The 144179-nt window shown below is 38.2% G+C and overlaps 1 protein-coding gene across 5 annotated transcripts; it reads right to left on the bottom strand.

The window, feature by feature from the left end:
- Positions 1–49349: 49349 nt before the first annotated feature.
- Positions 49350–107910, bottom strand: RBM46 (RNA binding motif protein 46). 5 transcript variants are annotated; one of them, XM_061383906.1, is made up of 6 exons: positions 107822–107910; positions 94098–94259; positions 92746–93213; positions 91473–92255; positions 62978–63037; positions 50279–50364 (listed from the first exon to the last, which is right to left on the bottom strand). In XM_061383906.1, the coding sequence occupies exons 2-5, from the start codon at positions 94246–94248 to the stop codon at positions 62982–62984; spliced, it is 1458 nt and encodes a 485-aa protein (XP_061239890.1). In that variant the 5' UTR covers positions 94249–94259; positions 107822–107910; the 3' UTR covers positions 50279–50364; positions 62978–62981. The 5 variants fall into 5 exon arrangements, with proteins under 5 accessions (XP_061239888.1, XP_061239889.1, XP_061239890.1 ...); XM_061383907.1 differs by lacking the exon at positions 50279–50364 and adding an exon at positions 50371–51412; XM_061383908.1 differs by lacking the exon at positions 50279–50364 and adding an exon at positions 58805–59022.
- Between the last annotated feature and the right edge of the window lie 36269 nt (positions 107911–144179).

Consider the following 144179-nt stretch of genomic DNA (forward strand, 5'->3'; position numbering starts at 1 on the left):
ATCTTGTTCCTTCATTCTTCCTCTGCCTCTTCATTTTGGTTAACTTTCTAATTGTGGTTTTCATTCTAGAGGCTGTGGGATTGTAGTGCTTCTTACTTCTTCTGTATGCCCTCCAAAGGATGAGGCTAAGAGGAGAGACTTGTGAAAGCATCCTGATGGGAGGGACTGGTGGTGGGGAAACTTGGGTTTGCTCTGTTGGGCAGGTATGTGCTCAGTAAAACTTTAATCTGGTTGTCTATTGATGGGTGGGCCTGTACTCCCTCCCTGAGAGTCGTTTAGCTTCAGGTGACAAGCCTTGAAGTCTACAGGCTCCATGATAGGGCTAATGGTGACCTCCAAGAAGGCTTGCACCAAGAGGCACCTCCCAGGACTGCTGCTGTCAGTGCCTCTCTCCCTGTTGTGAGCTGCTGCCAACCCACACCTCCACAGAAGACCCTTCAACACTGGCAAGTAGATCTGGTTCAGTCTCCTGTGGGGTCACTGCTCCTCTCCCCTTGGTCCTACTGCATGCAGTGTTTTGTTTGTGCCCTCCAAGAGTAGAGTTTCTGTGTCCCGCACTCCTGTGGAAGTCTTGCGATCAAATCCAGCTGGCCTTCAAAGTCAGATTACCTTGGTATTTCTAGTCTCTTTGCCAGATCTCCAATCTGGGGAGCTTGACATGGAGCTCAGAACCTCCACAATAGTGAGAGAACTTCTTTGTATTATTGTTCTCCAGTTTGTGGGTCACTCATCCTTCAGGTATGGGATTTGATTTTATCATGATTGCATCTCTCCTACCTTCTTATTGAAGTTTCTCCTTTGTCTTTGGATATGGGCTATCTTTTTTCATGTGTTCCAGTATCCTCCTGTGAATGGTTGTTCAACAGTTAGTTGTGATTTGGGGCCTCTTGCAGAAGATGATTTCATATCCTTCTACTCTGCAATCTTGAACCAATCTGCACTCAGTCACTTTTAAAAAATATATTTTTATGCATTCCTCTCCTTTCCTTTTGTGACTTCAGCTGCATATATGATAGACCAATAGAATTTTCCAGCATCTCATTTATGCTTGTTTTTCTTTTTCAATTTTTTTTTCCTCTGAGTGTCTCCTTTTGAATAGTTACTATTGCAGTGTCTTCATATTGGCTAATTTTCTCATGCCCCCAAACACCAGAGCATATTAAAATTGAGGAGCATCTAGAGCACCAGTTTATGGGCTCTTCAGAGGTCTACTTTAATGACCATGCTTCCAAGAAGCTGGTAAGATAGAATATCTATCAGCAGCATCTAAGAGCAGGCTCATATAATGTATGCTTTGTAACACTAGCAATGTTAGAAAAATATCCGTTTTTGTACATTATAAAGAATCCTGTATGGAAGAGGATAACCTATTGGACACTAGCTGCAAACTGGACACAAGCCAATCATAGGACTACACATATGAGTGGGAAAGCCTTCTCACTGCCCTTCCTCATTAAAGATGATGAACTTTTCCAGGAGGATCAGATGGACAGGGTAGTGTTGCTACTATTGATGACAGAATTATGATGGAAGATAGAGGCTGTGAGATCTCCAACTCCTGGCCAAAGCAGTAACAAGAGGCAGAATGTTGACAAGTTTGTCCAAAGGTGAATGAGAGGATGATCTCATGTGTAACTAGTCTACTGACAGATTTGGTTCACTCAAGAGCTGGGCCCACTGAAATATGATTTGGTGTATAATGGACCCAAAGTCTGAATTTCCAGGGGGAATTCTTAGAGAGGTTTAGAGAATATAATATAAAATTACAACATGGAGGGATTAAAAAAAACAACAACAACGTTTTTTGTACCTTTTGAATTGTCCAGAGTTTACAGACAAAATTATGTAGAAGTCACCTAGCACTCTGCACAACTGATGAGAGTGATTATGGAATCAAGGTCCTCAAATTGCAGTGCTCCTGTGATCACCAATGCCACTATCTATATTTTTTTACCAGCAATGCCTTCAAGCTTCTATTCTTCCATTTACAGAATTATCTGTATATCACAGTTCAGTTTCAGATTACTGGAAGAAAGTACAATTATTTTATTCAGTGACAAATAGATTCAAGGGATTAGATCTGATAGACAGAGTGCCTGAGGAACTATGGATGGCAGCTCATGACATTGTACAGGAGGCGGAGACATTCAGAAAACTAAGATCATAGCATCCGGTCCCATTACTTCATGGGAAATAGATGGGGAAACAGTGGAAATAGTGGCTGACTTTATTTTTCGGGACTCCAAAATCACTGCAAATGGTGATTGCAGCCATGAAATTAAAAGACGCTTACTCCTTGGAAGGAAAGTTATGACCAACCTAGATAGCATATTCAAAAGCAGAGACATTACTTGGCCAACAAAGGTTCATCTAGTCAAGGCTATGGTTTTTCCAGTAGTCATGTATGGATGTGAGAGTTGGACTGTGAAGAAGGCTGAGCCCCGAAGAATTGATGCTTTTGAACTATGGTGTTGGAGAAGACTCCTGAGAGTCCCTTGGAGTGCAAGGAGATCCAACCAGTCAATCCTAAAGGATATCAGTCCTGTGTGTTCATTGGAAGGACTGATGTTGAAGCTGAAACTCCAATACTTTGGCCACCTCATGCGAAGAGCTGACTCATTTGAAAAGACCCTGATGCTGGGAAAGATTGAGGGCAGGAGGAGAAGGGGATGACAGAGGGTGAGATGGTTGAATAGCATCACCAACTCAATGGATATGGGTTTGGGTGGACTCCAGGAGTTGCTGATGGACAGGGAGACCTGGTGTGCTGCGGGGTCATGGGGTTGCAGAGTTGGACATGACTGAGCGACTGAAATGAACTGAAGGAAAAGAAATGCAAAGGCAAAATGGTTGTCTAATGAGGCCTTACAAATAGGTGAGAAAAGAAGAGAAGCTAAAGGCAAAGGAGAAAAGGAAAGATATACACATCTGAATGCAGAGTTCCAAAGAATAGCAAGGAGAGAGAAGAAAGCCTTCCTCAGTGATCAATGCAAAGAAATAGAAGAAAACAATAGAATGGGAAAGTCTAGAGATCTCTTCAAGAAAATTACAGATACCAAGGGAACACTTCATGCAAAGATGGCACAATAAATGACAGAAATGGTATGGACCTGACAGAAACAGAAGATATTTAGAAGAGGTGGCAAAAATACACAGAACTATACAAAAAAGATCTTGATGACTGAGATAACCATGATGGTGTGATTACTCACCTAGAGTCAGGCATCCTGGAGTCCAAAGTCAAGTGAAGATTAGGAAGCATCACTACGAACAAAGTTAGTGATGTGATGGAATTCTAGCTGAGCTATTTCCAGTCCTAAAAGATGATGCTGTGAAAGTGCTGCACTCAATATGCTAGCAAATTTGGAAAACTCAGCAATGGCCACAGGATTGGAAAAGATCAGTTTTCATTCCAATCTCAAAGAAAGGCAATGCCAAAGAATGTTCAAACTATTGCAAAATTGCACTCATCTCACACTAGCAAAGTACTGCTCAAAATTCTTCAAGTGAGGCTTCAACAGTATGTGAACTCGAATTTCCAGATGTTCAAGCTGGATTTAGAAAAGGCAGAGGAACCAGAAATCAAATTGCCAACATCCGTTGAATCACAGAAAAAGCAAGAGAGTTCCAGAAAAGCATCTACTTCTGCTTTATTCACCATTCCAAAGCCTTTGACTGTGTGGATAACAACAAAGTGTGTAAAATTTTTAAAAAGATCGAAATACCAAATCACCTCCTGAGAAACCTGTATGCAGGTCAAGAAGCAACAGTTAGAACCAGACATGGAACAATGGACTGGTTCCAAATTGGTAAAGGAGTACGTCAAGGCTGTATATTGTCACCCTGCTTATTTAACTTATATGGAGAGTACATCATGAGAAATACTGGGCTGGAAGAAGCACAAGCTGGAATCAAGATTGCCAGGAGAAATATCAATAACCTCAGATATGCAGATGACACCACCATTATGGCAGAAAACAAAGAGGAACTAAAGAGCCTTTTGATGAAAGTGAAACAGGAGAGTGAAAAAGCTGGCTTGAAACTCAATATTCTAAAAACTAAGATCATGGCATCCAGTCCAATAATTTCATGGCAAATAGTTGGGAAAACAATGGAAACAATGTCTGAGAGACTTTATTTCCTTGATCTCCAAAATCACTGCAGATGGTGACTGCAGACATAAAATTAAAAGATTCTTGCTCCTTGGAAGAAAAGCTATGACAAATCCAGAAAGCTTATTAAAAAGCAGAGACATTATTCTTTACTGACAAAGGTCTGTCTAGTCAAAGCTAATGTTTTTCCAGTAGTCATGTATGGATATGAGAGTTGGACTATAAAGAAAGCTGAGTATCGAATAATTGATGCTCTTGAACTGTGATATTGGAGAAGACTATTGAGAGTCTCTTGGATTGCAAGGAGATCAAACCAGTCAACCCTAAAGGAAATCATACCTGAATATTCATTGGAAGAACTGATGCTAAAGTTGAAGCTCCAATACTTTGGCCACCTGATGCAAAGAACTGACTCATTGGAAAAGACCATGATGCTGGGGAAGATTGAAGGCAGAAGGAGAAGGGGATACAGAGGTTAGGTGGTTGAATGGCATCACCTTCTCGATGGACATGAGTTTGAGCAAGCTCCCAAGTGACAGACAGGGAAGCCTGGTGTGCTACAGTCCATTGGGTGGCAAAGAGTTGGGCATGGGTGAGCAACTGAACTGAACTGAACAATTATTTTATATTCTAGTTTAGTTGGTGAACAAATTGTGTTCCCATTGCCCTAAATTCTACTTGTCCATCCAAAAGAGGAATAGAATGAGCTCACCAGTATGTACCTTGTTTTATTAAGTCTTCAGGGTTACTCTATTTGATTAGGCTCCCATTTGCCTTCTTTTCCCACTTCTTGCAAAATACGTTTTGTTGTTCTCTGATGACTTGTTTTTAAGTTTTCATAAATGAGGTGAAATACACTTTACATAATGATTCTTGCATAATTTTTATAGTTCATATTCCTTATAATATCTAGCTTCAAACTGCTACATAGTAGTTCTGAAAGGGTACCCCCACTGTTTTAATTACCCATCTACTTTTTCTCCTGGTAGCTACTGGATTGCCTCAAGCTCTCTGCCTTCATAAAAGCTGCTATGTTTACATGTTCTTTTATGGACTTTTTGTGAGAATCTCTCTTTTGGGGCTCACCTTCTGTTAATTTCATATTAATAGTCTTCTGTTCTCTTGTTCTCAATGATTTGAAGAAGTTTCTTATTTATTCTAAATATTATTTCATCATTGGTTTTAGATTTTGCAAATAACTTCACCCAATTTGTCCTTTCTCTGTTGCTCTGTCTGCAGTGTAAGGATTCAGAACCAAATGCAGAGGAACATTGAATAGTTCTCAACTACAGGACTCAAAAGGATTTGTTAGCATCTGTCTTAAACTGCTGGAGAAGGCAATGGCACCCCACTCCAGTACTCTTGCCTGGAAAATCCCATGGACGGCGGAGCCTGGTAGGCTGCAGTCCATGGGGTCGCTGAGAGTCCTACACGACTGAGCGACTTCACTTTCACTTTTCACTTTCATGCATAGGATAAGGAAATGGCAACCCACTCCAGTGTCCTTGCCTGGAGAATCCCAGGGACATGGAGTCTGATGGGCTGCCATCTATGGGGTCACACAGAGTCAGACACGACTGAAGCGACTTAGCAGCAGCAGCAGCAGCACCAGCAGTCTTAAACTGCTCCCCAGGAAGGCTAGTTCTATTAAGACACTGGGTTGACTGATTTTCCATAAACCTACAACTACAACCTGAGATGGAAATGGGGGGCTTAAAATGTTCACAGAGACAAAAACATGCAGTGTTTCCAGAGGTGCCTTTATTGTAAATGCTTGATTTCATGGCCCTTTAAAAGCCAGTCAATTATCACCCCCTGATACTAGGAACTGTTTGGGCATATAATCAAGCCGTGTGTTATATCATTAACCATCAGAATGAAATCAAAATAAAGAAACAAGAATGCTCGAGAGACTTCGTACATTCATTAGGGTGGGTGTCTAGAGAGTCATTAAGGTAAGTATTCAGGGGAAAAGCACATAGCTATTGTTTTCAAGACTGAAGTAGAAATGCTGAAAGATATTAAGAAAATATTTTCAGTGAATTTCCGAATGCTAAACAAATCCTAATTCTTTCGAATACTGATTAGAATACAACTTAATGGAATAATTTTACATGAAAATGTCAGAACATAGATGTGGTGCCATGTATTTCTTTCAGATTAAACTAACGCAGTCCATTTAAACTTTGTTCAAGTGAACATATTCTAATGGAAAAGAACCATTAAATTGACTATGACCTTAGTTTTTTCCCATATGTTTTTTTTATTAAATTAAATTTTAGTAATGTGGTCATTTTTTTCATTTTTCACCAAAGAAGTACATATCATTCTGAAAAGGTTAATGTTAGCTCAGACTGGTTCTTAATATAATTACCTGCTAACATTTCCATTTACTGAAATGTACTGTGTCATATTTTTTTGTATTACATGGCAGTATATTATTAATGACACATATATATGAGAGAGGGCTTCCCATATGGTGCTAGTTGTCAAGAACCCACCTGCCAATGCAGGAGACATAAGAGACATAAATTCCATTTCTGGGTCAGGAAGATCCCTTGGAGGAGGGCATGGAACCCACTCTAGTATCCTTGTCTGGAGAATCCCCAAGGACAGAAGAACCTGGTGAGCTATAGTCTGTGGGATAACAAGGAGTTGGACATGATTGAAGCAACTTAGCATGCATGCATACATATATAAGAGATGTACATAATAGGAAAATCTAGACATAGAGACAGTCAAGGAGGTAAAGTGGAGCTAGAGAGAAAGATATACATGAAGATGGAGTTAGATATATTTTTAACTGCAAAGATCTAAAACTATTTTGAATGGCTGTATCTAATTCTTCATGTATGAAGAATCAAACCATCAAAAAAAAAAAAAAACCTTTTCTTCCTGAAAAGCAGATAGTCTATGATCTGTGGGACTTAATTTTACCACTCTGAGACTAAATCTGTTGAATTTGATTACCATAATATATTGCTATAAGAGTTAAGCTATTTCAGTTAAAAAAAATAATAATCCTTTTACCCCTACCATAAACCCTGAAGTTGCTGATTCAGTGATTTATTAGGACTCTTCTTACAATGAAGTTAATTTTAAGTCTATCTTTAGAAGTCAGAGCAATTAGCATATATATTTAAATAATAATAATTTTTCATTTGATATTATTAATTAACAGCAATAGTTAACTTGGGTCTCCTGTATTGCAGGCAAGTTCTTTACCATGTGAGCTATCAGGGAAACCCAGTAACCTGCAGAACACTGGAACATATTTTTTAAAGTAATGAACTGTGAAAAAAAAACAATGATTATAAAATAAATGGAAGAGAAATTAAGGTCTACTACTCCCCTTCATCTGTCACTCTCTGTATTAAGACGTTTCATGTATGATATTATGTTTTTCTTATATAATCTTCATACTGAATACTCACAAAGACCATCTCATTTTCACCCCTTTTTTCAAGACATAAAAATTAATGTAGGTATGCAAAGCCACCTAAAAAATATGAAAATCAACATTCTAGGAATCAGTGAACTAAAATGGACTGGAATGGATGAATTTAACTCAGATGATCATTATATCAACTACTGTGGGCAGGAATCCCTTAAAAGAAATGGAGTAGCCATCATAGTCAAAAAAAGAGTCCTAAATGCAGTACTTGGATGCAAGCTCAAAAACGACAGAATAATTTGTTTGTTTCCAAAGCAAACCATTCAATATCATGGTAATCCAAGTCTATGCCCCTACTAGTAATGCTGAAGAAGCTGAAGTTGAATGGTTCTATGAAGACCTACAAGACCTTTTAGAACTAATACCCCAAAACTATGTCCTTTTCATTATAGGGGACAGGAATTCAAAAGTAGGAAGTCAAGAACACCTAGAGTAAGGGGCAAATTTGGCCTCAGAGTATAGAATGCAGCATGGCAAAGGCTAATAGAGTCTCGCCAAGAGAACACACTGGTCATAGCAAACACCCTCTTCCAACAACACAAGACATTGGACTCTACACATGGACACTGCCAGATGGCCAACGCCAAAATAAGATTGATTATATTCTTTGCAGCCAAAGATGGAGAAGTTCTATACAGTCAGCAAAAACAAGACCAGGAGCTGACTGTGGCTCAGATCATGAACTCCTTATTGCCAAATTCAGACTAAAATTGAAGAGAGTAGGGAAAACCACTAGACCATTCAGGTATGACCTATATCAAATCCCTTATGATTATACAGTGGATGTGAGAAATAGATTTAAGGGACTAGATTTGATAGAGTGACTGATGAACTATGGATGGAGGTTTGTGACATTGTACAGGAGACAGGGATCAAGACCATCTCCAAGAAAAAGAAATGGAAAAAGGCAAAATGGCTGTCTGAGGAGACCTTACAAATAGCTGAGAAAAGAAGAGAAGCAAAGAGCAAAGGAGAAAAGGAAAGATATACCCATTTGAATGCAGAGTTCCAAAGAATAGCAAGGAGAGATAAGAAAGCCTTCCTCAGTGATCAGTGCAAAGAAATAGAGGAAAACAATAGAATGGGAAAGAAAAGACATCTCTTCAAGAAAATTAGAGATACCAAGGGAACATTTCATGCAAAGATGGGCTCAATAAAGGACAGAAATGGTAGGGATTTCTAGTGGAGGTGATGGAATTCCAGTTAAGCTATTTCAAATCCTAAAATGATTTCTATGATGCTGTGAAAGTGCTGCACTCAATATGTTAGCAAATTTGGTAAACTCAGCAGTGGCCACAGGACTGGAAAAGGTCAGTTTTCATTTCATTCCAATCCCAAAGAAAGGCAATGTCAAAAAATGCTGAAACTACTGCACAATAACACTCATCTCACACACTAGTAAAGTAATGCTTAAAAGTCTCCAACCCAGGCTTCAGCAATATGTGAACCATGAACTTACAGATGTTCAAGCTGGTTTTAGAAAAGGCAGAGGAACCAGATTTCAGATTGCCAACATCTGCTGGATCATCGATAAAACAAGAGAGTTCCAGATAAACATCTATCTGCTTTACTGACTATGCTCAAGACTTTGACTGTGTGGATCACAAAAACGTTGGAAAATTCTTCAAGAGATGGGAATACCAGACCACCTGACCTGCCTCTTGAAAAACATGTATGCAGGTCAGGAAGCAACAATTTGAACTGGACATGGAACAACAGACTGGTTCCAAATAGGAAAAGGAGTACATCAAGGCTGTATATTGTCACCCTGCTTATTTAACTTATATGCAGAGTACATCATGAGAAACGCTGGACTGAAAGACACACAAGCTGGAATCAAGATTGCCAGGAAAAATGATTTATCAGTAAGCTCAGATATGCAGATGACACCACCTTTATGGCAGTAAGTGAAGAAGAACTAAAGAGCCTTTTGATGAAAGTGAAAGAGGAGAGTGAACAAGTTGGCTTAAAGCTCAACATTCAGAAAACTAAGATCATGGCATTCAGTCCCATCACTTCATGGCAGATATATGGAGAAACAGTGCAAACAGTGGCAGACTTTATTTTTTTGGTCTCCAAAATCAGTGCAGGTGGTGATTGCAGCCATGAAATTAAAAGACGCTTACTCCTTGGAAGGAAAGTTATGACCAACCTAGACAGCACATCTGGAAGTTCACCATTCACGTATTGTTGAAGCCTGGCTTGGAGAGTTTTGAGAATTATTTTACTAGCATGTGAGATGAGTGAAATTGTGTGGTAGTTTGAGCATTCTTTGGCATTGCCTTTCTTTGGGATTGGAATGGAAACTGATCTTTTCCAGTCCTGTGGCCACTGCTGAGTTTTCCAAATTTGCTGGCATATTGAGTGCAGCACTTTCACAGCATCATCTTCCAGGATTTGAAATAGCTCAACTGGAATTCCATCACCTCCAATAGCTTTGTTCGTAGCGATGCTTTCTAAGGCCCACTTGTCTTCACATTCCAGGATGTCTGGCCTCAGCAACAGGTGAACCATGAAATTCCAGATGTTCAAGCTGGTTTTAGAAAAGGCAGAGGAACCAGAGATCAAATTGCCAACACCTGCTGGATCATGGAAAAAGCAAGACAGTTCCAGAAAAACATCTATTTCTGCTTTATTGACTATGCCAAAGCCTTTGATTTTGTGGGTCACAATAAACTGTGGGAAATTCTGAAAGAGATGGGAATACCAGACCACCTGACCTGCCTCTTGAGAAACCTATATGCAGGTCAGGAAGCAATAGTTAGAACTGGACAGGGAACAACAGACTGGTTCCAAATAGGAAAAGGAGTACGTCAAGGCTGTATATTATCATCCTGCTTATTTAACTTATATGCAGAGTACATCATGAGAAATGCTGGGCTGGGAGAGGCACAAGCTGGAATCAAGATTGCCGGGAAAAATATCAATAACCTCAGATATGCAGATGACACCACCCTTATGGCAGAAAGTAAAGAGGAACTAAAAAGCCTCTTGATGAAAGTGAAAGTGGAGAGTGAAAAAGTTGGCTTAAAGCTCAACATTCAGAAAATGAAGATCATGGCATCTGGTCTCATCACTTCATGGGAACTAGATGGGGAAACAGTGTCAGACTTTATTTCTGGGGGGTCCAAAATCACTGCAGATGGTGACTGCAGCCATGAAATTAAAAGACGCTTACTCCTTGGAAGGAAAGTTATGACCAACATAGATAGCATATTGAAAAGCAGAGACATTACTTTGCCAACAAAGGTCCATCTAGTCAAAGCTATGGTTTTTCCAGTGGTCATGTATGGATGTGAGAGTTGGACTGTGAAGAAAGCTGAGTGCTGAAGAATTGATGCCTTTGAAGTGTGGTGTTGGAGAAGACTCTTGAGAGTCCCTTGGAGTGCAAGGAAATCCAACCAGTCCATTCTGAAGGAGATCAGCCCTGGGATTTCTTTGGAAGGAATGATGCTAAAGCTGAAACTCCAGTACTTTGGCCACCTCATGCGAAGAGTTGACTCATTGGAAAAGACTCTGATGTTGGGAGGGATTGGGGGCAGGAGGAGAAGGGGACGACAGAGGATGAGATGGCTGGATGGCATCACTGACTCGATGGACGTGAGTCTGAGTGAACTCCACGAGTTGGTGATAGACAGGGAGGCCTAGCGTGCTGCGATTCATGGGGTCGCAAAGAGTTGGACATGACTGAGCGACTGAACTGAACTGAACTGAACACACAGTTTCATACCAAACTGTCTCTGATGAGGGATTTAAAGAGCAAATTACCACTGAACTAGCAAATGGAAACAGCAATAAGTTCTTCAGTGAAAGAAGCAATTTGCAGTTAGCAATAGTCTGTCCCTCTGTCCACCCAAGTAACCTTCACACCATTCTCCTTGAACATTCAACACCCTTCTTCCAAGGAAAAATATTCAAAGTTCCATCCAGTTACTGAAGCCAGCTCAAAATTCTGGAACCCTGAGTGATGATGAGCAGCTTCTCCATCTAGTCCAGAGTGATTCCTCAAGCCCAGAAAATGTATAATCTAGAAAGAAGTTAGATATGTATCTACATCATTCTCAGGGGACATACAATACACAATGAGGACCAAATTCTGGCCTGAGCACATCACTTCCTTATAACACTATGCAAACAGGTGGAGACAAAACATGGTCCACTGGAGAAGGGAATGGCAAACCACTTCAGTATTCTTGCCTTGAGAAACCCATGAACAGTATGAAAAGGCAAAAATATAGGACACTGAAAGATGAACTCCCCAAGTCAGTAGGTGCCCAATATGCTACTAGAGATCAGTGGAGAAATAACTCCAGAAAGAATGAAGAGATGGATCCAAGGCAAAAACAACAACCAGTTGTGCATGTGATTGGTGATGGAAGGGAAGTCCAATGCTGTAAAGAGCAATATTGCATAGAAACCTGGAATGTCAGGTCCATGAATCAAGGCAAATTGGAAGTGGTCAAACTGCAGATGGCAAGAGTGAACATCTACATTTTAGGAATCAGCTAACTAAAATGGACTGGAAAGGGTGAATTTAACTCAGATGACCATTATACCTACTACTGTGGGCAAACATCCCTTAGAAGAAATGGAGTAGCCATCATAGTCAACAAGAGAGTCCGAAATGCAGTACTTGGATTCAATCTCAAAAACGACAGACTGTTCATTTCCAAGGCAAACCATTCAACATCACGGTAACCCAAGTCTATGCCCCAACCAGTAATGCTGAAGAAACTGAACTTGAATCGTTCTTTGAAGATCTACAAGACCTTCTAGAACTAAAACCTGAAAAAGATGTCATTTTCATTATAGGAGACTGGAATGGAAAAGTAGGAAGTCAATAAACACCTGGAGTAACAGGCAAATTTGGCCTTGGAGTACAGAATGAAGCAGGGCAAAGGCTAATAGAGTTTTGCCAAGAGAACGCACTGGTCATAGCAAACAACCTCTTCCAACAACACAAGAGAAGAATCTACACATGGACATAACCAGATGGTCAATACCAAAATCAGACTGATTATATTCTCTGCAGTCAAAGATGGACAAATTCTATACAGTCCACAAAAACAAGACTGGGACCTGACTATAGCACAGACCATGAACTCCTTATTGCCAAATTCAGACTTAAATTGAAGAAAGTGGGGAAAACCATTAGGCCATTCAGGTACGACATAAATCAAATCCCTTATGACTATACAGTGGAAGTGACAAGAAGACTCAAGGGATTAGATATGATAGACAGAGTTCCTGAAAAACTATTGATGGAGGTTTGTGACACTGTATAGGAGGCAGGGATCAAGAACATCCCCAAGGAAAAGGAAAGCAAAAGGGAAAAATGGTTGTCTGAGGAGGCCTTACAAATAGCTGCAAATAGAAGAGAAGTGAAAGGCAAGGGAGAAAGAAAAGAAATACCCATTTGAATGCAGAATTCCAGTGAATAGCAAGGAGAGATAAGAAAGCCTTCCTCGGCAATCAATACAAAGAAATAGAGGAAAACAATATATAAATAAGGCTGTTCATTTAATTTTTACGCAGAATACATCATGAGAAATGCTGGGCTGGATGAAGCACAAGCTGGAATCAAAATTGCCAGGAGAAATATCAATAACCTCAGATATGAAGATGACACCAGCCTTATGGCCGAAAATGAAGAACTAAAGAGCCTCTTGATGAAAGTGAAAGAGGAGAGTGAAAAAGTTGGCCTGAAACTCAACATTCAGAAAACTAAGATCATGGCATCTGGTCTCATCACTTCATGGTAAATAGATGGGGAAACAGTGGAAACAGTGGCTGACTTTATTTTTGGGGGCTCCAAAATCACTGCAGATGGTGATTGCAGCCATGAAATTAAAAGACACTTGTTCCTTGGAAGAAAAGCTATGACCAATCTAGACAGTATATTAAAAGGCAGAGACATTACTTTGCCAACAAAGGTCCACCTAGTCAAAGCTATTGTTTTTCCAGTAGTGAAGTATGGATGTAAGAGTTGGACTATAAAGAAAGCTGAGCCCTGAAGAATTGATGCTTTTGAACTGTGGTGTTGGAGAAGACTCTTGAGAGTCCCTTGGACTGCAGTAAGATCAAACCAGTCCATCCTGGAAGGAAAGCAATCCTGAATATTCATTGGAAAGACTGATGCTGTAGCTGAAACTCCAATACTTTGGCCACCTGATGTGAAGAACTGACTCATTTGTAAAGACCCTGATTCTGGAAAAGATTGAAGGCGGGAGAAGAAGGGGACGACAGAGGACGAGATGGTTGGATGGCATCAACGATTCGATGGACATGAGTTTGGGTGAACTCCGGGAGTTGGTGATGGACAGGGGGCCTGGGATGCTGCATTTCTGTGGGGTCACAAAGAGTCGGACACGACTGAGCAACTGAACTGAACTGAACTGAACAGTGTCAGAAGCTCATAGGAAAGCATATCTTCAAATTAAGAAGTTGGGGTGCTCTAGGTCTCTGAGATCACTACAAGTGGCTTCCTGAGCTGAGGGAGTGGTCAGTAGCTTCTTGGAGGTCCTGAGATTTACAGCTGCCTACATGTGAACTCTCAAGCATTGATTGGTAAGATCAGGAATGGCACCTTCTTGTCTCTTCACTCCCTTAGTCATTCTGTTAGTTGTGGAAACTTCTAATTGCCTGCATTAAAATGTTTTATTCTTGGAAGTTTGAGTTTTATTTTACTAATCAAACCCAAAGTGTTCCACCATATTTCATCAAACCTAAGTCGTCATCATTGAGTTAGACAAGGCTGTGGTCCTAGTGTGATTAGATTGACTAGTTTTCTGTGAGTATGGTTTCAGTGTGTTTGCCCTTAGTATGATCTAATTGTTTCCAACACAGAGGAGACTTTAAACGTAAATTACCATAGCCTGGTGTTACCTATATAAATCCATCCCATAATTGTGGGAGATTTTTTTCCTCCTTTGCTGAAACTTTTCTTGTTGCTATGATTGAGCTTGAGTAATAGAAAAAAGCTCAAATTTATGGCCAGAGTCAGAGCAGGCATAATTAATTGGCCCAGTGAGAGGATCCCATCAAGTAATATCACAATAACCTGAACATGACTATAATTTTTTTTAAGTAAATTTTCTCAGGGCCAACCAGTTAGAGTCTTGTAGTAGAGAAATTTAACAAGGTAACCCAGAACTAGACACAGATAATTGGCCACAAACCCAACAATTGAATTGATTTCTAAAACTAGCATAGAGTCAGGCCTATGATAGAAAAGCATTTGATTTATATGCAGAGATCTAAGAAGTCAGGAAAACATAAATGATCATACAAATCAGGTCCAGCATCTTGGGCAAGCTGGATCATGGAAAAAGCAAGAGAGTTCCAGAAATATCTATTTCTGCATTACTGACTATGCCAAAGCCTTTGACTGTGTGGATCACAATAAACTGTGGGAAATTCTGAAAGAGATGGGAATACCAGACCACCTGACCTGCCTCTTGAGAAATTTGTATGCAGGAAGCAACAGTTAGAACTGGACATAGAACAACAGACTGATTCCAAATAGGAAAAGGAGTATATCAAGGCTGTATATTGTCACCCTGCTTATTTAACTCATATGCAGAGTACATCATGAGAAACGCTGGGCTGGAAGAAGCACAAGCTGGAATAAAGATTGCCGGGAAAAATATCAATAACCTCAGATATGCAGATGACACCATCCTAATGGCAGAAAGTGAAGAGGAACTCAAAAGCCTCTTGATGAAAGTGAAAGAGGAGAGTGAAAAAGTTGGCTTAAAGCTCAACATTCAGAAAACGAAGATCATGGCATTTGGTCTCATCACTTCATGGGAAATAGATGGAGAAACAGTGGAAACAGTGTCAGAATTTATTTTTGGGGGGTCCAAAATCACTGCAGATGGTGACTGCAGCCATGAAGTTAAAAGACGCTTACTCCTTGGAAGGAAAGTTATGCCCAAAATAGATAGCATATTGAAAAGCAGAGACATTACTTTGCCAACAAAGGTCCATCTAGTCAAGGCTATCGTTTGTCCTGTGGTCATGTATGGATGTGAGAGTTGGACTGTGAAGAAGCCTGAACGCCGAAGAATTGATGCTTTTGAACTGTAGTGTTGGAGAAGACTCTTGAGAGTCCCCTGGACTGCAAGGAGATCCAACCAGTCCATTCTGAAGGAGATCAGCCCTGGGATTTCTTTGGAAGGAATGATGCTAAAGCTGAAACTCCAGTACTTGGCCACCTCATGCGAAGAGTTGACTCATTGGAAAAGACTCTGATGCTGGAAGGGATTGGGGGCAAGAGGAGAAGGGGACGACAGAGGATGAGATGGCTGGATGGCATCACTGACTCGATGGACGTGAGTCTGAGTGAACTCCGGGAGTTGGTGATGGACAGGGAGGCCTGGAGTGCTGCGATTCATGGGGTCGCAAATAGTCAGACGTGACTGAGCGACTGAACTGAACTAAACTGAAGTCATCATCAAATATAAGACCCACCATCAATTTTTTCAACACAGAAAATAAAGACTACATTTCAACACACACAAAAAAGATAAACTATGATATGTCATTATCAAGACATTCTGATTTCAGAGATATTTGAATGTTAAAATGTGCCTGTTAGAATCATATGGAAAGAGTTAATTCGTTTGAAATTGTTCTTTGTGCATGAGGTGAAGTAGGATCAAGTTTCATATTTTTCCACATGAATACAACTGCAGGCTTCCCTGGTGGCTCAGCTGGTAAAGAATCTACCTACAATGTGGGAGAGCTGGGTTCGATCCCTGGGTTGGGAAGATCCCTTGGAGAAAGGACCAGCTACCCACTCCAGTATTCTGGCCTGGAGAATTCCATGGACTGTATAATCCATGGGATCACAAAGAGTCACACACAACCAAGCGACACTCACTTTCATTTATTTTCAGTTATAAACAGGAATAAATTTCATCTCCCCTGACCAGTAGTACTGCCTCTTTCAAATATCAAGTACTTGTATGTTGTGGATATGATTCTGGGCTCTCTAGTCTGTTCCACTGGCTTGTCTCTTCCCACCAACATTGAGCTGCCTTAGTTACTATATTACAAAAAAAAAGTTTGATATCTAGTAAGCAAATCTTCCCAATTTGCTCCTTCTCAGGGTGAGCTTTGCCTATTGTAGGCTGTATACATTATAGACTCAGCTTGCCAAGTAACATGCAAAGCATTAAGGGGATCTTGATTTCAATGGCATTGACTCTCTAAATGAATTGGCCTGGATGTTGTTTAGTCTTCCAATTTGTGAATATTGTGCATATCTATCCATTGTTATAGTATCTTTTCAATAAAAATATTTTACAATTATTTAAATAATCTTAGAAGCCTGCTATATATTTTGTTAAATTTATTTCAAAGTGCTTTATATTTTTGACAGTTTGCGAATGATATCTGTACAATTCAATTTATGTATATTGTATTTGCAAACCGTTTTAAAACTTTCTGTGAATAGTGCCAGCTGTGTTTCTTCCTTTTAATAATTATACTTTTTATTTATTTTTCTCATATTATTGAACTCACTGGAATGTTGAGTTTAGTAAATTCTTTCCTTAACTAAAACCAGCTTTATAATAAATGGTAAAGGCACTTATTTGACTCTTTGCGACGCCATGAATTGCAGCACGCCAGGCCTCCCTGTCCATCAACAACTCCCAGAATTCACTCAAACTCATGTCCATCGAGTTGGTGATGCCATCCAGCCATCTCATCCTCTGTCATCCCCTTCTCCTCCTGCCCCCAACCCCTCCCAGCATCACAGTCTTTTCCAATGAGTCAACTCTTCGCATGAGGTGGCCAAAGTATTAGAATTTCAGCTTTAACATCAGTCCTTCCAAAGAACACCCAGGACTGATCTCCTTTAGAATGGACTGGTTGGTTCTCCTTGCAGTCCAAGGGACTCTCAAGAGTCTTCCCCAACACCACACTTTATAAGCAGTATTTGGATGCAATCTCAAAAACGACAGAATGATCTCTGTTCATTTCCAAGGCAAACCATTCAATATCACAGTAATCCAAGTCTATGCCCCAACCAGTAACGCTGAAGAAGCTGAAGTTGAATGGTTCTATGAAGACCGACAAGACCTTTTAGAACTAACACCCAATAAAGATGTCCTTTTCATTATAGGGGACTGGACTGCAAAAGTAGACAGTCAAGAAACACCTGGAGTAACAGGCAAATTTGGCCTTGGAATACGGAATGAAGCAGGGCAAAAACTAATAGAGTTTTGCCAAGAGAACGCACTGGTCATAACAAACACCCTCTTCCAACAACACAAGAGAAGACTCTACACTTGGACATCACCAGATGGTCAACACCGAAATCAGATTGATTATATTCTTTGCAGCCAAAGATGGAGAAGCTCTATACAATCAACAAAAACAAGACCAGGAGCTGACTGTGGCTCAGATCATGAACTCCTTATTGCTAAATTCAGACCTAAATTGAAGAAAGTAGGGAAAACCACTAGACCATTCAGGTATGACCTATATCAAATCCCTTATGATTATACAGTGGAAGTGAGAAACAGATTTAAAGGACTATATCTGATAGATAGAGTGCCTGATGAACTATGGATGGAGGTTCGTACATTGTACAGGAGACAGGGATCAAGACCATCCCCATGGAAAAGAAATGCAAAAAAGCAAAATGGCTGTCTGGGGAGGTCTTACAAATAGCTGTGAAAAAAAGAGAAGCGAAAAGCAAAGGAGAAAAGCAAAGATATAATCATGTGAATGCAGAGTTCCAAAGAATAGCAAGAAGAGATAAGAAAGCCTTACTCAGCAATCAGTGCAAAAAAATAGAGGAAAACAACAGAATGGGAAAGACTAGAGATCTCTTCAAGAAAATTAGAGATACCAACGGAACATTTCATGCAAAGATGGGCTCGATAAAGGACAGAAATGGTATGGACCTAACAGAAGCAGAAGATATTAAGAAGAGGTGGCAAGAATACACAGAAGAACTGTACAAAAAAGATCTTCATGACCCAGATAATCACGATGGTGTGATCACTGACCTAGAGCCAGACATCCTGGAATGTGAAGTCAAGTGGGCCTTAGAAAGCATCACTATGAACAAAGCTAATGGAGGTGATGGAATTCTAGTTGAGCTATTCCAAATCCTGAAAGATGATGCTGTGAAAATGCTGCACTCAATTTGCCAGCAAATTTAGAAAACTCAGCAGTAGCCACAGGACTGGAAAAGGTCAGTTTTCATTCCAATCCCAAAGAAAGGCAATGCCAAAGAATGCTCAAACTACCATACAATTGCACTCATCTCACACGCTAGTAAAGTAATGCTAAAAATTCTCCAAGCCAGGCTTCAGCAATACGTGAACCGTGAACTTCCAATTGTTCAAGCTGGCTTTAGAAAAGGCAGAGGAACCAGAGACCAAATTGCCAACATCTACTGGATCGTGGAAAAAGCAAGAGAGTTCCAGAAAAACATCTATTTCTGCTTTATTGACTATGCCAAAGCCTTTGACTATGTGGATCACAATAAACTGTGGAAAATTCTTCAAAAGATGGAAATACCAGACCACCTGACCTGCCTCTTGAGAAATTTGTATGCAGGTCAGGAAGCAACAGTTAGAATTGGATATGGAACAACAGCTGGTTCCAAATAGGAAAAGGAGTACGTCAAGGCTGTATATTGTCACCCTGCTTATTTAACTCATATGCAGAATACATCATGAGAAATGCTGGGCTGGAGGAAGCACAAGCTGGAATCAAGATTGCTGGAATTAATATCAATAACCTCAGATATGCAAATGACACCACCCTTATGGCAGAAAGTGAAGAACTAAAGAGCCTCTTGATGAAGGTGAAAGAGGAGAGTGAAAAAGTTGGCTTAAAACTCAACATTCAGAAAACGAAGATCATGGCATCTGGTCCCATCACTTCATGGGAAATAGATGGGGAAACAGTGGAGACAGTGTCAGACTTTATTTTTGGGGGCTCCAAAATCACTGCAGATAGTGACTGCAGCCATGAAATTAAAAGACGCTTACTCCTTGGAAGAAAAGTTATAACCAACCTAGATAGCATATTGAAAAGTAGAGACATTACTTTGCCAATAAAGGTCTGTCTAGTCAAGGCTATCGTTTTTCCAGTGGTCATGTATGGATGTGAGAGTTGGACTGTGAAGAAGGCTGAGCGCTGAAGAATTGATGCTTTTGAAGTGTGGTGTTGGAGAAGACTCTAGAGAGTCCCTTGGACTGCAAGGAGATCCAACCAGTCCATTCTGAAGGAGATCAGCCCTGGGATTTCTTTGGGAGGAATGATGCTAAAGCTGAAACTCCAGTACTTTGGCCACCTCATGCGAAGAGTTGACTCACTGGAATAGACTCTGATGCTGGGAGGGACTGGGGGCAGGAGGAGAAGGGGATGACAGAGGATGAGATGGCTAGATGGCATCACTGACTCGATGGACGTGAGTCTGGGTGAACTCCGGGAGTTGGTGATGGACAGGTAGGCCTGGCGTGCTGCGATTCCTGGGGTCGCAAATAGTCAGACATGACTGAGCGACTGAGCTGAACTGAACTAAGTAGACTTTGGACCATTAAGCTGGGCAAAGGACATGACAAGGGGTCAGGGTCTGTGAGATTGAATTCAGGGGGAAGATACAAGATTGATTTGTAAAAGCTTTGAAATGTAGATTTCTTGTAGATGTATTCTTCACATTGTAAATATGTTTTGTAGGATGATGCCATGGGAAGCTATGTGTAACAGAGCTTAGCCTTCCAAAACTAATCAATGCTGAGGTGGCTAAATACTTGGCCTTTTACATGTAAACCTGTCTGCAAAATTAGCATTTTTTAAAAAAAATTGGGGGGGGGGGTTAATTTATCACTCAGAATTTTTGCATTTTCAAAAATTCAGTGCAAGTGCCTGGTGATCTATCTCTAAGGATGTGATTTTGAACCATATGGGCAGTATACAAAATATCATGAAACAATTGTTTCCACACTTGCACCTGATCAAGAGCAGTGTTTCTCCATTTGTTTTGCAGAGAAATGTTTTTCATTTTCCGTGTGTTCCATTCCCCTCTGAAATCCATGATCTGATGTTATCCATTTTTTAAGGCTCCCCTTTTCCTCCTTTGTTAAGGTACTGTTGCTATGGCACTTTTCTATAATCTTTTCATTCCTGTATACAGTAGCTTAAAATTGCAGTAATTGAGTAAAACCCACTTGTTTGTATAAATTATTGAAATCCATTTGGACCCTGTAAAACGGACTTAAAGTACTGCTGGGCATGTGTGCTGAAAGTACATTGATCTCTCAAATACGAGGAAATTGCCCAATAAGCATGGCTGTGGGAGGGAACAGAAAACAAAACTAGTCAGATGTGAACTGTATCTATTGTAATAAACATTTTTTTAAAAAAAAAAGAAGTGAAAAAGGAGAGGTTGCAACAGATAATGCAGAAATAAAAAGGGTTATGAGACTATTATGAACAGCTGTATGGCAATAAAATGGATAACCTGGAAGAAATAGATTGATTCCTAGAAAAGTTCAATCTTCCAAGACTGAACCAGGAATAAATAGAAATTATGAACAACCCAGTTACAAGCACTGAAATCGAAACTGTGATCAAAAACCTCCCAAAAAACAAAAGTCCAGTACCAGATGGCTTCACAGGTGAATTCTATCAAACACCTAGAGATGAGCTAATGCCTATCCTTCTAAAACTATTTCAAAAAATTGCATAGGAAAGAATATTTCCAAACTCATTCCATGAGGCCACCATCACCCTGATACCAAAACCAGACAAACAACACAAAAAAAGAAAACTACAGGCCAGTATCACTGATGAACATAGATGAAAAAATCCTCAACAAAATTCTAGCAAACAGAATTCAACAACACATTAAAAAGCTCATACACCATGATCAAGTTGGGTTTATTCCAGGGATGCAAGGATTCTTCAATATATGCAAATTAATCAATGTGATACACCATATTGACAAATTGAAAGATAAAAACCATATAATCATCTCAATAGATGCAGAAAATCCTTTGACAAAATTTAGCGTCAATTTATGATTAAAACTCTTCAAAAAATGGGCATAGAAGGATCCTACCTCAACATAATAAAGGCCGTATATGATAAGCCCACAGCAAACATTATTCTCAATGGTGAAAAACTGCAAGCATTTCCTCTAAGAACAGGAACATGACAAGGATGTCCACTCTCACCTCTATTATTCAAGATAGTTTTGAAAATCCTAGCTACAGGAATAAGAGAGAAAAAGAAATAAAAGGAATCCAGATTAGAAAAGAAGAAGCAAAGCTCTCACTGTTTGCAGATGACATGATACTGTACAAAGAAGACCCTAAAGATAGTATCAGAAAATTATGAGAGCTAATCAGTGCATTTAGCAAGGTTGCAGGATACAAAATCAATACACAGAAATCACTTGCATTTCTATATACTAACAATGAAAAATCAGAAAGAGAAATTAAGGAATCAATCCCATTCACCATTGCAACAAAAAGAATTAAATATCCAGGAAGCAAAAACTTACCTAAGGAGACAAAGGAACTATACATCGAAAATTATAAGGCACTAATGAAAGAAATCAAAGATGACATAAACAGATGGAGAGATATTCCATGTTCCTGGGTTCAGTTCAGTTCAGTCGCTCAGTCATGTCGACTCTTTGCAACCCCATGAATTGCAGCACGCCAGGCCTCCCTGTCCATCACCAACTCCCAGAATTCACCCAAACTCATGTCCATCGAGTTGGTGATGCCATCCAGCCATCTCATCCTCTGTAGTTCCCTTCTCCTCCTGCCCCCAATCCCTCCCAGCATCAGGGTCTTTTACAATGAGTCAACACTTCACATGAGGTGGCCAAAGTACTGGAGTTTCAGCTTTAGCACCAGTCCTTCCAAAGAACACCCAGAACTCATCTCCTTTAGAATGGACTGTTTGGATCTCCTTGCAGTCCAAGGGACTCTCGAGAGTCTTCTCCAACACCACACTTCAAAAGCATCAATTCTTCAGCACTCAGCCTTCTTCACAGTCCAACTCTCACATCCATATATGACTACTGGAAAAACCATAGCCTTGACTAGACGAACCTTTGTTGGCAAAGTAATGTCTCTGCTTTTGAATATGCTATCTAGGTTGGTCATAACTTTCCTTCCAAGGAGTAAGCGTCTTTTAATTTCATGGCTGCAGTCACCATCTGCAGTGATTCTGGAGCCCAAAAACATAAAGTATGACACTGTTTCCCTATCTATTTCCCATGAAGTGATGGGATCAGATGCCATGATCTTAGTTTTCTGAATGTTGAGCTTTAAGCCAACTTTTTCACTCTCCTCTTTCACCAAGAGACTTTTTAGTTCCTCTTCACTTTCTGCCATAAGGGTGGTGTCATTTTCATATTTGATATTTGATATTTCTCCCAGCAATCTTGATTTCAGCTTGTGCTTCTTCCAGCCCAGCGTTTCTCATGATGTACTCTGCATAGAAGTTAAATAAGCAGGGTGACAATATACAGCCTTGACGTACTCCTTTTCCTATTTGGAACCAGTCTGTCCTTCCATGTCCAGTTCTAACTGTTGCTTCCTGACCTGTGTAGGAACAACCAATCTTTTGAAAATGACTATACTATCAAATGCAATCTACAGATTCAATGCAATCCCTATCAAATTACCAATGGCGTTTTTCACACAACTATAACAAAAAGTTTCACAATTCATATGGAAACACAAAAGACCCTGAATAGCCAAAGCTTTCTTGAGAAAGAAGAATGGAGCTGGAGGAATCAACCTTCCTGACTTCAGATTATACTACACAACTACAGTTATCAAGCCAGTATGGTACTGGCACAAAATCAGAAATACACACCAATGGAACAAGATATAAAGCCCAGAAATAAACCCATGGACCTATTAGTACCTTATTTTTGACAAAGGAGACAAGAATACACAATAGGGCAAAGACTCTTCAATGAATAGTGCTGGGAAAACTGGACAGCTACATATAAAAAATGAAATTAGAACACTTCCTAACACCATACACAAAGATAAACTCAAAATGGTTTAAAGACCTAAATGTAAGACCAGAAAATATAAAACTCTTAGAGGAAAACATAGGCAGAACACTTGATGACATAAATCAAAGCAACATCCTCTATGACCCTCCTCCTAGATTAATGGAAATATAAACAAGAGTAAACAAGTGGGACTTGATCAAACTTAAAAACTTGGCAAAGAAAACTATAAGCAAGGTGAAAAGACAACCCTCAGAATGGGAGAAAATAATAGCAATGGAAACAACTGACAAAGGATTAATTTCCAAAATATACAAGCAGTTCACACAACTCAATACCGGGGCGGGGGGGGCGGGGGGGCTGGGGAAACAACAACAACCCAATCAAAAAGTGGGAAAAAGACCTAAACAGACCTTTATCCAAAGAAGACATACAGATAGCTAATAAACACATGAAAAGATGCTCAACACTCATTATAAGAGAATTGGAAATCAAAACTACAATGAGATAATCACTTTACACTGGTCAGAATGGCCATCATCAAAAGTCTACAAACAATAAATGCTGGAAAGGGTGTGGAGAAGAGGAAACCCTCTTGCACTGTTGATGGGAATGTAAGTTGATACAGCCACTATGGAAGACGGTACGAAGATTCCTTAAAAAACTAGGAATAAAATCACCATATGACCCAGCAGTCCCACTCCTAGGCATGTACTCTGGGGAAACCAAAATTTAAAAAGACACATGTACCTCAGTGTTCATTGCAGCACTATATACAATAGCTAGAACATGGAAGCAACCTAGATGTCCATAGACGGATGGATAAAGAAGTTGTGGTACATATACACAAGGGAATATTACTCAGCCATGAAAAGGAACACCTTTGAGTCAGTTCTAATGATGTGGATGAACCTAGAACCTATTATACAGAGTGAAATAATTTAGAAAGAGAAAGATAAATATTATACTTTTACACACATATACAAAATCTAGAAAAATAGTACTGAAGAATTTATTCACAGGGCAGCAATGGAGAAACAGACATAGAGAATAAACTTATGGACACGGGGAGAGGGGAGGAGAGGGTGAGATGTAAGGAAAGAGTAACATGGAAACTTACATTGCCATATGTAAAATAGCCAAAGGAAATTTGCTGTATGGCACAGGAAACTCAAATAGGGGCTCTGTATCAACCTAGAGGGGTGGGATGGGGAGGGAGATGGGGGGAGGTTCAAAAGGGAGGGGATATATGTATTCCTATGGCTGATTCATGTTGAGGTTTGACAGAAAACAACAAAATTCTATAAAGTAATTATCCTTCAATTAAAATATAAGTAAAATTTTTAAAATTAAAAAAAAAATTATAAACCAAAATGATGATAGGCATGGTGACCCAGAGTTTGCACAGACCAAAAGAAAAACTGGAAGAGTGGAGGGATTCCTGGTAAGGTACAAGCGGCAGAACTTAGAACTTGGAGCCTGGGGCCGAGCATGGGGAGCAGAGGGGCAAGGCAGGGTAGCCCGGGCCCACAGTGTCCACTGTCTTATCAAACGTCACTCGCTTCCCACATAAAAAGGCCCATCTGGGGAACTCCTTAGTGGTCCAGTGGTTGAGACTCTGTCCTTTAACTGCCCAGGGCCCAGTGGGGGACCTAAGATCCCAAGCCTCTTGGCAAAAACAAAAGCCCATCAGTCACTTTCTCTTATCTTTTTTTCCTTTATAGCACTTAAGAGACTGCATTAAGAGACTGGAGATGATTGCCTCTCAAGTGGCGTTTGTCTGAATTTCTTTCTTTTATTCAGTCCCACAGAGCACTGTGTATAGATATATGGGTGTTATGTAAGATGGAATAAGGAAACAATGAAGCTTCTATTCCCTGTGAAAGAGACCTATTAGTCTAGGTCCTAGCCGAGTGGCACCTCTACCCCCTTCATCCAATGTCCCTTCACTCAGTCTCTGAGCCCCCTGATGGCTAAGTACTCTATGCTCACTTGTCGTTTGCCTTGCCCAGCCTGTGCCAAATAAGCTCCACAGAAGCTGATGTGGACATGTTAGACATATGCCTTGCCTTTGTCTCTGTTAAAGGCTCTAGGGAAACAGGTACACATTGGAGACTGTGGCACAGCAGTATGAGACGCATATGATGAAATGCTAAAATCAGTGACCCCGACTGTGAGGAGTCACGGCAGAGTGATCGCAGTAGCTCCATCTTTTAGACTTAACTACAGGCTCACAGGGCACTGTTCAGAGCACCTCACACACCTTAGTTCATTTAAGCCTTCTGGCTCCCCCAACCTGGTGCTTGTCATCCTCATAGTTGAGAGACCAACCTTTAGGGAAGTAACTTATACAAGGAAGTTGTTACCAGAGAGTCAGGCTCAAGCTTCTATTAAATCACTGAGAGATGCAACTTATCTGAGGCTTGAGGACTTCAGGAAGAGCTTCCTATGAGACACAGATCTTGAACTGAATGAACGATTCTGAATACTATAGCCAGTGTTGCTTCAGATACGGGCTGACCTCCAAGCTACTGGCCTATTCCTCCCCTCACCCCCAGTTTCCCCTGCCCTTTAGCCAGGACCAGAAACTACTGTTTTTGTAGTCAGGAGTCCTGAAGTAGGCCACCCCAACTCTGTTAATGTTATAAAGAGTTCACTTCAATGACTTTACATTGTGGTAGCCTATACTGAGTACTGTCAGGGCTCCAGGAAACTGGAGGAACAAAAGATTTTTCTGCACCCTTGTTTCTAGACGTTACTCTTGAGGGCAGAACCTAGATTAACTGAGAGACTTTGATGCTTTCAAAATAAATTTAATGATAATGTCAAGGAAAAAAAAAAAAAAGAATACTGGAGTGGGTTGCCATTTCCTTCTCTAGGGGATCTTCCTGACCCAGGGATAGAACCGGAGTCTCCTATGTCTCCTGTATTGCCAGCAGATTCTTTACCTGCTGAGCCATCAGGGAAGCATTAGATGGTTGAGGACAAGGTTAAAAACCGGAGTAAGTAAAAGTAACTTCTCTGTAGGCCAAAAGATAAAGCAAGATGACAACAACATGTCTCAGTTCATCTCCCTGAAAAACAAACATCTTCAAAATCAGACTGAAAAAAGTCTTCAAATACTTTATTTCCAAAGTTATGTCTTTTTTCTTTGAACTCAAACTCAGAAACATAAATGTTTTCACTTTTGTATCCCTAGCACATAGCACAGTGTCTCACTCATGAGAGGCATTCAGTAAATTGAGGGAATGGCAGTCCCCATTTTATTCATTCCTGACTATCTCTCTTGTTCCTTTAGCTTTCACCTGTGACCTAGTAGCCTTTTATAGCTTTGCAGATAAACTAAATAGAATAGGTAACCAGGTACATTTTTAGATTATGTGGATATCCAAGAATTGTATATGCAATAAATACTATAAAATGGTTAGCTAATATTTATTTAAGATAGCACACATTCCTTCACCCAGGGAAAATAGAACAGGAATCAAGAAAACATATTTGCAACTTTTATTTTAAAAAAGCACTTATAATCTTTGCTAAAGCCAGTTTGCTGTTGTTACAGGTTTTAATTTTTTTTTTTTTTTCCTTATAAACTGGTGGATGTTTCCCCCTGCAGGAAAACTCAGGTAAGTTCACAAACTGTTACAGGAGGGAGATACATCTGGAATAGTCACTCTTCGGATTGGGGAGAAAACACAAAGAGCTTCTGAGAAAAGGCAGTTTGGAGGAAACAGCCATTGAAGCACATTCTTCTGCATACATTTTGACAAACTAGGGAGAAGAGGACATGCTCATTCGTTTTCTCCTTCCCATACACCTCAAACAACACAGAATATAGCATCCCCTTCCCGTGTGCCCTTAGAATAGCCGTGGATTCTCTGTCACAGAGCAGGGCTATCTAAGGTGATGGCGGAAAATGTGAGGTAGCTTATGACTGATTCATATGATGCCATGATGATCTGAGGTACATTTTATGCCTGAGGTTATTCTCCCTTATCAGGGTGCACCTATCTGTGTATTAAACTTTTAACATTTTATTTGTTCATCCACTGAGTTTTTCATTTTAACGGATCATGTGAGGTAAGAATCTAATGACAATTATTTTCCAAAAGTTTAAGCATTTTTCCTAAATATATTTGACATTCCATTTACAAAAACCTATGCAAGTTTCAATCTTACAGTTTACTTCTCTACAAAAGTTAAAATTTCAGATACTAAGTGATTAAGGTAGCCAGCAACTTAGTAAAGATGGGCACTCCATACCAGAGTCAGCAAGGGATATACTTCCCATCCTGCCAGTGCAGGACACAGAAACCATTCTAGATATTTCAAGTAAAAAGTAATTTAACACAGGAAATTCTCAACTCACGTAAAGCTGTCTCACAATGCATCTTTGCATATACTATTTTTCACTCTGTAAAACTGTGCCCTCTTGTCTGCTTAGAGAACAGTTTTCCCTAGTTCACACAGCATATTATCCAGAATTACTTGTGTGGCACCCAAGGTCATTAATCATTAGGTACTATTTCAGTGACTGGGGAATTTAAAAGGTCAGAGAGCAGCAACTGAAGTGGTGTTGGGCAACTCAAGACAGTTCAAAATTCAAAGAGCTGTCAGTGGATGATAATTTGGTTTGTGTTCTTCTCTCCAAAGTTCTCTGAATGTTGTCTTTTTCTTTAAAGAAATGAAATATTTACTTTACTACTTTATTAGTAATAACAAATGACTTGCATCAGTTTATAGATTTTTTTCTGTACAGTTTCATAGTACTCCATGGTGTGGAAGTGCCAATGTATCCAACCAAGTTCTCATTATGAATATTTAAGTTGTTTGCCACATTTTGCACAAATTGTGTTGCAATGAATAGAAATGTTCATATGTACTTTTATTTCCATTTGCCTGGTATACATTTGTCATCCCTTGCATTTTGCATTCATAATTTGCTTTGTTTTACCTCTGTCTCATATACATCACAGAGTTGAAAACTGCTTTGTGATCCAACTGGGCTTCCCTGGTGGCTCAGCAGTAAAGCATCTGCCTGCAATGCAGGAGATGCAGGTTCAATCCCTGAGTCAGGAAGATCCCCTGGATGAGGGCAAAGCCACCCTCACCAGTAGAGAAGAATCCCATGGACAGAGGAGACTGATGGGCTACAGTTCATAGGGTTGCAAAAAGTCAAACACAATGGAAGTGACATAGCACACACACGTGCACACACAATTCACAACTACTTTATTATTTTAGGGCATAATTACTATGTGTATTACATTATATTTGTTTTTTCTCTACAAACTGACTTTCCTTCTTTTTCTACCCTTTTAATATTTTAGAAGGCTTGCATTTGTGCTCTGACAGTTACATTTTTTATTGATGTGTAGTTGATGTACAATATTATATAAGTTAGAGGTGTGTAATATAGTGATTCACAATTTTTAAAGTTTATATTCCATTTATAGATATTAGAAAATACTGGCTATATTCCCTGTGTTGTACATATATCCTTGTAATTTACTTTATACATACTAGTTTGTACCTCTTAATCTCCTCCCTCTGTTTGGCCACTCCCCTTTTCCTTCTCATCCCTGGTACCCTTTCATTTGATCTCTGTATCTGTGAATCTGCTGGATTTTTGTTATATTCACTAGTTTGTTGTATCTTTTAAGTTCCACATGATAGCATACAGTATTAGTCTTTCTATCTGACTTATTTCACTTCGCATAATATCCTCCAATTCTATCCATGTTGCTGCAAATGGCAAAATTTCATATTTTATGGCTAAGTAATATTCCATTGGGTATATATGTACCACATCTTTTTATCCATTCATCTATATGCTACTATATTTTGGCAATTGTAAATAATATTGCTATGAACATTTGAGTGCATAAATATCTTTTCTAACTAGTGGAGATTTTTGGATATATATATACCCAGGAGTGAAATTGCTAGGTTAAATTGCAGTTCTATTTTAGTTTTTTGAGAAAACTGCATATTGTTTTCAACAATGGTAAACTGGTGGCACCAATTTTCATTCAACCAACAGTATTGAAGTGTTCCCTTTTCACCACATTATTGCTGACATTTGTTATGTTCTTTTTGATGATAGTCATTCTGACAGACGTGAGATGATATCTCATTGTGGTTCTATTTTTGTTACCCTAATGATTACCAATGTTGAGCATCTTTTCATGTGCCTGTGTGTCAACTGCATATCCTCTTTGGAAAAACCTCTATTCAAATCTTTTTTCTTTTTTAATTGGTTTATTTGATGTTGAGTTGTACAAGCTATTTCTATATGTTGGATATTAACCCCTTATCAGTTATATCATTTGCAAATATTTTCTGCATTCAGTAGGTTGTCTTTTTGATTTGTTGATGGTTTCCTTTGCTGTGCAAAAGCTTTTAAGTTTAGCTAGGTTCCATTTGTTTATTTTTATTTCCTTTGCTCTAGGGGATAGGTCAAAAAATATTGCTATGATTTATGTCAAAAAGTGTTTTGCTTGTAGTTTCTTCTAAGAGTTTTATAAAATCCTGTATCATACATTGGTCTTGAATGCATTCTTTATTTTTGTATATGATGTTACAGAATATTCTAACTGCATTTTTGACACATAGTTGTACAATTTTTAAAGCACCACTTACTGAAAAGACTGTCTTTTCTCAATTGTATATTCTCCCCTCTTTTTTGTCATAGTTGACCATTTATTTTTGGCCTTTTTCATTCCATTAAGGTAGGTGTCTGCTTTTGTGCAGTACCATACTGCTGTGATTACTGGAGCTTAGTAACATAGTCTGAAATCAGGGAGTGTGATTTCTCCAGCTCTGTTCTTCTTTCTCAAGATTATTTGACTATTCAGTCCTTTATGTTTATGTATGTGAGTTAGCTGCTTAGTCATTTCCAACTCTTTGCAACCCCATGGACTATAGCCTGACAGGCTCCTCCATCCATGGAATTTTCCAGGCAAAAACACTGGAGTTGATTGCCATTTCCTTCCCCAGGGGATCTTCCTGACACAGGGATTGAATCTGGGTCTTCTGCATTGCACACAGACTCTTTACAGTCTAAGCCATCAAGGAAGCACTAAAATTAAATATATATATATATATATATATATATATATATATATAGTATATATTTATATTAAAAAATTTAAAATTAATGGTTCTAGTTCTATGAAAAATGACATTGGTATTTTGACTCATAAAGATTGCACTGAATCTGTAGATTGCCTTGGGTTATATGATCATTTTAACATTATTAATTCTTCCAGTCCAAGAATATGATATATTTTTCCATGTTTGCATATTCTTCAGTTACCTTTACCAGTGTCTCATATTTTTCTGAGTCCAGATCTTTTACCTCCTTAGGTAGGTTTATTTCTAGGTATTGTATTCTCTATTTCTGAAAATTTGTTGTTGGTATATAAAAATGCAAATGATTTCTACATATTAGTTTTGCATCCTACTACTTTACTAAATTGATTGAAAAGTTCTAGTAGTTTTCTGGTAGTGTCTTTAGGATTCTCTGTATATAGTATCATATCACCCCAAAAGAGTGACAGTTTTACTTCTTCCTTCCCAATTTGGATTCTTTTTCTTTCATTCCTTCTTCTATCTTCCTTTCTTCTTTCTTCTTTTGTCTGACTGTTATCACTAGGACTACAAATACTTTGTTGAATAAAAGTAGAAAGACTGGGCATTCTTTGCTTGCTCCTTATCTTAGAGAAAAACCTTTCAGCTTTATGCCAATGAGTGTGATGTTAGCTGTGGGTTTCTAATATATTGGCCTTTATTATGCGGAGGCATGTTTCCTCTATGCCCTTTTTCTGGGGAATATTTTTTAAAATCATAAATAGATGTTGAATTTTATCAAAAGATTTTTCAGCATCTATTGAGATGATCATATATTTCTCAATTTTTGTTTTTGATTTGTTACTGTAGCATATCACATTTATTTTCAGATATTGGAAAATGCTTGCATCCCTGAGATAAATCCTACTTGATCATGGTATATGATGATTTTAATGTGTTGTTGGATTCAGATTTCTGGAATTTTGTTGAGGATTTTTGCACCTATGTTCATCAAATCCTCAACAAAATACTAGCAAATAGAATCTAACAACATAATAAAAAGATCATACATTGTGATCAAGTAGGCTTTATTCCAGGGATGCTGGGATCCTTCAATATTCACAGATACATCAATGTGATATATCATATTAACAAATGGAAAGATAAAAGCCATATAATTATTTCAATAGATGCAGAGAAAGCCTTTGACAAAATCCAACACCCATTAAGATAAAAAGTCTCCAGAAAATAGGCATACATTTTGTATGCCACATTATGTCAAACATAATTCAACATATTAAAAGCCATATATGACAAACCCACAGCAAACATCATCCTCACTGGTAAAAAAAAAAAATTGAAAGTATTTACCCTAAAATCAGGAACAAGACTAGAGTGCCCATTCCCACCAATACTACTCAACATAGTTTTGGAAGTCCTAGCAACAGCAATCAGAGAAGAAAAAGAAATAAAAGCAAGCAATCCAGACTGGAAAAGAAGAATAAAACTCTCACTGCTTGAAGATGACATGATCTCCTACATAGAAAACCCTAAAGATGCCACCAGAAAATTACTAGAGCTAATCAATGAATACAGTAAAGTTGCAGGATACAAACTTAATACACAGAAATTCCTTGCATTCCTATATGCTAACAGTGAAAGATCAAAAAGAGAAATTAAGGAAACAATTGCATTCACCATTGCAACTAAAAATATGAAATACATAGGAATAAATTCATCTAAAGAAACAAAAGACCTGTATACAGAAAACCATAAAACACTGATGAAAGACATCAAAGATGACACAAATAGATGGAGAAATATACCATTCTTGGGTTAGAAGAATCAATATAGTGAAAATGAGTATACTACCTAAAACAATCTAGATAGTCAACTACCAATGGTATTTTTCACAAAATTAGAACAAATAATTTCACAATTTGTATGGAAATACAAAATACCCTAAATAGCCAAAGCGATCTTGAGAAAGAAGAATGGAACTGGAGGAATCAACCTTCATGACTTCAGACTATACTACAAAGCTACAGTCATCAAGACCATATAGCACTTGCACAAAGACAGACATATAGATTAATGAAGCAAAGTAGAAAGTCCAGAGATAAATCCATGCACCTATGGACAGCTTATGTTTAACAAAGGAGGCAAAAAAATATACAATGGGAAAAGACAGTCTCTTCAACAATTGGTTCTGGGAAAACTGGTCAGCTTCACAAAAAATAATGAAACTAGAACACTTTCTAACACCATACACAAAAATAAACTCAAAATGGATTAAAAACCTAAATATAAGACCAGAAAATATAAAACTCCTAGAAGAAAAGATAGAACACTATCCAAAATAAATCACAGCAAGATCCTCTATGACTCACCTCCCAGTGTAATGGGAGGTAAAAATAAACAAATGGGATCTAATTAAACTTACAAGCTTTTGCACAATGAAGAAAACTATAAGCAAAGTGAAAAGATGTAATGGAAGAAAATAATAGAAAATGAAAAAACTGACAAAGAATTAATCTCCAAAATATACAAACAGCTCATGCAGCTCAATACCAGAAAAAAATGAACAACACAATCAAAAAGTGGGCAAAAGACCTAAACAGACATTTCTCCAAAGAAGACACACCGACAGCTAGTAAACACATGAAAAGATGCTCAGCATCACTCATTATTAGAGAAATGTAAATCCAAACCACAATCAGGTATCTTCTCATGCTGGTTAGAATGGCCGTCATCAAAAAGTCTAAAAACAATAAATGCTGGAGCGGGCATGGAGAAAAGGGAATTCTCTTACACTGTTGGTGGGAATGCAAACTGATACAGGCACTATGGAGAACAGGGTGGAGATTCCTTTAAAAAGTGGGCATAGAACTACCATATGGCCCAGCAATCCCATTGCTGGCCATATACCCAGAGGAAACCAGAATTGAAAGACACATGTACCCTAATGTTCATTGCAGCACTATTTACAACAGCTACGACATGGAAGCAACCTAGATGTCCATCAACAGATGAATGAGTAAGGAAGTTGTGGTACATATACAGAGTGGAATACTATTCAGCTATGAAAAGGAGTGCATTTGATTCAGTTCTAATGAGATGGATGAACCTGGAACCTATTATACAGAGTGAAGTAAGAAAGAAAGAGAAAGATAAATACTGTATATTAACACATATATATGGAATTTATAAAAACAATACTGAAAACCCAACATTCTAGGCAGCAAAGGAGACACAGGCATAAAGAACAGAATTTTGGACTCAGTGGGAGAAGGTAAGGGATGATTTAAGAGAATAGCATTGAAACATTTACATTACCATATTTAAAAGAGATGACCAGAGCAGGTTTGATGCATGAAGCAGGTCACCCAAAGCCAGTGCTCTGGGACAACCCGGAGGGATAGGGTGGGAGGGGGGTTCAAGAAGAGGCAGAACATGTATACCTGTAGTCGATTCATGTTGATGTATGGGGGGAAAAAAATCACAATATTGTAAAGCAATTATCTTCCAGTTAAATAATTTTTAAAAAAAGAGAGAGAAACTAAAGAAACAATTCCATTCACCATTGCAAAAGAATAAAAAAATACTTAGGAATGAATCCAACTAAAGAAACAAAAGACCTATATACAGAAAACTATAAGACACTGATGAAAGACATCAAAGATGACACAACTAGATGGAGAAACATACATGTTCTAGGATTCAAAGAATCACTATCATGAAAATGAGTATCCTACCCAAAGTAATCTATAGTTCAATGCAATCCCTATCAAACTACCAACTGTATTTTTCACAGAAGTAGAACAAATAATTTAACAATTTGTATGTAATTTTCTTTTTTGTGATATCTTTGCTGGTTTTGATAGCACAGTGACGGTGGCTTCACAGAATGGGTTTGGAAGGATTCCTTTACCTGCACTTTCTTCAGAATAGTTTCAGAAGTATATGTGTTAATTCTTCTATAAGTATTTGAGGGATTTCATCTGTGAAGATATCAAGCCCTGAACTTTGTTTTTTTGGAGGTTTTTCAGTCAGTTCAGTCACTCAGTCATGTCCGACTCTTTGCAACTCCATGAATCACAGCACGCTAGGCCTCCCTGTCCATCACCAACTCCTGGAGTTCACCCAGACTCATGTCCATTGAGTCGGTGATGACATCCAACCATCTCAACCTCTGGCATCCCCTTTTCCTCCAGCCTTCAATCTTTCCCAGCATCAGTGTCTTTTCAAATGAGTCAGCTCTTTACATCAGGTGGCCAAAGTATTGGAGTTTCAGCTTCAACATCAGTCCTTCCAATGAACACCCAGGACTGATCTCCTTTAGGATGGACTGTTTGGATCTCCTTGCAGTCCACGGGACTCTCAAGAGTCTTCGCCAACACCACACTTCAAAAGCATCAATTCTTCAGCGCTCAGCTTTCTTTATAGTCCAACTCTCACATCCATACTTGACTACCGGAAAAACTATAGCCTTGACTAGATGGACCTTTGTTGGCAAAGTAATGTCTCTGCTTTTTAATATGCTGTCTAGGTTAGTCATAACTTTCCTTCCAAGGAGTAAGCATCTTTTAATTTCATGCCTGCAATCACTATCTGCAGTGATTTTGGAGCCCCCAAAATAGGAATAGTATGAACAGTATGGAGGTTTTTAAATCACAGATTAATCAGTTTCAGTAATGTTAATTGGTCTCTTCATATTTTCTATTTCTTCCCAATAGTCTTGGAAGAATTTCTAATAATCTGTCCATTTTTAATAGGGAGTCCATTTTATTGGCCTGTAGTTGTTTATAGTTGCTTTATGATCTTTCCTGTTTTGTGGGGGTGGTTGTAATTTTTCATTTTTGAATTGGGCCCTCTCTCCCTCCATTTTTTGATGAATCTGGCTAAAGGTTTATTAATTTTATCTATCTTTAAAAAAAAAAATCCTTTAGTTTAATTGATAGTTTCTTTTTTGTAGTCTCTCTTTTAATTCTGCTCTAATTTTTTATGATTTTTTTCCTACTAGCTTTGTGTTTTGTTTGTTCTTCTTCCTCCAATTGTTTTATGTGTAAAGTTAGGTTGTTTATTTGTGGTTCTTTTTGTTTCCTGAGGTAAGATTGTATTGCTATAAACTTCCCTATTAGAACTGCTTTTGCTGCATCTCATAGGTTTTAGATCATTGTGTTTTTGTTTTCATTTGTCTCTAGGTGTTTTTTTTTTTTTTTTTCTGTTTCCACAGTTATCCATTCATTGTTTAGTAGCATATTTTTTAGCCTTCAGGTGTTTCTGTTTTTTGCTTTTTTTTTTTTTTTTTGTAGTTGATTTCCAGCACTGTGATGTTGTGGTCAGATAAGATGCTTGATATGATTTCAGATTTCCTAAATTGACTGAGGCTTGTTTTGTGGCCCACTGTGTGATTTCACCTGGAGAATGTTCCATGTGCACTTGAATAGAATGTGTGTTCTGCTGCTTTCAAATGGAATGCTCTATAAATATCAATTAAGTCCATGTGATCTAATGTGTCAGTGTAGGTCAGTGTTTAATGTCCATTGATTTAAGTGGGGTATTAAAGTTTCCTACTATTATTGTGTTAATTTCTATTTCTCCTTTTATATCTATTAATATTTGCTTTATGTATTTTGGTGCTCTTATATTGGGTGTATATATATTTACAATCATTTTATCTTATTGGATTGACTTCTTGATCATTATGTAGTATTCTTCTTTGTCTCTTGTTAATAGTCTTTGTTTTGAAGCCTGTTTTGTCTGATGTAAGTATTGTTATTCCAGCTTTCTTTTGGTTTCTATTTACATGAAATACCTTAATCCATCACCTCAATTTCAGTCTGTGTATATCTTTAGATCTAAAGCAAGTCTCCTTCATGCAGCAAATATATGGGTCTCATGTTTTTATCCATTCAGCCATTCTATGTCTTTTGGTTGGAGCATTTAATGTGCTAATTTTAAGGTAATTACTGATATTTATGTACTTAATGGCCTTCCCTGGTGGCTCAATGCAGAACTGAGAATAGGCCTGCCAATTCAGGAGATGTGGGTTTGATCCATGGGTTGAAAAGTTCCCCTGGGGAAGAAAATGACAACCCACTCCAGTATTCTTGCTTGGGAAATCCCATGGACAGAGGAGCCTAGCAGGCTACAGTCCATGGGGTCATAAAATAGTTGGATATTACTTAGCCACAAAATAACAACAATGTATTTAATGCCATTTTGTTAATTGGAGATTGTTTTCTTAGGTCTATTTTTCCTCTGTTCTTATACTCTTTTCTCTTGTGATTTAATGACTATCTTTGGTATTTTATTTGTATTTCTTTTTCTTTTTAGTGTGTGCTTATCTATAAGAGATTTTTTTTGTGGTTACCATGAAGATTTTATGTACCAATCGCATGCATGTGATTGTTAATCTCTTAATTTCAAATGTATTATAACAACCCTGAATTTTTACTCTCCCCCTCACGATTATTGTTGATGTCATATTTTACACCAAATTGTTTTGTGTATCTTTTAACTTCTTAGTGTGCTTGTAGATCATTTCATACTTTTCATCTTTTAACCTTCCTACCAGCTTTGTGTATAGATGATTTCTTGCCTTACCTGTATAATTTTCATGTTTCCAGTTGTGGCCTTTTCTTTTTTTCTTAGAGAAGATCCTTTAATATTTCTTATAAAGCTGATTTGGTGGTGCTGACTTCTTTTAGTTTTTGGTTGTCTGTAAAGATTTTGATTTCTGCAATCTGAATGACAGCCTTGTTGAGCAGAGTATTTCCTACTCAGACTTTTGGTAGGTTTTTCTCTTTCATCACTTTAAACATATCATGACACTCCCTTTCGGCCTGCAGAACTTATTCTGAAAAGTTAGCTGATAGCCTTATGGGATGTCCCTTGATTGTTATTTGTTGCTTTCCCCTTGCTGCTTTTAATATTCTCTCTTTAACTTTAGCCATTTGGATTACAATGTGCCCTGGTGTATTCTTTGGGTTATTTCAGTATGGGACTGTACACTTCCTGGACTTGGATGACTATTTCCTTCCCAGGTAAGGAAAGTTTTCACCTATTTTGTCTTCAAATGCTTTCTCAGGCCCTTTCCCTCTCTCTTCTCCTGGGCCCTCTAAAATACGAATATTAGTGAACTTGATGTCCCAAGGTCTCTTAAGCTGTTTTCATTTCTTTTCATTCTTTTTCCATTCAGCATCAGTAATTTCCACTGCCCAGCCTTCCAGTTTGCTGTTGCATTCCTCTATAAAGATTTATACTCTACTGTTGATGCCATCTTGTGTATTTTTCATTAATTATATTCTTCTCTATTTGGTTATTATTTATAGTTTCTAATTCTTTGTTATAAACCACTAACTTCCTGCTCTGTGCATCCATTCTTTCCCAAGTCCTTTTGACCATCTTTATGATCATTACCCTGAACTCTACTCAGATAGACTGCCTATCTTCACTTAATTCTTCTTCTGATGTTTTATCTTGTTCCTTCATCTGGAACATGTTCCTCTGTTGCTTCATTTTGCCTAAGTTTCTGTTCATATTTTTATGTATCTGGTAGATTAGTTATGTTTCCCAACCTTAGAGAAGTGGTCTTTTGTATGAGATGGCCTATGCATCTAAGCAGCACACTTCCTTCTTTTCACCCAAACTATATGCTTTAGAAGTTTCCCCTGTGAGGGCTATGCAGGTCCTTCTGTTGTGTTGGTCTGATTGTGTGGACAATCTTGTAGACTTTATCGGCCCCTGGTCTGGTTGACTGCCAGGTCCTGTTTTGTGCAGAAGCTGCCAGGTGCTGGCTGGCAGGGCCTGGTCACAAGGTGGCAGACTGCAAAACCCGGTAGGCCCAGTGACTAATGCTGGATTACTGGCAGGCATAATGGGGTCATGGAGCCTAGCTCCAGACCATAGGAATCCTAGAGCTGGTTTTGGATCACTGGTTGGTTACAGGGACATTCCTGACACAGTTGGGTACAGGGTACAGGGTATCCTGAAGCTTGGGTTGGCCTGCTATTGGGCATGGCCAGGCCCCAGTTGACCCCAGGACAGGGTCTAACCTGCTGTGGCACACTGGGTACACACACTGTGGGATTTTGGTTTCCTTGCATCTGTTGTCTGTCGCCTGATGGATGTAGCTATGCCCTGGGCTCTCTAATTGGTAGGACCATGTCCAGTAGTGGCTGTGGGCTCCAGTGGTCTAAAGACAGCCTGTGGTAAATGGGTGGGGATGTATTAACTAACCCAGTTAGTTTCTTGGCCTGAGGCATTTCTCTGGTTCACTGTACAGAGAGGGTGATCAAAACCATCCCCAAGAAGACAGACAAAAAGGCAAAATGGTTGTCTGAAGAGATCTGACAAAGTGCTGGGAAAAGAAGAGAAGCAAAAGGCAAAGGAGAGAAAGAAAGATATATCCATCTGAATGCAGAGTTCCGAAGAATAGCAAGGAGAGATAGTCTTCCCAAGTGATCACTGCAATGAAATAGAGAAAAACAATGGAATGGGAGATACCAAGGGAATATTTCATGCAAAAATGGGCACAATAAAGAACAGAAATGGTATGGACCTAACACAAGCATAAGATATTAAGAAGAGGTGGCAAGGAAACACAGAAGAAAAATATTAAAAAGATACTAATGACTCAGATAACCACGAAGATGTGATCATTCACCTAAAGCCAGACATCCTGGAGTGTGAAATCAAATGGGCCTTAGGAAGCATCACTATGAACAAAGCTAGTGGAGGTGACGGAATTCCAGTTGAGCTATTTCAAATCCTAAAAGATGATGCTGTGAAAGTGCTGCACTCAATATGCCAGCAAATATGGAAAACTCAGCAGTGACCACAGTGCTGGAAAATGTTAGTTTTCGTTCCAATCCCAAAGAAAGGCAATGCCAAAGAATGAACAAACTACCATACAACCGCACTCATCTACACACTAAGAAAGTAATGCTCAAAATTCTCCAAGCCAGGCTTCAACAGTATGTGAATCAATAACTTCTAGACCTTCAAGCTAGATTTAGAAAAGTCAGAGGAACCAGAGATAAAATTGCCAACATCTACTGGATCATAGAAAAAAACAAATGAAAAACGTCTACTATTCTTTCACCAACTATGCTAAAGCCTTTAAATGTGTGGGTCACAACCATCTTTGGAAAAGTCTTAGACATGGAAATACCAAATCACCTTACCTACCTCCTGAGCAATCTGTATCCAGGCCAAGAAGCAACAGTTAGAACTGGACATGGAACAACAGACTGCCTCCAAATTAGGAAAGGAGTTTGTCAAGGCTGTATATTGTCACCTTGCTTATTTAACTTATATGCAGACTGCATCTTGAGAAATGCTGGATTGGATGAAGCACAAGCTGGAATCAAGATTGCTGAGAGAAATATCAATAAATTCAGATACGCAGATAACACCACCCTTGTGGCAGAAAGCAAAGAGGAACTTGCTCTTGCCTCTTGAATAAAGTGGAATAGGAGACTGAAATAGCTGGCATAAAACTCAACATTCAAAAAACAAACATCATGGGATCCAGTCCCATCACTTCATGGCAAATAGATGGAGAAACAATGGAAACAGTGACAGACTTTATTTTCTTGGGCTCCAAAATCACTGAGGATGGTGACTGTAGCCATGAAATTAAAAGATGCTTCCTCCTTGGAAGGAAAGCTATGGCAAAACTAGACAGCATATTAAACAGCAGAGACATTACTTTGCCAACCAAGGTCCATCTAGTCAAAGCTATACTTTTTCCAGTAGTCATGTATGGATGTGAGAGTTAACCATAATGAAAGCTGAGTGCCAAAGAACTGATACTTTTTAACTGTGGTATTGGAGAAGACTCTTGAAAGTCCCTTGGACTGCAAGGAGATTAAACCAGTCAATCCTAAAGGAAATCAGTCCTGAATATTCATTGGAAGGGCTGAAGCTGAAGCTCCAATACTTTGGCCCTCTGATGTGAAGAAATGACTCACTGGAAAAGACCCTGATGCTGGGAAAGACTGAAGACTGGAGTAGAAGGGGATGACAGAGGATGAGAAGGTTGGATGGCATCACTGACTCAATGGACATGAGTCTGAGCAAGCTCTGGGAGTTGGTGATGGAGAGGGAAGCCTGACATGCTGCAGTCCATGGGGTTGTAATGAGTTGGACATGACTGAGAAACTGAACTAAACTGAACTGAGGCATCCCAGCACTACTGCCTATAGTTTATTGGGCAGGGCCAAGTCTTGGAGTTAATGAGGTAGAGCGAAGATTCTGCAATGGCACCCACCCATACCACTGTCCACACAGCAGAAGTAACTCCCAATAATGGCTGCTGCCAGTTTCTATATCCTCTGGGTGCCACAGTCACCCCTTGCCTCTCTTAGAGATTCTCTAAGACTAGCAAGTAGGTATGGCCATTTCCTATCAAATTTCTGCTCTTGATCTGGGTCCTAGAGCATGTGAGACTTTGGGTGTGTCTTTTAAGAATGAAGTGTTTTCCTCCAATCCTGTGAGATTTCTGAAATTAAGCCCACTGGTCTTCAAAGCCAAATGTCTGAGGACTCATCTCAGTGCAGGATCCCCAGACTGGAAAGCCCAATGTGGGATTTAAAACTCTCACTCTGTAGGAGAACCTCTGCAATATATTTGTTTTCCAGTTTGTGGGTCACCCACCCAGGGTTATGAGACTTGACTATATCGAGTCTGCCCTGCCTACTGGTCTTATTTTGGTTCATCCTTTTTGTCTTTAGTTGTAGATCTTTTCTATTAGGTTCCAGTCTTTTTCATCTATGATTGTCCTGCAAAGAGTTGTGATTTTGCATATACACAATGGAATATTACTCAGCTATAAAAAACAAACATATTTGAGTCAGTTCTAATGAGGTGGATGAAACTGGAGCCTATTATACAGAGTGAAGTAAGTCAGAAAGAAAAACACCAATACAGTATATTAACACATTTGTATAGAAGTTAGAAAGATGGTAACAGCAACCCTACATGCAAGACAGCAAAACAGACACAGATGTAAAGAACAGACTTCTGGACTCTGTGGGAGAAGGTGAGGGTGGGATGATGTGAGAGAATAGCACTGAAACATGTATATTACCATATGTGAAACAGATGGCCAGTCCAGGTTCGCTGCAGTTAACAGGGCACTCAAAGCCAGCACACTGGGACAACCCAGAAGGATGGAAGGGGGAGGGAGGTGGTCAGGGGGTTTGGAACAGGGGGACACATGTACACCCATGGTTGATTCATGTCAATATATGGCAAAACCCACCACAATGTTGTAATTAGCCTCCAGTTAAAATAAATTAATTAGAAAAATAGTTGTGATTTTGGTGTGCTTGTGAAGGGAGTTGAGCTCAGGGTTTTTCCACCCCTCTGTCCTGGCCAACCCCTTGGTGGTAGCCTTTTTACATGTATTTTTTATAAAGCCTTTAGTCTCTGTTTTCTTGACATTTTACAGTCTGATTTGTCATCATTAAGGGAATTCTCTGAGTGCCAGTGACCATTTACAAAAAAGAGCTTACTTCACCTTCCTCTCTCCCTTATTTTCAGTTACATCATTTCTACTTTGTTATAACACTTATGTATTATATTCCCACCCTTAGTCCCACCTTTTAGTCTTGGTTCAACTTGGTTCAATTAATGAAATGCTCACAATCATTTCTTTTCCTAAAGTTTCCCTAGTCATAACCTCTAGTAGATTCCTCTGGAAGCCTCAGGAGGATATTCCATGAGTGCCTAAAGCGGCTTTTTTCTCACATTCCCAAATGTTTGTTTGAGGATTTTTCAGTTTAAGGTACTGTGTAATTATTTTCTGCTACTTAGCATTTTTTTCAGGAAATTTTCATCAGCTGAGATGTATACTCATTTCTGTCTTCTTTTTATGGTGGCTTTATGAACACGTAAACTGCTTTGATCTATTTACTTCACAGACAGGCTTGGCAATTTTGAATGGCTTATAAGCTTCCAGGTTTAAGGATGCTCTCTGCTCTGTGTAGTAAAGAACAACTTCTTTAACGGATGACAGTTTTGTGGGTGATAGTTGTGTGCTCCCTTTTCTTTTATGGTTATTTGTTTATAGGATCCTGAATTTCACCTCTTCAATTTTTTTTCCAGTTAACCATTCAGAATCCAAAGGACATGCCCCAGTTCCTTTGACTTTCTTCTACCAGAAGAGACTGCTTGAATATACCAGGACTTTTTTCAGTATTTTCACAGTTGAAGTGGACTGTTGGCTCACCCTTAAGCTTTGTACTTCCAGATCCCTTTTTAACATTTTCCAGACCTTTAACACATCCTTTGTCCTCCACAAAAGTTTGCATCAAAAACTCAAAAAATAACTACTGGAAGAACAAAGATAGAGGCTTCAGGCTTCAAGCTATATTACAAAACTATAATGATCAAAACAGCATGGCACTGGCATAAAACAGACATACAGACTACTGGAACAGAAGAAAGAACTGGGAAATAAATGCACACATATATGGACAATCAATTTACAACCAAAGAGCCTAGAATATACAATGGGAAAAGCACAGAGTCTTCAATAAGTGTTGTTGGGAAAACTGGATAGCAGCATGCAAAAGAATGAAACTGGACCCAACTTCAACTTATACCATACACAAAAATTAAATCAAAATGAATCAAAGACATTAATATAAGGCCTAACACTCTAAAACCCTAAAAGGAATTCTAGGTCATAAGCTCCTTGATATCAATCTTGGTGATGAATTTTTTATATTTGACACCAAAACCAAAGGCAAAAAAAGCACAAACAAACAGCAGGGTTACATCAAACTAAAAAGTTTCTGCACAGCAAAGGAAATCATTAACAAAATGAAAAAGCAACCTACCAAATGGGAGAAAATGTTTCCAAATCATATATTAATATATGATAAGGGGTTAGTATCCAAAATATATAAAGATCTCACATAACTCAACTGCAAAAAAATCCAATTATAAATGGGCAAAATACTCATTTTTTCTAAAGAACACATACATAAGATCAATAAGCACATGAAATGATGCTCAATATAACAAATCATCAGGGAAGTACAAATCAAAACCACAATGAAGTATCACCTCATTCCTATGAAAGTGGTTATCATCAAAAAGACAAGAAATAAGTGTTGGTAAGGATGTGGAGAGAAGGACACATTTGTGCATTGTTGGAGGAGTGTAGATTGATGCAGCCACTATGCAAAATAGTACGAATGTTTCTCAAAAAGTTAAAAATATAGTAACTACCACATGATGCAGCAATTCTTCTTCTGGGTAATTATCTGAAAGAAAAAAAATGACTATCTGAAAGATGTCTGCACCCCGTGTTCACTGTAGCACTAGTTCAAAAGCCAGGACAGGAAAATACACTAAGTATCCAACGATGGATGAATCGATAAGAAAATGTGTGTGTGTATATGATGGAAAATTATTCAACCATAAAGAAGGAAACTTTGCCATTTGTGACACCATGGATGGAATTTGAAGACATTACGCCAAAGTGGAGTAAGTTAGACAGAGAGAGAGACAAACACTGTATGATCTCATGTGTGGACCTAAGAGCAAAAAACAAAAAATCTGAATTCACAAGTACAGAGTTCAGATTCAAGGGTCTGGGAGTAGGCAAAATAGATAAAGGGGGTAAAAAATACAAACTTCCAGCTACAAATTAATAATGGGATATAATGTAAAGCATGGTGGTTATAGTAATACTGTACATTTGAAAATCACTAAAAAATAGAGCTTAAAAGTTATCATTGTAATCAGAAAAAAAATGTCTACTTATGTGTGGGGATGGGTGTTAAGATTTATAGATACGAATACTGAATCATTGTTATATACCTGAAAATAATATAGTGTTATATGTGAAATACAGCTCAATAATAATAAAAACTCTTCGGCAATTTTTCATCCATATTTATTTTTACTTACAGGTAGTTTGCAAACTGTAGTGTTCTCTAGTTGTGCTAAAGGTGTGGATCATCCATGGCTTTGCTTTAGATTATTCTATATAGTTTCCAGAAAACGTGTAAGAGACATCTGGGTTTTGGTGCATTCCACTACCTTTAGGAAACTAGATTCCAAATTTTTTCCCCTTAGTCAACTGACTTTAGTCAACCCCATAATACAGGAGACTGAGAAAAGAATGAGAGTATAGCAAAGAGTCCTTTAAACCATGATATGCCATTTCAACCTGATAGTGGGGCTCCTAGGCTCATACCTGGTGATATAGGAACACCTAATTCATAAGGGTCAATCTCTATTAAAGCCTTTGACTGTGTGACCACAATACACTGTGGAAAAGTTGGCTTAAAGCTCAACGTTCAGAAAACCAAGATCATGGCATCCAGTCCCACCACTTCATGGCAAATAGACGGGGAAACAGTGGAAACAGTAGCTGACTTTATTTTTCTGGGCTTCAAAATCACTGCACATGGTGATTGCAGCCATGAAATTAAAAGACACTTACTCCTTGGAAGGAAAGGTATGACCAATCTAGATAGCATATTGAAAAGCATAGACATTACTTTGCCAACAAAGGTCCTTCTAGTCAAGGCTATGGTTTTTCCAGTGGTCATGTATGGATGTGAGAGTTGGACTGTGAAGAAAGCTGAGCACTGAAGAATTGACGCTTTTGAAGTGTGGTGTTGGAGAAGACTCTTGAGAGTCCCTTGGACTGCAAGGAGATCCAACCAGTCCATCTTAAAGGAGATCAATCCTGGGTGTTCATTGGAAGGACTGATGCTGAAGCTGAAACTCCAGTACTTTGGCCACCTCATGCGAAGAGCTGACTCATTTGAAAAGACACTGATGTTGGGAAAGACTCAGGGCAGGAGAAGGGGACAACAGAGGATGAGATGGCTGGATGGCATCACTGGCTCAGTGGACATGGGTTTGGGTGGACTACAGGAGTTGGTGATGGACAGGGAGGCCTGGCGTGCTGTGGTTCATGGGGTTGCAAAGAATCAGACACGACTGAGCAACTAAACTGAACTGAATCTCTATTAAACCTAATCACAAACGAAGAGCTGTTTTTCAGGAAGAGAATTATTGGCCTAGGAAAATGCAACTGTTTCAAATCTTGGAGGTCTTTTTTCACTGTTTTTCTAGCAGAAATTAGACACATTTCAAGTACATTGGACCCACTGAGTCAAAACTGGTGAACTGCATAGCTGATTACATTGCTGCTTTCACCATATTTTGCCTGAGACCCCTATTCAAAACCCATTAACTTCTGATCACACAGTAAATACACCAGTGTAGTTTTTCCCTAATGTGTGTGTTTGGATTATGGTTCCTTAAAAATCTTCAATTTGTTTCTGAGAAGTAATATATCTTTTTACTTAAAAGAAATTTAGATAAAATATAGAAGAGACAGATAGACCAATTTATCATTGCACTGTATCTGGAGTGAAGGGAACTAGAAGTGTGACCTCATATGCTTTCCTCATAATCATGTATTTTGTAATCCTTCCACAGCCTAATAAAAACACATACAAATGTTTTCTCCCTCTTTACCCAAAATACATCAATTTCTAAACTTTACTCTTTTTCCCATCGCTTTCTATATTAGGAATAAAGAGTATTATTTTGTACAACCTTTTCAGTTCAGTTCAGTTCAGTCACTCAGTCGTGTCCAACACTTTGCTACCCCATGAACCGCAGCACGCCAGGCCTCCCTGTCCATCACCAACTCCTGGAGTTTACCCAAACTCATGTCCATTGAGTTGGTGATGCCATCTCACCATCTCATCCTCTGTCGTCCCCTTCTCCTCCTGCCTTCAATCTTTCCCAACATCAGTGTCTTAAAATGAGTCAGCTCTTCACATCAGGTGGCCAAAATACTGGAGTTTCAGCTTTAACATCAGTCCTTCCAATGAACACCCAGGACTGATTTCCCTTAGGATGGACTGGTTGGATCTCCTTGCAGTCCGAGGGACTTGCAAGTCTTCTCCAACACCACACTTCAAAAGCATCAATTCTGTGCTCAGCCCCCTTTACAGTCCAACTCTTCCTATTCACCAATAAATGTATTATTTAATCAGTCCCCTAATGAGGGCTTCCTTGATAACTCAGTCAGTAAAGAATCTGCCTGCAGCACAGGAGACCCCAGTTCGGTTCCTGGGTCGGGAAGATCTGCTAAAGAAGTGATAGGCTACCCACTCAAGTATTCTTGGGCTTCCCTGGTGGCTCAGCTGGTAAAGATCCACCTGCAATGTGGGAGACCTGGGTTCAATCCGTGGGTTGGGAATATCCCGTAGAGAAGGGAAAGGCTAATTCCATGGACTGTATAATCCATGGTGTCGCAAAGAGTCAGACAGGACTAAGCAACTTTCACTAGTGATGGGTATTACAGTTACAAAATGTTTCAATGAATAGTTTTACACATACTATTTCACACATGTGCAAGTATATTCCAGAAGTAGGACTTCCGGATCAAAGATTTAAGTATTTGTAATTTTGGATGATAGCTGAATAATTGCTCTCTACATGAATTACACTAATTTATAATCTCACCTGAAATGTATGAAAATGCTCATTTTATTCAATGCTTCCAAAGGTTTATCAACCTTTTGAATTCCTGTAAATCTAACTTTTCAGATTGCATTTTTTTATGAGATAAAGCACTTTTTCATATGTTTAAGGGCCAAGTCTTCTGTCTTCATACATTTTGCCCATTTTCCTCTTGAGTGGAAGTTCTTTTCATTGATATTTATAAATATTAGAGATTAGCACTTTGTGAATCAATTCACAATTATTTTTCAAGTTTTATCATTTCTCTTTTGACATAACTTTTAGCATTTTCTTGCCACACAGGATTTACTTTTTAAATTGGACTTTCACCTTCTTCTATGATGACCTTTAGATTGTGAGTCATAGTTAGGGAAAACATCACACTCTAATACTGTAAAAGGAAAACTAGAGAAGAGAGGTAAGGTTAAACTCTCTGCATAACTTTTCTGATCTTTCTGCTTACCATGGTTTTTAAACAAGCCAAGGATCATAGCTACTTAGTACTTCGTATTTCAGTCATAGCTCCTTGCACAAAGTTGCACAAAGAATTTGATCAACGGCTGTCTTTAGAAGTGTTTCCCTGTCGAGTGAACAGCATGACATAGCTAAGAAAGTTACCAATTAATAATGGCTTGTGGTTAATAGCTTATTATAGAGCCTGTGCTGTAAGAATTAAATCAGCAAGTAATTAGTAGCTATGTTCACAAGTGAAATTTCATATGCAGTATGAACAAAATTAACCATTACATCAACCATTATAAGCTCAAACATTACATCACAGAGACAGCGCTTGATATGAATGCACTGATTTATATATTTCTATTTAAAGGGAACAGAAAGAATGAGAAACCAGTACATTAAATGACTACTATACTTTATATAGTTCCACCTAAACAATACAGGCTACCACTTGAGTGCTTTCTACTTGGAAGTGTTTTTACCTTTAACGTTGTAAAGTTACCATGATTATACAGATTTGAAATTATAGCTTCGAATGATTAAAAATCATGTACAAACTCAGAGTTATTACTTGGCTGTGGCAGAACCGGTAATCAAACCTGAGGCCTGTATATACCTGCCATACAGGTATGGCAGCTATGGCAGAACTGGTAATCAAAGGCCAAAGTTCGTATGTTTCCCACCATATAACTATGGATCTCCAAATGCACTGTGTGATTGATTGGTAAACTCTCTGAACTGTGATGTACAGTTGATCCTCCAAGAACACAGGGGGTTAGGAGTATCCACATTCCAGTATCCATGCTTCCATACCGGCAGATTCAACCAACCACAGATGATGTACTATAGCAGAATATATTTATTGAAAAAAAATCAAATATAAGTGAACACACACATTTTGTTCAAGGGTCAACTGTATAATATATATATATTTTTTACTTTACAATATTGTATTGATTTTGCCATATTTGTGGGAACTTGTAATTATATTTGGGCAATTCCAAACATTTCTATGGAAAACTGAATTAATTTGTCTGTTTATCTTCTGGTTTGAACCTGAGTCACCTCTGCATCTCAAGGGTATTTCCATAGCAGTTGACAAAATACTCACTGTATGTTTGCTGAAGGAGTGATATGAAGCTGTGAATCATAGAAGTTAAACTGTAAAATCAGATGTCAGAAAGAAATTAACACTAGTTAAGGATAATGTCTATGCTCATTCAATTTTGAAAATCTAAGGCAACAACCTAGAGAAAGTATTAAGTATGGTCCGATGGAATGAACCTTCTTTAGAGGATGCAATTAAGACTAATTTACTATCTCCAATAACTTCTGCTAAAATAATTTCAGAAGAAATACATGCAGCTATTTAATATTCTACTTATCAAAACCCTATATTCCATACAATGAGATGATTATCAAAGCTAGTATCTGGTATCTAACCAGTGCAAAGACTTTTGTCTCTTTTGGAAACCATCATTAGAAACTGATCACAGATGTATGCTGCTGAACTATTAAACAGCCCAAATGACCTGAGTTCATTAATTATTCATAAGAAAGAGGGGAAAACATCACTGGGTTAATCAACAAAGTATTTCTACTGGTCCCTAAAAACGACTTTGTTAGTATGTTTCACAAAACTATTAATTTTCTTCCTGCATTATCCTTTGCTTTGATCCCAACGAAGACACTGAGCCTATGGAAACCAAGTAAGGAAAACTGGTTTTTAGAAGGGCAAGGCAATTGTGAGAACTAAACTTTTTGCGCATACTAATAAACAAGTGAGACACACGCATATTAGAAACACTGTATATTTAATGTCAAAGAATTTGAATTCAAGTACAAAAATTAAACAACACATGATTTCAACATTAAAAAACCATAACACTTCTTACTCAACTATACATCGAATATCAAAAAAACAGAAGTATAACTACAAAAACCTTGAATATATTAACAGCAAAATTATAATTTATTTTTACAACAAATAATTATTAACTAAAATATTTATAGTTATTTTCAAGGACCACAATGGTAGACGCTTTTTCTTTAGTACTGCATAAAATTTGCATCTTAATCTTTTTGCCCTTCATTTCTTTTTACATAATAGTTAGATGCTTCTGGTTATATAATTGTTCTAATCTCTGATACAGATAAGTGATCCTTGGTAATCAAATTTAGTGCTTTAATACTTGTGAAACTCTATTTAGTAAAGTTACAATGAAAAAATTTAATGTAAACTTCTGTGTTCTATCGACCACTCAAGAATCAGAAGTTATTTAAAATCCCAAAAATTTAAAACGAACAGTAGTTTGTTATACCTTTATCAAGAGAAATCACTGAGTAACTTTTTAACTGTAGCATTTTTACAAGTTTTACAATTGTAGGTTATTTTGATGTTTACTATGGCTGATGTTTACTATGTTGAATATATAATTTTCATTTTAAAACCAAATGTACAGACCCGATTCTAAAATAAAACAGTATTTTAATGTGCATGCTTTACAAAGAAACTTCATATTCCTGTTTACAGTATTTTCTTCAGAAGAATGAGGCCTGATTGGAGATATATAATCGCTGTCCAACATGGCTGCCATTAGCAAGAGGTATCGTTGGTGACAAGGAATAGCTTGAATAAGAGTAAGGCCTTGAAGTATAAGGAAGCACGCTGGGAGTCCCAGAAGAGAGGGTAGCACTAACAGGGGAAAGACTATTTATTGAGCTGCGACGGAAATTGTAGTCTGTAAATAAATACATAACAATTATGCTGCACATCTTTATGGTTACAAATTTAACTCAAAGGGACAACACATTATAACTATAATCACAGTTTAACATAATGTTCTAAAACTTTCAAAATCCTGATCATATTATATTGCTGGTAAAGACTATTTCAGCATTCACTGCATTGCAAATCCTGACAGTTTCATCAGTTATGTAAACTTTCACTGACACAATGCTTCAGAGATCTTACTAGAATGCATTCTTGGATATCTATCAATTGTTTTGTGTCTTTATGATCACCAAAAAAGAGAACCTCTGATTTCTCTTACTCTATTCACAATGAAGCTCCTGTTAAATCTGATATTGACACTAAGGGGTAGGTCATCCATGAAGAAAAGATATAAAACACTGAATTCATTATTTGCTTCTTTTTAAAAATTGTGTTAGGTGAAACATTTACCCCTGGATTGCAAAAACTGTCTAACATTTCATTACTTAAATATTAATATAAACAATTATACAACTCGACAAACCAACTTAATATCAGAATCCTACCAGTACCATAAAACAGTAAAATGAATCTTCATAAAATAAATGTCAAGAAACCATTATCAACTTACAATATTGAGAAATCCAAAAATTAATCCAAATTATTTTTTGAAAACCAGTACTTGAAATATTACTGTTCCAAAATAAACATTAATCTTATGTAGATGCAATTTCCTGCTTCATTAATTATAATGTTTAGAGATGTGTGTGACCATTAAAGACCAAATCTGTTAAATCCTGTACTTTCCAAAAACTCAACTATGTTCTTTAGTGTAGAGTAAGTCAAAGAGTGTGAAAATGACTATAAAATGATTACTTATAAAAGGTATGGTACTTCTAGGAATGGAAGAAATTAGGTCATCTAATATATAGGTCAAGTTTTTTCTACATTTTCCTGGTACTATAAATGAGGCTTAAAAATGAACATTAACTTAGTATTGTCATGGAACTTAATAGTAGGCCAACAGGAATGAGATCAACTGCAGGGGAATAAGCTCAAGAAACATCAGAAAGAACCTAGTTAAGAAAAAAAAATGGAAAAAATAAAAATCAGTTAAATGTAAGTTTAATTTCTAGCACTGTAAAACTCTAATTAGAATAATTTTTATAAACTTTTAATGGTACCATAAGATCAATGAAAGCAGTTTGCTACAAGGCAAACACCAAGACATCCAGCTAAAAATATTTTCAATATTTTGAAACTGGATAAGGAACTATCCATTTGATACCATTTGCTTTCCTAATATCCAGGTATTATAGAATAAAGTAACATAAATCCAGGTATTATAGAAATTTTTTTTTCTTCTTTTAAAGGATCCTCTTTGCCTGAAGCATTACAATATTGAGTATAAACAGAAATCTTAATGTTTCTGATAATTCTAATAATTGTGTTTTTTTTAAAGTTCTAATTCTCTCATTCTAAAGATTATCACACAATCAATTCCTTATTCATATAGTTCATGCTTTCAAATTTTAACAGTGTGATCACAGACAAAATGATTTAAAAGAACAGATCTTTAAATAGTTATACTTGTATATGGGGAAATGAAGTTTTCAGAAAAATCACTTTGACTTTGGATATTTAATGGATATTTAATATCCATTCAAGATCTAATGCAGCCTGTTCATGGAATGTGGCTGAGACAGAGATTTTCAGAAGATTTCACAAAGAAGATACAGACAACTGGCTACTTACAGAGTGCTCATTAGGTCTGAAGAACTGCATTTTTGATATACCCCTACTGTAAACCTTCAATTTAAAAACACACTAATGACCACTGTAGTCTCACATTCTGAAGGAGACTAAAATATAAAATTAAAAGGGCACTTTGATGGCTTTATTCATAGAGGATAAATAAAGAAAAAAAATTCTCCCTAATACTACGAAGATTGGGAAATAAAAGGCTTCAGATGTTTACAAGCATTTCAAAAAAAAATTCTTTTGCAATCGAAAACTCTAAATATATTCAGAAAAACATCTGGGTGTCTAGAAAATATAATACATACCAAACTTGAGATAATACCTGTGAGATAAATCTAGATGAATTGTATTTCCTCTAATATATAATTTATGTATCACAGACAACAGAACTCAGAAACATCACTGATTTCTATGAAACAACAAATTAACAAATGAATTAAAATTCCTAACATATATTTACTTGCCCACCTCTGCTTTTTCTTCCCAATGAACATCCTTAGTTCTTGTTCATCCTCTGTTTCTGCCTCAGACTGGGATATGGACTCCCCTTCCCCCTTCTTCTTATGGGAATGATACAGAGCCAATTTCAGAATTTGTTTCACACTGATAATTATTTAACTGTCTTAACACTTTTTAAATTGAGGTAAAATTTACATTTTACATTTAAATTGAGGTACAATTTACATGGGGCTTCTCTAATAGCTCAGCTGGTAAAGAATCCACCTGCAATGCAGGAGACCTGGGTTTGATCCCTGGGTTGGGAAGATCCCCTAGAGAAGGGAAAGGCTATCCACTCCAGTATTCTGGCCTGAAGAATTCCATGGAATGTATAGTCCATGCGGTCGCAAAGAGTCGGACACGACTGACTTTCACTTTCACAATTTACATACAATAAAATGCATACATCTTATGTGTTCATTACAATGAGTATTGCTAACTATAAAAACCTATGTAAACAACACCTAAAGCAAGATATAAAACATATCCTTCAATCTAGAAGATCCCATTATCCATTTCAGAGCCCTTCTATTGGAGGCAACCACTTTCTGATTTCTCGCATTATTAGTTTAGTTTTGCCTGTTCTCGGACTTTATATAAAATGAATTCTTAAGGTACTTTTTATGTCTAGATTCATTCATGTTATATCAGTAGGCTGTTCATTCTTATTGTTGAGTAAGTAGTATTCCACTGTATGAATACACCACAATTTCTTTATCCATTTACCTGTTGATAAAAATTTGAGTTGTTTCTAACTTTGACTATTATGATTAAGCTGTTATATACATTCTTATACAAGTTATTTAGTGAATACATATTTTCATTTCTTTGGGGTAAATAACTAACAGTAGAATTGCTAGGTGATAGCGTAGAGACAGATACTGCTAAACAGTGCATTTACAGCAGTACACATATTGCAGTGATATGAAATTATATCTCATTTTGGTTTTAATTTGTATTTCCCTTATGTCTAAGGATTCCCTGGTGGCTCAGACAGTAAAGAATCTGCCTGCAATGCAGAAGACCCAGGTTTGATCCCTGGGTTGGGAGGATCCCCTGGAGAAGAAAATGGCAACCCACTCCAGGCTTCTTGCCTGGAGAATCCCCATGGACAGAGGACCCTGGTGGGTTACAGTCCACAGGGTCGCAAAGAGTCACACATGACTAAGACTAACATTTTTACTTTCACAAAATTTCATCATAAAATTTAGAGGTCTCCAGATAATCTGGGTTGAAGAAAACCTCACAGCCTGCTAAATGGGGGCTACATTCGTACTTGTTGTGGCATGCAAGAGACTGGTGGAACACAACCAAGCTGTTTAAATTGCAGAAGACAAGTTGCAAAGATCTGAGATGCAAAGGCTGGCTACAGGCATATTTCACTGTATGTAGCATCTGAAAAGATTCTTTGTTATGATTTATGAGGGTCCTGGTTAGGTCTTGGTTCTGACCCCAGTGACTTGCAATAAAAATGAACCCAAAGGCTTGAACTAGACATTTTACTAAAATGGTCACTTACTGATCATTCTTACTGGTTTTTTCTTCTTACTGTTGATATCAATAAAGTTTTTTACTAATTAAATTCTCTAAATCAAAATATTAAATAGGAATAGCTTGAGTCCTCAGAAGTCTCTACTTTAAACCACCTCTTTCACTGAAGAATATTCTTTTCCATATTCCACACAGTTAAACAGAGAAAACAAGTCAAAAATTAGGCCTTCTAACTCCTAGGAAAGTACTATTTCCACCTGATCAAGCTCTTTTACTGTGACAATTTTCTCAAAACTGGGTTGAGAGGAAGTGTTTCAAAAGGGTGTTGTGGGCAGGGTGAGAGAAAGACAGCGCTGAAGCTTCCCAGGTGGTTCAGTTGGTAAAGAATCTGCCCGCAATGTGGGAGGACCCAGGTGTGATCCCTGGGTTGAGAAGACCCCCTCATATAGGGAATGGCAACTGACTCCAGTATTCCTGCATGGAGAATTTCACTGACCAGAGGAATCTAGTGGACTACAGTCATGGGGTCACAAAGAGTCAGACATGATTGAGTGACTAACACTAAGCTACCCGGCTTCTGCTTGCACCTACCCACACCCTCATTTTGCACTTCAACACCCAACTGTGCATTCCCTTGCTTTAAATGCTAAACTTTTATGCAACATTTCATTTAAGGAAAAGGCCCTTTTGTACAAAAAATGTTATGAGTAACTTGCTCTAACACAATGCTTTATTAGAGATATCATTTTAATCAAATCCTCTAAAATTCCATATTTATATGCTGAATGAAAACATTTTTACAGAATAAATTTGATTTATAGGCTTAACCTTAAGAGGGCCCTTAATTCCAGAAGACTCTGAAGCTATGTCTGGAGTGAGCAGGATCGTGAGTCATAGCCATGGTGCCACGTGGTGCCAGGGAGCGAGTACAGAGCCTGGCAGAACATGTCCCACCTGCTTGCCAGTCCTACCTCTGCAGCGAACACACTGTGGCCTCCAACCCTTCTCTGTCCAGCATGAGACAAACGCCACCAATATGTTTCTCAGTGGAAACTAAGAAATAGGTATACTGATTTATTCTGTTTGAGTCTTGCTTTTCTGTTTCTCTCTTACACATCCTGATGGAACATCACACAATCGCCAGCTGCTTTTGTCTCATACAAAGGAGAAAGCCTTAATAGAGACCTGAAAGTGAGTTCTGAGAAAGCATCCTCTCACATTAATCTTTTTCTTTTAGTTTCTAACCAGACACTCTTTGAATTCATTTTCCATTAGAAAGTAAATTCCTCGTAATTGGTTTTTTCCTTTCTCCTTGTTAGGTCTGTGAATTCTACCTTGATATCCACCTCTTCTTTCTGATGTACCTTTTTAAAGTGTACGATTCAGTGATTTTTAGTACATGCATAAAGTTATGCAAACAAACACCACTATCCAGAGCATTTTCAAGACCCTCAACAGAAACTCTGTATGTACCTATTCGCAGTCACTCCCCATTCCATCTCCTCCAGCCCCAGCAACCACTCACTTTTCTGTTTCTACAGATTTGCCTATTACAGATTTTTCATATAAATGAAATTACATAATTAAGGTGGTCTTTCTTAACTGACATAGCATGATTTAAAGTATGTATGTATGTACCATGTAGTATGTATCAGAACTTTTTTATAGCCATCGTATAGAGATAATGCATTTTGTTTATCAAATTGTTTATCCATTTGTTTATCAATGGACATTCACCTTTTGGTTGTTGGGAATAATACTGCTAAAGAGTACGTGCGCAAAATTTTGTGTGAACATATGTCTTCAATTCTCTAGAGTGAATAACTAGGAATGGAATTACTGGGTCATATGGTAAACTCTGTTTAACTTTCTGAGGTATTGCCAATGATTTTCCAAGAAACTATATACCATTTTAACACTCCCAACAGCAATGTGAAGCACCCGATGTTTTGACCTGTGAAAAACATTTCCACCTTTAACATGTATTTTAAGCATTTCTTTAGATTTCTATGAGATCTCTATCAAAATTTTGAAAAAATTTCATTTTACCATTTTTTATTTCAATTTCTAATATTCTAATAGCCATAACTATAGTAACTCAATAACTTTCTTTTACTGAACCACTGAATTTCATCTTTAAAATAGTTTTTTCTAACAGTATTATATATATCTAGAGTATTTTTAAAAGGCTGGGTTCAAACATAGACATTAAAATCATGTATGTTAGAAAACAATTAACATTTATCATTCATTATGCTGTATTTCTATCCTAGTACAGAAGACCAAGAGCTAACTGTATAGCAGAGGAAAGCATTTTCAGAATTGGTAATTATTAAGCAACTATAACCTATGAGATATTTAAAAATCATTAACTAAATTTTTATGTGGTATTTTTGACTGGACTACATTAGGAGTATCAAGTTTACTGGTATTTTTACCTCATTTACTTTCCCTACTTCAAGTAAATTTTTTTTAAGTATTTTTATTTCCTACTTAATTTTTCCTATCAGGTGACTGACAGTAAAGGGCAAAGAGTACACATGCAATGACCGATGTGTTTCTTTAAGAGTAGGCCCACAGAGTAGCTGAGGTCAGTTATTTCTGTTTTAATATGATTTATAGGAGGGTTTGAATATGATAATCTTAGTAAAAGGTGGCTGGGTAAGAAAGTTACTGTCTATAACTGTTTCCTTATAAGCTTATAGTTAATTAGTTCTCTGATTTTACTAGATGATTCTATTTCTCAGATTCAATTTTGAGGGGAAATTATTAATTAAATTATGGACTGCAGCCTACCAGGCTCCTCCACCCACGGGATTTTCCAGGCAAGAGTACTGGAGTGAGTTGCCATTGCCTTCTCCGCATTACAGTGTAATTCCCATATAATTTTGAAGATACGGGTTTAAAATTCTTACTCTAAAAACTTTGATATCATATATCATAAACATTTTGTCAATTATCTGTATTATTATTAGCAGCTGTTTCATTCTAAATTATCTAAAGATTATAACTGAAACCCCAAAACAAAGATTTGAAATCCTCGAAAATGCAAACTAATATCACTACAGTGAAAGCAATCAGTTTCAGTGCCTGCCTGGGAAAGAGGACCCAGAAGAATAAGTGGATTATAGTAAAGGTGACAGAAATCTTCTTTTTCTTGATTTCACAGATTTATAAAGCAAAACTGACCAGAAGTGTACACTTTAAATTTGAGCATTTTATTGTATTTTAATTACACCTTAAAAAAGCTAGAAAGAAATCCCAAGCATTTCTCTGGGTTAGTTTAAGTTTCCCAAACTACATCCCACACAATTCTTGAAACAAGAATCCCTTGGGCCAAAAAACATCTTAGGAAAATTTTAGGAAAGATGGATCTAACAGCTAAACAAATTGTACTATAGTTATTCAGGATGCTAACTGCAATGCATTATAACTTCCAAGGGGAGTATATAGAGTTCATGGTTCCTCCCAAACGTGAGCACAGAAACAGCTGTTTCACTGAACAACTGTGCAAATCAGTATAGGAAGAACCTTTAATAAGACTACTATATAATGGGAAAACACTAAAAAGAAATCAGAAAAATTCTTAAAATATGTTAAATACAGCAATTATAAACTCAAATGCCTTCAGAGGCCAAGATGTAACAAAAGAGCTGAAAAAGGACCAAATGTAAAATAACAGGTGTTCAGCTATTTGTACTGAAGTGAAACCTAGCTGCTTTCCTGTCAAAAAATTGAAGAGAGCAAACAAATTCTTTCTAGAACTTCCAGTATGCTACCTTTGTATTAAGAGATTTAATTGTGTCAAATTCCTTTTAATGCTAGTTTATATACCGTTTGGAAAAAGAAGAATAAAAGAGCAGCCTATGAGAGGGAAAATTATAATTTGAGTTATAACAAACTAGGCTTCCTAGGTGGCGCTAGTGGTAAAGAACTCACTTGCCAAGGCAGGAGACAGACAAGAGTTTGATCCCTGGGTTAGTAAGACCCCCTGGAGGAGAGCATGGCAACACACCAGTATTCCTGTCCGAATCCGAGGTCCAGAGGAGCCTGGCAGGCTACAGTCCATAAGGTCACAAAGAGTCAGACATGACCGAAGCGACACCACACATACAAAACTAGGCTTCAGTATAGCTTAAAAATTGTAGCTCACTATAAAAACTGTCTGAGCTAAGGTGAAGACACAGCTCTAAGAAAGACAGCAACTCTTTTCAAGTTTCATTTCCATCAGTAAATTTAGTCTTCATACTTTAAAATTTGAACAAAAAAAATTGTAGGGAAGGCAGTTCTGAAACAGCATCACATATTTAAAAATTTTAACTAAGAGTAAGATCTATACAAATAAAGTTTTAAGTTTCAAATTTAAATATATTGCTTGTATCTGAAGTATGGTGCTCTCTGTTCAGTTGCTAAATCATGTCCTACCCCATGGACTGTAGCACACTGGGTTCCTCTGCCCTTCACTGTCTCCCAGAGTTTGCTCAAATTCATGTCCATTAAGTTGGTGAGCCTATCTAAATATCTCATCTTCTGCTGCACCCTTCTCCTTTTTCCCCTTTCTCCTTCTGCCTTCTATCTTTCCCAGAATCAAGGTCTTTTCCAGTGAGTTAGATGTTTACATCAGGGGGCCAAAGAATTAGAGCTTTAGCACCATCATCAGTCCTTCCAATGAATGATCGGGGTTGATTTCTTTAGGATTGACTGGTTTGATCTCTTGGGTGTCCAAGGGACTCTCGCAAGAGTCTTCTCCCACATCATAATTCAAAAGCATCAATTCTTAGCATTCAACCTTCTTTATAGTCCAACTCTCATATCCGTAGGTGACTACTGAAAAAACCATAGCTCTGACCATACAGACCTTGTTGGCAAAGTGATGTCTTCTTTTTAATACACTGTCTAGGGGCTTCCCTGTTAGCTCAGTTGGTAAAGAATCTGCCTGCAATGCAAGAGATTCCTTGGTTGGGAAGATCTGCTAGAGAAGGAATAGGCTACCCAACCCAGTATTCTTGGGCATCCCTTGTGGTTCAGCTGGTAAAGAATTCACTTGCTTGAGGGAGACCTGGGTTCGACCCCCGGGTCTGGAAGATCCTCTGGTAAGGGAAAGACTACTGACTCCAGTACTCTGGACTAGAGAATGCCATGGACATGCACAGTCCATGGGGTCACAAGGAGTCGGACATGACTGAGCAGCTTTCACTTTCACTTAAGTTTCTCATAGCTTTCCTCCCAAGGAGCAAACATCTTTTAACTTCAAGTCTGCAGTCACTGTCCACAGATAATTTTGGAACCCAAGAAAAGAAAATCTGTAACTGCTTCCACTTTTTCACCATTTCCCATGAAGTGATGGGATCAGATGTTGTGACCTTAGTTTTTTGAATGTTGAGTGAAGCCAGCTTTTTCACTCTCTTTCGCACTTATCAAGAGGCTCTTTAGATTCTCTTCACTTTCTGTCATGAGAGTGGTATCATTCGAATATCTGAGGTTCTTGATATTTCTCCTGGCAGTCTTGATTTCAGGGTGGAGGAATTTCACATGGCGTACTCTGCATATAAGTTAAATAAGCAAGGTGACAATATACAGCACTCCCATACTCCTTTTCCAATTTTGAACCAGTCAGTTGTACCATGTTTGGGTCTGCTATTTCATGACCTGCACACAGGTTTCTTGTTTATCAGGAGACAGGTAAGGTGGTCTGATAGTCCCATTTCCTGAAGAACTTTCTAGTTTGTTGTGATTCATACAGTGAAAAGCTTCAGACATAGTCAATGAAGCAGAAGCAGATGCTTTTCTGGAATCCCTTTGCTTTTTCTACAATACAATGAATGCTGGCAATTAAATCTCTGGTTCCTCTGCCTTTTCTAAAAGGCATCTGGAAGTTGTACATCTGGCTTGTACATCTGGAAGTTCTCAATTCACATACTACTGAAGTCTAGCCTGAAGAATTTTGAGCATTATCTTGCTAGTATGTGAAATGAGTACAATCGTATGGTAGTTTGAACATTCTCTGGCATTACCCTTCTTTGGGATTGGAATGAAAACTGACCTTTTCCAGTTGTATGGCCACTGCTAAGTTATCCAAATTTGCTGGCATATTCAGCACAGTACTTTAACAACATCATCTTTTAGGATTTGAAATAGCTCATCGGAATTCCATCATCTCCACTAGCTTTGTTCATAGTAATGCTTCATAAAGCCCACTTGAATTCATACTCCAGGATGTCTGGCTCTGGGTGGGTGACTATGGCATTATGATTATCTGGGTCATTAAGACCTTTCTTGTATAGTTTGTCTCTATATTCTTGATACCTATTCTGAATCTCTTCCGCTTCTGTTAGGTCCTTACTTTTTCTTTCCTTTATCGTGACCATCCTTGCATAAAATGCTCCCTTAATACCTCCAATTTTCTTAAAGACATTTTTCTACTGTTTTCCTCTATCTCTTTGCATTGCTCATTTAAGTAGGCCTTTTTATCTATCCTTCCCATTTTCTGAAACTCTATATTAAAGTTGAGTACATCTTTCCCTTTCTCTCTTGCCTTTTGCTTCTCTTCTTTCTTCAGCTATTTGTAAAGCCTCTTCAGACAATCACTTTGCCGTCTTGCATTTCTTTTTTTTTTTTTTTTTTGAGATGACTTTGGTCACCGCCTCCTGTACAATGTTTTAAACTTCCGTCCATAGTTCTTCAGGCACTCTGTCTCCAGATCTAATCCCTTGACTCTTTTTGTCACTTCCACTGTACTAATCATAATAGATATGATTTAGGTCATACCTGAATGGTTTAGTGGTTTTCCCTACTTTCTTCAATTTAAGTCTGTATTTTGCAGTAAGGAACTCATAATCTGAGCCACAGTCAGCTCCAGGTCTTGTTTTTGCTGACTGTATAGCGCATCTCCATTTTCAGCTGCAAAGAATATAATCAATTTGACTTTGGTATTGACCATCTTTAACTTATATGCAGAGTACATCATGAGAAACGCTGGACTGGAAGAAACACAAGCTGCAATCAAGATTGCCAGGAGAAATATCAATAACCTCAGATATGCAGATGACACCACTCTTATGGCAGAAAGTGAAGAGGAACTAAAAAGCCTCTTGATGAAAGTGAAAGTGGAGAGTGAAAAAGTTGGCTTAAAGCTCAACATTCAGAAAACGAAGATCATGGCATCTGGTCTCATCACTTCATGGCAAATAGATGGGGAAACAGTGGAAACAGTGTCAGACTCATTTTTTTTGGCTCCAAAATCACTTCAGATGGTGACTGCAGCCATGAAATTAAAAGACGCTTACTCCTTGGAAGGAAAGTTATGACCAACCTAGATAGCATATTCCAAAGCAGAGACATTACTTTGCCAACAAAGGTTCGTCTAGTCAAGGCTATGGTTTTTCCTGTGGTCATGTATGGATGTGAGAGTTGGACTGTGAAGAAGGCTGAGCGCCGAAGAATTGATGCCTTTGAACTGTGGTGTTGGAGAAGACTCTAGAGAGTCCCCTGGACTGCAAGGAGATCCAACCGGTCCATTCTGAAGGAGATCAGCCCTGGGATTTCTTTGGAAGGAATGATGCTAAAGCTGAAACTCCAGTACTTTGGCCACCTCATGCAAAGAGTTGACTCATTGGAAAAGACTCTGATGCTGGGAGGGATTGGGGGCAGGAGGAGAAGGGGACGACAGAGGATGAGATGGCTGGATGGCATCACTGACTTGATGGACGTGAGTCTGGGTGAACTCCGGGAGTTGGTGATGGACAGGGAGGCCTGGCGTGCTGTGATTCATAGGGTCGCAAAGAGTCGGACACGACTGAGTGACTGAACTGAACTGAACTGAACTGATTAACCATCTGGTCAAAACTGTTAGCCTTTGTCCTGCTTCATTTTGTACTCCAAGGCTAAATTTGCCTTACTATTCCAGGTATTGCTTCACTTCCTACTTTTGCATTCCAATGCAAAAGTGTGAGTCTTTCATGGATCACGCCTTGTCATGGCAAAGGAGCTTGTATAACTTAATGAAGCTATGAGCCATGCCATGTAGGGTCACCCAAGATGACTGGGTCATAGTGAAGAGTTCTGCAAAATGAGGTCTAGTGGGGGAAGAGATGGCAAACCACTCTAGTATTCTTGCCGCCAAGAACCCCATGATCAGTATCTGAAGTATGAGTTACAGTTAATATTTATTGAGCACTTACTAAGTACAAAAAAATAACTACTCAAGATTAGCAGTATTTAATCCTTACAATAGCCTTACAAGGTAAGTACTACTAATTTTCTCTTTAACATGGAGGAAACTGAGGTACAGAAAGATAAAAAACTTAAGAACATACGGGTTACTTCCCAGTGAACTACAACATTTTTTTTTTTTTTTGGTCTCTGTATGTAAAAATGAATTTAAATACTAATAATCTTTACTCAAACTCCAAACTACCTTTAATTTCCTACTAAAATTTATCCTCCTAAGTACCATATTGAAAAAACTAAGTGAATCCTAGTAAATTTAGTTTTTATTCTAAACTGTATCAATAATAATTTGGTTTAATAAATCTGAAAAAATCAGCCTTCCATTGTCAAGTTAGTTTGAGAAATCTGGGGTAATCTACTTATGATATGTTTATTTCAACTACATCTACTTTAAAATAATGTTTGTCCTCTGGGTGCTTTACAATGTATACACTAGCCTGTTTAAAGTTTTGAGAAGTCCTAAAATATGGAAACCAGGTTAACTTTTTAAAACTTTGTGTAATGTGTCTATAATAATCAAAGCTATAATCATCAAAAGTTATCACAAGGTTTCATTGGCCAATTGTAAATATTTCTTCTTAAAACTGTAAGAAGAATAATTTATAACTAGCTTTCTGAAAACAAAACATATCACTTAATATTCCTAAGAAGCTTTTTCTTACCTGCTTATTTTCTCCAAATTCTTCTACATAGGTCCAGGCTGAAGAGACTGTGTTCCCTGTCTGTAAGCAGTGAAGACAGAAAAGAATTGAGTCTTTAGACTGATGTTATCCCTATCTTGGAAGTGATGGAATCCTTGATAACTTCAGTTAAAATTATCTGATCAGTAAATATGAAAATAAATTTAGAGGAAAAGAAACAAGTGATAGTTATTTCTGAAGTTCTGCAAAGATGAACAAAGAGCAGTATTTTGCTTTCAGAATGAAAATTACGATTTAATACATTAACAGAATTAACATATCTTTCTATACAAATTAAGACCTTATTGGTTTTTCCAAGAAGGACTACTCTACCAATAAAATAAGAAAAATATTTAAAAAACAAATGAGATTGCCCAATTTTTTATAAGCGGATAGCCAAAGAACCTAAGTGAATTTGAAAAAATCAATATCATTTCCCTCTGTGTTAAAAAGAAATAAATAGCCAAAATAATACTAACCTTAAAAAATATCTGACTTATTAACAGCTAAACTTGATCTACTTGAAGCCTAACTTAGCTATATACAGTGTAACTTTGAATGTCCATCCATTTTGGTGGATCTCTGTATTCAAGTATAAACAAGTAAAAAATGTTTGATCCACATAAAACTATAGACTTTTAAATACTGATCTTACAGATAACTCAGCAGAAAAAGTCACCATATTTTCTGGTTTTTATGTAATAAATTAGGTATTTAGTCAACTCTTCCCAGTGAGAACTAAATACCCAGACATTTATTAAAAGAAAAGCTAACCATCTAAAAGCACTGAGAATGGTCAAGATTGAAGAACTGTGGGACTGTGATCTTAGACAAGAAGAAACTCAAAGAGGTATGCACATCTTCTGGAGGTATGTTTTGCCTACAAAGACTGGCAAGTTCTAAAGAGGGATCTGAGAGACAAAGGAAGATGGCAACATACAGACAAATTTCTGAGGATAAGAGAACAAGAACTGGAGTTGAGGAGCATGTCTAGAACCCTCAGTAAAACTGAACTAGAAGTAGACCAATTTTAATTTAGTTTAGATGACTAAATTCAAATCTCAATATCTGCCAAGATTAAGACAATCTGAGGTTGCCAGTCCTTTGGTCACCATTTTAAAGCAAGCATATTAGCTTTCAGATCATCACGTTTTTCATATATGATACCTGGCATTCAATTGAAAAGAACCAATCATATAAAAAGATAAAATAAAGTCACAAGAAACAGAAGTCAACAGTAACAGAGCTATAGGAAATGTAGACAAACTTTTCAGAACTAGACATCAAAATAATTATGACTGCCATCCTCAAGGAAATAAAAAACAAGACTGAAAATTTTGGAAGAAAAATATAAATCACAACAAAAAAATCAAATGAAATTTCAGAGCTGAGAAATTCAAATAATTACTTTATCATGTTAGACACAGATAAAAAAGGAACTCATAAGCAGAAAGACAAGCCTGAAAAAATATGTAGACTAATTATACAAAAGAATGGAAAAGTATAGAAAGAACACAGTAGATAAATGGGATATAGTAAAATGGCCCAACAGTTCATAACTGGAGTACCATAGAGAAAAACAGAGAAAATGGGACAAAAGCAATATAAGAAAACAGAATAACTTAGAACTTTCTAAAACAAGTGAAAAACACTGATCCAGATTAGAAGGGGTTAAAGTTTCAATTAAGACAAAAACTAAGAAAATTATACCTCAGTCTACCATAGTAATACTTCTGAAAATCACAGAAGAAACAGAAAATATTAAAAGTAGCCAGAGGACTTTATAATAAAGAAGTAATGGTCCCAAGATGGCCAAGGAATAGGACAGGGAGACCACTTTTTTTCCCACAAATTCATCAAAAGATCATTTGAATGCTGAGCAACTTCCACAAAACAACTTCTCAATGCTGGCAGAGGAACCAGGCACCCAGAAAGGCAGCCCATTCTCTTCGAAAGGAGGTGGGACAAGATATTAAAGATAAAAAGAAAGACAAAAGAGTTAGAGATGGAGACCCAATCTGGAGAGGGAGTTGTGAAGGAGGAGAAGTTTCCAAACAGTAGGAAACCCTCTCACAGGCAGGTCTGTGGGGATTTTTGCAATCTCAGAGGGCAACATAACCCAGAGCGGGGGCGGGGGGAAACGCACAGAATAGGTGCCTAACCGCTACTGCCAACGGAGAAGCAGCCCAGATGCTCGCATCCACCACTAGCGAGTGGAGGCTGGACAGGGAGGCCTGGGTGGCATCATCAGTCCTTGGGGTAAGGACCAGGCCTGAATGCCCTGAGGACAATCTGAGGAAGCTAATGCGAGACAGCAACCCAAACTCGGGGATCGCTAGAGAGGAAAAATAGAGAGAGAACTTTCCCAAGGAAGGCTCTTTCACGTAGCCTGGCCCACTCACAGAACAAAGGACTAAGAGAATATCAAAGGAGAGCGATCCGGCTGCATACAGCCCACCCCCTACCCCCTGCCAAGGCAGAGGCAGGCATGCGAGAGTCAGAGCCAGAAGGCGGGGGTGGGGGGGGAGCTGCTCCAGTCTCAGCCCCAGAGACGGCATCCTCCACCAGACTGTGAGCAGGGCCCCAGCTGCTAACCACATCTACCTGGGATCCTGGATGGTTGACTCCTGCCAGGAGGTTGCAGCCTGAGGTAAGCTCCCCAGAGGAGATACACAGCTGAGACAGCACTCCCATGGCATACCGGGGAAACTGAGTGGCTGGGACAGGGGAGGTGGTAAGACGCACAGCCCACCTGGGACAGTGCCCTCGCCAAGCACCTGGTTTCCTGAGCTGCTTGGACCTCGAAAGGGCACAGAATGGACCGAGTCTGTGCCCTTGTGGAGTTCCCGAGAACCTGAGCAGCTTAGACCTGGGAAGTGCACAGAAAGCAGGGCCTGCTTTGGACAGTGCCCTGCAGAGCACCCTGGAGCCTAAGCAGTGTAGACCTGGAAAGCACATGCCTCTGTGAGTGGGGGCAAACCCAGTGTGGTCCATACACTGCAAGCACTCCCTGCACATGCCAGCGGTACTTGTTTGCAGTGTTTCTCCCTCCCCACAACAGAACTGAGCGAGTCAGCCTAGGTAAATGATGGTGTTCGACCCCTTGTGTCAGGGCAGAAATTAGAAAAGACTTGCAAACAGAGGAAGCCAAAATAAACAAATAAGAGAGAACCGCTCTGGAAATGACAGGTCCATCATATTAAAATCCTGTAGTTAACATTGACTAAGCATTGGAGGGGGCCTACAGATCTTGAGAACAAGTACAAGCTGGAACAAGGAACTATCTAAAACTGAACTGACCCCATACTGCCCACAACAGCTCCAGAGAAATTCCTGTTTTTACTATTATCATTTTTTAATTAAAAAAAAATTTAGTTCTTTATTACTCCTTTAATTTTCATTTTTATAACCTACTATTATCTTGCAAAAGACCATTTTTTAAAGCAAATTTCACATATATATATATTTATAATTTTGTGATTGATTTTGTTTTGTATTTTTAATATTGTAGTTTTGAGAGTCTAACCTCTAGATTTTTAATCTTTGCTTTTGGGTTATTTGTTACCAATTTTGTACCTTTAAGAATCTAATCTTCAGTATCCATTTCCACTCAGGGGTGTGATTACTGGCTTGACTGCACTCTCCCCTTTTGACTTTCCCTTTTCTCCCGTAGGTCACCTCTATCTCCTCCCTCCCCCTTCTCTTCTCTACTTAACTCTGTGAATCTCTCTGGGTGTTCTGGGCTGTGGAGAACACTTAGGGAACTGATTTCTGGCTAGCTTGCTCTCTCCCCTTTTGATTCACCCTCTTCCACTCCTGGCCACCTCTGTCTCCTTCCTCCCTCTTCTCTTCTCTGTGTAACTCTGTGAACATCTCTGAGGGATCCAGACTGTGGAGACTACATAGGGAATTGATTACTGGCTAGATTGATCTCTCCTCTTTTGATTCCCCCTCTTCTCCTCCTGGTCACCTCTATCTCCCGCCTCCCTCTTCTCTTCTCCATGTAACTCTGTGAACCTCTCTGGGTTTCCCTCACTGTGGAGAATCTTTTCACCATTAACCTAGAGGTTTTATCATCAGTGCTGTATGGATGGAGACGTTTTGAGGCTACTGTAAGAATAAGACTGAAAGCCAAAGGCAGGAGGCTTAACTCCAAACCTTGAGAACATCAGAGAACTCCTGATTCCAGGGGACACTAATAGACAGCTCATCCAAAAGCCTCCATACTTACTGAAACCAAACTCCATCTAAGAGCCAACAAGTTCCACAGCAAGACATATCAAGCTAATTCTCCAGCAAAGCAGGAATACAGCCATGAACATTAAAAGACAGGCTACCCAAAGCCACCAAACCCACTGACACCCCAAAACTCACTACTGGACACTTCACTGCACTCCAGAGAGAAGTGATCCAGCTCTACCCACCAGAACACAGATGCAAGCTCCCCTAACCAGGAAACCTTGACAAGCACCTAGTTCAACCCCACCCATAGTGAGCAACCACCACAATAAAAAGGAACCACAAACTGCCAGAATACAGAAAGGCCACCCAAACACAGCAATCTAAACAAGATGAAAAGGCAGAGAAATACTCAGCAGGTAAAAGAACATGATAAATGCCCACCAAACCAAACAAAAGAGGAAATAGGGAGTCTACCTGAAAAAGAATTCAGAATGATAGTAAAGATCCAAAATCTTGAAAACAAAATGAAGTTACAGATAAATAGATTAGAGACAAAGCTTGAGAAGACGAAATGTTTAACAAGCACCTAGAAGAAATAAAGAAGAGTCCATCAATAATGCAATAACTGAGATCAAAAGCACTCTAGAGGAAACCAACAGTAGAATAACTGAGGCAGAAGATAGGATAAGTGAGGTGGAAGATAGAATGGTGGAAATAAATGAAGTAGAGAGGAAAAAAGAAAAAAGAATTAAAAGCAATGAGGACAATCTCAGAGACCTCTGAGACAATATTAAACCCCTCAACATTTGAATCGTAGGAGTCCCAGAAGAAGAAGACAAAAACAAAGGGCGTGAGAAAATACTTGAGGAGATAATAGTTGAAAACTTCCCTAAAATGTGGAAGGAAATAGCCACCCAAATCCAAGAAACCCAGAGAGTCCCAAATAGGATAAACCCAAGGCAAAACACCCCAAAACACATATTAATCAAACTAACAAAGATCAAACACAAAGAACAAATATTAAAAGCAGCAAGGGAAAAACAACAAATAACACACAAGGGGATTCCCATAAGGATAACAGCTGATCTTTCAATAGAAACTCTTCAGGCCAGGAGGGAATGGCAGGGCATACTTAAAGTGATGAAACAGAAAAACCTACAACCCAGATTACTGTACCCAGCAAGGATCTCACTCAAATATGAAGGAGAAATCAAAAGCTTTACAGACAAGCAAAAGCTGAGAGAATTCAGCACCACCAAACCAGCTCTTCAACAAATGCTAAAGGATTGTCTCTAGACAGGAAACACAGAAAAGGTATATAAACTCAAACCCAAAGCAACAAAGTAAATGGCAATGGGATCATACTTGTCAGTAATTACCTTAAATGTAAATGGATTGAATGCCTCAACCAAAGACAAAGACTGGCTGAATGGATATAGAAACAAACCCCTATATATGCTATCTCCAAGAGACCCACCTCAAACCAAGGGGAAAGCAGGAGTAGCAATACTCATATCAGATAAAATAGATTTTTAAATAAAGGCCATGAAAAAAGACAGAAGGATACTACCTAATGATCAAAGGATCAATCCAAGAAGATAATATAACAATTAAAAATATATATGCACCCAACATAGGAGCACCTCAATACATAAGGCAAATGCTAACAAGTATGAATGGGAAAATTAACAGTAACACAGTAACAGTGAGAGACTTCAATACCCCACTCATACCTATGGATAGATCAACCAAACAGAAAATTAGCAAGCAAACACAAACTTTAGATGATACAATGGACCAGTCAGACCTAATTGATATCTACTGGACATTTCACCCTAAAACAATGAATTTCACCTTTTCCTCAAGTACACACAGAACATTCTCTAGGATCCCTAGGGTGAGGTTTAGGGCACATGCTGGGCCATAAATCTAGCCTTAGTAAATTCGAACACACTGAAAACATTTCAAGCATCTAAGATTAGATGTCAATTACAGGGAAAAAAACTACTGAAAACACAAACATATGGAGGCTAAATAACATGCTTCTACTGCTGCTAAGTTGCTTCAGTCATGTCTGACTCTGTGCGACCCCAGAGACGGCAGCCCACCAGGCTTCCCAATCCCCAGGATTCTCCAGGCAAGAACACTGGAATGGGTTGCCATTTCCTTCTCCAATGCATGAAAGGAAAAGTGAAAGTGAAGTTGCTCAGTCATGTCTGACTTAGCGACCCCATGGACTGCAGCCTACCAGGCTGCTCCGTCCATGGGATTTTCCAGGTGAGAGTACTAGAGTGGGTTGCCACTGCATTCTCTAACACGCTTCTGAATAACCAACAAATCATAGAAGAAATCAAAAAGAAAATGAAAATATGCATAGAAACAAATGAAAAAGAAAACACAATAACCCAAAACCTATGGAACTCAGTAAAAGCAGTGCTAAGGGGAAGGTTCACAGCAATACAGGCTTACCTCAAAAAAACAAGAGAAAAGTCAAATAAATAACCTAACTCTACACTAAAGCACCTAGCAAAAAATGAAATGAAGAAACTTAGGGTTAGTAGAAGGAAAGAAATCACAAAAATTAGGGCAGAAATAAATGAAAAAGAAACAAAGGAGGCTATAGCAAAAATCAACAAAACTAAAAGCTGGTTCTTTGAGAAGATAAATAAAATTGACAAACCATTAGCCAGACTTATCAAGAAAAAAAGGGAGACTCATATCAACCAAATTACAAATGAAAATGGAGAAATCACAACAGACAACAAAGACATACAAAAGATCATAAGAGATTACTATCAGTAACTATATGCCGATAAAATAGACAACTTGTAAGAAATGGACAAATTCTTAGAAAAGTATAAGCCAAAAACTGAACTAGGAAGAAGCTAAAAATCTCAACAGACCCATCACAAGCATGGAAATAGAAACTGTAATCAAAAATCTTCCAACAAACAAAAGCCCAGGACCAGATCGCTTCACTGGTGAATTCTACCAAAAATTTAGAGAAGAGCTAACACCTATCGTACTCAAACTCTTCCAGAAAATTGCAGAGGAAGGTAAACTCCCAAACTCATTCTATAAGGCCATCACACTAATGCCAAAACCAGACAAAGACACCACAAAAAAAGAAAACTACCGGCCAATATCACTGATCAACACAGATGCAAAAATCCTCACCAAAATGCTAGCAAACATAGTCCAACAACATATTAAAAACATCACACATCATGACCAAGTGGGCTTTATCCCAGGGATGCAAGGATTCTTCAATATTCACAAGTCACTCAATGTGATACACATTAGCAAACTGAAGGTTAAAAACCATATGCTCATTTCAATAGATTCAGAGAAAGTCTTTGACAAAATTCAATATCCATTTATGATAAAAAAAAAAAAACTCTTCAGAAAGCAGGCATAGAAAGAACATAACCTCAACATAACAAAAGCCATGTATGTTTACCACACAGCAAACATTATCCTCAATGGTGAAAAATTGAAAGCATTTCCCCTAAAGTTAGGAACAAGACAAGTAGTCACCACTACTATTCAACATAGTTTTGGAAGTTTTAGCCACAGCAATCAGAGAAGAAAAAGAAATAAAAGGAATCCATATTGCAAAAGAAGAAGTAAAACTCTCACTGTTTGCAGATGACATGATCCTCTACATAGAAAACCCTAGAGACACCACCGAAAAATTACTAGAGCTAATCAATGAATATGGTAAAGTTGCAGGATATAAAATTAATACACAGAAATCCCTTGCATTCCTATACATTAACAATGAGAAAACAGATAAAGAGAAATTAAGGAAACAATCCCATTCACCATTGTGACAAAAAGAAGAAAATACTTAAGAATACATTTACCTAAAGAATCAAAGAAAAAAGTATATATAGAAAACTATAAAACACTGATGAAAGAAATCAAAGAGGACACTAATAGATGGAGAAATATACCATGCTCATGGATCAGAAGAATCAATATAGTGAAAATGAGTATACTACCCAAAGCAATCTATAGATTCACTCCAATCTCTATGAAGCTACAATGGCACTTTTCACAGAACTAAAACAAATAACTTCACAATTTGTATGGGAATAGAGAAAACCTTGAATAACCAAAGCAATCTTGAGAGAGAGGAATGGAACTGGAGGAATCAACCTTCCTGACTTCAGACTATACTACAAAGCTACAGTCATCAAGACAGTGTGATACTGGCCCAAAGACAGATATATAGACCACTGGAACAAAATAGAAAGCCCAGAGATAAATCCACACACCTATGGACACCTTATCTTTGACAAAGGAGGAGAAAATATACAATGGAGAAAAGACAATCTCTTTAACAAGTGGTGCTGGGAAAATTTGTCAACTACATGTAAAAGAATGAAACTGGAACACTTTCTAACACCATACACAAAAACAAACTCAAAATGGATTAAAGACCTAAATATAAGACCAGAAACTATAAAACTCTTAGTGGAAAACATAGGCATAACACTCTGTAACATAAATCACAGCAAGATCCTCTATGACCCACCTCCTAGAGTAATGGAAATAAAAGCAAAAATAAACAAATGGGACCTAAGTGAACTTAAAAGCTTTTGCACAAAGAAGGAAACTATAAGCAAGGTGAAAAGACAGCCTTCAGAGTGGGAGAAAATAATAACAAATGAAGCAACCGACAAAGAATTAATCTCAAAAATATACAAGCAACTCCTGCAGCTCAATGCCAGAAAAATAAAGGACCTAATCAAAAAATGGGCCAAAGAACTAAACAGACATTTCTCCAAAGAAGACATACAGATGGCTGGCTAACACATGAAAAGATGATCAACATCACTCATTATCAGAGAAATGCAAATCAAAACCACAATGAGGGACTAGCCCACAACAGTCAGAATGGCTGCTATCAAAAAGTCTACACACAATAAATGCTGGAGAGGGTGTGGAGAAAAGGGAATCCTCTTACACTGTTGGTGGGAATGCAAACTAGTACAGCCACTATGGAGAATAGTATGGAGATTCCTTAAAAAACTGGAAATAGACCTGCCATATGACCCAGAAATTCCACTGCTGGGCATACACATTGAGGAAACCAGAATTGAAAGAGACACGTGTACCCCAGTGTTCATTGCAGCACTGTTTATAATAGCCAGGACATGGAAGCAACCTAATGTCCATCAGCAGACTAATGGATAAGAAAGCTGTGGTACATATACACAATGGAACATTACTCAGCTATTAAAAAGAATGCATTTGAATCAGTTTTAATGCGGTGGATGAAACTGGAGCCTATTATACAGAGTGAAGTAAGTCAGAAAGAAAAACACCAATACAGTATACTAATACATGGTAACGATGACACTATATGAGAGACAGCAAAAGAGACACACATATAAAGAACAGACTTCTGGACTCTGTGGGAGAAGGCAAGGGTGGGATGATTTGAGAGAACAGCACTGAAACATGTATATTACCATATGTGAAATACATCGCCAGTCCAGGTTCAATGCATGAAACAGGGCACTCAAAGCCGGTGTACTGGGATGACCCAGAAGGATGGGATGAGATGGGGAGGGAGGTGGGAGGAGGGGGTTCGGGATGGGGGACACATGTATAGCCGTCTGATTCATGTCAATGTATGGCAAAAACCACCACAATATTGTAAAGTAATTAGCCTCCAATTAAAATAAATAAAGGAGTAATAAGCAAATTTCAGCTGACCTCTCAACAGAAACAACAGAAGCCTGAAGACTGAATGGAATTAATAACCTCAAGGAATTAATGGAAAGTAACAGTAACAGTAAAAATACCCTTTCAAATGGCAGATGAATTAAAGACATAGTCAGGCAAACAAACTGAGGTAACCTGTCACTGGCATATTCATACCAAAGAAAACACAAATGAATATTCTTTGAGCAGAATAAAGAATTAATCATAGTTAATGCTTGGTAATATCAGAAAATAAAGAGCAAAGGAAATGATATATAAATAGTACAAATCTATGTTAACTAAAAACTATTAGGTATGTGGGGGTTAAAACATAGTTTTAAGACATACGGAAATATCAAGATACTACAAAAAATTGGAAGAGAACATTTAATAAGTTAGAGTGTATTAAGGCCCTTGCATTGTCTGAAATGGAATAAAAGCACTAATTAATATTAGATTTCAGTAACTTAAGAATACATGTTGGGGGCTCCCCTGGTGGTTCAATGGTTAAGACTCTGGACTTCCACCAGGGCTTGTGAGTTCAATCCCTGGTCAGGGAACAAAGATCCTGCATGCCAGGCGGTGCAACCCCCCAAAAAGAATACACAGTGGAGGCTACAAGATTAAAACTAGAATAATAAAGACTCTATGACTAATATAGCTAAAAGAGGAAGACAGAAAAAAAGCAAATAATCCATTACAAGAAGGCAAGAAAGGTGAAAAGGGGAAGAGTACACAAGGACTCAGAACAAGGAATAGAAGGCAAAGGGCAAGACAAACTTAATTCTTAACATTCGTGTAAGTACATTAAATGCAAGCTGATCAAACACTTAAAACATAGACTTTCAACAAAACCAAATGTCAGCAACAAAAACAACACTAACTCTACACTGGGGTCACCTTAAAACTAAGATACAGGGAAAGTAAAAGTTTAAAAATAGAAGAAAATAAATGTGTGAAACCCTAATCAAAAGAAAGCCTGGAAACGTATGTTAATATCAAAGTATTCTTTAAGGCAGGAAAGAATGATAGGAGTCAAGATTGCCAAGAGAAATATCAATAATCTCAGATATGCAGATACCACTCTGATCACAAAATGAAGAGGAACTAAAGAGCCTCCTGATGAGGGTGAAAAGAGGAGAGTGAAAAAGCTGGCTTAAAAGTCAACTTCAAAAAACTAAGATCATAGCATCCAGTCCCATCACTCCATGGCAAATAGATGGGGAAAAAGTAGAAACAGCAGTAGATTTTATTTTCTTGGGCTTCAGAATTACTGCAGATGGTGACTGCAGCCACAAAATTAAAAGACATTTGCCCCTTGGAAGAAACGCTATGACAAACCTAAACAGTGTATTAAAAAGCAGAGACATCACTTTTGGTGCATAAAGTTAAAGCTATGGTTTTTCCAGTAGTCATGTACAGATATAAGAGACTATCAAGAAGGCTGAAATTGATGCTTCTTTATTGTGGTGCCAGAGAAGACTCCTGAGAGTCCTTTGGACAGCAAGGAGATCAAACCAGTCAATCCTAAAGGAAATCAACCCTGACTACTCATTGAAAGGACTGATGCTGAAGGTGAAGCTCCAATACCTGATGAGAAGAGCCAACTCATTGGAAAATACCCTGATGCTGGGAAAGATAAGGGCAGGAGGAGAAGGGGGCAAAAGAGGATGAGATGGTTGGATGGTGTCACCAGCCCAATGGACCAGAGTTTGAGCAAACTCTGAGAGACAGAGGACAGGGAAGTCTGGTGTGCTGCAGTCTATGGGGTTGCAGAGTCAGACACAACATAGCCACTGAACAAAACAACAGCAATGCATAATAGAGATAGAATGACACAGTATAATAATAAAATGTACACTTCACCAGAAAAACATAGCAATTCTAGATTTCTATGTACCTAAAAATATACAACCTAAAATTATATAAAGCAAAAGCTGACAGAATCAAAAAGAGGAAAAGCCAAATTTGTAGTCACAATGGGTAATCTTCACAACATTCTCACAGTAATAGAATAAGCACCAGAAAAACATGAAAGATGAAGGATTTTACACATGGTTAGTAAACCTGGGCTAATTTATGAGTTAAATCGTGTGTCCAAAAATGGTATGCTGAAGTCCTAATCCCTAGCACCTCATAATGTGACCTCAAATGGAAACAGGTTAATCACAAATGTAATTAGTCAAGATGAGGTCATACTGGAGTAGTATGTGCTCAGCTGGTCAACAGGGCCCGACTCTTTGTGACCCCCATGGACGGTAGTCCACCAGTTCCTCTGTCCATGGAACTGTTCAGGCAAGAATACTGGAGTGCATCGCCATTTTCCTCCTCCAGGGGATCTTCCCGACCCAGGGATCAAAACATGAATTTCCTGTGTCTCCTGCATTGCAGGCAGATTCTTTACCTGCTGAGGCACTGGGGAAGCCCATAGCAGGGACTCAATCTAATATGCTGGATATCCTGATAGAAACAGAGAAACATAGAGAAGAAACTGCCTCATGAAGACACAGAAAGATACAGGGAGAAGATAATCTTACTCAACAGAGGCAGAGGTTGGAGTAATGCATATAGAAGCCAAAGAATTAAAGGACTGCTGGCAAATACTTGAAGCTAAAAGGTGCAAGTAAATTCTCCCCTACCAACTTTAGAGGGAACCAACTTATTTCTAGACTCCAAAACTACGGAAAAATAAACTTCTGTTGCTCAAGTCAAACAGACTGTTGTACTTTGCCACAGCAACCCTAGCAAACTAAATACACTGCAATTAGCAACTGGAAATACATTTTTTTAATCAGGCATGAATTATTTAATCATTAAAAAACAAAAGACAAAGTACTGAAATGATCCATAATATACTTTTTGATCATAGTAAAATAAAAAATGAAAATATAACTATAGAAATCTTCGTATGTTTAAAATTTATACTCATGTGAAATCAAAATGAAGTATTTTCAAATAAATAATGATAACAATCAATGACATCAAGACATATGTGACACAGCTATAACCACACTTAAAAGGGCAGTTTGTAGCCTTGAAATGTACCCAGTGTAATAAAAGAAAGGCTGAAAACTCTTAAGATGACTTCTTAAATGATATTCCACATATCCAAAAATATACATATAATGCCAACCAAACTCTTCCATAGAACATTAAAAGAGAAAAAATTTAGTAAATGTTTTTATGAGGAAAAGTATAGGCCAATCTCATTAATGAACACAGATCTAAAAATCCTAAAGAAAATATAAAAATGAAATTTAGCATATATAAAAAGGATAATGTATACCATGATCCAACTGGGTTTATTTAAGAAATTCAAGACTGGTGTCACATTCAAATATCAATCAATGCAGTTAACATTAAAAGAATAGATAAAATGATATAATTATCCATATAGATGCAGAAAAACTTTATTGCCCATTTGTGATAAAACCTCTGAGCAAACTAGGAATAGAAAGGCCATGAAAAGGGCTTCTGTAAGAACCACAGTAAACATCATAGCTTATACGAGAAATACTGAAAGGATTTAAGAATGCCTTCTATCCTTATTTGTAGTCAAGGCTGGATAAGTGGTTCTAGCCAGTGCAATAAGGCAAGAGGAAAAAAGAAAAGTGAAAGGACAGAAAAGGAGGACAAAATTCCCATTTTTTGTGTGTGTGGTTGATATGACTATGTAAGTAGGAAAATTTTAAATGATATAGAGCCAAACCATTATACTCAAATAAACAGCATTATTCAATACATAATAAGTAAATTGTATTTATATAAACAGGAACAATTAGAAATCAAAATAAAAGGCAGCATTTACAATGTCAGTGAAAAACATTAAGACTCAGGAATAAATCTGATAAAAGATGTAGGAGATATTTACACAAACACTTATAAACTATTGAGTGTTTACAGATATTAAACAAAAGTCTAAATAAATGGATAGATCTATAAGTTTCATGGATCAGAAAGCCCAATATTATAAAAATGTCATTTCATCACAATTGGAGCTATACATTCAATTCCAATCAAATCCCTAGTAGGATTTTTGGTGAAAATTTACAATTGATTCTAAAATTTATATGGAACTATAAAAGCTAACATGAGTCAAGGTAATTGTGAAGAAAAGAAAAAAGAAAAAAATACTAAATATCAAGATTTTCATAATTAAGATACTATAATAAAATAAATTAATGGAAGGGAATATAGAATCTAGAGTAAGACTTACACCAATATATATGTAAACATATACATACATATACATACAATATATACTTCACAACCTCACTAAACTTGAAAGATAGAAGTTTCTAAAAGATAATACAAGAGAATATTTTATCACCTTGAGGTAAGCAAAGATTTCTTAAGCAGGGCACAAACAGTACCAACTTTTAAGGACTGATAAAGTAAACCACATTAAAATTAAGAACTTCTGTCTTTTTCAAAGTATATCATGTAGAGAGTAGAAAGGTAAGCCACTAGTGGAAGAAGGTATTTATAAAGTATATATCCAACAAAGGGCTTGTACTTTAAAAAAGAAAAAACAAACAACCCAATATAAAAAAGGGACAAAAGATTTAAAACGGGACATTTCATCAAAAGGATATCTTAGTGCCCTATAATCTTATTAAAAGATGCTCACTATCCATTACTCAACAGTGATACAGAAGTTATAATCTTAATGAGACAGCAATATATATCTAGCCAGAGTATCCAATATCAAAAGACTAATAATAATAATGTCCAAAGTGGTGGTAGGGATATGGAACAACTGAAACCCATGCACTTCCAGTAAAGTATAAATTGATATAATCACTTTGGAAAACTGTTTGCCCTTATCTGCTCAAGTTTTAAAGGCTCCCCAGGTGGCACTAGTGGTAAGGAACCTGCCTGCCAAGGCAGGAGACCTAAGAGACTCAGGTTCAATCCCTGGGTCCAGAAGATCCCCTGGAGGAGGGCATGGCAACCTACTCCAGCATTCTTGCCTGGAGAATTCCATGGATAGAGGAGCCTGGCAGGCTACAGTCTATAGCATCACACAGAACAGGATATGACTCAAGTGACTTAGCACATATGCACTCAAATTTTAAAAATATTACCTACCACATTTATGCCTGTGTATTCAACAGAAATGCATTCAAATGTACACCAGAAAAACCCACCATGTACAAGAATATTCACAGCATCGTTATTCAAACAGCTCAAATACGAAGCACTCAAATTTCTAACAACAGAAATAGCAAACTGTATGATTCTGATGGAATCCTTACACAGAAGACAGTACATGTAACAACACAGGCCAATTGCATAAACATGTCAAAATGAGCCAGACAAAAATATACAAAATTCTGTACAAATTTCAAAAACAGAAGTAGTCAGAAGATTAGTTTCCTTTGGGAACAGAGATAGCCGAGTAGGAGCACAGAGGACCATTCTAGGGTATTGGTACTTGGTCTTCCCCTAGTGGTTACAGCTTCCTTGGTGGCACTAGTGGTAAAAAACCTGCTGGCCAGCAAGACTCTTTTAAGAGACACAAGTTGATCCCCTGGAGGAGAAAATGGCAACACACTTGAGTATTCTTGCCTGGAAAATTCCATGGACAGAGAAGCCTGGGAGGCTACAGCCCATGGTGCTGCAAAGAGTTGGACACGACTGAAACCACTGGGCACACACTAGTGGTTACACTCATGTGCTCCCTCTGTGGTAATTCACAAAGCTTTCAGTCAGCAACTGTGCATACTTCTCAGTTTGTATGTAATGTAGTAAGTTAAAAAAAGAATTAGCACAGATAAATGAAAAGTTAATCACTTATAATTTAAAAAATAAAACCACACAATATAATAGTTACTATCAAGATAGAATAATATATAAAAGAAAAATGATTCAAAGTGGCAGAAGATACTATCTGTTGTTAGGTAAGATGGGGACAAACAACTGAGAATTCCGAACAAGAGAATATGGAGTTCAGAGGATGTGATATGCTATACATGGTAACAGCAAGCCACTGTAGGCTCCTGAGCAAGGAGATGATGATAAAAGCAACAGCAGACATAACTGCAGTGATAAGTTACACGGGTGAGTTACATACTGCTGTGACGTCTGAGCACAATACAAAAGCAAAATGAGGATACCAAGCAACAAGATACCATGAACAGACCTAAACAGACTTTGCCTATTTGAAATTCTGTCTAGTATCTGATGAAGGGGAAAAAAAAAAAGGCAAGTCTCTTCTGCCAGCGTGTCACATATGTGACCAGCTGGCAATGCTTACCCCAGAGGAAACTTAAAAATCTCAAGCTCATTTGTAAACAATGTATGTTCACAACTCCTCTCTAACTTGAATGATTTATTTAGGATTCAAACAGGTATCTTAGGTGCACACTATTAATACAAGGAGTGAATGGGAATATGGGCTTGTTGGACTAGGAAGATAAACCTGTCTCTGAAAAGCAGGCAAAGTATGAAATACAAAAGCCCATTACACTATATTTTAAGTTTTAGAAGACTAACTTGCCAATAATTTTCCCCAAATTCAGATTTGTCATCAAATGTTTAACATTACACAAAGGTCAGTTTTTCACTGGGAACATGTAGTTAAATAAGAACAGTAGTTAAGACAAACCCAGACAGCATATTAAATAGCAGAGACATCACTTTGCTGACGAAGGTCTGTATAGTCAAAGCCATGGCTTTTGCAGTAGTCATGTAGAAATGTCAGAGTTGGACCATAAAGAAGGCTGAGTGCTGAAGAGCTGATGCTTTTGAACTGTGGTGCTGGAAAAGACTCTTGAGAGTCCCTTGGATAGCAAGGAGATCAAACCAGTCAATCCTAAAGATCAACCCTGAATATTCATTAGAAGGATTGACGCTAAAGCTGAAGCTTCAATACTTTGGCCACATGATGCTAAGAGCCAACTGACTGGAAAAGACCCTGATGCTGGGTAAGACTGAGGGCAGGAGCAGAAAAGGGCAACAGAGGATGAGACGGTTGGATGGCATCACTGACTCAGTGGACATGAGTTTGAGCAAGCTCCAGGAGATAGTGAAGGACAGGGAAGCCTGGCAAGCTGCAGTCCATGGGGTTGCAAAGAGTCGGACACAACTGAGCGATGGAACAACAAAAAAGAGCAGTTAAGAGCACAACTTCTTAGACAATTGGGGGATCCTGAACAAATTACTCAGTCTACTAAAGCCTTGGTTTCTTCACTTATTAAAAAAAGGTGACATAAAATATAATAAATATTTATTATACAAATAATATTATCTACATAAAAATAATATCTATATAAAAAGACATAAAAATAATATCTACAGCACCTCAAAGAGTTTACAAAATAATGTAGTATCATGTAAAGGCATTTAGCACAGTACCTAATATACAGTAAACACTCCAAGAATCTTAACTACTATTATTACTAATAAAATTCATTATTATACATGATTGGAAAATCTGTTGTCCTGGATTTGTTTTCTGAATAAAGATTTTTAATACTTATACAGCATATTTTAATATAAAAGGCACTGCTGTGGCCCTTTACAATTTTAACTCATTTAATACATATAATTACTCTATGAGATAAATATTCTTAACATTCAGATGAGGAAACTCAAGTACAGAGAGGATAAAGTGATGCATGATACTGGATGCTTGGGGCTGGTGCACTGGGACGACCCAGAGGGATGGTATGGGGAGGGAGGAGGGAGGAGGGTTCAGGATGGGGAACACATGTATACCTGTGGCGGATTCATTTCGATATTTGGCAAAACCAATACAATATTGTAAAGTTTAAAAATAAAATAAAATTTTAAAAAAGAATATTCAAAAAAAAAAAAAGTAACTTTTCCAAGAAAGTAATGAAGCTGGGATGTGAATTGAGGAAATTCAGCTGAGTACCATGTTCTTATATTCAATGTTGCCTGTATGTTATCCTAAATTTAAAGAACTGAACTTCCTTTTGCTGTAATTCTAAAATGCAATGTACTATTTCCTGACCCTCTCATCTCAGGTCATCCAATTATATTTTCTCATAACACCCCATAGTGTTTATCAGAACTGTAACTGAATAATGGTCTCCCTCAATAGAATGTGAATTCTATGAAGGCAGCAGCTGTGTGTGATTCACTACAGTGACCCTCAGGACTTCACAGAGAGCACAGTGTTCAACAAATATTTGCTGCATGAACACTCATATTAACAAGGTGGTGCAGTGGCAAGAGACGCGAGAGATGCTGGTTTAATCCGTGGGTCGGGAAGATCCCCTGAAATAAGAAATGGTAAACCCACTCCAGTAATCTTGCCTAGAAAATTCTATACATAAAAAAAATTTTTATTGCTATATAACATTAAGCAAAGTTCCCTGTGCTTTACAGTAGGTCCTTGTTCAGCCAACATAATTTTAAAAATAAAAACATGCACTCATCACACAGGTTTAGAAATAGAAAATCATCAATACCTTCGAAATCTCTTGCATCACTTTCAATCTCTCCTCTTAATCCTTAAAGTAACTATGATCTTAATTTTTAAGTGTTAACCATTCTCTGGCTTTCCTTTATAGTTCTGCCATATATTCCTTCATTCCTAAACAATATATTGTTTAATTTTGCTTGGCTTTATTTTCCTACTCGTAATTTCCCATTGACTTAATTCCTGCAATTTTTAAGATTTGAATCCTTTCATACTTTACCTATTTTTAATAAACCACCTCATATATTTCAGGGAGAACAGGGACTATGGTGGATAGCCCAATACCAGTAGAAAATAAACAGAAAAGATAAAGGTAAGATTAATATTCTACTTCGGTCAGGCTGCTCCATCAGTATGAGACAACACGCTCTCTCCCAAACAGAAACTGAGCTGAGGGGAAGTTAAACATCTTTCCATCCTTTTCCTAAGTCAGATTTTTATAACAGGGCTCTAGAATTTATATAAATTCCCTGAATTAATGAACTATATATTTAAAGAACCCTAGGATAAATATAATTCAACAATGCAACAACACCTCAATTTACTTGGTTTCAAATTACTGATAAATCTAAACATAAATATTTGCTAGTTGGCTATAGAAATTTTTCTTTTCATATAAAAATTTTCAAAATACAACATCAGACTAAAATAATTGAAAATAAAAATCATTATTGCCTAAAAATTCAGACAAAATCTCAAGGCAATAAAATTTGCCTTATTTACCAATTTAAATCAGACTGGCTGACATCAATATACTCGCCAAGGCCTAAGAGGACTGATGAAAAAGGCCGTTAATCCTCCTCCTCAAGTCATGTTCACTAATATGCCACTCCCTGCTTGTAGCATAAACCACAATAAGCCAAAATAAATAAGGTACAAAGATTTTTAAAAATCAGGAAAAGTAAGGTTTAAAAATACACTGTGCTTAAGAAAGTTAACTGTAAAAAGAGCAGATATCCTAGAGTCACAGTTACCCTAGATACATTTCAATACAAGCACTTAAAAATCTTAAAATCAGTAAATCATAGAAAACACTTAGAAGAAATAAAGAAGGAAAACAAATCACAGATACCTCATCATATTTGTAAATACCCTTCAGAAGCTAAGAGTGCTTTCACAGAATAAGTAATCCTATTTTTGCTCAGTATCTCCCCTTTCTCTCTAGTTAAGAGAAAAAAAGTAACTTTCCAGTGCTCTGATATCTTCGTTATTTCTATAGTTGGTATATCTAAATTTCACACCTATGAATCACTCAAGGAAACTTGATTTGTGATCTCTCAGAGAAACAGATGTAGACACCTAAACACACAAGTGAGACATTTAAATTAATAAACATTACTCTGAATTATTTTGCTTTTGGTAAAGATTATAACTTTATAGTGCAGAATACAATTTAAACCTGTTTTCCGAAGAATCATAATGGCTCACCTGGAATGTTTTAAATTCTATACCCAAAGTTATCCAATAAAGGTATCCCCCATTTTTTGAAAGTTCACTTTACACATTGGTATCTGTTTTTGCTAACCAAAAGAAATACAAAGAGGATTTTTCCTCTATGAGAAAAGGCAGAAAGCAAAAACAGTGCTTAGCATTCATTCTGTAGCAATTCCACTATAAAGACAGCATGCAGCCTAAACATCCAGACCAGCAAAGGCAAGCTCCTTCCCCCAGAATGACAGTGTCTCAGCGTCAAGCTGTCAAGAGCTCTGAACTGTGTGGGTGAGCATTTGTGCTCTACCTTGGTTTACTCTGTGCCTCTGTTAGCAAGACTGTGTCCTAAGCCTCTTTGCTTTATTCTATTTGGCTTACGAAAGGTTTCCCAGAAAGGCTCTACTTTAGATAGTGGGTGAAATTGAACTTTACTAAATCTGTAACTACATATTTGGTCACCTTTGGATCAAAAATTAACACAGCCGCAGAAGGAATAAGCCATACACACTATGGCACATCGGCTGCAAATTTGCTTACTCCCTAATCTGCCCAGTAAACAAGCAGACTGGAATATGTATGCTGAAATGAAGATAAGAGGAAAAATTAATTTCATGGGCTTGCAGTCTTACAACAATTCACCTATAAAAGAGGATTACCAAAAAAAAAAAAAAAAAGTAAAGCCTCTCTAGAAATAACATTCTTAGAAAATATAACGAAGGAAAATCAAAAACATGAAAGAAAAAATGAAGTAAAGGTCAATAGATAACTATTGTATAAAGGAAACAAGTTGTATATTCAAATTTAAAATTTTTATTTATTCAAGTTTATTTACTCTTGATTACTCTGTGTATAAAAATCTGGCTATACTGTTTAAACGTGTAAGAAATGAGGAAGCTTAGAGTATACTTATCAAATTATCAGGCAATATAATTGAGCGGACTGATGTTTTCTAATGATTACACTCTGATAACGCTTTTTAACTGGAAGTTATAAATACATTTATAGTAGAAATCATTATCAGTGGTATGTAAGACTGTATTTACTAAAGGCAATGCAGAAAGATACAGTTAGCCAAATAAATGATTCTCTTAAAATATGAATTGTTGTAAATAATTTTTATAACTCACATGTCACTTGCTGTAAGGAAAGGCCCACATATAACTAATAACCTTTAACCAAATATTTCAAACTTAAGGGCAAAGAAAATCCAAGTTGTTATTAACATTTTGGCGATTTAGAGATTCTAACCACCTGGAAAACTAGGGTTTTTTTCATTTTTTTTGACTCTCCAGAGGTAAGTACACTCTTCTTAGAGGTAACGCACTATCAGGTCTTGGATAGAATATGTATCACTCTATGACAGAGGATGAATTGCTCTAGTATAGATAATATATCTGAAATTAACTAGTAAGATCAGGTACTACCTTTAATCCTCACCAAAAGGCCTGGAAGCAACTGACATTGAGCAATTTTAAAGTGGTTAAAATCACAAATGATCACTTGAATAAATTCATCACAATAAAACCATTTTTCCAAAACAGCTTCCCTATTCACTAGTCCATTCATTTTACAGCATCAGTAATTACTGTCTACTAAATATTAAGTAGGAAGCAGAAATAAAGGCACAAAAGTGCAGCTTCTACACAGTTTCACTATTCTAAACCCTCCAAAACATGTATAAAGCTTACTTATTTCGGAGGGTTTAAAAGCTTAGAGGAGAGAAAAAAATCAATACAACACTGAAATTTCTTTTAAAGCCACATTGAAAAATATATTTAGGAGATACAATGTGGTAAAATTTTGAGTTGCTGCTGACATCTAAGAATGTACATATGCAAAATTTACTGTGGCCTTTAACACTAGAAGAAAATTTACAAACCATAGGTTTTTTAAATATTAAATATCATACATTAAGTTTATAAATTAAAAAGCAGTAGCTACTATTAAAACTAGTATATTAGAAAAAGAATTTTAGATATGTATCAACCAAAGATACTAAGAAACTGTAGGACAGAAGATCAAGCATGACTAAATAAATGTATAAAATAAATGAAATCACACGATCAAATTTGTCAGCTAATAATATAACTATGGAATAAATACTGGTCATATATGTTTTAATATACATCATTAATTTCCTAGATTCGCTGGTACAAAAACCAATTTCCAAATTGCTAAGTAATTAGGTTGTTTTATAAAATCTTGGTTTTGATTATAATGAATTGACAAATGCATGGAAAGAAAAAATAATTACTTGTCATCATGAAAATGAAATAGGTAACTCATTTTCTAAATCTAGTTGTTTTGCTGTGAAGCAGACAAACGTAAGTTTGAATTATATGAAAAAAGGAGCATTAAACTGAGAAAAGGGTTAATTCTGACAAAAGCAGCTCTTGATTTTAAACTATTTGAATTCTGTCTCAGTATGCATAAGAAAACCTCAAATATTGTTTTTTGGTTCTTTACAGAGTTTTTATCATATTTTAAACAAAACCATAAATTTGGGGGAGGTGACCTCCTTAGAAGTCACCAAGTAAAACCCTGATATTTTAGAGATGAAGGCACCGAGGTCCACAAAGGTGGATCATTTCATGGTCACATTTTGTTGGCAGCTGAGACTATAGCTTCTTTTACTTGATTACTCATTATTAAGCTTCTCTCACAGCAGCAACTTCATAAAAATTATGGTCCGTTAAAACAAGTGTTGGTAAGATAAAAATTATGAGTAATATCAAATGATGATCTTCTGGGGGAAAAAAACAAACTAGGTTTCAAGAGGAATAAAAACACATTTTCACAAACACGGGGCCCTCTCAGAGGTCCAAAGACACATAGTTGAGTTAATGGAATTTTCATCTCACCACTTGGTCATATGAAAACAAATTAATGTATAAAATGTTGGTGATCATCCCACTTAACTAGGTGAATTTTAAAGCAAATTCAGAAAATTACTTTTGTTCTTTAAAATATAAGTTTGAAATAGTATAAAAGTTAGATCCATAATTAAAACTGGAAAGAAAATATTAACTTTCTAAAAGTATCAATTTTTCTACTTAATTTTAAACTTTCACTATAAACATTATATTATTTTTAGTTTGCTACTGCTGCTGCTAAGTCACTTCAGTCGTGTCCGACTCTGTGCGACCCCATAGACGGCAGCCCACCAGGCTCCCCCATCCCTGGGATTCTCCAGGCAAGAACACTGGAGTGGGTTGCATGAAAGTGAAAAGTGAAAGTGAAGTTGCTTAGTCGTGTCCAATTCCCAGCGACCCCATGGACTGTAGCCCACCAAGCTCCTCTGTCCATTTCTCCTAAAATTTCTTAAATTTAAAAAACTAGAGAAGTTTCTCTTTGTTTCAAAGCAATTTATTGGCAAATTTTTTAAGTTAAAATTTTATTTTTGAATTTCTGCCCATCAATCTGGAAATAATGATAGCTCATAAAAAATAGCACCAATTATTTTTCAGATGAAAACTTCTCAGAATAGTATTTCTTCATCTTACTGTGTCTTGTATTTCATAACTTTCAACCAAGTTACAAGTGACAACAGAAATAAAAACCGAATCCCCTAATCTTTTAATGATATTAAAGGGATAGCAAATACAACGGCCACATGCTTAGAATATATATTTAATATTTTAGCATTCAATGACCAGAAAAAACTAGATTCTGATGATGTATGCCATTACAAAGTCAAATATGAGAAGCAACATTCAGGTCAGCCACAAAATGAACGCTGAAAAAAGTACAGAATATATAAAAAAAGATGAACATTCTCACATAAAATAGTCCACACAAATCAAAATGGATTCATCTAAGAAAAACATTGCTTGCACAGAGAAAAAGCAAAAGCAAGCACAATCAACATAGCTGTACTAAAAAAGAAAGAAAATATCCACAAAGTTTCAAAAAATAGAACTAATGAAATTTACATTAACTAAAGTCCACATATTTTCTATTTCTAATTCTAAAAATCTGACTGAAATCACCAAAGCACATCTCTGTGTTCCTAAAGTAACTATGCGTAGAGTTCACACCTCTGCCTTCTTCAGCAGATCTGACTCCTTAAGAGCCAGAATAGTATTTTATTTACCTTTAGGTCCAGATTGCTTAGTAAAGTACAATTCACACAAAAGAGGCATTCAAAAAAGCTTGTTCTTTAATTAAATTTTATCAGTCATAGCAATAGTGCAAAATTTCAGACAAAATTAAATCACTGTCACAAACAAGCTGGTTTGTGACAGGTTCTTCACTCCTGCTTTTTTTTAAAGAGTTTTAGGTGTCATTCAAGTAAAAATCTACCATTTGCATCAGGAATGCACACACACAGAAATGAGAAATGTCTTGCCTACAGTTATTTGTTAGTAAATTATTTAACTGAGGCTACCTCCCTCCTTCCAGTAAGTATTCTCCAGGACTTTTCTTCTTACAAAACTAGGACTTTTCTTTATCTCCTCAATTTCTGTCTCCTCAATAGCAAAGACTACTCCAGAGAAAAGCCATGGCAATATTGGAAGATTCAAGACAGAAGCAAAGTTTTAGGAAAAGCAGGATTATTCACACTGATAGTCTGGTCAATTATTAAACAGATAAAAATTATGAGACAGAAAAGGCCTATGTAAAAAGATGTGATATGGAATGACCCGAGATGTTTCCATACATCAAATATTTAGTATAGAACCTATCTCCTAGCCCCCAAGTCTGTATTCTACACATTAAACCCACTGATGGTGGTGTGGTGGTCTAGTTGCTAATTCGTGTACAATTCTTTGCAACCTCATGGGCTGTAGCCTGCCAGGTTCTTCTGTCCCTGGAATTTTCCAGGCAAAAATACTGGAGTGGGTTGCCATTTTCTTCTCCAGGGGATCTTCCCAACCTAGGGACTGAACCTGCATCTCCTGCATTGCAGGCAGACTCCTTACTGCTGAGCCACCAGGGAAGTCCTTAAACCCACTGAGTATCCCATTTATTACAGCTTCCTAATGTTGAATAATCAAATGACAGATAATTTCTTATCTTGTTGTTGGGTACTGAGTTCCCAGGGAAGTTACTCTCTGACATCCTGAAGATGAAGACAGTCTCTATCTTTGAAGTGAAAAATAATAATAATAAGGGTTCAATTTTGGCAAGAACCCCAGCTTCCAGCTTTTCGTAAATTATCTTGCTTAAAATAAAGCTTACTATAAATGGAAACCAAAAAAAACCCAGAATATTTTAAAAATTCATTTTATGTTACTATGCAACAAGAATATTTTGGATTCTAGTAAGAGCACTAAATGGTCACCAGAAGTACTCTGATTTGGTACTTAAATAATGCCTGCTCTTCCTTGAAAAAACTTCTATGTCCCTCAACACCAATAATCATCATTTAACTAAATGAAATCTATTTTTTTTCTCTTTTATTTTTCAGACTTGAAAAACAGGTATAGTGAAGCTAAAACAAATGTGGATAGTGAAAGCACACTCTTAAAGAGCTGAGACAAAAAGGCAAATGACTGTTTATATAGCATAGAACAGCCAAAGATCATTAGGGTAAGATTTAATAGCATCAGAATAGCATCAAAACTCAAAGAGAAGAGTGTCAAAGCAAATAAAATGCTACACCTAAAGAAAACATCTTAAAATATTAATAGCAGTTAAATTCACTACCTAGGAAATTAGATACAAATTCTTCAAGAAAATAGAGCCAAAATATGATTTCATATTTAATGAACTATATTTGAGGGGGCTTCCCTGATAGCTCAGTTGGTAAAGAATTCACCTGCAATGCAGGAGACCCCGGTTCGGTTCCTGGGTTGGGAAGATCCACTGGAGAAGGGATAGGCTACCCACTCCAATATTCTTGGGATTCCCTTGTGGCTCAGATAGTAAAGCATCTGCCTGCAATGCAGGAGACCTGGGTTCAATCCCTGGGTTTGGAAGATACCCTGTAGAAGGGAAAGGCTACCCACTCCAGTAGTCTGGCCTAGAGAATTCCATGGACTGTATATGTATAGTCCATGGAGTCACAGAGTCGGATAGGACTGAGAGACTTTCACTTTCACTCACATTCGAGGAATTCCAGGAACCAGTAGCAACCTCGCAAGATCTTGGAACAATCTAATGCTTGAAACATGCAGGACATCAGTAACACAGCACCTCTTCCCCTCTAAAAACACAACACTATCACCAACTGATCTCAACCCTGAGGCACGCAGTGAAACTCTGCAACCTTTATTTAAAGGAAACCGCGCATAAAAAGGCACAACTCATTAAAGCCCAAAGGACCCAATGGTGACAGAAGGAACAAGCATGCCAAAGCACTGCCAACAGTATTCAGCCTATTCCTAACCTGCCTTGTGGCAATGTGTCACTTTCCAGCTGCCTACTTTAAAGACCTCTGAAGGTCTGATGTTTGTTTTCTTATTAAAGATTTCTAGACTTCTGATTTCTGATTCTTCCACTTCCTTGAATTCTCTTTTCCTGCTTAGCTGCCTCTTAGCTCAGCCTTCATTAGGATTTCTAGTCAATCACAGTTTGTGTGCTACTATCTATGGACAAGGCCTCTAGCCTTGTGTATGAAATTCAAAATTTGGCTTGCATTTGGATCTTGGCTTTTGTCTCTGATGATGAACTGAAACTGAAAAATAAAATAAAACAGAAACTGTTCAATTTTTCATTATAAGCAGTTTTGATATATGTTGATAAAATCTGTAATAGAAGACTAAAGCAAATTGTCTGTGCCCTCTAAGAACTTCATTCCTTGACACTAACTGTATCCCTAATGAACATATTCAAGTTGGAAATACTATAACTCAACAGGGGTTGTCTTTGGGAACTACAGGTGAACAGGAGTTAACTATGGCCCTAGGACTCAAGTGAAAAACATCTTAATAATGGAATTTACAAGTAGATGGGTCAACTATGTCTAAATAGAAAATATGACAAACTAAAAAAAAAGTTTTAAGAATCTTGCAAATTTAAATTTGTAAAGAAAATGAACAGATATAGAAATAAAATATGTTTCAAGCACAAGTATCTTGCTCAGCAATTGAATGCCAAACATTCCACTTTGAAAGAATAATTTGATCCATTTTCTCTAAGAACACTGTTAATCATTTGCTATCCACCTAATTTTATCTTTAACTCAGACTGTCTTTATTAAAAGAAAAACTGAAGGATTCTATTGAGTTGACCAAAAAGGTCATTTCAGTTTTTCTCTATCATCATACAGGCTTCCCAGGTGGCACTAGTGGTAAAAGCATCCGCCTGCCAATGCAGGAAACGTAAGAGATGCAGGTTCATCCCCTGGGTTGGGAAGATCCCCTGGAGGAGGACATGGCAACCACTCCAGCATTCTTGCCTGGGGAATCCCATGGACAGAGGAGCCTGGTAGGCTACAGTCCATGGGGTTGCAAAGAGTCAGACGTGACTGCAGTGACTTTAGCACACATATATGTATCATCATACAGAAAAACTCAAACTTTCTGGCCAACCCAATGTTTTGTACATGAAATGAAATCACATCTAAGACTTAACTTAGATGATTGTAAAATTTCCAAATTCCAAACTAATACTTGAGAACACTGCTGAAAAGTTTCTTGTAGGGAACCTCCCTTCAGCCCTAAACTTCTGACTCCACCTCCAAATAAGAATCTCCTAAAAATATTTGTAATACCATGGGAGTGGCCATGATACATAAGCAAGTCTGTTATGAGGTACAAAAATTATCTCCCTTTAACAATGATTTTCCTTTTTAATTTCCTCTCCTTAACAAATTTGAGAATGTAAATTTTAAACAGATGCAATATTCAGTAATATGATTCTACAACTATATAACAAATAAATTTTAAGCTATGATTGACAATTATAATCAAGAGCAATTATAATCCTTAGTAGGAGACCTTTCCATTCTATTGTAACTTTCAATAAGCCAGTATTCTTCTAATAAATATTATTTTAAACACAAAGTAATAACCAACTGAAATCTACAGCTGCATTAAAAAATGAAACAAACTAGTGCAAGGGGAGGACAGTCCAGAGAGACTAAGACAGAACAGTAAAAACAGCAGAAGGCAGATACCAGAGTGACATTACATCTCTTTCTTCACAAGGCCAAATATTTAGTTAGCATATGGCCCAAAATGTGTCTTAATTATCCCTCAAATGCTTTAGAGAAACTTTTTTAAAAGCATGAAATTAAAGAGAATGGTCATAAACATCTCTTAATGATGCTTCTTGTTTTTCATGAGTTAATAATGACAGATTTCCAGATTGGTGAGCATAAACTGTGTCTACACATGACCCATCTGAAATGCTTCTGATTTTAAGCCTAAGCCTGCTCTCAAAAAAAGATTATCATGTAGACTTCACCAAGGATGTAGAAACATTCTTATAAACTGGTTTAAGTCATAAATACTGCAACTTATAAAGAAATTATTTCAAATGAAGATTAGTCACTACAAAAACAGTAAATTGATAAATTAAGATAGTGAACTCTCAGTAATCAAACCAAATGTTCCCCCCAGTAAATAATAAATAAAAAGCTAAATATAGGAAGATCAAGCAGAAGTCTCAATAAAATTTAGCATGAGTTCACAAATTTACGTTAAATACTCACCACTAATGTTGAGTTCAAACAAAATACATTTATGAATAATCTATAATACTTTCTAATTTCATATTCTACTCTATTGTTTAAAGTACTTATAAACTTACCCAAATGAAGTAATGTAAACTGGGCTGCCAGTTCCTTTGCATCTTCTAACGTAGTACAGAGTTTGTCTGGCATGAAGTAACTCTGGGATCCATTTGCAATAGCAGGAATAATGATTTTATATACCAAGAGTACTTTCCCATCTTGACTTGTTGTTGAATATAAATAATATTCTGGTGGTGCCCAATTATTTTTGTTGCAGTAATAATCCAAATGCATTACTGCAGAATTGAAATGATTGGACTTTAAAGAATACATACTAATTGGAGTAAGCTTTGTTCCAGGAAAAAACGGGTAAGTGCATCTTTCAATTTCAGGGGGGCTTGGGCTATGCTGGCCATTGAGACGAGCTGGAAGAGCTGGCGGCTTTCCTAGAATTTTGGGGTGACTCTCTTCTTTGTTAGCAAACACAATCAGGTTTTCAGAATTGGGGCTAATCTGACCATTAAGATGCTGTCTCCAAGTGTTTTCTTTATTTACAGGTTTTGCCAGTGTTACCTCAATACTTGCTCCATCAATGCATTTTCCATTCATTACTGACATGGCAGCCACTGCATCTTCTCGGTTGAAAAAGTGAACAAAAGCATAATCTCTAAGTTTCTTTACTCGCTCAACTGAACCAGGTTTGAATTTATTGAATTCTGCTTTAATTGTTTCCTCAGTAGTTGAGATCATTAAATTTCGTACATAGAGAACTTTAACTCTCTGCATAGTTTCCTCATCAACCTCTTTCTCTGGGTCAGCCCAATCCACCTGAATGGTATGGCCCCACAGTTGGAAGGTTCCTGTAAAAAAATAAATTTGAAGACAATTAAAATAAATCAAAATCAAAAATAAGTAAAACTGTTTCTCCAAAGAAACAGAAACTCAAATACATATAATGTATTTGGTAAAGTATTAGTTTCCTATTCACACAAGTTTTTACTAAGGTGAACTGAGACAGACTTACAGTGAAATTAATTTTGAGAGTCAGAAGAACAAATACAATTCAAAGACAGACCTTTATTAGAAGGATTAGGTACTGTCCTTTTTATTTTTATCAAACAACTAACAGCTAAACAAAACTGTATAATTCAGTAAATCAGTAAACTGTTATAAATGACTCATTTTATAGGATCATATTCTTTTAGAATCATTTGTTTTACTTTCTTAATTTCTATTCCTCTTCAAGGGCACTACATATCTTCATAAGTTGATCTACGAGGTACTGCTATTTTTTCAAATGTATAGTAAGGTTAACATAGAAAAATAACCTTTGAAAAAGGATACATTTACCTGGAATTAGTTTTCTCCTAGCCATAGCAGCAGCTCTGTGAGATTCATATTCCACAAATGCAAAACCACGATTTTTGGTCTTATCAGTTGCACTTGGGTAAACAATGACATCTACAACTCCTTCTGTAACTTTCTTCATTTCATCCAAGATTTCTTCTTTCTTCTTTTCTTTTGGAATAGCTCCAATAAATAATCTGCAATTATCCAAGCTTACACACACACCAATAAATTTCCCTGGTCTAATTTCATAATTATTAAGAATTCTAATGGCTAACTGGGCTTCTTCTTTTGTAGTATACATCACAAAAGCATAACCTCGATTTTCACCACTAAATTCCATCATAAGTCGAAATTCATATATTTTCCCAGCTCTTTCAAATACAGGAACTAACTCATCTTCATACATATCACGAGGTATTTTTCCTACAAAAACTTCACAGCCTCGAGGCGGAGGTGGACCTTCCCAACCTGAAAGACAAAAATAGACAAATTCTAATAAGGTATTTATGTTTACTATTCAATAATTCATTCCACAGGTTTACTGTGAGCCTTCTATATGCCATGCACTATTATACATAATGGGGATACAAAAATGAACAAACTAGAAGCCTCCTTCCTTCATGAAGCTTATATTCAATAGAAAAAGAAGACAATGAGTAGTGAGTGCTATGAAGCAAAATAAAGCCACAGAAGGGTTGATATTTTTGGTAATCAGGTACCTCTTTTCTAAGCATGTGAGGTTTAAGCAGAGACCTGAATAAAATGGAGGAATGAGCCTTGAGAATGTATCAGAAAAAAGGAAAAGCAAGTGCTTTTTATATTAGTTATATTAGAACAACACACAGCAAGCAGGTCTGTATGGGAAAAGCATACTTGAGGGAGGAGTTAAATGACAGGCAAAGCAGCCATCACTGCCGTTAGAGGCTACGATTCTGTCTCACAGAAAGTTAACTGGAGGGTTTTGAGCAAGGAAACTGTACTGGCTATTGGTAGAAAGGCAAAACAATATATCTAATAATCTGCTTGCATCTAGTATAAACACCACTCCTCTACTTGTTACTCTTTCTGATTCCTCCCCAGATGCCCTCCCCTTTCATAGCTAGAGCCCACTTTCCCCACTGACCTAATCCTGACTTATTTCTTAACTGCTACTTAAATCAACAGTAGAATGTTCAGGGAAAGACATGCATAACAAATATAATCTACCTCTTTTCCTTCACAACAGTAAACATGACTGCTGAGGTCTTAAAGTGGTTTCAAGGAAAGAGCTATTTGTTGGGATACTTGTGGAGATATATATCTAATGTAAATGACTGCATTAAACATCCAATTTTTTGAACATAAATCCACACCTGGAGGTGGACCACCAAACTTCCTTTGCCCATTTTCTTGAACCATGTTGTATCCAGTCTTTTCCATCAAAGCAAGCAATGCTGCTTCATTCTGAGTACCAGTCCGTACTTTGCTGCATCCATTTGTTCCATCTATAGTTTCTTCACTCATGGTTGCAGTTCCTAAAGCAAAGTTTAAGAGAAGTGTTTATGACACAGAGCTCCAGGAGGAACCTATGAAGCTTTTCTCTAGGTGCAAAAAACCAAGAATAGTTGTGGCTGCTATATTCAGAGATCACTGAAGCCTTGGCCCCAAAGTTCTTCCCTACAGGGGAAGCTGGAAACCTCTTTTAATGTCTCTAGTCAGTTAAGCAGTACCTTTATAAGGCATAAGCTACAAAGAAAGGGATGCAAAAGTGAAAAAAACAAAAGAACAACAAAAACAAAAGTGGGAAAACAGGAGTAAGTGAAAGGAGTTAGAGGAGGAAACAGCCAGCAGAAATAGTAACAAAGTACTCAGAAATTCTAAAATGATATAGCTAAAATTAGGTGACCTGAGAAAGTCCTTCTTAGTTCTAAAATATCTGAGTTTTCTTCTGAGTGATGAGAAATATAGCTACAAACATCCATTATCATATACACCACACCCACAAAGTCTTTTTACGGTTCCTCCCAAGCTATCCAGTTGTGTTAATGATACACTTCTGAAGACAACATAGAAGGAAAGTAGCTCACACACCCTCACAGCTAAATGCAGCAGTCCAAGGCTCTGTATTAAGCTACCAGTCATCATCAAATTGCCTACTGAGTTTGCCTAGCAAGCACTAAGAATGAGATTTTTAACTGGCATCTTGAATTCAACATATTTAAAACTGAATGTCATTTTATCCTCCAAACCTGTTCCTTCCTGTTTTACCTTACCTCCATCAATTCATCTGGCCAACTGATAATGACACCACAAGGATTATTTATTACTCCTTCTCCAAACTGTCACAACCAGAAACTCAGGAACTTAATCCTGAGGCCTTCCTCTGACTCAGCTGATCAGCCACAAAAACCTGCATATTTTCCCCTCTAAATATTTCTTGAAATCAATCTTTTCCTGTATATCCCACAGCCTGTTCTCAATTATATCTTACCTGAATCAGCATAGTCATTTTTCATCACTCAGGATCCACAGGCGATGATTCTAGAACTCCCAAGGACACCAAAACCCACATATGCTCAAACTTCATATAAAATAGCATAGTCGTTTGCCTATAACCCATGCTGCTGCTGCTGCTAACCTATGCATATCTTCCCATATACTTAAACCATCTCTATAGATTACTTACAATATAAACATAATGTAAAGAGTTGTAAGTACAATGCAAATGCTATATATGCCACTATGTGTGGCAAATTCAAGTCTGAGGAACTTTCTGGAACTATTTTTCAAATATTTTTGATCAAAGGTTGGTTGAATTTGCAGTTGTGGAACCATGGATACAGAGAGCTGACTATGCTAGGTTCCTAACCATTGTTCCAGAGATTTTGTCCCCTTCAGACAAAACCTCAGTGCTGTCAAGATGATATAAAAATATGTACCTGACTACTTTAAGCTTCTACAGATCAAAACTAAAGGGGAAATGAGTGAATTTACTTTATCTTAGAACCAAGAAGGCTCTTCTAAGAAATAAACAAAAAAACCTCAAAGAAAAATAGTACTAAATTACTTTTACTACCCTGGTGGTTCCAACGGTAAAGAATTCGCTTGCAATGTGGGGGACCTGGGTTTGAACCCTGGGTTGGGAAGATCTCCTGGAGAAGGGAAAGGCTACCCACTCCCATATTCTGGCCTGGAGAGTCCATGGGGTCGCAGAGTTGGACACGACTAAGAGACTTTCACTTCATTTTTACTATGTAAGTATTAACTATTTTGAAGGCAGAAAATTACAAACGGGGGTGAAATGATCTGCAACACAACATAATAAAAACCTAATTTTCTTAAAATAGAAAGAGCAACATGGTATGATAATTAAGAGCAAACTCAGGTACCTAAATGATTGCTTAAATGTGATCTCTGGTTCCTCCCCATATTACCTATGGCTTTGGGCAAGTTTGGCCTCAGTTTGTCTCTAAAAGTAGAAAATAACAGTTTCTATTTCATAAGATTGCTGACAGGATTAAGCATAAAGGGCTTAAAATAGTAGTTTGCATATAAGCATTATAAATTTATTATCTAATTAATACAATAATATATATACTTAAAGTTAACTTTTAGGAAAATAATCCTATTGTGTAATAAATTAATAAAAAAAAAAAAAACTGCTGACCAGGGACTGCAAACATGAATTCACTCATTCATTTATTCAATGAATGTTTATTAAGGACAAACTGTGTGCCAGACACTATTCATTAAGTCTGGGATACATCAGTAAGGTAAAAATCAAAACTGCTCCCTTGCACAGCTTATACTCCAAGAAGAGAAACAAATGATAATACAAGTAATATGTAAATAATATGTTAAAAGATAACAGGAGGAGGAAAATGAACAGGGTACATGGTTGGGGAAGAGGTGTGCAGAAGAGAGTGTACAATTTTAATCAGATAACTAATATTCAGAGGTTCCTGAGAAGATAACATTTGAGCAAAGAACTGAGGAACCTGGCCATTGGAGTTATTTGGGAAGAACAACACAAAAGGAAAAATGAGGACAGAAGCCCAAGAATAGAAGTGTGCATGGCACATATGAGGTGAGCAAGGAGACCGGTATGGTAAAGCCAAGAAGAGAACAGCAGGGGATGAAGTCAGCAAGGTAACAAGCTGCCACATCTCACAAATCTTCTAAGTCAGGTGCTGAAGGTCCTCAGCATTGATTCTGAGTAAATGTGGAGCCACTGGAGATTCTGAGCATGAGAGTAATATGATCCTTCATTTTCAAAGGATTATCTGCCTGTTGTACTGTGAAGTCTGTAGAAGAGCAAAGGTGGGAGCAAGGAGACCAACAAAAACCAAGACTAAAATTCAGGTGAGATGATAGTGCCATGCACCAGAAAGGTAGAGGTGGAGGGGAGTCTCCGATGTGAGATACAATTAGAAGGTACGTCCAATAGCTTTCTGACAGATTGGATATGAGATAAACAGAGATGTCAAGGATAACACCAAAGTTTTGGCCTGATCTACAAGCAGCAAGGAAGTAAGGAAGGCTGAGATAGAACTTAGAACTTATACTTAGGGGTAAGAGCAGAGTTCAGTTCTGGGCCTGCTAAGTTTGAATACCCACTAAATGACCAACTTAAATGCCTATAAGGCCATGGCAATGAATGTTACATGAGTGAAAACAAAAGGCAAAACCACAGGATTCTGACAAGTGCTGTGGATTGTGTTTAACAAGAAAGACACTGGGAAAAGGCAGTGGATACTCAATTCTAGCAAACTGTTACTGTGAGGAAATCCCCAGTTTGCCCAGTTACGCTAAATTTTCCAAGGTTTCAGGAGAAGCCGGAAATCTGCAGATTCATATGTATAATCTCTCAATTCTTAAAATTTGAGTCAAGGAGCTGCATTAACATATTAAAACTATAAAACTACATAAATGTCATCCATTTACATTTGCAAATACTCACAGCATAAAAATGGCATGATTAAAATGTAATCTGGTAGAATATTATGTTCAAACTTAATCTAGGGTATATGTTACCCAAATTCCAACTCAAAAAAATTAATGAGTCAAACTCTCACAATTCAGTTCAAGTTTCTACACATTTACTGAATGTTTTCTATGAACAAGCATTTTTCTGGATTTTTATTCATGTGGATGACCCTGAGGGGCAGGACTACAACTCAGGTGGACAGCAGACGACAGATTAACTCAGTGGGACTTTCTGCCAAGCAGACAGAACTGCACAAAGTTGGAAACGGCTGACCAGAAGATGTCTTCCTGCCTAACTGAAGTATTCAAACACAGGCTGGACATGCTGGAGAGATTCAAGCAAAGGGGGCATTGCTGGACCATGTGGCTTTTAATATTCCTCCCAAAATTTAATACAAAGAGAGTTCAAGCATGCTATGCTATGCTAAGTCACTTCAGTCGTGTCCGACTCCGTGCAACCCCATAGACGGCAGCCCACCAGGCTCCCCCGTCCCTGGGATTCTCCAGGCAAGAACACTGGAGTGGGTTGCCATTTCCTTCTCCAATGCATGAAAGTGAAAAGTGAAAGTGAAGTCGCTTAGTCGTGTCCGACTCTTATGCCATTGCCTTCTCCGGAGTTCAAGCATAGACTCTGCCTTTTTAAAAGGACCTACAATCCAGGAAACAGTAATATCATCATCATGCAGTCAGCTTCCTTCTATGTTTTAAGCCTGCTTTTTTTTTTTTTTTTTGCCTCAGATATGCAGATGATACCACCTTTATGGCACAAAGTGAAGAGGAACTAAAAAGCCTCTTGATCAAAGTGAAAGAGGAGAGTGAAAAAGTTGGCTTAAAGCTCAACATTCAGAAAATGAAGATCATGGCATCTGGTCCCATCACTTCATGGGAAATAGATGGGGAAACAGTGGAAACAGTGTCAGACTTTATTTTGGGGGGCTCCAAAATCATTGCAGACGGTGATTGCAGCCATGAAACTAAAAGACGCTTACTCCTTGGCAGGAAAGTTATGACCAACCTACATAGCATATTCCAAAGCAGAGACATTACTTTGCCAACAAAGGTCCATCTAGTTAAGGCTATGGTTTTTCCAGTAATCATGTATGGATGTGAGAATTGGACTGTGAAGATAGCTGAGCACTGAAGAATTGATGCTTTTGAACTGTGGTGTTGGAGAAGACTCTTGAGATTCCCCTGGACTGCAAGGAGATCCAACCAGTCCATTCTGAAGGAAATCAGTCCTGGGTATTCATTGGAAAGACTGATGCTAAAGTTGAAACTCCAATACTTTGGCCACCTCATGCGAAGTGTTGACTCACTGGAAAAGACTCTGATGCTGGGAGGGATTGGGTGCAGGAGGAGGTGCAGGACAACAGAGGATGAGATGGCTGGATGGCATCACCGACTCTAAGGACATGAGTTTGAGTAGACTCCGGGAGTTGGTGATGGACAGGGAGGCCTGGTGTGCTGCGATTCATGGGCTCACAAAGAGTTGGACACGACTGAGCGACTGAACTGAACTGAAGTGATCTCTACAAGAGGTTCATGGTTTCTTGAAAACAAAATGTTGCAGGGTTAAAAAAAAAAAAAAAGAAAACCCTGGAAATTAATTCAATTATAAATAACAAAAACTGTAGAAACCAAACAAAATAGCTGCAGACATTCTGTGGCTTAAACTCTGATATGCATAAAAGCAGAGATTCCTATGTGCCTTGAACACTTTCCCTATTATCCAACACAGTGCTCGGTACACAGTAGGTACTTAGTAATTATTTGCTGGATGAAGATGCTAACAGAAAATTAAAAAAAAAAAAAACCTTAACATGATTTCATACACTCTAGGCATTAAATTAGAATGATTTTTAAAGGAAAATTTGGCAATCTTATTAAATTCTAAAATGTATATATACTCAGTAATTACTAAGAAATTAACCTACGGATATAGTTGTACAAGTATATAAAGATATAAACACAAGCATGTTCACTGAAACACTGTGTTCAAAATAAAAAGTCTAAAAAATTTCTAGTGGTCTACCAATAGAGGACTGATTTTAAAATTATGGTATACCTACATAATGGAATGTTATGCAGCTATTAAAGAATGTCATAGATTTGTGTGTGCTGATATGGAAAAATATTTAAGAAATATCACATGAGAATGAGTTGGAAAACAATATACTGACTATGTATCAACCGTGTTTTTTGTTTAAAGATATATATGTATATACTCACAGATGTTCGTGAACACAAAAATTAAAGACACACGACTTGGAAAAATTTACAGGGAACTTTAACAGTTGTTATCATCTGTAAGTAGGAACTAAGAGTTAAGGGACCTTAACTTGTCGCTTTTCTGTAACTATCAAGAGCATATGCTACTTTTACTAAAAGCAAAAGGTCATTTCAGGGATTTTCCACTGTTCTTTAAAGACAAAATCTAAACTCTCTTTTAAAAGCATCATAAAGGTCCTTTCCTCACCAGCCCAGCCTCTCTCTCTCAAACTTCGCTTCTTGTATGTCAACAACAAAGCTTATCTAGTTGCAATTCTGCAAACGCACCATGTTCTCATACACCAGCCTCTGCATAGGCTGCTCCACAGTCCTCTCTTGCTTTCTTTGCCTCTCCCAAACTTAATATTTTCCAAAAAAAAAAAAAAAACCAACAAGCAAAAACAAACCATCCCTTCTCCATGCTAAATTAGATGCTGTATCCTTTTGTACTGCTACCATCTCAGAGTGAGGGACTGTTGGGCCCTGCCGCCCCCTCATTCCCCAACCCCTGACAGATCTTAAGCAGAGTCTGGTCTTTGATTCCCAAATCCCTACCACAATGTACATTCCCTGGCACATTGGCTAGCTTAGGAAGATACATTGTGGTCTAAATAAACATAAGAGGCATGGGTTCTAGTTCTCAGTCAACAGATCTTTGACAAATCACTTTACACTTCTACCTTTACTAATTTCTGAAATTCCACTGTACACTTATTTCTGCATTCATTTATTTAGCACATTTATACTCTGCATGATGACAAGCATGTTACACACATTATCTCATCTAGTACTTACCCTCTAAGATATTATTTTCCATTTTAAAAATAAATAAGCTGAGAATAAGAGAGGTAAAAGTCATAGTGCCTATAAATTGATAGTGCTTGGTAGGGTAGACATGCAAATTAGAAGCCCATCTGCCTAAATATGGGATTCCTAAACCCCTACTTTATATTACCCTCATTTTACTTATTTAAAAATCTGAGATGTCCAGAAAGTAACATAATTTACTTGAGATCATATAACCTGAATCCAGATTTTTTTTCACAATAACAGTTTTTTAAAAATGTTTAAAGTAACAAATTAATTAAAACTACAGCGTGATTTTTAAAAAATACTGTATAAACTTGGGGGGGGGGGAATCCATCAATGGAAACTTTCTGGAAAACTAATAAAATAACTTCAAACTTTAATTAGAGATCTTAAAATCATTTAATTCAACCAATTTTGCTGCAAAGCAGTCACCCATCTTATTTTTGAATACTTATAACAACATAACTTGGGCTAATTCTTTAATAAAGGTCTTTTTAATGAATCATTATCTTTTTCCTTTTAACTTTCACCTACAGGTTCTGACTTTATCCTTCTGGCCAAACTGAACATGCCCCTTTCATATAACTGCTTTTGAAAAACGATTCTCTCCTTCTAAACATTATTGTGCATGTGTGCTAAACTGCTTCAGTCATGAGCTACTCTTTGTGACCCCATGGACTGTAGCTCACCAGGCTCCTCTGTCCATAGGCTTCTCCAGATAAGAATGCTGAAGTGGGCTGCCATGCCTTTCTCCAGGGTTCCTTCCCGACCCAGGGATCGAACCCATGTCTTCTACAAGACAGGCAGATTCAGTTTCTTTAATCCAACATTTTCTAAAATGATATTCCTAAAATGATTATTCTAGAAGCTATTAGCAGGCCTCAAAAATGTGTTTTATGCCTAATACCTGGGAATCACTATACGTCCCTCTTAGGAGCATCACAATGAACAGCAGCATATTTAAGGCCACAAAAATTTTAATAAAAACAAATCTTTCCGCTTTAACTCTGTGTTTCCCAAACATTTCAATACGATACTCTAACTTTCCTTGGTAATTAGCTTTCTAGAGAGCCATTTGGAAAATGAGTGTATCAACTGCTTCTATGATAGTTTCAAGCTTCCTCACTAACCTCTTTCCTTTGAAACTGAAAAGGCCACCAGTGCAAAGAAAGACATTAGTGTTTGACACAGCTGCATGACACTGACAGTTCAAATTAAGCAAACTGTCAAAAAACAAAAAACTTACATCTGCCTTAGCCTATAACAAGTAACCAGACTTTAGACTCATACTGAATTTCACCTTCTTAGGTTCAACTCACCACTTCCTCCAACCCTCCTCTCTAATATTTTATCAACTTGTGCCCCATTCATGAAATGACTTCACTTATTCTCCTCTTCCAGGACACAACTCTCACATATTTTCAAGTTTAATCAATAGCTATCTTTCCAAAGATAATCAAAAAGCAACTTAAATCTTCCCAAGTCTGACTAGTGATGGTAACAGAATTCAATACTGGTTTAAATAGTCATTCTTATTCATCTTTGATTCGGATTAAAACATTCTGTCATCTTTATAATAAAAGAGAGTATCTACTCATTAATATTATTTGGGTACTAACAATTCATTTTAAAAATGTATTTACACTTGAAGAACAGGTATAACTGGTATCCTAAAGAACTCTTGTTTTAAATAATACAGCTACTATGTAAAGGCCCATTTCCAGAAAAGGTAGAAAGCTGTTCATCTTTTCTTCAATTTCTCCTTCCATGTTCATTTCACCATGGCTGGTAATGTCTCATTTCTCTTTATACGTTTTTCAGATTCTTCTAATTTACTGGCCTCATACATTTATTAACTGACAGAAGTAGAAAAAAAGCCTTATCCAAGGAAAAGTCTTAAGTCTGTACATCCAGCTGTGTATCTTACACTATACTTTAGGAATATATTTTATTAATGTGATATAAATCCAATAAACTATTATTAACAGTTTCTTATAAAAGAGATGATACTCTTTGACAATCAGAATCATTAAATATTAGCTAACCAGCCTTTCGTCTTTGAATAAACACAATTTTTTCTATCATTCCTTTAAAATTAAGAGCATTTTAAATAACTACATTTCTCAGTTTAAGACTGTTTTATTCTAGGTTTTGCCATTATACCATTACTGCAGACTCTGCAGTAAGAAAATACTAGAACTGCAAGTGGACCTTAAATCCCTCAAATTTTACACACTGGAAAATTAAGAGTAAATAAACTTGCTTAAGGTCATAAAACTAGTCATTGAAAAGACCTGGGACCCAAACCCTCAAACTCTAAGAGATTTATAAACTCTGGCTCTCTTCCATCATTTATTCTGTGTGTTGCTCAGTCCTGTCTGACTCTTTGCGACCCCATGGACTACAGCCTGCCAGGCTCCTCTATCCAGGGAATTCTCTAAGCAAGAATACTGGAGAATTGGTTGGTTCTCCATGCCTTCTTCCAAGGGATCTATCTCCCCAACCCAGGGATTTGAACCCAGGTCTCCCACATTGCAGGTGGATGCTTTACTGTCAGAGCCACCAGGGAAGCCCATCATTTATTCTAGAGGGACCTTAATGGATCCCACAGGACATCATACTGGCCCACTACACTAATGACATCATGTTGACACAATGTAGAGAAAAGGAAAGTGTGAGATTTCCATTTTTTAAACATGCTGCAAGAAAAAGGATGAGCAAAGAGAGACTCTAGTTTAATATGTTACCTCACACATGAAATTTACTGCCTATAAGCACAACAGATAAATACAGATTCTGCTTCTGTTTTATCCAAAACAGTTCTGGACTTTTTTTTTTTTTAAGTATAATGCACAGCCTGCTCCAAATGGCTGATTTCTGCAACCCACCCCACCCTCCCAATTACTTTATAGATATATATCTTCAGTTAGCCCGTGTCACCAAAGTTGTGTTTTAAAGATATTATCTAGAGTCCCATGTTTAAATAATAGGCCAGACCCCACATTAAAGACTTTTTCTCTAAAGAGATAGTAAAAATGTATGCTATATTTAGTACATTTCAAGAAATCTCAATCAAAATACAAAAACTTGAAATTGCAGAAGTATAAGATACACTGGAGAGTCACCAATCCCACTCTCTTTAAAAAGAGTATGTTCTTATCTTAAAGTCTCCCAAACAAAAGTAACATATACATATATCTAATTCACATTTAAGAAAGCTGAAAAATATCTAACATGAAGACCATACTTTATTTAGCCAAAATGTTTACAAAAGAGCCAGAATTCAAGAACCTCAACCAGAGAATCATAAGTCAAATCTAAAGCAGGCATACAGTATTTTTATACTCATTTCAAAATGTTTCAGAATCTGAGAATTACCAAAATTCCAAAGAGGCATAGCAGTCCTATACATTATGACAAAGCTGATATTATCAATTGAAGGTTCCAAGACTCAATTAGTCCTCTGGCACTTTCAGGTGTGGATTCACAGTGCTATGTGTTTGACAAGGTTTTCTCCTTCCCCTGTTGACCCAAATAATCTGAGTAAACGAAGGAGGATTCTGAACATGGGAATGGCATACCATGTTTATAAAAAATAAAAACTGGGAAGGGTAGATTAAAAGTTGTTGTACCCTATGTGGACTCTAGCTTTCATAGATAAGTCTTTTTCCCCCAAACTTTGGACTTTCAAAGATTTCTCTTCATCTCTATTTTAAAGTAAAAGAAGAAAAAAAGAAAAAAAAAATCCACCAAAGTGGAAGGACCAAAATATTTAGCCAATCACAGGACAGATACTCAAGCAGCAATCTGAATCAAGTCTTTAGCCTGAAATGGTTAACTGTATCTTCATTAGTGTTAAGCATCTTAATAACAAAAATTTCAAGTTTCAAACTCCTACTGAGTTTCAAAATAGAAAATATATTAATGAAAAATAAGAAACACAATTTTAACAAAATATAAGTGAAAATCATTCATCTAAAAGAATGTCAGTTGTGTTCAAGCTATACTTAAATTCAAACTTCAACTTGTTACGTAAAAATTTATGAAGTTGTGAAAATGAACATTTTATAAATTTTGATTTTTAAAAACTAATTTAACAGTGAAAAAATATTAATTTCAAAAATATCAAAACACACTTATAAAAAGCACATTAGATCTTTAAGGTATCCCTTAAATTACATGGCATTAAATTTCTGACTTGTTCGTTCAGTTGTTATTGACGGTGGTACATGGTTAGCAGATCAACAGAGATTTTTTAGCAACAACTCATTTTAGTGACAGACTGCACTATAGCAATATGGTTGGAAAAATGAGAAGGATAATCGAAAATGTATGGATGTGTAAGTCTAAGCTTATTTCAAAATAAAAGGGTGTAGTGGTTCCATTACCTTCCACTTTACTTTTATTACAGATGAGAGCACATTTTTATTTCTGTATTTTTATTCCTACATTTTACTCCTAAGTTAAATATATCTATGTATAAAAAGTTTTAGAACTCAGTGTTTCACAACTTCTAGTAGTACTGTCAGAGAAGGCAATGGCACCCCACTCCAGTACTCTTGCCTGGAAAGTCCCATGGACGGAGGAGCCTCGTAGGCTGCAGTCCGTGGGGTCGCTAAGAGTCGGACACGACTGAGCGACTTCACTTTCACTTTTCACTTTCATGCATTGGAGAAGGAAATGGCAACCCACTCCAGTGTTCTTGCCTGGAGAATCCCAGGGACGGGGGAACCTGGTGGGAGGCCGTTTATGGGGTCGCACAGAGTCGGACACGACTGAAGCGACTTAGCAGCAGCAGTAGAAGCAGCAGTAATACTGTGGACGGCAGATTTAAATTCAGAAAACACTTAAAAATTGAACTACTTTAAAAATAACTGGAACTAATAAGTGTCTAAAATAGTGCTTTGAATATGGAAGTGTTATATGCTTTTTGAACTCAGGATAAAGCTATTTACAATAGAACCAAAATTCTTGTGTACTGCTACAAAATTATGCATTTACTATTGCTTATATAAGGTCTTCTATAATCAATGTCATGTGAAACCTGTTATAATTTGAACCGATTTTGGTCGTATTTTCTTTCCTCACCAACCATGAGGTAATAAAACAAAAAACACAGCATTAATATGCATATCTGGTCAGATTTTACACCAAATCCTCCTTAAATAAGCATGTCTAAGATTCCTAACAACAAACATGACACCACTAAAAATATAAACCTTAATTTCGGTCCATAAATTAGGCATATTCTTGTATGCCTGATAATTTTTACCTCATCATATATTCAGTAAGGCTACATCGTACATTTCAATAAAACTCATACTTCACATTTCACATTCATATATCAAGTATTATAATGTTCAAGTTGAATACTCAATCTTAAGTCAAAATTAGCAATCAAAACAGTTCTAATTACAGCACTGCTAATATTTAATAATTGAAGCACCAGTAGTAATCTTTATGTCTATGCAAGTGAAAGTCGTTCAGTCGTATCCGACGCTCCGTGACCTCGTGGACTATACAGTCCATGGAATTCTCTAGCCAGAATACTGGAGTGGGTAACCTTTCCCTTTGGCAGGGGATCTTCCCAAACCAGGGATTGAACCCAGGTCTCCCGCACGGCAGGCGGACTCTACCAGTTCAGCCTCCAGGAAAGTCTCTTTATGTCTATAAGGGTACGTAATTGCAAACAAGCTAATTTTCAAACAATGTTTTAAATGTGTTCTATGGAAAGAAGTCTATCATTAGAGCCCATGATGAAGTTTAATCCTGAAAGGCTCTAATTGGAAGTTGGTCCAACTACTGAAGATTCTTGAAAGAAAAATACATCCTTAAGCAAAATTCTATCAACACGCCAATGTTATTTATGTTAGCCTACTTTTACACGCAACGTATCCTGCTTCCTGGTTCTATAGCAATCCTCAAACACAAAGCGGAAGATCCGTAAAAGAAATCACGTCCTTGAAAAGCACCTGCAGATGCCCCGTCTGATATTGACCCGTATTAGAATCGCCATACACGATAAAAGCTATAGAGCATTAATCAAGAGTGTAAAGACATAGCTTAAAGAAACTTCAACATTAGATAAACTAAATTCACATATGAGGCAAGACTGTCCAGATAAAGCAGTTTCACAAGATTTCAGAATATCAATGCCAGATGAACTCTAAAGTCTCCCGACTCCAGACTCAGAGGTCTTTTCAGCACCCCAAAGAAAGTATTTTTAAACTTAGTTATGAAAACTATCTGGCATTAGGAAACAAGATGGTACCCTGCGTGTACGCCCGCCCGCACGCCGTCCATGGCCGCGCACTGCTAGTCTCGGGAGAGGGGTCAGTTACGGTCCCCTCCACCCGCAGCCCTCGGCTGTCAACACCCGACAAACGCGAACCCTCGGGCAGGGAAGTAAGGGGTATCAAGGGCGAGGGAGAGAGTTCGAGGCTCATCCCCGTTTCAACGATGGGAAGGACGACGCGATTGCCAAACCTCACCCAGCAGTCAGACGCCCGGGGCGCTGTCCCAGAGCCTCCAGAAGGAACGCGCGGGCCCGACAACGGCCGCACGGACGCGGCAGACGGCCTGGACCCGCGGCGGTCGACGGAGAGAGAGTGTTAGGAGAACATGGAGGGCAGCAGGTGGGGACGGCCGGAAGGCGGCGGCACAGAGCGGAAATAAGGCGGGGAGAGGGCCGGGCGCCGCGGAGGGCGCCGCCGAGGGGCCCCGACGGGAGCCCGGGGCCGGGGCCCGACGGCCGGACGGGCAGTGGGCGCTGGCGGCAACCGCGGGTGCAGGCACCTCAGAAGGCGCCCAGGGGTGGGGAGCCCGGCCGAGGGCACCTGTCCTCCTGCCGCTCCACGAGACGGGGACGGGGGTACGGCGCAGCCCGCAGACGCCGCCTGCAGCCAAGCGCGGGTCCCAGTGGCGCGGCTGCCGGGACGGGGAGCTGGACCGGGCTTTCTGCGGCCAGGAGGCACGGTCTCCGGCCGTTACAGGCGGTTTGGCAGTGACCCCACGGCCCCCATCCCCTCCTCACCCCTTCGGATCTTCAAATATTGGTCCTAAATCCGTGGGACCAACGACCACAAACCGCCGCCACCGTTTCGGGGACCAGTGGGGTCGGAGCGGGGGTAGAGGGCGGTAGGGGGGTTGTCGCAGCAAGGGGGAGGGGAGTCCACGAGGAGACGCTCGCGAGGTCCTCGAGCCTCACAGCCGGGCTCCCGGCGGGCGCTGCGCGGTGGCCTAGGCAGCGCACGTGGAGGGATGTCTCAACCAATCAGCGACCAGCCCTAGGAAGGAGGGCGGGGGTCCTGGCCCTAGGTTTAAATCCGAAGGTAGTTCTTGGGCGGGGGAAGTGGGGAGGGGGGTGGTAAATGCTTGGAGTGACAGACACTTTAGCCAATTGGAGGGAGAAGAGCCAGCTATCCGGGCAGGTGCCCATAGACTGATTCAAAAAAAAAAAAAGATCGTGCTTGTTTTGTTGAGGTGTTTATAAAGCAAGGGCTGTGACTTGAACTTCATTACAACTTTTACTTGGAAAGAATGTGGATGCATTGTAAAAGTTTTCTGAGTTTTCAAGTCTTTAGCTGCTAGTCTAACCCAGCACGGTCAGAGAGAGAGAGAGTGTGTGTGTGTTTGTGTACGTACGTACGTATGTGCACGTACGCACTAAGTCACTTCAGTCGTGTCGGACTCTGTGACCCTTTGTGACCCACGAGGCACCTCTGTCCATGGACCTCTTTAAATAAAGACTTGTGGAGGGGTTGGGGAAATATAAGGCGGATTTGCAGTAGACTCACAAAGTTTGAATGGTTTAAGTGCACAAGAAAATGGGCTGAATCGGAGACCTAGTAACCTACCGCTGATCAGTTTGGAAAGTTATTTGGCTGTGGCCAAGCTGATGCACCAGATTGTATGCTTGGGTAAAACCAGCTTTTCAAGGATACAGTTGTGTGGCTTTCTGCATGCATAATACTGAATTTTGCCTCCTTTAAAGATAGAGCTTGGGTTTATATGGCAGACAAAAAAAGAAAAAGATGGCTTTAGGAACCAGCTCCTAAACAGACTGAAAGAATATTAGAACTAGATTGATCCTAGATCATGTAGCTTCTCCATTAACAAAGGAGAAACTTGATGCCCAGAATAATCCACTGAGTTACACAGTAACACAGCCCCCTAATTCACAACCACGTGATGCTTTCTTCTAGACTAGTGATTTCAGTTTATCATCTCCATATTTTGGAGGCCTAACGAATGTCTTAAATTTTCTTAGTTAACAAGCGTGTGCATACATATATAATATATATAAACAGATATGTACATTTAATATATATATTAACATATTCCAACAGTAAAGAATGAATAAGAATTTTACAATCATACAGATTTGGGCTCAACTCCCTGTGTCACCATTTTATGATTATGATACCTTGGACGAATTACTTCTCTGAGCCCCAGTTTAAAATGGGACAGGGTGTTTAAATGATTATGTTAACGAATAATGAGCACTTACTGTGTGCCAGAAACAACTTTAAAGGATTTTCACATATTAGTTCATTTATTTCTCCAAGTAACTTTGGCAAACATGCTAGCCCCCTGCAGTCCCATGTTTCAGATGAAGAAAATGAGACACACAGAGCTTAAGTAGTTTGCTGCTGCTGCTGCTAAGTCGGTTCAGTCGTGTCCGACTCTATGCGACCCCACAGATGGCAGCCCACCAGGCTCCCCCGTCCCTGGGATTCTCCAGGCAAGAACACTGGAGTGAGTTGCCATTTCTTTCTCCAATGCATGAAAGTGAAAATGAAGTCGCTCAGTCGTGTCCCACTCTTCTGCAGCCTACCAGGCTCCTCCATCCATGGGATTTTCCAGGCAAGAGTACTGAAGTGGGGTGCCATTGCCTTCTCTGTATGTAGTTTACTGAAGGTCATTTAGCAAGTAAGTGGCCCCAGTTTGAAACCTTCAGACAAAACCAGTATGTTTTACTGTTTCAAAATGTGTGCAGAAACAAGTGCCGTAAAACCAAGTGCATACTAGATGCTCAAGAAATACTTTCCCCTAAACTCTCTACCCTTCAGGCAGTGAACACCAGTCTCATTTATGAAGGCTGCATGCCTTCAAAGTACAGAAACCAGAAAACCTAGACTGATAAACGATTCCTATTGATACTTGAGATTTTTTTTTATAAAAAAATATTTTGGGAACCACAAGGATGATACTTATTCTCTTATATTGATTACTATCTGTGGCTGCTCATTTATTTCTCTGAAAAAAAATTACATTCTTAATTTTCATGTTGGTGCCTCCTCAATTCCAAGTAATTCACTGTAATACACATTGTAAGTACATATTTTCAAAGTTCAACTAAAATTGTGTTAGACGTATTAGTCTGACAAGTTTAATATTTTTTAAGGAATTGCTGAAGACCCTTCACTGTCACTAAAGTGGAGATGTTATCTTGTGAGCTGCACAAGACATTCTTGGAAGTAGACTGAAGAATTGTTTTACATTTCCAGTTTTCTTTTTTCCTTTTTCTTTTCCTATAAATATAAAGGAAATCAAATAAAGAAAAGTTCCTTAATAGGCATTAGAGTCAGGCCAAAGAACCTGGCTTTAGATAAGACAGTGTTATTTTAAGACCCCTCTGATGCTTCAGTTAGAACTGGACATGGAACAACAGACTGGTTCCAAATAAGAAAAGGAGTTCGTCAAGGCTGTACATTGTCACCCTGTTTATTTAACTTATATGTAGAGTACATCATGAGAAACGCTGGACTGGAAGAAACACAAGCTGCAATCAAGACTGCCAGAAGAAATATCAATAACCTCAGATATGCAGATGACACCACTCTTATGGCAGAAAGTGAAGAGGAACTCAAAAGCCTCTTGATAAAAGTGAAAGTGGAGAGTGAAAAAGTTGGCTTAAAGCTCAACATTCAGAAAATGAAGATCATGGCATCCGGTCCCATCACTTCATGGGAAATAGATGGGGAAACAGTGGAAACAGTGTCAGACTTTATTTTTCTGGACTCCAAAATCACTACAGATGGTGACTGCAGCCATGAAATTAAAAGACACTTACTCCTTGGAAGGAAAGTTATGACCAACCTAGATAGCATATTCCAAAGCAGAGACATTACTTTGCCAACAAAGGTCCGTCTAGTCAAGGCTATGGTTTTTCCTGTGGTCATGTATGGATGTGAGAGTTGGACTGTGAAGAAGGCTGAGCACCGAAGAATTGATGTTTTTGAACTGTGGTGTTGGAGAAGACTCTTGAGAGTCCTTTGGACTGCAAGGAGATCCAACCAGTCCATTCTGAAGGAGATCAGCCCTGGGATTTCTTTAGAAGGAATGATGGTGAAGCTGAAACTCCAGTACTTTGGCCACCTCATGCGAAGAGTTGACTCACTGGTAAAGACTCTGATGCTGGGAGGGATTGGGGGCAAGAGGAGAAGGGGACGACAGAGGATGAAATGGCTGGATGGCATCACTGACTCGATGGACTTGAGTCTGAGTGAACTCCGGGAGTTGGTGATGGACAGGGAGGCCTGGCGTGCTGCAATTCATGGGGTCGCAAAGAGTCGGACACGACTGAGGACTGATCTGATCTGATCTGATCTGATTCTTACATTATATGTCCTTTTTGTCAGATTCCTTCGAAATCTTTTATTGCTCAATGTACTTGGTCACTTTAGTTCAGGTCTGACTCTTTGTGACCCCGTGGAGCCAGAACCCTCTGTCCATGTGATTTTTCTCAGCAAGAATAGCGGAGTGAGTTACCATGCCCTCTCCCAAGGGATCTTCCCAACCCAGGCATTGAACCCAAGTCTCCTGCAATTCCTGCCTTGCAGGCAGATTCTTCACTTGCTGAGTCATCAGTGGTGGTGGTGGTTTAGTCTCTAAGTCATTTCAGCCTCTTGTGACCCAATGGACTGTAGCCTGCCAGGGTCCTCTGTCTGTGGGATTTCCCAGTCAAGAATACTGGAGTGGGTTGCGATTTCCTTCTCCAGGGGATGTGCTGAACCACTGGGGAAGCCTAAATCTTTTATTACCCATAGCCTCTATATTTATCAAAAGCTATTAAAACTGTGTTCTCTACAAATAAAATTGAAGGAGTGACCTTTAGCTTTGTTTCTCAAGACTCCTAGAAAAGAGAATCTAAAACAGTTATGCCAACTTGAATTATTTTTCAGGAATAGATCCCAAGTTAGGCTTTGTTAGAAGTTTATTTGCAAATTTATGGAAAATGTGATAGAAATAAATAGGAAGATAAACTGTGTAGAGGTGTTTTTGAATGAAAAGCCAAAGTTGAAAGATACTTATTGGTGAGGGAAAAAGTAGAAAGGGAGCTCTGTAAATGCCAAAAAGATCAATAATATTGTGGAAAATGCAACTGAAAAGTTAGAATAAAAAATTGGAAGGGGTGTACAAAATATAGTTAGATAAAGTGATCTGGATTACTATGTAAATGTATTTTCCCTATATTAAATGCAAGCTTTTTGGATTAAATTGTCTTCATATACCTTCCGTAAAATAAAAAAAAACCCAAAAGGGAAAGAAAAAGCCATGAGAAGTCCTTATAAATGTTTAAAATCCAACTTGGTCCTAATAAAGAAGGAAAGAAGTGAACAGTTTTATATGAAAGAGCATCATGCAGTGGTCTGCTTTGTTTTCCATGTGTTGGAGCCTTCTTTAACCATACCTGGCAGTGATGGCACAGATCCACCAAAAAAAAAAGGCAACTACTTGCATATTTATAAAATTAATGAACACAGCATGGGAGCTAGAGAACCTCCTTTAATTTGGTGACCCTCCAATCTAAATTATCTCTCAAACCCCTTTCAGAAGTATAGGAGCTTTTTCAATGCTTAGAGTAAATGTGTTTCATTCAATTCGCTGACCCTTACTTTCTCACCCGGATTTGCTGCTTTGTGCCTGACAGTTTAATTTGAATTTTTCATAACTCTGGGATGTGAATGTCAGTACCAAGATGAAAGTACAATAGTGTGTTCTTTAGTTTGGGTGATAGGTTATACCACACCGTCTTTAAATCCAGTCAGTGTATCTCCCATGATTAACAACCTGTCTTTCCAAGGCAGCAAATCTTTTGGATCTTCCTACATAGATTAATGCTCTACATGGAGAATAAACCCATAGCTAAGGCCTGGAGACACACACATCACTGGGTGAATGGATAAAGAAAATGTGGCATATATGTACATACATACATAAATGCACAGGAATTCATACAATGGACTGTTACTTAAGCATAAGACAAGAATGAAACCTTGCCATTTGTGACAACATGGTTGGAATCTTAGGGCATTAGACTGAGTAACTCATGCATAAAAGACAAATATCTGATGATTTCACTTATATATGGAAAGAAAGAAGAAAGAGAGGGAGAGAGGAATGTAGGGATGGGAAATGGAAGAAAGAAGAAATGGGAGAAAGAAAAGAAAAGAAGCTCACAGATACAGAGAACAGATTAGTGGTTCCCAGAAGCAGGAAGTGAAATGAAGGCAAAAGGGTAAAGGACGTGAAAAGGTACAAACTTCCAGTTATAAAATAATGAATTCAAGGGAGTGTAATATGTAACGTACAGCATGACATCTAGTCAATAATACTGTATTGCATATTTAAAAGTTGCTATAAGGAGATAGTGAAAATGCTCATCACAAGGAAAAAGTTGTAGCTATATATAGGGGTAGATATTAATTAGACATACTGTGGTGATCATGTTGCAGTATATACAAATATTGAGTCATTATGTTGTACACTTGAAACTAGCATAGTGTTACGTCAATTGTACCTCAATTTTAAAAATTAAAATAATTTAAAAAAAGAATGGAGGAAGTATTATGCTGGGGTCACCAAATTAATTTGTTGTAGCCTTCTTAGTATAGAAAAAGTGCAATAAATATCAGAATATGCAATGCTAATAACTCATCTTTCTGTAGTATCATCTGTCAATAATGATAGTGCTATGCTGATCATCTGACCCTTGGTATCCCATTTTCAGTTAAAAAAATCTAGTCATCCAATTAATTTTTTTAATAAACTATAATATTAGAAATAGTATTAGGCAATACAGAAAAAAACATTTTCCCCCTCTGACTTAACTCCTGACATGACAAAACTGACATATGGAAAAATATTTTTCTGATCAGATCAGATCAGTCGCTCAGTCGTGTCCGACTCTTTGCGACCCCATGAATCGCAGCACGCCAGGCCTCCCTGTCCATCACCAACTCCCGGAGTTCACTCAAGACTCAAGTCCATCGAGTCAGTGATGCCATCCAGCCATCTCATCCTCTGTTGTCCCCTTCTCCTCTTGCCCCTAATCCCTCCCAGCATCAGAGTCTTTATCAGTGAGTCAACTCTTCGCATGAGGTGGCCAAAGTACTGGAGTTTCAGCTTCACCATCATTCCTTCTAAAGAAATCCCAGGGCTGATCTCCTTCAGAATGGACTGGTTGGATCTCCTTGCAGTCCAAAGGACTCTCAAGAGTCTTCTCCAACACCACAGTTCAAAAGCATCAATTCTTCGGTGCTCAGCCTTCTTCACAGTCCAACTCTCACATCCATACATGACCACTGGAAAAACCATAGCCTTGACCAGACGAACCTTTGTTGGCAGAGTAATGTCTCTGCTTTTGAATATGCTATCTAGGTTGGTCATAACTTTCCTGCAAAGGAGTAGGAGTCTTTTAATTTCATGGCTGCAGTCACCATCTGTAGTGATTTTGGAGCCCAGAAAAATAAAGTCTGACACTGTTTCCACTGTTTCCCCATCTATTTCCCATGAAGTGATGGGACCGGATGCCATGATCTTCATTTTCTGAATGTTGAGCTTTAAGCCAACTTTTTCACTCTCCACTTTCACCTTGATCAAGAGGCTTTTGAGTTCCTCTTCACTTTCTGCCATAAGGGTGGTATCATCTGCATATCTGAGGTTATTGATATTTCTCCTGGCGGTCTTGATTGCAGCTTGTGTTTCGTCCAGTCCAGCATTTCTCATGATGTACTCTACATATAAGTTAAATAAACAGGGTGACAATATACAGCCTTGATGGACTCCTTTTCCTATTTGGAACCAGTCTGTTGTTCCATATCCAGTTCTAACTGTTGCTTCCTGACCTGCATACAAATTTCTCAAGAGGCAGGTCAGGTGGTCTGGTATTCCCATCTCTTTCAGAATTTTCCACAGTTGATTGTGATCCACACAGTCAAAGGCTTTGGCATAGTCAATAAAGCAGAAATAGATGTTTTTCTGGAACTCTCTTGCTTTTTCCATGATCCAGCGGATGTTGGCAATTTGATCTCTGGTTCCTCTGCCTTTTCTAAAACCAGCTTGAACATCAGGAAGTTCACGGTTCACATATTGCTGAAGCCTGGCTTGGAGAATTTTAAGCATTACTTTACTAGCGTGTGAGATGAGTGCAATTGTGTGGTAGTTTGAGCATTCTTTGGCATTGCCTTTCTTTGGGATTGGAATGAAAACTGACCTTTTCCAGAAGTTTAAAAATGTGAACACTTGTTTGGGGAGAGAGCATGATAAACTCTTTCCCATGTTAACTCACTGGAGTAGTTGAATAATGAGGTACAGTGGTACCAGAGCTTACAGACACCTTAAGAGTTATCAGGCCAGTAGGGAGCAGCCGGAGCGCTGGGCCCACGTCCCAGAGCCAGTCAGTGGCAGTACCAGATGCCCAGCTGCTCACCTCTGACTTCCAGTCTTATGTACTGGCTCTCACAGACTTCAAATTGGACTTTGAACTTTTACAGATTCTTTTTAAAGTGCCACCATAAATATATTCAATGAAGAAAATGACTTTGGCTGAAGTCAGCTTTGGTTCAGAGACATTAGTACCCCTGGGCAGGAAGGCTGCCTGAGGCAAAGCAGTACCTCAGGTGTGACTTCTCTTTTATTGCTCCATCTAGGGTGGTGCCCTCTCTTGATGACTCCAGCTCTGCCTGTCCAACTCTCATTTGTCATGGCAGAGGAAGCAGAAGGATACTTGTTCTTTGGGCCAAAAAGAGTTTGCATTTTCTCATATGCAGGGACCACAAAGCCCATGGAACTCTAAGGGGAAAATGTTTAAAATGCCTTTATAATCCACAATGCAGTATGTATATTTTAGGGGGGTTTATTTGTTGGGGGGGGTTCTTTATTATTTTTTTTTAATTGAAGTATAGTTAACTTACAATGCTGTATTAGTTTCAGGTATACAACAAAGTGATTTAGTTATACACAAACATATATATGTATGCATGTATATTCTTTTTCAGATTCTTTTCCATTATAGGTTATTACAAGATATTGAAAATACTTCCATGTTCTATACAACAGGTCCTTGTTGTTAATCCATTTTATTTATAGTAGTGTGTGTTTGTCAATCTCGAACTCCTAATTTATTCCTTCCTCTATTTTTCCCCTTTCAGTTCAGTTCAGTTCAGTCGCTCAGTCGTGTCTGACTCTTTGCAACCCCATGGATTGCAGCACGCCAGGCCTCCCTGTCCATCACCAACTCCTGCAGTTCACTCAAACTCATGTCCATCGAGGCAGTGATGCCATCCACCCATCTCATCCTCTGTCATCCCCTTCTCCTCCCGCCCCCAATTCCTCCCAGCATCAGAGTCTTTTGCAATGAGTCAACTCTTCGCGTGAGGTGGCCAAAGTATTGGAGTTTCAGCTTTAGCATCATTCCTTCCAAAGAACACCCAGGGCTGATCTCCTTTAGAATGGACTGGTTGGATCTCCTTGCAGTCCAAGGGACTCTCAAGAGTCTTCTCCAACACCACAGTTCAAAAGCATCAAATCTTTGGCGCTCAGCTTTCTTCACAGTCCAACTCTTGCATCCATACATGACCACTGGAAAAACCATAGCCTTGACTAGACAGACCTTTGTTGGCAAAGTAATGTCTCTGCTTTTCAATATGCTATCTAGGTCGGTCATAACTTTTCTTCCAAGGAGTAAGCATCTTTAAATTTCATGGCTGCAGTCACCATCTGTAGTGATTTTGGAGCCCAGAAAAATAAAGTCAGCCACTGTTTCCACTGTTTGCCTATCTATCTGCCATGAAATGACAGGACCAGATGCCATGATCTTCATTTTCTGAATGTTTAGCTTTAAGCCAACTTTTTCACTCTCCTCCTTCAGTTTCATCAAGAGGCTTTTTAGTTCCTCTTCACTTTCTGCCATATAGGTGGTGTCATCAGCATATCTGAGGTTATTGATATTTCTCCCGGCAATCTTGATTCCAGCTTGTGCTTCTTCCAGCCCAGCATTTCTTATGATGTACTCTGCATATAAGTTAAATAAGCAGGGTGACAATATACAGCCCTGATGGACTCCTTTGCCGACTTGGAACCAATCTGTTGTTCCATGTCCAGTTCTAACTGTTGCTTCATGACCTGCATATAAGTTTCTCAAGAGGCAGGTCAGGTGGTCTGGTATTCCCATTTCTTGAAGAATTTTCCACAGTTTATTGTGATCCACACAGTCAAAGGCTTTGGCATAGTCAATAAAGCATAAATAGGTGTTTTTTGTGGAACTCTCGCTTTTTCAATGATCCAGTGGATTTTGGCAATTTGATCTCTGGTTCCTCTGCCTTTTCTAAAACCAGCTTGAATATCTGGAAGTTCACAGTTCACGTATTACTGAAGCCCAGTAGCCCAGTTTGGAGAATTTTGAGCATTACTTTGCTAGCATGTGAGATGTGTGCAATTATGCAGTTGTTTGAACATTGCTTGGCATTGCCTTTCTTTGGAATTAGAATGAAAACTGACCTTTTCTAGCCCTGTGGACACTGCTGAGTTTTCCAAATTTGCTGCATATTGAGTGCAGCACTTTCACAGCATCATCTTTCAGGATTTGAAATAGCTCAACTGGAATTCCATCGCCTCCACTAGCTTTGTTCATAGTGATGCTTTCTAAGGCCCACTTGACTTCAGATTCCAGGATGTCTGGCTCTAAGTGAGTGATCATACCATCGTAATTATCTTGGTCATGCAGATCTTTTTTGTACAGTTCTTCTGTGTATTCTTGCCACCTCTTCTTAATATCTCCTGCTTCTGTTAGGTCCATACCATTTCTGTCCTTTATCGAGCCCATCATTTGTTTTCTATGTATGTGAGTCTACTTCTGTTTTATAAGTTGATTGTATCATTCTTTAGATTCCACATATAAGTGATAGAATATATTTATCTTTGACTTGTGTGCATGTGTGCTGAGTCGCTTCAGTCATGTCGAACTCTTTGGGACCCTATGGACTGTAGCCCATCAGGCTGATCTGTCCATGGGATTCTCTAAGCAAGAATATTGGATTGAGTTTCCAGGCTCTCCACCAGGGGATCCTCCTAACCCAGGGATCGAACCCAGGTCTCTTAACATTTCCTGCACTGGTGGGTGGGTTCTTTACCACTAGCACCACCTGAGAAGCCCTTGTCTGACTTAATTTCCTTAACATGAAAACCTCTAGGTCCATCTTTGTTGTTGCATATGGCACTATTTTATTATTTCTTATGGCTGAGTAGTATTCATACACACACACACACACACACACACACACACACACACACACACATTGGGGTGCATGTATTTGGTTGGCCAAAAATAATTCCTTCATGTTTTCCATACCATCTTAATATCTTTTTGAGTTGGAATTTTCTCTGGATATATGCCCAGGAATGGGATTGCTAGATCATATGGTAGATCTATTTTTATTTTTTTAAGAAATCTTCATGCTGTTCTTCATAGGGGCTGTACCAATTTACATTCCCACCTGCAGTGTCCTAGGGTTCCCTTATCATCACAGCCTGTCAAGCATTTATTTAGACTTTTTATTGATGGCCATATTGACTGACATTAGGTGATGCCTCTTAGTTTTGATTTCCAGTTCTCTAATAATTACTGATCTTGAGCATATTTTCATGTGCCTTATTGGTCATTTGCCTGTCTTTTTTGGAGAGATGTCTGTTTAGTTCTTTTGCCCACTTTTTGATTGAGTTCTTTGTTTTTTTGGTATTGAGCTGCATGAGCTGTGTATATATTTTGAAGATTAATTCTTTGTCATTTGTTTCATTTGCTATAGATCTGTGAAAAATACCATTGGGAGTTTGATAGGGATTGCATGCTTTGGGTAGTATATTTATTTTCACTATATTGATTCTTCCAAACCAAGAACATGGTATATTTCTCCATCTGTTTGTGTCACCTTTGATTTCTTTCATCAGTGTTTTTTTTTTTTTTCCCACCTTTTGGTAGTAAATTTCTTTATTAATTAATTTATTTTAATTGGAAGATAATTATTTTAGAATATTGTGGTGGCTTTTGCCATACATCAACTTGAATCAGCCATGGGTGCACATGTGTCCCCACATGCTGAACCCACCTCCCACCTCTGTCCCCAACTCATCCCTCTGGGTTGTCCCAGAGCACTGGTTTTGAGTGCCCTGCTTCATGCATCAAACTTGCACTGGTGATTGGTTTTACATATGGTAATATACATGTTTCAATGCTATTCTCCCAAATCATCTCACCCTTACCTTCTCCCACATAGTCCAAAAGTCTATTCTGTACATTTGTCTCTTTTGCTGTCTTGCATATAGGATTGTCATTCCTTTCTTTCTAAAGTCCATACATATGCATTAATATACTGTATTGGTGTGTCTCTTTCTGATGTACTTCACTCTGCATAATAGGCTCCAGTTTCATCCACCTCATTAGAAGTGACTCAAATGTGTTCTTTTTTATAGCTGAGTAATATTCCATTGTGTGTATGTACCACAACTTCCTTATCCATTCGTCTGCTGATGGACGTCTAGGTTGCTTCCATATCCTAGCTATTGTAAAGACTGCTGCAATGAACGTTGGGGTACACATGTCTCTTTCAGTTCTGGTGTCCTCAGTGTGTATGCCCAGCAATGGAATTGCTGGTTCATATGGCTGGCACCCCACTCCAGCACTCTTGCCTGGAGAATCCCATGGACAGAGGAGCCTGGTGGGCCGCAGTCCACGGGGTCGCTAAGAGTCAGACAAGACTCAGCGACTTCATTTTCATTTTTCACTTTCATGCACTGGAGAAGGAAATGGCAACCCACTCCAGTGTTCTTGCCTGGAGAATCCCAGGGACAGGGGAACCTCGTGGGCTGCCGTCTATGGGGTCACACAGAGTCGGACACGACTGAAGTGACTTAGCAGCAGCAGCAGCAGCAGCAGCATGGCAGTTCTATTTCCAGTTTTTCAAGGAATCTTCACACTATTTTCCATAGTGGATGTATCAGTTTACATTCCCACCAGCAGTGTAAGAGGTTTACCTTTTCTCCACACCCTCTCCAGCATTTACTGTTTGTAGACATTTTGGTGGTGACCTTTCTGACTGATGTGAGATGATACCTCATTAGGGTATTGATTTGCATTTCTCTAATAATGAGTAATGTTAAGCATCTTTTCATGTGTTTATTAGCCATCTGTACGTCTTCTTTGGAGAAATGTCTCTTTAGTTCTTTGGCCTACTTTTTGATTAGGTTTTTTGTTTTTCTGGTATTGAGCTGCATGAGCTGCTTATATATTGTGGAGGTTAATTCTTTGTCAGTTATTTTGTTTGCTATTATTTTCTCCCATTCTAAAGGCTGCCTTTTCACCTTGCTTATATTTTCCTTCACTAAAAGCTTAAAAGCTTTTAAGTTTAATTAGGTACCATTTGTTTATTTTTGTTTTTATTTCTATTACTCTGAGAGATGGGTCGTAGAGGATCTTGCTATGATTTATGTCAGGGAGTGTTCTGCCTATATTTTCCTGTAAGAGTTGTATAGTTTCTGGTCTTACATTTAGATCTTTAATCCATTTTGAGTTTAGTTTTGTGTATGGTGTTAGAAAGTATTCTAGTTTCATTCTTTTACATGTAGTTGACCAGTTTTCCAGCACCACTTGTTAAAGAGATTGACTTTTCTCCATTGTATATTTTTGACTCCTTTGTCAAAAATAAGGTGTCTGTAGGTGCATGGATTTCTCTCTGGGATTTCTATTTTTTTCCATTGATCTATATTTCTGTCTTTGTGCTGGTACCATCCTGTCTTGATGACTGTAGCTTTGTATTTGAAATCAGGAAGGTTGATTCCCTCAGTTCCATTCATTTTTCTCGTGATTGCTTTGGCTATTAGAGGTTTTTTGTGTTTCCATACAAATTGTGAAATTATTTGTTCCACTTCTGTGAAAAATACCAATGGTAGCTTGATATGGATTGCAGTAAAACTATAGATTGCTTGAGGTAGTATATTCATTTTCACTGTATTGATTCTTGCAATCCATGAACATGGTGTATTACTCCATTTATTTATGTCATCTTTGATTTCTTTCATCAGTGTTTTATAGTTTTCTATATGTACATCTTTTTTTTCTTTAGATAAATTTATTCCTAAGTAGTTTATTCTTTACATTGCAATGGTTAATGGGGTTGTTTCCTTACATTTTCTTTCTTTTTTTTTTCATTGTTAGTGTATAGGAATGCAAGGGATTCCTGTATATTAATTTTATATCCTGTAACTTTATTATATTCATTGATTAGCTCTAGTAATTTTCTGGTAGTATCTTTACAGTTTTGTATGTAGTGGAACATGTCATCTGCATACAGTGAGAATATTACTTTTTTTCCAATCTGGATTCCTTTTATTTCTTTTTCTTCTTTGATTTCTGTAGCTAGTACTTCCAAAACTAGGTTGAGTAGTATTGGTGAGAATGGGAACCCTTGTCTTATTCCTGATTTTAGAGTAAATGCTTTCAATTTTTCACCACTAAGGATAATGTTTGCTGTGGGTTTGTTATATATGGCTTTTATTATATTGAGGTATGTTCCTTCAATGCCTGCTTTCTGGAGAGTTTTTTATCATAAATGGGTGTTGAATTTTGTCAAAGGCTTTCTCTGCATCTATTGAGGTAATCATATGGTTTTTATCTTTCCATTTGTTAATATGGTATATCACATTGATTTATTTGCAAATATTGAAGAATCCTTGCATCCCTGGGATAAAGCCCACTTGGTCATGATGTGTGATCTTTTTAATATGTTGTTGGTTTCTCTTTGCTAGCATTTCATTGAGGATTTTTGCATCTATGTTCATCAGTGATACTGTCCTGTAGTTTTCTTTTTTTGTGGCATCTTTGTCTGTTTTGGTAATAGGGTGATGGTGACCTCATAGAATGAGTTTGGCAGTTTATCTTCCTCTGCAGTTTTCTGGAAGAGTTTGAGAAGGATAAGTGTTAACTCTTGCCTAAAGTTTTGGTAGCATTCACTGGTGAAACCGTCTGGTTTTGGGCTTTTGTTTGTTGGAAGATTTTATTATTATAGTTTCAATTTCCGTGCTTGTGATGGGTCTGTTAAGATTTTCTATTTCTTTCTGGTTCAGTTTTGAAAGGTTATACTTTTCTAAGAATTTGTCCATTTCTTTCAAATTGTCCATTTTATTGTCATATAATTGTTCATAGTAGGCTCATGATCTTTTGTATTTCTGTGTTGTCTGTTGTGTTTTCTGGATTTTCATTTCTAATTTTATTGATTTGATTCTTCTCCCTTTTTTTCTTGATGTGTCTGGCTGTTTGTCTATGTTACTTATCTTCTCAAAGAAGTGTTTAGTTTTGTTGATCTTTGCTATAGTCTCCATTTCTTTTTCATTTATTTCTTCTCTGATTTCTATGATTTCTTTCCTTCAACTAACTTTAAGGTTCTTCTGTTCTTCTTTTTCTCCTTGCTTTAGGTGTAAAGTTAGGTTGTTAATTTGATGTTTCTCTTGTTTCTTGAGGTAGGCTTGTATTTCTGTGAACCTCCCTCTTAGCACTGCATTTACTGAATCCCATAAGTTTAGGGTTGTTGTGTTTTCATTTTCATTTGTTTCTATGTGTGTTTTGATTTCCATTTTGATTTCTCCCATGATCTTTTGGTTATGCAGAAACATGTTGTTTAGCCTCCATATGTTTGTATTTTTAATAGTTATTTTTCCCCTGTTCAGTTCAGTTCAGTTCAGTTGCTCAGTCATGTCTGACTCCTTGCGACCCCATGAATCGCAGCACGCCAGGCCTCCCTGTCCATCACCAACTCCTGGAGTTCACTCAGACTCACGTCCATTGAGTCAGTGATGCCATCCAGCCATCTCATCCTCTGTCGTCCCCTTCTCCTCCTGCCCCCAATCCCTCCCAGCATCAGAGTCTTTTCCAATGAGTCAACTCTTCGCATGAGGTGGCCAAAGTACTGGAGTTTCAGCTTTAGCATCATCCTTGCCAAAGACATCCCAGGGCTGATCTCCTTCAGAATGGACTGGTTGGATCTCCTTGCAGTCCAAGGGACTCTCAAGAGTCTTCTCCAACACCACAGTTCAAAAGCATCAAATCTTTGGCGCTCAGCCTTCTTCACAGTCCAACTCTCACCTCCATATATGACCACTGGAAAAACCATAGCCTTGACTAGATGAACCTTTGTTGGCAAAGTAATGTCTCTGCTTTGGAATATGCTATCTAGGTTGGTCATAACTTTCCTTCCAAGGAGTAAGCGTCTTTTAATTTCATGGCTGCAGTCACCATCTGCAATGATTTTGGAGCCCAAAAAATAAAATCTGACACTGTTTCCACTGTTTCCCCATCTATTTCCCATGAAGTGATGGGACCGGATGCCATGATCTTCATTTTCTGAATGTAGTTGACATCTAATTTTACCACATTGTGATCGAAAAGATGCGTGAAATAATTTCAATTTTTTAAAATGTACCAAGGCTAAATTTATGACCCAGGATGTGATATATCCTGTAGAATGTTCCGTGTGCACTTGAGAAAAAGGAGAAATCCATTGTTTTAGGGTGAAATGCCCTGTAGATATCAATTAGGTTTAACTGGTGCACTGTATCATTTAAAGCTTGTGTTTCCTTTTTAATTTTCTGTATGATTGGTCTACCATACATGTGAGTGGTTTCTTAAAGACCCTCACTATTGTGTTACCTCAGCTTTCCCTTTCATACTTGTTAGCATTTGCCTTATGTATTGAGGTGCTTCTATGTTGGGTGCGTATATATATTTATTTTTTATATCTTCTTCTTGGATTGATCCTTTGATCATTATGCAGTGTCTTTCTTTGTCTTCTATCACAGTCTTTATTTCAAAGTCTATTTTATCTGATATGAGTATTGCTACTCCTGCTGTCTTTTGGTCTCCATTTGCATGAATGTCTTTTTCTAGCTCCTCACCTTCAGTCTCTATGTGTCCCTAGGCTTGAGGTGGGTCTCTTGTAGACAATATATACAGGGATCTTGTTTTTGTATCCATTCATCAAGTCTTTGTCTTTTGGTTGGAGCATTTAACCCATTTACATTTAAGGTAATTATTGATAAGTGTGATCCCGTTACTATTTAGTTTGTTGTTTGGGGCTCGTTTTTATAAACCATGTCTGTGTTTCCTGTCTAGAGAAGATCCTTTAGCATTTGTTGAAGAGCTGGTTTGGTGGTGCTGAATCTCTCAGCTTTTGCTTGTCTGTAAAGCTTTTGATTTCTCCTTTGAGTCGGAATGAAATCCTTGCTGGATAGAGTAATCTTGGTTGTTGGTTTTTCCCTTTCATCACTGTAAGTATGTCCTGCCCTTCTGGCCTGAAGAGTTTCTATTGAAAGATCAGCTGTTATCTTTATGGGGGTCCCTTTGTGTGTTATTTGTTGCTTTAACCTTGCTGCTTTTAATATTGCTCTTTGTGTTTAATTTTTGTTAGTTTGATTAATATGTGTCTTGGGGTGTTTAGCCTTAGGTTTATCCTGTTTTGGACTCTCTGGGTTTCTTGGCTTGAGTGGCTATTTCCTTCCCCTTTTTAGGGAAGTTTTCAAATATTATCTCCTCACATATTTTCTCATACCCTTTCCTTTTGTCTTCTTCTTATGGGACACCTATGGTTCGAATGTTGGGGTGCTTAACATTGTTCCAGAGGTCTCTGAGGTTTTCCTCATTGCTTTTTAATTCTGTTTTTTTGCTCTGTTTCCTTTATTTCCACCAGTGTACCTTCCACTCACTTTTCCTTCTTCTGCCTCGGTCATTCTACTGTTGGTTCCCTCCCGAGTGCTTTTAGTCTCAGTTATTGTATTGTTCATTATTGATTGACTCTACTTTATTTCTTCTAGGTCCAACATTTCTTGTATCTTCTCAGTCCTCATCTCTAGTCTATTTATCAGTTACTCCATTTTGTTTTCAAGATTTTGGATCATATTTACTATTATTATTCTGAATTCTTTTTCAGGTAGCCTCCCTATCTCTTCCTCTTTTGTTTGATTTGGTGGGTTTTAATCATGTTCCTTCTCCTGCTGAATACTTCTCTGCCTTTTCTTTTCTTTTTTTTTCTTTTTCTTTTTTTTTTTTTGATTGCTGTGTTTTAGATGCCCTTTCTTCAGGCTGGAAGTTAATGGTTCCTTTTAATTAAGGAGTCTGCTCCCTGTGGGTGGGGTTAGACCAGTGGCTTGTCAAGGTTTCCTGGTTGGGGAAACTTGTGTCTATGTTCTGGTGGGTGGAGCTGGATATCATCTCTCTAATGTGCAGTGAAGTGTCCAGTGGTGAGTTTGGGAATGTCTATGGGTTTGGCATGGCTTTGGCAGCCCGTCTTTTAATGTTCAGGGTTGTGTTCCTGTTTTGCTGGAGAATTAGCATGGTGTGTCTTGCACTGGAACTTGTTGGCTGTTGAGTGAGCTTGGTTTCTGTGTAGGTATGGAAATTTGGTAGTGAGCTCTTGTCTATTAATGTTCCCTGGAGTCAGGAGCTCTCTGATGTTCTAAAGTGCTGGAGTTATGCCTCCTGCCTCTGGGTTTCAGTCCTTCTCTTACAGTAGCTTCAAGACTTCTCCATCCTTACAGCACAGATGATAAAATCCCTGCATTAATGGTGAAACAATTCTCTGCAGCCAGGAACACCAAAAGGATTCACAGAGCTATATAGCGAAGATAAGTGGGAGGAGGGAAATAGATGTGACCAGGAGGACAAAAGGGAGAGTAAAAAGGGGAGAGAGCAGTCAAGCCAGTAACCAAATCCCTAAGTACTCTCCACAGCCCAGAACACCCAGAGAGATTCACAGATTTATATAGAGAAGAGGTAGGAAAGAGATAGAGGTGACCTGGAGGTAAAAAGGGAGAGTCAAAAGGGGAGAGAATAACCATGACAATAATCAAATCCCTAATACTGAAGATTAGATTATTAAAGGTACAAAATTGATAGCAAAGATTAAAAACCTAGAAAAGAAGTTAGACTCTCAAAAATACAATAAAAAAATGCAGAACAAAATTGATCACAAAAATTTAAAATACATATATATAGAATGTCTTTTTAAAAATATGGGTCTTTTTTGAAAGGTTATAGTAGACTATAAAAATGAAAGTTAAGGAGTAATAAAAAATAAAATATTTTTAAAAACTTAAAAGTGATAATAGTAAAAATATATCTAGGAATTTCTCTGGAGCTGTGGTGGGCAGTGTGGGGTCCCTTGTTCTGGCTTGTACTTGTTCTCAAGGTCTATAGTTGCCCCTCAAATGCACAGTCTCTGCCTTAACTTCAGGGTTTTAATCCATTGCAGTTGTCACTTCCAGAGCAGTTCTCTCTTCTTTGTTTATTGTGGCTTCCTCTGTTTGCAGGTCTCTTCAGTGTCTAATTTCCAATCTGACACAAGGGGGCGAAGGTGGCCACTTATTTAGGCTGACTTGTTCAGCTGCGCTGTGGGGAGGGAGGGACACTGCAAATACCGCTGGCATGTGTGGGAGTGCTCACAGTGGATGGATGGCACTGGGTTTGCCACAGTCCAAGGTGGCCTGTACTTCCCGGGTCCACACTGCTCATGTCCAGGGTCCTCTGCAAGGGCACTCTTCCATGTGGACCCTGTGTTTCGTGCACTTCCTAGCTCTAAGCCACTTAGGGTCTCAGGTGCTCTGCAAGGGCACAGACCCCAATGGGCTGTGCGTTTTGTGTCTTTCTCGGGTCTAAGCCGCTCAGGTGACCTGGTGCTTTCCAAGCGCACAGCCCCAGGTGGCCATGTGTTTATGTACCTCCCTGGTCCCAGCTTTTCAGTTTCCCACATGCGTGACACACAGTCCCAGGTGTGCCATGTGTCTCCTCTGGGGAGCTGAAGCTGTGTTACTCCTGGCAGATGTGAACCACCCAAGATCCTAGGAAGACATGGTTAGCAGTTGGCCGACTGCTCAGAGTTTGGTGGAAGATGCAGGTCTTTAGGGCAGAAATTGAAGCAGCCCCTTGCCTTCTGACTCTGGCTGTCACACACCTGCCTCTCTGCCTCCGAGGAGGGAGGGCTCTAGACTGCAGCTGGCTTGCTTTCCTTTGGTATTCACCAGGGTAGGACCCCCTATTCTGTGAGCACACCAGGGGTAACAGGGCGGTGTTAGAACCTTCCTGCAGGAAAGGCCCTTTGTTTTTCTCTGTTTCTCTGGCATTCCGAAGGCTTGGGTTGCTATGTCTCATCAGTCCCCTCAGAGTGTCCTCGGGGCTTTCAGCCCTAGTTGTTACCCTGAAGGCTTACAATGCAGCCCATGCCTATACACCCAGCCCCCACTCACCATGGGCAAACACGAGCCTGCGAGCTGCTTCTCCTTGGTCATTGCCATTCCACACCTATTCTGTGGTGATTTTTGTTGTTGTTGTTGTTATGCTGCCCTCTGAGATTCCAAAGCTCCCCACTGACCCCACCTGTGAGAGGGTTTCCTATTGTGTGGAAACTTTTCAACCTTCATGACTCCCTCCCCAGGATGGGTCTGTGTCCTGAAATCCTTTGTCTCTCTTTTAGTCTTTATCTTTTATCCTACCTCATTTTGAAGAGATTGGTTTGCCTTTCTGGGTATCTGGGATCCTCCACCAGCATTCAGAAGTTGTTCCATGGAACTTGCTTCACATGCAGATGATCTTTCAATGTATTTGTGGGGTGAATGTGGTCGCCTCATCCTATTCCTCCACCGTCTTGGGACCACCTGCCCCTCTCCCTGCATTTTACATTAAAGCATCAGATCTTTCTAAAAAATTATTATATCTGTTCTCATTTGCATTGATCCACTTGTACAATCTCTACAGCATCCCTGAAATCACTGACCTTTTATGTTTTACCAGCTTTTAGTCATTCCATTCCAATTCTCATTCTTACGAAATGAGATACATTTCCATCTCAACCTGTATCTTAGCCCCACTGGAATCTTCTTCTGTAGGAATAATGTATTTAAATGGAAACTGATGAAAGAACTACAATCTATAATTGAAACAACTACAATTACCAATTCTGATTTTCATCAGCGGTGTCCTTTATATATAGGGTATGCTAACCAGACTGATTTAGAGCTACTTCTCTGGTTCAGTCCAGTAGCCCCATGTAACCCAGAGACAGAGCTTCAGTTCTGTGAATAACTAGGAGATAGAACAAGTCTGAATATGTGTTTAGAATTCTAGAAAGTGGGTGAGTAGTGTCTATGTCTGGAGAAGGCAATGGCAACCCACTCCAGTACTCTTGCCTAGAAAGTCCCATGGATGGAGGAGCCTGGTAGGCTGCAGTCCATGGGTGTTGGGGTCCTTTAATGGACTGGGACCTGGTGGTATGGAGGCGGCAATAAGAAAGTAAAAGAGAGAAAGAGAATGATATTCCCTGGTTTACGCAGAGAACCAATAAAGTCCTTGACACAGGACTTGTGTGTCTCACGAAGGCACCCGGCGCCCTCTCAAGAGGAGTGAAGGCACAGGGCGCCCTCTCAAGAGGAGTGAAGGCACAGGGCGCCTTCTCAAGAGAGTCTTAGAAGCCCGGGCAGGAGAGTGAGCAAGACGGGTCTCTGTGCTCTAGAGAATCAGCCAAGGAGAGAGAGAAAGAGAGAAAGACATGGGGACCCAGGCTCTGATGGAGCAAAGGTGCTTTAATGATTTCTCTGTAAGTATATAAAGGCTGTGGTACAAGAAGTTTCTTTTGACAGTGATAAAGATCAGAAAACCAAATGTACAGCAACTGTTACCAAGGGAACAAAGGATTAATAATGGTCACAAGGTCAGGAGACAATCCATATCTCAAGAAAGGGGATCGAGACTAAGCAGTTTTGTTGTAAAGAGAATGTTTACTAAAGGAGACTCAAGCCTGTTTCACACAATGACCTCAGTTCCTGGGAGCAGCGTGCTGTTCCACTTAAAAAGAAACAAAGGACTTGTGAGAAACAGCACATAGGAATCCTCCTGTTAAACATTCCCTGACACATGGGGTCATGAAGAGTCGGACACGACTGAGCAACTTAACTTTCACTTTTCACTTTCATGCATTGGAGAAGGCAATGGCAACCCACTCCAGTGTTCTTGCCTGGAGAATCCCAGGGACGGGGGAGCCTGGTGGGCTGCCGTCTATGGGGTTGCACAGAGTCGGACACGACTGAAGCGACTTAGCAGCAGCAGTAGCAGCAGTGTCTATGTCAATTAAGTGGAGGCATAGGAGGAAAGAAGGGGAGTGATTAGTAAAATGACTATAAGATGTAAAATTAGAATGACTGCTTTGTTTTAAGGACAAATTCTAATTGCAAGAAATCATATTAAAATTTAAACATATTTTTCATACTACTTATTTTTACTAGATGTGACAAATAGTTAAATATATCTTATAATCTATACTTGTAGAAAAGTGTACTTTTATATACAATTACACACACACACATATATAGGCTTCCCAGGCACCTCAGTGAGTAAAGAATCCACTTGCAATGTAAGAGACACAGGAGACAAGAGTTTGATCCCTGGGTTGGGAAGATCCCCCTGGAGGAGGTCATGGCAACCCACTCCAGTATTCTGTTCTGAAGAATTCCAATGACAGAGGAGCCTGGTGGGCTACTGTCCATTGGGTTACAACTCGTCAGACACAACTGAAGCAGCTGAGCATGCGTGCATGCTCATATATATATATATATATATATATATATATATACACACACATATATATATATCTGCATATAAGATATTTTCATATATTTTATATGCAAATTGGTGTAAATAAAAGCACTAAAATTATAACACCTATATGAAAATTTTAGCTCTTCTCTTTCCCAGTGTACATTAACTGATATAATCTTTCTGAGCTTTAGTTTTCACAGTTGTAAAATGAACATAATACCAGCTCTCTCACAGGTGGGTAGTATAAAATCGACATAGCAAGTGAAAACACTCAGCCCTATACTGGACACTTTGGGATATGTGATTTTTAGTATCATCTCCTAAACTGTTTTTTTGTGGTTTGTTCACTATAATTTCAGAAATTTTCAGTAAACATATAAGAATAAAATACATCATACTTTCTCAGCACCCAGAATTTACTACTGGCTTAATTTGCTTTAATCTGCTATTTTTAAAAAGTGTATGTGCATGTACACATAGGATAAAATTAGAATTCCTCTAGCTACCAGTGCTAATCATATTGATATGATTTATTTATTAGCAAACATTTCTTTTGCTGATTTTGTTGATTTATTTATTAGCAAACATTTATGGAATGACTGCTATGTGCTAGACATGAATGCTAGTTGCCAGAGTAAATGTTCATGATGAACCAGACTAAAAATTCCTTGCCTTTATTTACTCCAGCTACACTGACTTTCTGACCATAACAGGTAAACTTCTGCCTCAGGGAGCTTATTCTTGCTATTCCATGGTCCTGGAATGTTCTTCCTCCACAAAACCAGGTAGCTGGCTATTTTATCTTCTTTAGGGCTTTATTCAGATTACACTTTTTCAGTAAGACCTTCCAAGGTAAGGCCATATTGTGTGAATTACATCCTTCTACATTGTACATACAAGCTGTATCTATCTCTGCTTTATTTTTCTCCATAGTACTTCTCACCATTTAATTCTCTATATTTTATTATCTTGTTATTATCATCTCCTCTACAGAAATATGGTATCCAAGAAGGCAGAGATTTATTCATTGCTTGATCTCCAGTGCCTAGTACAGAACCCTCAAAACTTATTTGTCCAAGGAATGAATAAGATTAAAAATTAACAGCTTATTTTCCTCTCAGAGTTTAATATTGAAGTGATGTAATGAAAGAAAAGTTAAATTTACAAAATTTTCCAAATTACTAATACACAAAAAAATAATCCCCATCTATAGAAAAAGTAGAACACTAATTTTCAAAATATGAGTGGAATAGCTTTCATAATGTCAAGATTTAGATAACTTATAACTAGCATATTTTGAAACAGATGGAAATGATTCCAAAATTAGCTTTTGGACAATTTATGCTACTCCATTGATTTATTACTTGATTTGAAATTATGGTGAATCAAATTGCTTCTGACTCCAGGGGAAATTTTAAAGCCAGCATTCACTTTAGCATCTAGAAATGTGCTTAGCTGGCAGAGTACAGGACTCCATCCTTTCACCAACCCTGGGCATCACTGAAATAATAATTCAATGTCATAAGAAACATTGTTCAATAAAATTTATCTTGCTTCTGTTCAGTCACTCAGTCACGTCAAACTCTTTGCAGCCCCATAGACTGAAGCACACTAGGCTTCCCTGTCCTTCACCATCTCCCAGAGCTTGCTAAAACTCATGTTCATTGGCATCGGTGATGCCATCCCACCATCTCATCCTCTGTCATCCTCTTCTCCTCCTGCCTTCAATCTTTCCCAGCATCAGGGTCTTTCCTAATTAGTGAGCTGTTTGCATCAGCTGGCCAAAGTTTTGTAGCTTCAGCTTTAGCATCATTCCTTCCAAAGAAATCCCAGGGCTGCTCTCCTTCAGAATGGACTGGTTGGATCTCCTTGCAGTCCAGGGGACTCTCAAGGGTCTTCTCCAACATCACAGTTCAAAAGCATCAATTCTTTGGCACTCAGCCTTCTTTGTGGTCCAACTTCACATCCATACACGACTACTTGAAAAACCATGGCTTTGACTAGATGGACCTTTGTCAGCAAAGCAATATCTCTGCTTTTTAATATGTTGTCTAGGTTTGTCATAGCTTTTCTTCCTAGGAGCAAGTATCTTTTAATTTCATGACTACAGCCATCATCTGCAGTGAAATTGGAGCCCAAGAAAAGACTGTCACTGGTTCCATTGTTTCCCCATCTGTTTCCCATGAAGTGATGGGACCAGATGCCATGATCTCATTTTTTTGATTGTTAAGTTTTAAGCTAGCTTTTTCATTCTCCTCTTTAACCTTCATCAAGCTCTTTAGTTCCTCTTTGCTTTCTCCCATGAGGGTGATATCATCTGCATATCTGAGGTTATTGATGTTTCTCTTGGCAACCTTGATTCCAGTTGTGTTTCATTCAGCCCAGCATATTGCATGACGTACTCTGCATATAAGTTAAACAAGCAGGATGACAATATACAGCCTTGACATACTCCTTTCCCAATTTGGAACCAGTCCATTGTTCCATGCCTGGTTCTAACTGTTGCTTTTTGACCTGCGGACAGGTTTCACGGGCGGCAGGTAAGCTGGTCTGGTATTCCCATCTCTTTCAGAATTTTCCACAGTTTATTTTGATCCACACAAAGACTTTGGCATAGTCAATGAAACAAGTAGGTGTTTTTTTCTGGAATTCTCTTGCTTTTTTGATTTCCCAGTGGATGGTGGCAATTTGATCTCTGGTTCCTCTGCCTTTTCTAAATCCAGCTTGTACATCTGGAAGTTCTCAATTCACATACTGTTGAAGCCTGGCATGGAGAATTTTGAGCATTACCCTGATAGTATGTGAAATGAGTACAATTGTGTGGTGGTTTGGACATTCTTTGGCATTACCCTTCTTTGGTATTGAAATGAAAACTGACCTTTTCCAGTCCTGTGGCCACTGCTGAGTTTTCCAAATTTGCTGGTATATTGAGTGAAGCACTTTCACAGCATCATCTTTTAGGACTTGAAATAACTTACCTGGAATTCCATCACCTCCACTTTTTTGTTCATAGTGATGCTTTCTAAGGCCCATTTGACTTCGCCCTCCAGAATGATTTGCTCTAGGTGAGTGATCACACCATCATGGTTATCTGGGTCATTAAGATCGTTTTTGTATAGTTCCTCTGTGTAGTCTTGCCATCTCTCCTTAATATCTTCTGCTTCTGTTAGGTCCATACCATTTCTGTCCTTTATTGTGTCCATCTTTGCATAAAATGTTCTCTTGGTATCTAATTTACTTGAAGAGATCTGTAGTCTTTCCCATTCTATTGTTTTCCTCTATTTCTTTGCATTGATCACTGAGGAAGGCTTTGCACTGATCACTGAGGAAGGCTTTATTTCTCCTTGCTATTGTTTAGAAATATGCATTCAGATGGGTATATCTTTCCTTTTCTCCTTTGCCTTTTGCTTCTCTTCTTTTTCAGCTATTTGTAAGGCCTTGTTAGACAACCATTTTGCCTTTTTGTATTTCTTTTTCTTGGGGATGGTTTTGATCACCACCTCCTATAGAATATCATGAACCTGCATCCATAGTTCTTCAGGCACTCTGTCTATCAGATCTAATCCCTTGAATCTATTTGTCACTTCCATTATATAGTCATAAGGAATTTGATTTAGGTCATACCTAAATGGTCCAGTGAGTTTCCCTACTTTCTTCAGTTGAAGTCTGAATTTGACAATAAGGAGTTCATGATCTGAGCCACAGTCAGCTCCTGGTCTTGTTTTCACTGATTGTTTAGAACATATTTGTAAACACTTTAGTAAATCTAAGAGTTGTATTTTAACATTTTTTTTGAGTCAGTGTAATAAGGTGGAAATGAAACAGGCTTTGGAGTAAGACAGTTCAAATACTGGCAGTCTGACTTTGTATACAAATTATTTAGCCTCTCTAAGTCTCCACTTTCACATCATTTACACTTAAAAAACAATATTGTCTGTCATGTATTTTGGTTGTCTAGATTAAATAAGATACAGTATCAGTCAGGGTAGACTAGATTATGGTGCAATAATAAACAGTCTGACAGATCTCAGCTTAAAATAACAAAAAGATTCATTTCTTATTGAGCTACAGCAGCTGTAGATTTGCTCCCATGGAGTCATTCTTTCTCCCTTTACTCTGGAGCCCAGACTAATGGAGCACTGCCACCTGTACATTGCAGGTGGTCATGGCAGGGAGACAGGAGTGCTCTGGGTCATCTCACATGGGCAATTACATGCTGGGTTCCAAACTGACTTGTGTTCTTTCCAATCACAGTTTGTTAGCTGAGACTGGTCACATGATGCCGCTAACAAAGTCTAGGGTTAACATGCTGTTGACACCCAAAATGTGGGCTCCTACATGTTTGCTAATCAGCATCAGTCATGACCATAGGCAGTCTATGTAGAGTGTCTAGCACAGTATCTACCTTACATGTATCCCTTTCCTCTCTCCAGCCTACTCCCCATATGCATTCTTATTTATAAAATGGAGGGATCTATACCTCAAGAGCATTATCCTTGAATTCCCAAACTGTGTTCAGTACAATTCTTACACCAGAAAATGCCCCGTGGGAAAGAAAAAAAAGTTATGTAATAAAATTAGAGAAAAACCACTTATTACATCCTTTTCAGAAATTCTCAGTGCCTGGTAGCTTTATAAAAGTTTATAAAAATAGAGATACAGCAAAGATAACTGTTTAATTCTGTTTAACCCAAAGCTTTAAACTTAAATTTAATCACTAAAATTTAATTTAATCACCCAACAGGTTCAACACCCAACAGGTACTAATAGCTATTAGTAACCTGTGGGTCATCCATTGAATACTTACTGGAAAATGTTACTCCAATGAATCTAAGACTAACCTCACTGAAATTCAGCCAGCAATGAAAAAGGTCTTAGCGTTTAGAAACAAAACATCTTACCCTGGGATTTATTACAAAGTTTCCTAACATAGCTAATTGTTTAAAAATAGTGGTCTATATATATATATATATGGAAGTAAAATAAAAAATATTCAACAAATATTTATTGAGAGTTTAATTCTACCAGCAGTTCTGCTGAAACCAGCACTACTAATCCATTTATTGAACACCTCCTCTGTGCCAAGTTGATATTAGACCCTCGAAATACCAGGTTGAATAGGGCAGACAAGGTCCTTGCATTGATGGTGGTCATAGTCTAGTAGGGGAATAGTAATCAGTGCTGTTCTAAGACTTTGCATAATTCATGTAATTCTCATAACAACCGTTAAAGTTCCCATGAGTACTAGCCTCATTTTACAGATGCAAAAAAGAGTTTTCACAGCTAGAAAAATGTTTAACATTCTCAGACTGATTAAACAAAAATGCTGTTACAGAAGAATATTCATGGCATGGAAAACACTACTTACTGTGATTTTGATGGCAAAAGGAGAGTCCCATTTTTATTAAAAGTTAAATATTCCTGTGTTATTAACAAAAGGATTACAGATGATCTTATTTTGTGACAGTGAGCTTGTAATATAATTATTTTGTGAAAAGAAAAATACAAAACATTGCATCTGAAAGGAGCAGAACACACACTCTTTTCAAGTGCATGTGGAACATTCTCCAGCAGAGATTACATAGTAGGCCACAAAACAAGTTTGTCTCAGTAAATTTAAGAAAACTGAAATCATATCAAGCATCTTTTCTGACCAAAATGCTATGAGACTAGAATTCAACTACAAGAAAAATAACTGCAAAATATCACAAATATGTGGAGGCTAAACAATGTGTTACTAAACAATGGATCATTGAAGAAATCAAGAAGAAGAAAAAAAAAAACAAAACCTGTAGAAGAATGAAACAATGATCCAAAATCTATGGGATGCAGCAAAAAATGGTCCGAAGAGGGAAGTTCATAGTAATACAAACCTACCTCGGGAGACAAGAAATACCTCAAACAATACAACCTTATAAACAAAAAACTAACAAAACCAAAAGTTAGTAGAAAAAGAGAAATACTAAAGAAAACAGAAGTGAATGAAGTAGAAACTAAAAAATAAAAACAGAAATGATCAATGAAACTAAAAGTTGTTTTTTGAAAAGATAAACAATATTGATAAACCTTTAGCCAGATGTATCAAAAAATAGGAAATGAGTCCAAATAAATAGAAATGAAAGAGGAAAAGTTATGATAGACACTATGGAAATAAAAAACGTCATAAGAGGTAACTACAAACAACTGTACATCAATAAAACAGACTACCTGGAAGAAATATACAAATTCCTAGAAATGTACAATCTCCCAAGATTGAACCAGGAAGAAATCGAAAGTATTAAGAAACCAGTTATCAGTAATGAATTTGAATTCATAATAAAAAAAAAAGAATTCCCAATAAACAGAAGTCCAGGACAAGATGGCTTAATGGATGAATTCTACTAAACATTTAAAGAAGAGTTAGTATCTATCCTTTTTAAACTAATCTAAATGGTTATGGAGAAAAGAACACTTCTGAACTCATTTTATGAGGCCACCATCACCCTGATATCAAAATAAGTCAAAGATATCACAATAAAGAAAACTAAAGGCCAATATCACTAATTAATATAGATGCAAAAGTCTACAACAAAATATCGGCAAACAAAATTCAGCATTGCATGAAAAGGATCTTACACCATGATCAAGTGGAATTTATCCCAGAGATGCAAGGATAGTTGAATATCTGCAAACCAATCAGTTTGATACACTGTATTAACCAACTAAAGAATAAAAATCCTATAATCATATCGATAGAATCAGAAAAAAACTTTTGACAAAATTCAACATCAATTTCTGATTTTAAAAAATTGTCAACATTGTATACAGGGTGAATACCTCAACATATTAAAGGTATATATAATAAGCTTACAGCTAACATTATGTTCAACATACTCAGTGGTAAAAACACTGAAAGCGTTTCCTCTAAGATCAGGAACAAGACAAAGATGCCCACCCTCACCACTTTTATTTAACACAGTATCAGATGCCCTAGCAAAAGCAATAAGAAAAGTAAATGGAATAAAAGGAATCCAAATTGGGGAAGAAAATATAAAACTGTCACTGTTTTTGGATAAAATGATACTATACCTAGAGAAAATCCTCAAGAATCCATCGAAAGACTACTGGAGATCTTTAGTGAATTCAATAAATTTGCAAGATAGAAAATTAATATACAAAAATCTGTTGCATTTTATACAATAACAACAGACTATCAGAAAGAAAAATTAAGAAAATAAACCCATTTATCACCACATCACAAAGAATAAACTACTCTAAGTAAATCTAACTAAGGAGGTAAAAGATCTCTACTCAGAAAAATATAATACATTGAATAAATAAATTGAAAATAGTACAAACAAATGGAAAGATATTCTGTGTGCATGCATTAGAATTAATATTGCAAAATGGCCATAATGCCCAAGGCAATCTATAGATTCAGTCCCTGTCAAAATACCAATGGCATTCTTCACAGAACAAGAACAAATAATTTTAACATTTGTTTGGAAAGACAAAAAGACACTGACTAGCTAAAATAAACTTGAGAAGAAAGAGCAAAGCTGGAGGTATCATGCTCTCTAACTTCCAACTATATTATAAAGCTGCAGTAATCAAAGCAGTATGGATATGTCACAAAAACAGACACATAAATCAATGGAACAGAAAGAGAACCCAGAAATGAACCCATACATATACATGGCAATAAATCTATGACAGTGGAAGGAAGCAAGATTATACAATGAGGAAAGATAGCCTTTTTAATAAATGGTGATGGGGAAACTAAACAGCTAAATGCCAAAAAAAAAAAAAAATTAAACTGGACTACTCTCTCATACTATGCACAGAAAAATTCAAAGTGGGTTGAAGACTTAAATGTGATCCAAAACCATAGAACTTCTAGAAGAAAACATAGTACATTATTTAGCATTCATTTTCATAATATTTTCTAAATATGTCTCCTCAGGCAAGGGATGCAACAACAAAAATAAACAAATGGGACTATGTCAAACTAAAAAGGTTTTGCAGAGCAAAAGAAACCGTCAACAAAACAAAAAGGTCACTTACTGAAAGGAAGAAGATATTTGCAAATTGTATATCTCATAATGGGTTAATATCCAAAATACACAACTCATATAGCTTAATATCCCTTAAGCAACCTGATTAAATATTGGCAGAAGATCTGAGCAGATATTTTTCCAAGGAAGACATACTGGTAGCTAGCAGGCACATAAAAAGGTATTTAACATCACTAGTCATCAGGAAAATGCAAATGAAAGCAACAATGAGATACCACATTACACCTGTCAGAATGGCTATTATCAAAAAGATAACAGATAACTGTTGGCAAGGATGTAAAGAAAAGGGAATCCTTGTACACTGTTGGTGGGAATGTAAATTGGTACAGCCACTATAGAAAACAATATGAAGATTCATCAAAAAAAAAAAAGAGAAGAACCACCATATGATCCAGCAATACCACTCATGGGTATGTATCTGAAGAAAACAGAAACACTAATTGGAAAAAATATATGCACCATTATGTTCATTGTGGCATTATTTACAATAGCCAAGATACAGAGGCAACCTAAGTGCCCATCAGTAGATGATTGCACAAAGATTTTATGTCTCTGTATAAAATGGAATGTTACGCATCCATAAAAAAAGAATGAAATCTTGCCATTTGTGACAGTATGGATGAACCTGGAGAGTTTTATGCTAAGTGAAACAAGTCAGACAGAGGACAAACGTCATACATCTGTGACAAATTCACTTACATGTGAAATCTAAAAGCAAACCAAATAAGCATAATAGAAACACATACACAGTTATCCCCATGTTCACTGCAGCACTATCCACAATAGTCAGGACATGGAGGCAACCTAAACGTCCATCAGCAGAGGAATGAATGAAGGCGTGGCACGTGTACACAATGGATATTGCTCAGACATAGAAAAAGAATGAAATATTGCCATGTGCAGCAACATGGATGGACCTAGAGGCTGTCATGCTGAGTGAAGTAAGCTAGAAAAAGATAAATACCGTATGGTATCACTTATAATGTGGAATCTTAAAAATGCATACAAATGAACTTATCTACAAAACAGAAGTAGAGTTACAGATATAGAAAACAAACTTATGGTCAGCAGGAGCTAAGTGGAGGGGAAGGATAAATTGGGAGGTTGAGACTAACATATACACACTGCTGCTACTGCTAAGTCACTTCAGTCGTGTCTGACTCTGTGCAACCCCATAGACAGCAGCCCAGCAGGCTCCCCCATCCCTGGGATTCTCCAGGCAAGAACGTGGAGTGGGTTGCCATTTCCTTCTCCAATGCATGAAAGTGAAAAGTGAAAGTGAAATCACTCAGTCGTGTCCGATTCTTAGCGACCCCATGGACTGCAGCCCACCAGGCTCCTCCGTCCATGGGATTTTCCAGGCAAGAGTACTGGAGTGGGGTGCCAGTGCCTTCTCCGCACATACACACTACTATATAGAAAATAGGTGATAAGTACCTATGTGTCAGGCTTCCCAGGTGGTGCTGGTGGTGAAGAACCTGCCTGCCAATGAAGGAGACATAAGAGACTCAGGTTCAATGCCTGGATCAGGAAGATCCCTTAGAAGACAGCATGGCAACCCACTTCCGTATTCTTACCTGGAGAATCCCATGGACAGTCCATAGGGTTGCAAAGAGTTGGACACAACTGAAGCGACTTAGCATCACACGCCTACTGTATAGCACAGGGAACTTAATCAATACTCTATAATGACCTATAGGGGAAAAGAAACTTAAAAACAGTAGATATATGTATTCACTTTGCTATACACTTGAAACTAACACAGCATTGTAAATCAATTATACTCCAATAAAAATTAATACAAAAAATTTACATGGATAAGTCAAGACTAAGAAGAAAAAAAGACTTGCCACCCAAGTTTCTCTGTTGGCTGGGTGTAACAGGAACCCTTCTTCTCTCAGGAGGGAATACATTCAGCTACATTGTTTTCAGTGGCTAATGTCTCCCACCTATGTTTGGATCCTAGAGTCCAGAGAAACAACTTTAGGATTGAAGGTGGCATTCAATGTGGGAAGGACAGGCCTAAAGTTTTGAGCTGTGGTGAGGGTGAGGGCCCTTTTGCGCACCTATAAATTAAAAAAAAAAAAAATCAACCAGGGTTTCCCTTCTGTTACTTGCAAATATCCTCGATTCACAAGGATCCTGAGAGAGGCAGGAACTTAGCAGACAAGGGGGAAACAGTGAGAACAGTAAATCGGAGCTGTTGTGTATATAGTACATTTAGAGAAGGAACAAAGCTCCCTGTGAGTACGAGGTCGCACAGGGTCCTCTGCGCACTATGAATGGTCCTGCTTCTCACTCCATGCCCTCTCATCCTGCTTTCAGCTGGCATCTCTTACTTGCACTCTCCAGTCAAGTTGTTGCCCAAGCATCAGTCACTGTGTCATCAGATGGAGAAGTGCCCAAACAAGGTCTGACTCTGTGAGGAGAGCTCTAGAAGAAGCTAACGGGTTTCCTCTTTGGAAATCTTGCAGTTTCTAGGCTACTCTGTACAGTAGAGCCACTTTGACCTTCTGCCCAGTCTAGCTAGGGAGTCAGGAAAGCCTAACTGGAAATATATTAAAATCCTAACAGTGGGTGTAATTCCAGATAGATGGATTTTTGGTGATTTTAAATTTCATTATATGCTTCCAAAGTTTCTCGATCTTCTACATGAGCACATATTACATGTATAGTTAGAGAAGTCATTTCAAAAAGAATAAAATTTGAGCACATTCAGGCTTTTTGAATGTTGTGCTTTTTTATCAAGTGCTATCAAAATTGCCTCCAAATCCATGGAATTTAGGTCAGTGGCCTTGTCTCAAAGTTTCAACAGTATTTCATTCTCTTTCCAATACTGATAATAACAGGAAGAAGGAAAACACCACCCAATATTTTTTTTAATGTAGAATATATTGAAAATGTGGTTTATAGCAAATGATGTATAGCAAATTGGGTTTCCCAGGTGATGCCTGCCAATGCAGGAGACATAAGAGATGCAGGTTCAATCCCTGAGTCAGGAAGATACCCTGGAAGAGGGCATGGCAACCCACTCCAGCCTGGAGGATCCCATGGTCAGAGGAGCCTGGCAAGCCACAGTCCATAGGCTCACAAATATTTGTACACAACTGAAGGAACTTAACACACATGCATGATAGCAGATTAACAGTCCCAACAATAAGGAACTGAACAGATGACAGTTGAATGAAAAGGGAGAGACTAGCCTAGGAGTCAATTCCTTGGGAATGATCCAAGGAGTGTGACCCCGCTGTAAATCCAGAGTCACTTCCCCTTTCCTTAGGAGTAAGATGGGGGTTGGTTTTCCAATTTCGGAGATTGCCACAAAAAATCTTCAGAAATAGGTTTAAAATAATGTCTTTAATAAAGTTTCACAGATGTTTTATCATCTACCAGAAGCTCAATGAAGCCAAAACATTTAATAGAATGAAAAATGACCAATCTCAGCTAACATTTACTCAGAATATTAAATGCCTTGTCATGTATTTTTCACTGCAACTTCATGAAAAATTACTATTTTTATCTCCATTTTGCAGGGAAGGAAACTAGATTGTTTTGGTTTTTTAATTTCAGTATTGCTGATGTTTATAGATAAGAATTTAGCAATCACTTTATTTTTAAGCATTGCCTTATGATACTAATTTCTCCACTGATCTGCAGTAGACAGGGAGGTCTGGCGTGCTGCAATTCATGGGGTTGCAAAGAGTCAGACACGACTGAGTGACTGAACTGAACTGAACTATGATACTTATTATAGAATCTCTAGCACAAGGTCTTAGCAACATATGCCAGTACTTAAAGAGCAAAAGAAAGACAATACCTTGGTTAGGCTGATGGTATCCATGGAAAACATGGGGAATCTGGCAATACAGGCAAAGGGCTGGATTTTTTATATCTTTTAAGAAGTGTCAAATAATCAATGTCTTAAAACATGCACGTGGATTATTTCCAAACTTCTTAGTTAGATCGCTATGGATCATTAACATGCATCACCCTTGACTTCTGAGCATCACAGTTCTAAATGAAAAATACAACTTTCCACTCATGGAACTGGCATTTTCAATAGAATTATCAGAGCTGTTAACTTCCATAATGTTAGAGAACACACCAAAGTTCAGGAACTTGGACATTTACTTTGTTCATAAAATGGTATGTGTAGGGGGAGTATGTCCAAGATGGTGGAGGAATAAGATGGTCAGATTATCTTTATCCCCACAAATACATTTAAAATACATTGGTATGTGGTACAGTTCCTACAGAACACCGTCTGAACCCTGGCAGAAGACCCCAGGCTTCCAAAAAGGCAAGCTAATCTCCACAGAATGATGTAGGGCAAAAGATATAAGAAAAATAAGAGACAAAATGTTCATGTCAGAGACCTGTGCCTCAGAGAGGGAGCCCTAAGGAAGAAAAGTTTCCACATACTCAGAAACCCCCTCATGGTCAGGGATGGGGTTGGGGGAGCTTTGGAAACTCAGAGGGGAATGCAGAAACAGGTGCTTGGAAGACAAAATGGAGAGAATTCACCACAGAGATGGTTACAAACCAGCACTTCCCACACTAGACACTGTTTTCACACCTGCCTTAGCAAGCAGGGGCTGCATTCCGAGGCCCAGGTTTTGGGGAGTCTGACCCCAGGGAGAGAACTGGGGTGGACTGCCATTAAAATACTCTAAGGGGGCAAATATGACATAGTTAAAGGTGTCAAGGAAAAAGCCTGGGCCTGCCAGAGAGGCAAGAGATCATTGCTGCAGGGGCCCTCTAAACTCCATGAGCTCACAGATAGAAATATCTCCCCTTTTCAAGTGTATAGGTGGGATGAGCTGTGGCTGTGGACTGAGACTCCAGAGGTAGGTACATTGGCTGGCCATCGCCAAAGCCAGCACAAGTACCAGAGGCAGCACTAACCATGACTGCGGTTTACAATCCCAGACCTGGAACTCATGCCAACAGTCCACCTCCAAAGCCAGGGAAAGAGCTAGAGGTGGAGGACAGGAGGCTGCTGCATTCCTGACCCCAGAAGTGGCAGCTGCCACCAAGCTGTGTGCAGGCACAGGACACTGCCCACACCTTCTTGGGAGCCTATGCAACTTGACTCTGCTCAGGAACAAAACCAGCAACCAACTCCTATGAGGGAACACATGAACTGCCTCAGATGATAGCAATATCTCATGGGCCTTGGACAGAGCAGGCACTCCCCATCCACCCCACTTGTGTCTGCTATACCCCCTCCCTTTCCCCAGCCCACATGAGCAAGTGAGCCCTAACGAGCCACTCCTTTCACTCTGTCTTGTCTAGGGAGGGAACAGACACCAGAAGGTGGCCTAAAAGCAGAGGCAGGGCCAAGACCAAAGAAGAGGAAGGGAATGCCCGCCTGCAGCCACTGGTGCAGCAGATTACATCCCCACAGTTAGCCTGAGACTGTGGAATTTGATGCCAATTGTAAACTTTGGAAGCAATTACAAGCTGGATTAAGGCCAGGTCTGAGTCTAAGCTAACCCCACAGCACACAAAACAGGTTCACTGCTGCTGCTGCTAAGTCACTTCAGTCGTGTCCGACTCTGTGCAACCCCATAGATGGCAGCCCACCAGGCTCCCATGTCCCTGGGATTCTCCAGGCAAGAACACTGGAGTGGGTTGCCATTTCCTTCTCCGTAACAGGTTCACAAACCCCTAGAAATATTGGAGGACTTCTTGAGTAGTATGATTGGCTGCTGCTTACTGTGTTAAGGACACACAGGAAGACATTCTTCCTACTCTCTCTCTCTCCCTTTCCCTCCCTCTCTCTCCCTCTCTCTCTCTATCAGTTCAGTTGAGTCGCTCAGTCATGTCTGACTCTTTCCGACCCCATGAATCATAGCACACCAGGCATCCCTGTCCATCACCAACTCCCAAAGTTTACCCAAACTCATGTCCATCTAGTTGGTGATGCCATCCAGCCATCTCATCCTCTGTCGTCCCCTTCTTCTCCTGCCCCCAATCCCTCCCAGCATCAGAGTCTTTTCCAATGAGTTGATTCTTTGCATCAGGTGGCCAAAGTATTGGAGTTTCAGCTTCAGCATCAGTCCTTCCAAAGAACACCCAGGACTGATCTCCTTTAGGATGGACTGGTTGGATCTCCTTGTGGTCCAAGGGATTCTCAAGAGTCTTCTCCAACACCACAGTTCAAAAGCATCAAATCTTCAGTGCTCAGCCTTCTTCACAGTCCAACTCTCACATCCATACATGACCACGGGAAAAACCATAGCCTTGACTAGACGGACCTTTGTTGGCAAAGTAATGTGTCTGCTTTTAAATACGCTATCTAGGTTGGTCATAACTTTCCTTCCAAGGAGTAGGAGTCTTTTAATTTCATGGCTGCAATCACCATCTGCAGTGATTTTGGAGCCCAGAAAAATAAAGTCAGCCACTGTTTCCACTGTTTCCCC

The sequence above is a fragment of the Bos javanicus genome, chromosome 17, assembly GCF_032452875.1.
Source record: "Bos javanicus breed banteng chromosome 17, ARS-OSU_banteng_1.0, whole genome shotgun sequence".
NCBI classification, from domain to species: Eukaryota; Metazoa; Chordata; class Mammalia; order Artiodactyla; family Bovidae; genus Bos; species Bos javanicus.

What these genes read in the sequence shown, in the direction of transcription:
- RBM46 (XM_061383904.1), bottom strand. Translation starts at nt 94,248, where the DNA reads ATGAGTGAAGAAACTATAGATGGAACAAATGGATGCAGCAAAGTACGG. An exon ending in GTTTGGTGGTCCACCTCCAG is followed by an intron (nt 93,214 to 94,097) that starts GTGTGGATTTAT and finishes TTTGTCTTTCAG; the next exon opens with GTTGGGAAGGTCCACCTCCG. An exon ending in TAGGAGAAAACTAATTCCAG is followed by an intron (nt 92,256 to 92,745) that starts GTAAATGTATCC and finishes ATTTTTTTACAG; the next exon opens with GAACCTTCCAACTGTGGGGC.